This window comes from Lepeophtheirus salmonis, chromosome 8, assembly GCF_016086655.4.
Source record: "Lepeophtheirus salmonis chromosome 8, UVic_Lsal_1.4, whole genome shotgun sequence".
Taxonomy (NCBI): Eukaryota; Metazoa; Arthropoda; class Copepoda; order Siphonostomatoida; family Caligidae; genus Lepeophtheirus; species Lepeophtheirus salmonis.
In genome coordinates this window covers 25,255,382-25,399,560 of record NC_052138.2, presented here as the reverse complement: position 1 = coordinate 25,399,560, position 144,179 = coordinate 25,255,382, and the positions used below count along the sequence as shown (strand labels likewise).

Here is a 144,179-nt window from a genome sequence, read left to right as displayed (position 1 = left end):
TGAACAACATTAGTTTGGAGTATCAACAGGATATAATTTGTGTGTATTATTGATAAACAATTTCATTTTTGAAAAATTATATGAAATATAAATTACTTTCAATTAAATTATAGGTACGAAAGTTGTGCTCATTAGTTCTGTTGAGTATCAGTGTGAAAAATAACAGGTGATATTACATTAGTAACAAAATTCATATTTCACATTGAAACAATAAATAAATATATTAAAAGCAAAAAAAGACTTAAAAACAAACAAATCATCAAATTTTTATTAGAAATTACAAAATTACGAAAAAAAAAAAATAAAAAAATACCCTTTTACAATATCAAAAAGTTGCATTTATCCTTTTGAATATTTGAGGATCATACTAAAAAGTTCTGGCCATAAAATCTTTTTTAAATAGTTTTGAGGTGCAAAAAATCCCAGTTCACTAATGAAGGGGAAATATATATGAAAAAATTGAAAAATGAAATAATCTATTAATAATAATTTATTCTTAGATAAAAAAATTGGAACTCTCCACATAATTTAGTGCTTAAATTAGTAAAAATAAACAATTACATATCCATTGTAGTCATAAAGTAGCCGTTCTTTCTTAAATACATAATATTATTTGAATACAAATACATTTTCCCATACATAAAATAGTTTATTCTTTTCTTTTACAAAAGCTCATGACTAAAAAATAATAATTTAAATGCAATTGTCTATGAAAATACATTGATAGACTTGTTTTCATTGTCAATTAACTAGCAGAACTATCCACCATTGCTCCCCATGAAGCCCCATAAGTTATAATCTAATGGCAATATGTCTGGTGATGAGGGGGATCACTAGTTTCAAGGCCAGAAATCGCTGAAGGATTTCTTACAACAAGCTTGGGTTGGAGCTGAGTTCGGTTGCCAACAATAATCCCATATATAAACAAAAGGATTTGTGACGAGGGAGCTCCAAGAGAACTCCTCCGATTATTCTATTTCGACTTAATATGGAAAAATATACGATTATTTAATGATCTTCCTATAGTAAAAAAATAAATAATAATCCCTTTGAGATATTTGACATCCAACCTGAGCTTCACAACCTCTTCCATCACTTCCTCATACTTCTAGGCCCTCACACTGAGTCTCTTGAAGTCAATCAGTCTTTAGTGACAATCTTGTTGTGTTCTACACTTCCTGTCTTCCTGGAGATGCCTTCACCGTTTTTAATGAGCCTTCTGACCTTACGGAGAAGCTCGGAAGATCAATTCACAATGTCTACGACCTCCATTACAGAGTGATAGGCATGGAGAAGATTTGCAATCCGTTGTCTCAATTAGTGTCAATTTCTGACGTATTGCAACTAATAATCCAGCTGATATGTATCGAAACAATGGTGCTATTATGACCTAACATCGGTTAAAAATAATAATGGCTCTATGGAGCTCAAATTGACACGGTACGTCTTGGTTACGCACACTATAGTATACTATTGAGCAATTTACATTATATTATGCCATAGCCCTCTTCAAAAAGGGATATTTTCTTTTTTGAATGTTCCCTAACCAAACGAAAACTGTAGTTAAAAGGGGAAGGTGTGATTCAAGCTCCACCTATAATCCCCTAATCATTCCAGTCGGTCCACCAAACTTGTCAATAGAGCGGTTTGATTTTCAACTTTTTTCGACTTTCGATTACTACTAGTGCAGAAAAGTTGTAAAAAATTGCATCGTCCTACGTGGTTATCTTTAGGTTACACATCTCCATCAAATTATGAAAAAAGCCAAAAACTCTTTAGTCAATATACATACTAACAGGAAATTTTTAGTTAAGATAAATCAAAATTTTCTTATTTTACTCTTTCTTCTTGCTCCAAGGATAGCTCAAGAAAAAATATTGATAAATGTTTATTATAAATTAAAATATTGTTAATTATAGTTAATAAATATAAAATAATGACTAATGCTGGATTTTAATCCATATTATTGGATAATTTTTTTTGTCTCCTTTCAAATATTGAATCCTAAAGATGACATTGTAGAAAAATGAAATTTTGTATAAGTAACTTTCATACCCTACGACAACTTTTCCGCAGTACCCGTAATCGAAATTTGAAAAAAGTAGAAAATCAAATCGCTCTACTTGTCATATCTACTCTTCTTTTGCTTCAGATCTTGAAAATCATAACTTATAGATGAGCTGTACATTTTTTTCACTCCACTCAGTGGGTACTTAGATGGGAGAATTTTTGTAGTTTTTCATCGGGGGTTTTTTTTAGACAAAGGTGAAAGATTCCCATATTTCTTTCTCACTCTTTTTAGGTAGGGAAAAGTACCATGTTTGTTTAAAAGATAATCTCTTAAGAAAATAATGTGAGGGATTTGTTTTAAAAGTAATACATAAATATTAGTTTTCTTTTAAAAACATTTAAATCTTAAATAAGTAATTATACTTCTACAGTACGTATTACTTAATATGTTTTTCTTCAAAAATTTAAAAAAGTAATAATATGAATGTGTGATTCTCTTCTCATACATCAATGAGTTTTGTTTGAATAGTCTAAAGCGTCCCCCCTTTTTCCTCTAAAGAGATACCATGAGTGCTTTCTAATCCTTCCTCTTTTTTGTCTTCTTATGGATGTGCAAACCCTTCTTCCACCGTTACATAAGCAAAAGAAAAATAAACAAAGCTCAATATTCTTAGGGTGAAAAATTGTAATAGGAAATTGATATGAAGGATTTTTTGTTGTCTTTATATTTTCTTGTTGAAAGTGCCAAAATGAAGATAAATTATATTGACGTTTTCTGAAGAGGTTTTGAAAGGTAGCCGCTCAAGCGTATAAATTGGAGTAACAAGGAAATATTTAATCTATTCCTTTATTCATTCTCAAAGACAGGAGAAAGTCCAAAGGCTTTGTTATCAACTCTTGAGTCAAATCTCAAGTATTTGATCACAAGCCTTATGATCTAATATTACCCTACGGAATAGGCAAAATTGTTCTATCGGACAAGTTAATACAGGTCCCAACGGACAGGTGGTCCAAATTCATACAAACATCGTTCATTTTGACTATGACATCGTTGCATTTTCGTTTTATCATTGGATTATACTATATTTTAACAAATTTTTCATCGATAAACATTATTTCCTGCTGTTTATAACTCTCGGACATGCTTAACGCAAAACTTTTCAAACTGTTGAACAGTTTTAAAAAAAAATCTTAAATTGTCCTCTAGGACTGGGGAAAAAATAATATGAAGCCTTTCGAGTTCTTAAATTTATGTAGGGCTCATTTTAAAGCCGTAGTTGCTCTTTTTTTTTTTTTTTTTTGAATGATGTACAAATTAATGATATAACTAAAAAAATTAACTTAATTACTAACGCAATTTTATCATGTTTTGGGTAAAAAAACGAAACGACACTTGCATGTTTAATTATTATGAGGTCAACGACACTAGGAGAAAAAGAAGAAGAAAACCTTCAAATCCAGAAATCTCTTAAGTAAATCATATCCTGGAGAGAGGATTTTTAGCCATTTCTGCCATATTATCGTTGGTAAATATTCTATATTTTGTATTAGTATTTCTTCTATTCCTAGACCGCAAAGAATTAGTGAGCGGTGCTCTTTGAGCTCAGTTTTTTTGAATAACGAGCGAGAGCGGATAAGCGCTCACCATTTATGAAGAGCGAAAACATCGCTCAACTTTTTGCTCATTCATATAACTTTTTCAGTTTTCTGCATCTTATGAGATAACATCGAAAAATTTGAGAGTTCAAGAATAATTTTAAAGATTACAAGAAGAGACAACTAAAGTTATGTCTCAGAATATTTTTTCTATTCTGTATCTGTGCCTATCTGCTGTCTTTAGTTAAAGAGTTTGCCTCTCATGTAGCTGGTCACTCTATGAACCCTCAAAAGATGACCACAAAAAGTTTAGGAACCACTGTCTCAGGGTACATGAAAAATTATCTGATTTGCGTGTGGTAATGTTAATTCTATCAATTTAATAATTGTAATTTGAATATTTGGCAGAATTGCCGTTAGATCTAATCAAGCACGAATGTTCATTTCTGATTTATAAATACATTCGTCTGAATAATAGATAATAATTCAATTTATTTATTATCGTTTTAAGGTTAGAAAATATTTTACAAAATATCAGAATAAAATCTAAATCATATAAGTGTTTTTCCTTATGGATGTTAGACGTATTTTCCATGAAGATACTAAGATTCACTAAAAATAAGTCATCTCAAGATAGCTTTCAAAATCACAGATAGGATGTAATAGATAAAATAAAAATTATAATGGAATTCAAAACATTTATTTTTCTAGTATCATTTAATGTTTCCAAAAAATTCTGTATGCGATGTACATCAATTTCAATCCGATATTAGCACCCCTTCAATCGTTATAACTGCACAATATGAACGTACTTTGACCTAATTTTTAACCTCTTCTTTTTTTCCCAATAACTATCATTAATTGTCGGGAGAGCGTGTACTCGAATATACTCGAATGCCATATTATACAATTTAATTGCAAGTGTTTGAAAAGTGTCATCTTTTGCATTATACTACATTCTGTAATTCATGAAAATTTCATTCAATTTTCTTGAATTTTAAGAAAATTTTATTTAAATATCGTATTTTATTAGATAACATTTTTTGGTGTGAGTTATAATATTAACAGATTTAAGACTACGAAAAAAAGGCTTAACATTTCTAATGATAAATTGGGCATAACTTCCTTAATATTGAAACTACATACATTATTTTGGTATCAAAATCTCTTTTTCCCCATTATCTATTGGATAAAACAGATTTAAAAGGGAAAAAAAGGAATTTGATTTTTTTTAACATACCTACATAAAAAGTTGTCAAGTTCAAATACGAGCGAAAAAATGAGCACCGCTCATTTTTCAATGAGCTGGAAGGCGCTCACAAAATTAGTGACTGAGCGGGAGTGCACTCATAATTTCTTAAACAGACACAAGCTCTGCTTGAGAGACGTAATCATAGAGACACGAAGGGAGTTATTGGTGCTTGAACTTCACTGCATATATTATACATTGTAGATAAGCTACTCAATCTTCCACCTATCCTTATACCATGATGTAATATCATGGTTTTTATTATCGTCACCTTTATTTTATATTTCCTTATTATAAAGTTATACGACATAGGAGAAGATAGGTAAAAATGGACGCATTTTTAATCGTGTAAGGATATGGTTGTCAAATATATATATAATAACTTGTACAATTTCATCCTCGTCTGCATAAAAATGCCAGCATTTTCACTGATATACGTAGGACCTATGTCGTCTTCAGAAAAGGAAAAATGAGCACTTTCGGCGCCTAAAAATTAACTCCTTCTCTTAAATTCCACAATTAAATTCTACATTTATAAAGCAACTCGTCTCTCTTTCCGAGGAATCCTGGTAATAAACAACTTAAATCTTAACTGTATTCCAAAATTTGGATACTTACACAACCTCAAATTGGCCTCTCCTCTGTAAGACAACGTACTTTTAATTAGTACTTAATATACCATAATAAAATTGAAATGATTATGAAAAAAGTTGTTACAAAATTGCTTCAAGTTCATTCAAGTATCAAGTCTAGCTTTGGAGTTCAAATTAAGTCTTTTTTTTTAAAAGTTGACTTAATATTTCAATACATTAATACAAATTAAAAACTATACTATAAATACCTTGGTACATACACAATAGAATAGTTTGTAAATATGGCAATATTTTTTAAAGTTTGATGTAGTTGTACCTGCATAATTAAGACTCAAGGTACAGAATGTATTAATTATCCCTTTAAATACTTTCAATTTGATCAAATGAAAATATATCCCGTATGTTCTACAGTTGTACAATGTAAGAAATCCTGACCCTCCACAATATGCACATGATACTCGGAACATTCCTTCGATCTCAAAACCCCTTTAGTTATTCTTAGATTTTGAGGTAAATTAAGTGTCAATTCTTCAAAAAATATACTCAGGTCTCATTCGTGTCTCAAGTCCTCATGATACGGAGACAAACCCAAGTCCCAACCACTGTAAATGCCTAAGAAATTTAATATTTTTCAAAACAAAGTTATAAATACAAGTGAATTTAGATATCAACTGTTTTTGGACTTTCGTTATTTCGTTCCTGGGCCCCATTTTCTAAGTTATATTAGAGTAGGTAGTCTTTTTTTCGGAAAATTATGATGTAAAGTTCTGAAATGAGCCATAAATTGCTAAGTTTATTCATATATTAATATGTTAGTAAGTAAAAATATGCCCCTCAAAAAATGAAAGAATATTTTTCCATATATTACGACATAAATATTTTTCTATAATAAAAAAAGTATAACTGTTGCCAACTTTAGAATTTGATAGTAAAATAACGGGGGGGAGGGAGGGGATGTATGTAGTAGTCTATATATGTACAAAGAGAAACTCAATGTTGTGATGAACTTTTATCAGCGCATAATACAATTAATCATAAATTGCTCTAAGTTCCATAATGACAAAATGAGATAACAAGGAGTGATGGACATGTAACGGAGAATGTTTAATGTAAGAGAATGGGCACTAGGGTGTTCTCTACCCAATCAATTTGTAATTCTTCACAGGTTCTCAAATTGTTAAATATTTGTCGAAAAAAGATAATTAAGCCGAAGGAACAACGTAGCTTTATGGGACCATACACTGGGAAGAAATTATTCTCTTAAACTAGGTTCGATACTCCGTCGTTCCTAGAGAAGAGAATATACTAAATGTAGTTAGACTTCAAAGAATTATGCTCAAATCGAAGTTATAAGCCGTCTGGTGAAGAGAAACCCACGTGATCAATATGTGTACAAAGTGCTGTTTCAGTGGCACTTTTTTTTTATCTCCTAGTAGTGTTGAATGTTCTTGTATAACTAAATATGTAGCTTCTATGAATTCATTCTTTTAACAGAATAAATAAGGTAAATCATGCAAAAGAAAAAGAATTAGCATTTGACACAAGGGAAACTGATATAGTGAAGTCATCTTTGATATGATGAAAAGTGACATCTTTTGTAAGGAAAAAAGATTTCAGAAAAAAACCATGAATCTACTCAAAATAACAGACGTGACTTTCCACTTTTATTTTAAAAGCTTTAGTAAAGTTGTAAATTCTAACCATTTACTCACGTCTGAAATTTTTTGTGGTTGGTACAGGGTTATATTTCTATGAGAGTTGTCGTATTTTCCTTCCTCTTATAGATTCTTGTAGCTAATCTAATAAAAAATAATAAACCCTAATCTGCTTTCCTTTCCTTTTCACACCTTTACAGGTTTAATTATGTTAAATAATTGAATTCCACTTTAATCATTAGAGTGTTTTACTATTGAGATGCTTTTTTTTAGTGCATGAAGCATTTTCTCCTTAATGCCACAAAAAAAGTTATCTGTAAAATTTCAATTTTAATGCTATGGGGTGAAATATTGTGATTTTTGTGTTGAATATGTTGTAATTTAGCAAAAAAAACAACAACCCAAAAAAACAAACAATATTCTTGATTGAATTCAATAATTATCTTAGATGCCTGAGAAGCGTTCAAAAAATAAGTTAATTGATCTTGCTTCAAATGACATTCATTATTATCTCCCCCCCTTTTTTTTATATCTTTTTTAATTGTATCAAATTAGAAGTATATTTACTTGATCCAATTTAAGAGTTTAACTGTTTGCTTTAACCCCAGTGATGTAACCAGCCATAAAGATAAGTAAGAGCCCTTCAATTTTTATTCTCTGTTGGATTTTTTTCCCTTTACCTTTTGATTTTTAGGTTAGAGGAGAGGAGAACATGGGATGCTCCCACGTTTCCTACTGGATACGCTACTAATTGAACCCATCTCAGAGACCTTACAATTATGTAAACAATGCAGGCTATCGTTGGGTTACTTTGAATCGATTGCTTCACTAAAATCATAACATTTGGTTAGTAACAAGACGTTTAAAATAGGCTGAAGATACATGAAATGAATTAAATTTATAAATCTTTATTTGAACAAAGGTAAACCACACTAAAGTAATACTTCATAAAACTGAATACCCTTAACAAGTTTTACAATAGATGATATCTCTTTTTCAATTTCTACTTTTTTGCCGGCAGACAAAATATCTCATTTTAAGGCGAGTAACCACATCTATCGTACAGGTACACGTCTAAGTGCGTATATATATAAATGATATTTTTGTGAATCAACTTTTCTCCCACTATCATTTATGTATATGTATATAATTATACCATAAATTAAATAAATTGTCGCCAAAATATTTTTCTACAAAAAACAACACAAAATATACATTTTTTAACTTTTTTATTGAAAATCAAAACTATGACGATCATATAGGTATAGAGTAGCCATTCATTCGATATAATCACCGTTGGTATCAATAACGGCCTCAATACGGCCTCTGAACGGGCCGCAGGCTCTTCTGAACATCTCATTGTCCATGTTGCCGAATACCTCCTTGATGGAGTTCATCAGGCTAGCCTTGGTGCTATGGGGATGTCTGTTGGTATGTCTATCGACATAGCCCCAGACAAAATAGTCCAAAGGATTAAGGTTGGGAGAGTTAGGAGGCCACAAATCCTTGGTTACGACGTCATAACAGTTCTCGGTTAACCACTGCATGGAGATTTTGGACACATGGCAGGGTGCTGAGTCCTGTTGCCACACCCAGGGTTTGTCTCCGGCCAGCCCAGATCCCTCGCCATTGCCTTCATGGACCTAGTAGAGTCATCCTCAACCATCTTCTTCACCTTGTCGACAAAGTCGGTGTCCCTGACCTTCCTGTTGGTGCCCTCCTCCTTGGGTGCCCACTTTATGGTGGCATCAACATCCCAGGTGTCCTCTAGCTTCTTACAGATACGCTAAACAGTCCGTAAATTCACTCCTAAGGTTGAAGCAATCGTTGAATTGGAGATTTCACCTCCATTATTAACCAATGCCATGACTACGGCGGACCTCGAAAGCTCCTCGTTCCACTTATAGCTCTTTATCTCCTCATATAATGACGGCATGATGCTAACTGAACTACGTATAGTCAACTGACGAGAATGGCTTTCCTATTTAGTAACCGGTTTTTTATTTGATAATGTCGTCTTCAAGTTATCAAGGTTTAAAGTAGGCGAAAATTTGATCCCCGCTCCCTGTATATAAAACAAATATAAATTGTACACGCACGATAGATTTAGTTACCTGATTTGAGTGCTTTGAGAGATAACTAATTGTTATAGATTAGAGATGTAACCTTATTTACCATCTTTATGAACAATCCCAATTCTTTATGAATATCAAGTATAAAGGAATTTCATAAAAAAATAAACTTCTTCTTTTAATGTTAAACTATTTATTAAGTAGGGCTTGACAAGAAAATACATTAAAATATCAATCATAATTATAATTAGTTATATATAATTTGAACTAATTTTTTTTTCAGGATTATTCCTCTCCATAGTTATTAGTCAATTTATTCCTAGTTGCCTCATATATATTGCTCGTACTACTGAATAGGCTTTCATTTTCAATAGATGGGCCTCAATTTTGATATGCAATTCTATTATTATTTAACTTATTAAATATTAAAATAAAAATAATTTTATCCAGACCTCGTATAGGTAGGAGCACCTAGTCTTAAGCCTATAGTACGATCCTCAATTTCTTTTATTGGTTCAACATTTAAAATAATAAAATTAGGATTTTGTGTTTTACTTAATAATGTATATAAATAAGTTTGTGCATGTATAGGTGGAATTGGTTAAATTTAAGCCGATTCCAATAATCCAAAACAGACCGCTTATCGATTTCGATACATTATAGATTGAACTGTAAAAGTTTAGTCCTCAATATGTCACTTTGACAAATCAGATTTGGTCTAGACTACAAGCGGATGGAAGTTCATAAGCTTCAGCGATTCTTTGCTCAAAAAATGACTTCGACAGGCATGAACAAAAATGATTTATGGACTGTTCATCTAGATGTAGCCTTCCTAAAATATCAAACCATTCCCTAATTAAAGATCTATGGGTCTTTGAATACATCATGGCTCTTCTTTCGAGCTAGATTGATGACTCTTACATTCAAAATTGAAATATTGAGAGCAGATATGCTGTCTCCCAATAATCAGGCCTACAATATTTCTTTTATATTGTCTCAGGGTAGTTATTTTAGAAGAAATATACTTAATTTTTTAGATAAGTAGATCAACCCGTTAGGCAGTGATTCCCAATCTTTTCTAACTGCAGACCCGTCAATGCTTGACAATTTTTGTGCAAACGGGGGGGGGGTGAAAATGGGAGCCCTGAGCTTGTTTCTTTGCAACTAGATGGAACCATCTGGGGGCCTGTTTCTGTCTTATTTTGCTGGCTGGGCGAAATTTTCCCAAAATAAAAGACGTTTCAAAATAATAGCCCGCTTGACGGGGGCTATAATAGAGGGGGACCTACTACTCTATCTACAGTTGGTAGCAAAAGACGATAATATTAAGAAGTATGAATGCACATAAAAATGTTCTTCGTCTCTTACCAATAGTGGATGAAGTGGTAAGTCACTTTTTATTTTCATCCCAGACTTGGATAAAAAATAAAACAGATAAATGACTAACTAATTCTTGTGATTGATCCACGTACCAAGAACGGTCCATGGACTAGGAGCTGAGGAATACTGTGTTAAGGGGTTGAGGTAATTTTATAATTGTAAATTTAAATTAGATTTTAGTGAGAAGGAAATTCGAAAAAAAAGAAGAAGATCCTAATTTAAAATAACCAAATGAATCGTTAAATTATATAGAAAATCATGAATCATATTATGATTTGTAGTAGGTGGATTTAAAGAAGGATGACTCTAAATGAAAATAATGATAGATACCTTAAACAAATTGATCAAAGACACTTCTACACAATATGCCATTCAAATAATTTTGATATTTCATAAAATATAATTGATGTCCATACTTGGTTCTGTAGAAAATATGATCCGTCGGTATGATTAAAAAAAGTAACGAAAAATAGACTTTGCATCCTCTTACAATTCGAAGAATCTATTGAAAAAGAGTAGCGCAGCTGTCATGACAGCTTATGAGATTAGCTACAAACAGCTACAAAGAGGACAGATATACGCACAAATCCACAACTTATCTAACAAGGACTAACCGTTTTGTACCTTTAAGTCAAACAAAAACTTACACTCATGAATCTTTAAGAAATCCTCAGTGCTACCATTTTTTGTTCATAAACACACACAATCGTAGTTGTTACATATATACATAGAGGTTTTAATTATAATTAAATAATAATGCTAAAAGCTTTCGTAAAAAAAAAAACGTTCAGTGTCTTACGACAAAAAAATTCACACTTGTTTTAGATCATAATTTCTGCAACTCTATCCACACTCATTTCCTGTCTCATGTGGCTTTGAGTTTTTGTTAGAAATTGGTTATAAACTGTCGTTCATGAGAAAAAACTATTTTTTTACAGGAAAAAGCTATCAATTAATCAAGAATAAACAAACAAACAAGTCAAAAACCATTGTGCGTCTAATAATTAATTTGTCAAAGAACAATAGTAGACCCTGGATATTCTATTTTTACAAAGAAAATGTTATTGGAAAATCTAACAACTACTTACATGAGGGATTATATACATTTTTCAATAGTGATATTCATTTAAATAATTTATAAAAGATATACCTAGGCAAATAATGAATATAGTTATAATATCTAGAGATTTTTCTTATCAATTAACGATACTATTTTCCGTATAAAATACTTTTTAATTCCTTTGATCATTTCACTCAACTTTTATATTTTTCAACCCAAGTCCCTTATGACTCATAACAGTATTAAATCATTTTATATACGATGTAATGATATACAAAGTGGGATTTTAAATCTGGAAAATTTAACGAAAATGTATATACAATTTATTTTCCAAAATTAATTCATATAGTGAAGTCAATAACTTAAATCAACCACCTCCAGCTTCAACCACAGTCTTCAACCTGGTTACAAACCTGACACAGGCCTTAATGAAGAACTTTTTGTTCATTTTGGCCACTGCATCGAGAATGGAAGTCCACAAGGAGTGTGCCTTTTTGCTCTCAATACGATCATGGGCCTTCCTTGTAGGTGTTCCTGACCCATCGGACTTCTTGAAACCCTTGGCAAGATTATAAACAGTTGATTTGGCCAGCTTCGTAAACTCAATTAATCTCCGTGTGCATGTGCCTGGCACTGAGGCACACATCATGGCCACACGGGATTCGTATTCGGAGGACATAACAATGATTTTTTAATTTTTTATACAGTTTTGTCAGTTAAATCTGATGAACACACTTTCACAGACACGGATCTCATGTTTGCCATGATATTGAGGTCTAAATTTGTTCCAGATTTAAAATCCCCAACTTGATATATATATTATATATTAGTAAAGCAAGGTATGTTTGTATTTATATGACATCCATACTTACATTTTTGATCTAAGAAATTACAATTTAGTCAAGCATATGAGATCTCGCCGGCGTTTTGGATTTAGCATCGAACGTGCTGTCATATTTCTCTAAGAATAGGAGGTATATTTGAGTTATATAGAGCTGTAAAAAATATGATTTGACCTGCGATATTTCATTCATTTTTACATAGTAGGAGTTAATATTTTATTCAACTCTTAACATATACTCACTATATACAAATGTGCTCCCTGAGGTACATTTATCATATTCACATGAGTTTTATAATCTCCCTCTTTCTCTATATATTTTAGGGTTAGTGAAAACAAATCCGTTATTTTTCACATCAATGACTTAGATAATCTATAACTCACATTGTATAACTCCAATTTCTTTACGATGGATGGTGTTGGAAATATAAGTTTTCATAGGGGAAAAAAATTACTTGATTGATTCTTGTAATTGTTTGACTCGGTATTATTTGAGTGTGCGTAAAAATGATCATTCACAAAGAGAAAATAAGCCCTATTTGATAGTTTTTCTTCGAACAAGGTGAACACGCAAGCAAAGCGCTTAAAAATGTGAATAATATTCATGATCCTGATACTGCAACAGCCAATCATATAGTATTTTGTTTCGTCGATTCCACTCTGGTAATTTTGATGTCAAATATATATCATTCTCTGGGATTTTTTTTTTCAATTAATGTTTATCTCTTTGGCATTCAATATAATGCTTACAGGACGGGCGGACTCGACAATTTCCATTACTTTATCACGAATTCTATCTTTGAGGTCTTGCAATGACGCTGGGCTGTTGGAGTCCTTCACGTGGCCACACAAGCAACGAAACTAATGTTCTTTTATGGAAAAGTTTGTGGACCGTGTTATCTTTCGAAGAGGAGATTGCAGTTGGATACCGATATCTTCTGATTTAATACCTTGCGACTTCTCCTTTAGGGCCACGTGAAAGAGAAGGTCTACGCCAACAACCCAGCGTAGATTCAAGACATCAAAAATGGAATTCGTGAAGATATTGAGAGCATTCAACTACCATTTTGCAATTTGGTGATGGTATATTTCATAAAAAGAATACTGTCCTGCAACGTAGCTGTGGTGGCCATTTGGCTAATATTTTTTTCCATTATTAATGGCATAAATTTTACTTTACATTGAAATAATCATCCGATCATTTATCTCAAAAAATGTCATTTTCCTTTGAATATCAATATAACACCTCTTATTGGAAACCCCTATATTATGTGGCTACATATATAGATATAAGTATATATTATTGTGAGAATATAGAAAGTGTACTAATAAAATGTACAAATATACTAAACTTGGTTCTATTTTATTTAACATTAATGGGTCTAAATGAAATAATAAAGGTTCGAGTAAGAATCATACATTTATGTATATCTGTAAGAATGGAGTTGATTTAATGTAAAATATAAACGACTTTTATTACTTTAATTTTTTTACTGTTCTTTTTCTTTTTATATTTAAATGTTCGTTAATTAAACAGAGCAGGGGACTCAAGTCATATGAACATATCATTTAAAATGTCCGTATTATAAACTCAAATAAATGCACAAGATATTGACCTAAAATATGTATAATTGGTACACAAAAATCAAGTAGCATACAAATAATCATCTAAAGGTCATTTGATTTAAATGTGTTGGTGCACTAAGTGACCATTTTCATTTCTCACGTTGGAATTTCATAACATAAACTAGTATGGGCCTTCAGTCGAGTGCAAAACCTCCTCCTAAAATCAAATTGAGAAATTGATCTTAATATTTTCAAAGTTATGGTTGATTATACAAAAAAAAAAAAATTATCCAATTGCAATAAAAGTTAGGACTGATATTTATTTTATTCGATTTGGAGGTCAGTACAGTGGGTTTCATCGTTTGAGTATCCAAAGTAGTTAATTGAGCTACAATTTGTTCTTTCTCAAATGAAAAATACTGATTATATTCCTATGTATCACTTGAGGAAAGGAACTTTAATGAAACTTTTGAAATTCAGCAACATAACTTTAAAATTGAAACTTCTGAATCAAACTCTTATATAGAGGGGAAAAAATGCCATTTGAGGACTGAAACTCTGAGAACTTTACTTTTAATATGACCTTAAAACCCTACTTTATTAACTTATAATATAAGAACACTATTGCTTAAACTATAAAAGGCTTTAATTAATTTGAAAATAGATTTAAAAAAACATGCATTGATGGTTGAAAAAGTAATTTTCGGGATTAGGGGGTGTTGTCCGACTGTTTTTAATTTTTTTCATATTTTTAATATTGAATTTGCTCATTTTAATTAAATAACACGGGGGGGTATTTTTAGAAGGCCCGCTTTTTTCGAATTGGTTATCTGAAGAATGAATTTTCTTTCACACATCTGTTTTCAATATTATTTTACTCCTGAGTAGTAAACTAATTTATTTTCCTATTACATTCAATTAAATTCTAAATCTGATCGAACATTCTTGTGTGACCATAAAAAAAGGAGAGTGACCTTGAGGATTTGTTGCAGAGTTATAGTTTAAGCCCTTGTTAGACTCTGATAATAATAAAGGATCGAGATCGGAGTAGTTCCTGCCAATGTCTTTGTTTATTTTCTTTCCTCCTCTTCCCTTGTGACAGCTGATATTAGTTGATCTAATGAAACGTTATGACAGATAAACTGCCCTCCTTCAAAATATTTGTACATATTTTATTATGTTGATTTTGGGGTTTTTTAATATCCCCAAAATACACACGATTTTCATCAATATTTATGCAACACAGCTGTTGAGTACAAAACAAAGTACTTGATAAGTTAAAAAATGAAATATGTGTGCATTTGTATTAAAACTTGGTCCTGGGATTATTTCTGGAGCAATTTGAATCAATATTTCGGTCCAGACTGCAATTTCAGACAGTAGACCAAAATTCAATTGCCTTGTGTAAAAATGTAGTCTTAAATATCGTATCTAAGTCACGAGTTTTTGATTTTAAGATCAAATCAAGAGGCAAGTATCGAGTCGTTCTTTGATTTTGAGCTCCAATCAAGTATCAATTATTCCAAATATGGACTCAAGTCCAATTCTAGTCTCCAGTCCCCATTTCTGTATAATTCATCCAATGTTAACTCAGGATGAACCCCTCCCCATCCTTTCATTAAATATTAGCTAGGTGTTTTTCTCACAACACCTGTCTATTGATCTTTGTCCAAACGCGTATTTTTATCGTTTACATGTTGGCAAAGATTCATGTACGGATTATAAAGATATAGCTTCAAAAGGGAACTCTAGAGATGGAGACGAATATAAAAGAGTCAATGGAGAGAGGAGATGGGAAAAACAATATTATTCAAAATGAGCAGTAAGAATATAAATATATTGTATTCTATAGAATGTGGAACCAGAGGGATACTTTATTGGAAGACACGTTGCTGTCGACAAGTGGTAATCCATGGTATTAACCAAAAAAAAAAAAAAAAAAAAAAAAAAGGATGACTGTGAAACAACAACGACAGAGAGGGAAAATAAAAGATTTCGATACTTAACTATGCGTGTCTAGTCACAAAGGAACACAAATCTTATTGATATATATTATGTACATTAGAGTGGGTCGAAAATCCGAATTAAAAAAATACAATGTTGAAGAGTATTAGGAAATGTGTAATACTAGGCCTAATTTCATATCGATTAAACGTGTTTTGAAGGTTCCCTAATTCAGTTGAAACTTTAATTAAATAATTGTTTTTGTAAAAGTAAATCCATTTTCTTTTCAATATATAGCTTTAGTAATGTGTATCTCGTTTTGTATTACTGCAATTGGGTTATTAAATAGTATTAGATAGATAAAATTTCGTTCTAAAAAAAATTCATTTGTAGTTTATTGATTGTTTGACTCATTAGTCTTTGAATGCGCGTCAAAGATGGACGCCAACAGGATGAAAATACGCATATTTTAAATTTTTCTTTAATAATGGGGAAAATGTGAATAGTGTTTAATTTTGGTTTTGTCGATTCCGTTCCGATAATTTTGATGTCAAAGAAGGCCAATGGTCTAAAATAGGGATAAAATAATCAAAATCGTCGTGTGCAACCATCATGTAAATGTAAACAATGTTTTCATTACCAAGGAGTAATGGAAAATTAATTTTAATGGAACAAAAAAAGCCATTAAAAATTATATATATCTTTTTACTACACATTATATAATTGTACATTCTTTAACTTTTTTTCCATTATTCATCATTATGGTCAGAAAATTAATTTCCTAACAAACTCGGTTACATTTATAACCTATGTCTATCAAATGATTTAAATATAATTCTTATTAAAATCCAACAAACTAAATTTTTGTGTCTTCTGTTAATCCAAACTCCAATAAAATAATTTTATTTTTACAATCTATAATCCTTTTTCTATTTACTAAAAAACTGAAATTTTTTATGATAAAACACAATTTTTGTTCTTATTCTAGAAATAAATAATTTACGTACAATTTCCTAGACAGAGTAATACAAAAGTTATTCAAACTGAAAGAATCATGAAACAGGCAAAGTCTGGTATTTCTGATTCTGAAATACATTAGGTATTTATCCCTAAACACAACTATCAAGATAACTCTTGCATCCCATCCCTTTTTATATAATACATGGAGAGTATTTTCTGAAGTGTTGCTCCTGGCAACGTCACGAGATAAAAGGTTAAATACTGTTTTATTTTCATTTTTATGCATCAAAAGCGACACAATAATATTCCAATTTTTTTCTACCATAATGATTAATCATCATTAAAATTAATTTCATCGTAACTCTTCATAAAAATAAGTAGAGTAATTTTGTTTTTACAATACAATGAATTAGACTTTTTCGTCCTTCCAAAAGAAATCAATTAGATATATGAAAAATATACATTTTAAAGATCTAAATGTACTTGGAAATCTCTGAAACTTAATCCTTCCTTCGAGCTCATATTTTACGCATATTATTTTTTTATCAATACACAACTTTTTCCAATACTCTGATTTCCAGATTCAAAAGAATTGATCAAACTCCTTCAAAACGACCCACCCTAATGTATATTCACGTATAGAAAAAAATGGATATAGCGTTAAAAAGACGGTTAGTTTGTTAGATATATACATCAATAAATATGTATATATTTAAATGCATATTAAGTATGAAAAATAAATACATTTGGTTGGTTTGTATTTTTTGTACACGCCATGTCGTTATTTTTATTCTCTATTGCAATCTTTCCTTAAAAAAGAAACAGAGATAAAGGTCCAAAAATCTTTTATTTATTAGTCAAATAAGCCCAAGAACTAACTGTTCCATTTCTCTTAAGTCTTATAAAGGTTAGTTATTTTAAACGCTCGAATTTTTTTCTAGCCTCATCCCATGCCCCTATTAACCATTTTTAATTCCGACATACACCAATGGAGAGTAAGTCCGATACAAATGTAACTCTACTACGTCACCGCCGGTGTTGGCGGAGTTCGTAATTTAAATCTCTTTAATCGTTTCTTTGTATTTATTTACCTATAACAACTTTTTGTGATATTCTTCAATGAAAAGAAGGTGTCGACTACGTATTCCAAGGACAAAGTTCAAAGGATATTCAAACTCGAGAAGAGGATATATAAGTGTGTGTAATTTAAAACTAAGTATTATAGTCAAAATTCCTTCATATAAATATTGGATGTACAAATCAATATTCATATGATAATATAAATGACTAGAGATCGACATGAAAGGAATTCCTAGACTTTCATACAAACAAAAATGTTTAAATGCAGACATTTCACCTGATTCACATTAATAAAACGTCATTAACTTTATTGTTTCTTGCAACCTTTCTGCCAAAAAGAGACAACCCACATCCGATACTTGAAGAAACTACTAATAGCCCCCACCTATCCTCCAATTGTACCCCGAATGTTCGAGGTGTATTCTGGTACTACCGGGTCCCAAAACGGGATGCAACTTACCACCAAAACTTGAAAAAATAATTCATAGCCCCTCACAATTCCCCTAGTTGTACCCCGAATGTTTAGTGGTGTTTTTGGGTTCTTATTAGCTTAAAATTATAATCTATTATATGTTCCTCCTATTAATTCGGGGTACAATTGGGGGGTTGTGTAGGGTTCATACTAGTTTTTTCAAGTATCCGCAGTGGGTCGTATCCCATTTTGGGACCCAGGGGTACCTGAAAACACCCCAACATTCGAGATACAATTGGGGGAGGGGGTTGAAGGACTTTTAGAAGTTCCTTCAAGTGTCAGTGTTGGATTCCATCCCATTTTGGGACCTGGCGGTACCCAAAACACCCTAACATTCGGAGTACAGTTGGGGGATGGTGGGGGCTCTTAGTAGTTTCTTCAAGTAGTGACGTTGGGTTGCATCCCGTTTTGGGACCTAGTGGTACCCGAAAACACCCCTAACATTCGGGGTACAATTGGGGGGGGGGCTGTAAGGGGCTCTTAGTAGTTACTTAAGTATCGACGGTACCCGAAAACACCCCCAACATTTTTATTATAAAATGACAATAACAAAAGTCTATGTCCCGTTTCCTCATAAATTTATAGGAAATGATTTTATACAGAAATGTTTTAAACAAATTGTCCTCATAGGAATATATTTTATACGAAATTATCTATTACCGAATATCACAACTCATCACATATTTTTGTTTATTTTCTTGTTTAAAGTGAAGTTACATTGGGATCAACATTGATTAGGGGAAAGAAGAAGAAGATTCAATGGAATCGACGTAGCTCATGGACAGTAGTGCACTGAAAAGAAATTATTCTCTTGCACTCAATGTTCGTAGGATCGCACCCCAATCATTTATAGAGAAAGGAATATACTTTATATATATGGACTTCACACAAGATTCCTAGGTTAGATGGAGTAAATGTAATACTATCATGTTTACTTAATCAGTGCAACCCCATTTAACTAATTAAAGGAACATAAAAAATCACACAAAAAAAACCTGTTTCAGTGGTGTAGGTACATAACAGGAATGAACAAGTTCCAAAATTTTGACATCCCGTCAAGTTTTCAATCTTTAGGACGCTTTTCAAACAGGACATTCCATAGAAAAACTGTGCTAATGACGTCAACATTTGTAAATTTCCAGCCATTGTTATCATCCCTAATCACTGGTTTTACCAATATTTCTTAGAATAATAAATACATATTTAATTCGGCCTAAATTTAGAATAAGGACAAACTATTTCCGTGCCCAAATGATAATTATTAAATTTATTTATGTAAACTGAGGTACTTTTCTGTAATATTAAAGAAAATTGATGCCTTCCAGGGGGTGTTTCAAAATTTGGAGCATTTTTTAAGTTTATTTACCAACGCAGGAAGGGGCGGTTTTAACGTGAAGTGGGTCTCAGACAAAGATAAATGGGGTGGGCCTTTTTATTTATTTCCTCTTTGAAAATTAGATATTAATTACGAATTTAATTCTTTTTATAAACTAAAATACATAGTTCGTTGGCTATTTTTTATTCTAATAACTCTTTTTTTAAAAGATTTTATAACTTTTTTTTAAATGATCCTTTAACAAAAAATTTTAACTACTTTATCTAAAAAAATCATACATTTTTTAAAGCATTTAGACAACATATCTCAATTTAATAGTATTTGATCTCTTAATTCCAAATATGACCTTAATTTTTCTTTAATAGACTCGTGGCCTTCAAAAAAAGGCCATTCATTTTTTTCTATAATTTTTTTGGAAAATTGGGCTTTATAATATATGTATTTTTATCTTCAACACCCAGTGTTTACAAAAGCTTTAAACCTTAAAAATAGAAAAAATGAATGGCATTTTTTTAAAGGCCTCCAGCCTTGCGGAAAAAAGCCACATTTGGAATCAGCGCATCAAATTCTATTAATTAGAGCATATACAGTTTTTGTACCTTTTTTGCAGTTGGACAGTGATATCAGTTAAAATGATTATTAACTTATAGGAATTTACCCTCTACAAGACCCCCAATACCCCTAAAATCGGTACTAAATACAACCTTAATTCATCAACATATCTACGTTAATGTATACACAAGAAGATGGAGTCCTTTTTAAGACAAAGCAACTTAATATATGTCCAAAAAAATAAAAATATGAGCTTCATTATTTACTTTATTGATAGTTATCATAACTCATTACATACATATATATATATATATATGTAGAAAAACCAAGTAATATTACGTACACCCATCATTGATCCACAGATGTACCACTCCTACAACAGCTCACACGTGTTGTCCCGTCTGTCTATTTGAATATTACATAGTATATTTATATATTGAAAATCGAATATTATTTATCCCCACGTCCCCTCTAAATCCATCAAAAATATATGATTTAACAGTGAGAAGACTTGCAATCCTCATAATTTCATTTTTCTTTCCTTAACATTGTTCATTATAGGTCCTTAATTCAAATCAAAGGGTGAAAAATAACTCTTTATTGATTATTCAAATGCATATGAAACAGCAAAAAAATAGGCTAAGATACTTTTTTCAACTATAATAATTTATGTGACGAGGTAGTACAAAAATAATCTTAAACTAAGAGCATTCCATTAAGGAGAAAAAGAGTTGGTTAGAAAAGTTGCTTTATAAAACATGCATTTTAACATTAAAAAGAAGGAAGGAGCCACTTCGAAGTGGACTTGCTACAATTTCTACTAACTTGCCTAAAATTTACAAGAAGTTTTTTCTTAACCTAATTGTGAATTCCGATGTTGGTTAGAGCTCGTCTATTACTCGAGCGGGAATTTTTGAATGGATTTTGTTTGGAAATAAAATAAAATACCATTGGTTGATCCAATGGTATCCTGTGATTGGTGTAGCTCATATAATTCTATGGACAAACGTCGTGGTTAGGGACTCGAACTCGACAGTGAACATAATACATCAGAACTTGGGAAAGAGGTATTTCTTCAAAAGCCAGGAAAATCCGATACAGGTAGAGTGGGAAGCTATGTAGAGTGACATAATTTATGTTACATCCTTTGCAAAGAAAAGCAGCAAGACAATAAAAATGAATTTATTTAAAAATGTGTATTCTGAAGCAATTACTGTAAGTAGAAAAAAGTATCTGTATTTTAAATTTATCAAATGAATGATCAAGTCAAATAATGATTTCTACCAAAATGTTTATTCACTGCTCAATTTCAAGTGGCTACAGGCTGCATGATTATTTATTATTCATTGCGGTAAGATGTTTAATTTAGTTGTCCATGCTTTTGTTGAATGACCGTTATTGTATCTATTAAGGAAGTTTGTTTCTTGGAACTTGGAAGGGCACATGAACACCTCCATAATCACATATCGTATATAATTAATTTGGGATGCACAAAATTAAAAAAAAAATCTTGGGTGAAGGGGAAAAAAAAAAATACCTTAAATAAACTAATTAATACTATGATGTTAAGTGACATACTTATTCCAGCATGAAATATGTCATTTGATTTTAAAATTTCAAGAAAGATGGCGGTGGATATTATGATGTTTACCGGGCGTCTCTATAAAATGTATCAAAATAGTCTAATAATTAGATAACTGACTTTTTGTGTTTTTTATACTAAATGAATTTTATAGAGAAATATATTTTCAGAGCTTCGTTGTATTTTTAATTGATGTGCTTTCTTTTCAAGATTATGTATTCTATAGATTTGAAGATAATATTGTAATCTATAGGGGTCATTGTATTTAAGGACTAAAATGTCTATTGATATTATATATTAAAGATAATTTCCCAATGTCTGATGCCATCTTTTTTTAAATATATATAAAAGGGTAAAGACATAAAACAAGATATATAAGGTTGATATGATATAGCGGTACACTTAATTTAAATTTTAATAAATTGAAAATTTATTCGTCAATTGTCTTCAAACTCGGTGAAGTATAGGTTTTGTAACTCTAGAATTGTTATGTAAAATTTCGACAAAACAAAAAGAACTAGAACGAGTAAAATGGAGCAACAAAGGAGGGAAATTTTGAAGCTTCTCTCAAGCAGCATGTCCCCCATGGTCATATCCAAGAAGCTAGGGTGCAAACGTACCATTGCTTATCGTACCGGGGACTTATTCGCCGCAACATAGTTTTTGGTGTTGTGGCCTGCACAGGCGAAGTCATACTTCTCTTTTTGGTGGAGAGGAAGGAGCGGGTCAATACAGATGTCTACATTCAACTTCTGATTAAGAAAATGCTGCCTTGGCTACATAGAGAAAAGTTCGGGGACAACTTTGTTTTCACTCTAAGCGGAGATCCATGCTATTGATTCGCTAAAACCCAGGCCTTCCTGAGAGACAACTTTCTAGACTATTACAACATCAACATGCGGCTCTTCTCCTATTCAGACACTAAACTTTGGACTACTTTATCTAGGTGTGTATAGAGGAGAGGTTGTGCGCTATTCCTCACTGGAGTATCCAATATCTAATCTCTAGAGGCTTTCATCATGGAGGAGTGAAGCAATCTCTAGTTTGACTACATAGTCAAGGCCTGCAAGGGATTTAAGCCTCGTATTGAGACAATTATTAGAGCTGTGAGCTCAAAGATTGAATAAAAGTTGTGCCTATCCCTATTTTCAGATGATCTTGTTAAATAAGTGTCCTATCAAAACCTAACGTTTATATTTACTCTAAAAGTTGGAAATAATTAAATGTGTACCACTAAATTATTTCTAACTTGCACATCTTGAAATAAAAATCAATAAAATAATATGTCTTAAATATATATTGTAACCAACATTGACCGGAGCTATTAGTCGTCGACAAACAAATAAAATTTCATTTATTCCTATAGACTTGCTTTCCCAACAAAGTCTCAGTGTAACTTACTGTTATACATGAGCACACTCACTCGTAGTTACATTTTATATTTACATGTTAATTCATCAATAATAACAGAATAATGATAATAGTTTGAGAAAATAAATTAAGCTTGAACAGAAATATCAGGAAGCCAAAAATGCATAGGATTTACAGCCCTAAATTTATGTACACACTTTTTTTTTTTTTAATATTGCGTGTTGAACTTTAGCTACACACGCTTGTGGCTAAATTTACTATTTTATACATTATGTATTCCCTTTTTGTTATCGTTTTTATATGATGTGCTGAGAAATAGCTACACACGCTCGTTTTTTCTCTCGATATTTATCTCATACGTCAAGTAGTAACTTTTCTTGAATGAAGAATCGGCAAACATCCAGACAAACAAAATTTCCTTCATGATATATATGTTCGATCATACAAATGTAACTATAGCCTATTAGACTAATGATTGGCTTTATATTCCAATTTTGGTTATTAGTTTAGATATCAAATAACTTTAATTTTAGTATAAAACATTCATTAGATATATGATACTTGATTTGACCCCAATATATGTAGGCTTTTCTATAGAATCCATCATTTTCCAATTCTTCATTGGTGACTATAATTTTTTTAATTCTGTAAGTGTAATCATCTGCGTCTCCAAACGATTCAAAATTTGTGATAAAAATTGACCATAATTATTCTTCGAAAATACAAATATAATCCATACTCCATTTATATAAAAAATATTTTAATTTGCTTTTGTGTTGCTGGGCCACATATATTAATGAAAAAAGGAAAACAGAGTGAAGTTTGAATATACAAAACGACTATTTCAATTTTGAAACGAGCTTCAAAGAAAATAGCCTGTAACATGAGAAGTGGGTCGAAGAAACAAAGAAAATACAACCCAAAATAACATCCTTTGTAGTTTTCCTCCATTGTACAAACATATTTATATAACTTGACATCTTAATTAACTATGTTGTGTAGTGCTTGAGTTTAGACTCTTATGGTTTCGTACTCGGAATGATGTGGAACCAGAATTGGCTCTGAATGGAAACTATATGGACTCAGACTTACAGTCATTTGGACTCAAAATTTTCTTTGAATAGTTGTAGATGGGGCAAAACTATCAAACAAAGGTTAGACAACAAGAAAATCATAGAGCAAACACAGTAGATTAATTAAGAAACTCTCTGTCTCTTAATAGTGACGTCATTGATCGCTTAGTTTTTTAAAAATGTAATAGATAAATAGTAAAAAATGTAGTAATTTAATTTTTTTTTTTCATTGATTCCTTATCTATGAATGCATTACTGATGTTTTTCAATTATTCTCATTCGTTATTGTCCTATATTTGGGGTCCTAATAGTGTTATCTTGTATTCTTAAAAAAATCCAAGGAGAACTAAAAATTGTTGGTCACTAACCTTGTAATAATTACATTCCATTAGGGGTCATAATCGTGATATTTTTACCCTCTGTTACTTGCTTGGGGATTTTTATCCAACCCCGATACCGACCTATCTTTGTGATACCCACATAGTGTGTCTCAAATTTTTAAATTCTTAATTAATATTAAACTTCGTTTATCTAATTTTTGGGCGATGCTTCTTGTTCAGTTTTTGAGCTATTAATCAATAATTATTGAGGTTACATAGAACTTTTTTACGTGTTCTTTATTTACTCCAACGATGATGGATATGAAAAAAGAAAGATGGAAGGGGATGTTTTGTTCTATATAAAACATGTCTTGTTTAATAATGCTTTCTTATTTATGAAATGTACAATTTGAGGTCATCGCATAGAAAGATTAAAACCTGTATCTATATAATATTAGAATTTACCTTTGTATAAAATATATTTATATTTGTAACAATACAAATAATCGTTTATCAATAGAAACGTCATAATTTGGGAACTCAACGTGGCGCAGCGACCAATTAAAGTGCCTTGTCCATGAATTAAGGCGAATGTAACACGTCAAGTTACAACAGTTATAAACGTAAATGGAGGAGTGGATTCCTTAACATTGGAGGAAAGAACCGAGGATATGATGAAGAAAGTTCAATTCATAATTTCCAAAGACAAGGATGATTTACAAGAAATGGAGACGAGATTCATCTCTGAGTTGGAATGGGAAGAAGGGGAGGCTTAGACTGAGAAGATTATTTTTAATGAGGTCACTGAAGCAGTCTAGAAATTAATGCTATCGATCCTAAAACTCGTCCAAAAATTCCATAAACTAAAAAAAATTAACCCCCTTCCGTCCAAGAAGTCAAAACTGCAAAAATAAATAACGATTTGAAGACAAAGAGACTCAGAAAAACTCAACAGCACATGAGCTCAGATCATGGCAGACAAGGTACGAGATCTACTATTCCACAAATAAGATAGGACAAATGAGCAAAGTGGAGCAAAAGGCATATTTAAAAAGTTGTCTAGATTTAAAATTACAAAGTATTCACAAGAACTCCAGACACTCCAATAATTGGCATCGGAGGATATTTTGATGAAATACGCCAAAATTTTCTTCAGGCAATTCTCTTCCTAACACGACAGCATGGCTTCTTTCAATGTCATCAAAAGCAGGGAGAAAAGTTCCCTGACTGGCATCTCCGTCTTAGACTACAGGGACAAGAGGCAGAGCTCAGCACTATAGACGAAGACTATTTGTACACCCTAGGTTTTATGACGTGTACAAATAGTATACGTCTACGCGAAGAGTCTATCCGTCAAAGTAAGTCAAACATGAAAAACCTATAAAGATAACCATGGCTGGGAGTTGCATCATTTATGGTAAAATAATAAATGAGGAAAAACAAGCAGATGTTGCTGCTTTATCTACTTACAAAGATCGACAACGACAACAACAAAATCAGACTACGAACAAGAAGCTTCATCCCCACCGGAACTTAAACTGAAAAATTAAGATGTGAAACATTTTTGACATCAGTAACATTTTTGACAAAGGTGACAAGTTGACTTTCTCAGTGTAATTGGACCTTCTGAAGAATGTTGTGATGCCATGGCTGGAAGCCACATATCCTCTAGATAATAGGTTCATGTGATTTAAGACTCAACTCCTTGTCATATCCCTAAAAATGTCATGAATTATCTCAGCAGCCCTTCCACGTCGTAATTAAAGCTGAAGAGTGGCTTCCAAAAGCCCTGACCTTAACCTGTGTGATTTCTAGTTGAAGTGGAGCTGATAAGGAAACGAAAAGAAGAAAATCTTGATCTGTGAAGAAAGAAATGTCCCACTTTGCTTCAAGAAGAAAGGTCTATTAAAGGCCTTCTCAGTCTTTATGTCACGTTTACAGTTGGTGATCAATGCCGAGAGGGATCATATTGAATGATACAACAGCTAATTGTTTAATTTAAACTTCATTTGTAATAAATTTTGTCTTAAAATGCCATCTACTTTTATTTAAACTTAATTTAAACTATCGTCCCAATATTTCTACCCACCTCTGTTTTCTCTCTTTAATATTGTGTTATTTTCATGTGTAGGATTTGAAGTGCATAAATGATCCTAGTTTATGTAGATATTTTCAAAAAATGAACATTATTGAAGTGCCAAATTCTGTTTCAATTCAACATAAATATTAAATGCTTCTGTTCTTCTATTCAAATTGAAGATTAAGATTATTGACTATCTTTGCCAACTCTGGAATACTCTGAAGAAAAAAAGAATACAATAAGTATTGAGAAATTATTTATTTACGTACTATTTTGTGGCTGTAGTAATTGAGACCTTTTTTTGAAACGTATTTGGACTCGGATCAAATTCGTTTTTGATTAAATTGGATTATTTTTTTAATTATAACCACTGGGTTCTGAAGAATGTTCATATTTTTTATTTGTTATCAGTCGAGAGATACATATTCAATTTTTACAATTGACTTTGATGCAAAATAACTAAAATATGATAAAATACATCTGTATTTATTTAAAAAAGATCAAAAAATGGCTCGAACTGCTATTTGAACCGTTGTAACACAAATCATGACAACTCACAAATAAATAAAATTGGTTAAAAATGTTTAGTTATGATTAAACACTATTTTTTTATAAATTGGAGTAGCATAAATGGGAGTCATCATTACATAGTTTTGAAAATCAATTCTATATATTTATTTTCCCCATAGTGCCCATTCGGCAAAGGTTTCGTAATGAAGGAGGCCAAAGCTCCTTTGACTAAAATCCCCCTAAACAAAATTTTATTTTTAGTTAGGATTAAAAGGCCTTGGAGCACTATCTTGAGTTTCTGCCCAACTCTTAACGCCATACAAGCTGTTGACCACAGGGAAAACATTGTGGGCCAAAATATTTTTCTATTGGATGCGATACATTTTCCCTAGGTTTTTTACCATCAATTATTATTTCTCAAAACATCATCGCTGATGGAAAATACCTTGATCTTCTTTTATATCTAAAAAATGAGACCCACATCTTTTGCATACTTTGCGATGTACTGAGTGTTGCAGTTGCCGTTTGGCGTCTACAAGACCATCGTCTATACCGTCAGAAAGTCCAAACGTTGGAAAGGTAGAAGGGCTCTGAAAAAAAAGGCCAAAATGGACCCGGAGGAGTTAAAGAAAATAGCTTAGGCCAATCACCATAAGAGTATGATGGCCCATGCAAGATATATCAGGGTTTCACTCACAGAGGTTCAGAGGGCTATGAAAAAGTAAGTAGAAATATCTTTGTGAGAGTGGAAATACCATTTTTTACACCAGCAACGAAATTAACCCATCTCTTCTATTGCAAGACTCTTTTTAGGACCTTTTAGATATATGTTGATTGGAAGGCCTGCAGTGTCTGTCGTTCAAAAAACAATGACCTCAAACCTCTGTTACTTTACACTGTGACACCATCCATGACAGAGGACAACATCCACAACCAGTTTCAAGTCTTCCTCTACCTCCTGGAAGCCATCATTGTCGCTAAAGGTGGCTACATTAATGATTAAGAGAGCTCAGACACACATCTATTTATTGTATTAATGTAGTTGAATTTTTTTTTGTTAATTAATGAATTATATCTTGTTGAAGTTTAAAATTCAAAGTGTTCAGATTTTAGATAACAAGTACTGCAAATTATTTAAGCTCTTGAGTCAACAGAACCTCTTCAAATGTTTTATTGTGAATAAATCAATTAAAAAATAGTTATTATTGCTTCTAAAAGTGTCCTAGCAATATTGAGACATACTGTATATCTTATATGAAACGTCTGTTTTTTATGACTTTTCGTCGATTTTAAATATAAGATATTTAGCTTATCCCTTGCTACTCCTGTAGATACATAATTCAAAGATTATTTTCCCAATATGAATAGTTTTTTTCAAAAAATAACTCTTGCGTAAATTTCATATTATAATTAATTGAAATTTGACTCTCTTTGAGACATTAAGTTGCTTCTATTTAAACAAAAGTTTCTTTTCTTCCTTATTTAATCTAATCCATGGAAGCAGTGAAATAAATTTTATCGATTTTAGTCTTAAAATTTGATGGAATAAAGGATAATTAGTATCAATAAATTATAACCATGAATTTAACCTCCTCTGTACACCCCATTTTTGGAGTTCCATGTAAAATAATAAGAAAACTTTACTTTTAAGCAAGTTCAGAACTTTTAAATCCAACTCGACATATATAACTTTTGCAGAAAAAATACAGTTTGAGCTTCATTCATATGATTGTAGTTGTATATAATATGATCTTTAGGTATGGAAAAATAAAATAAACTGAAAAATGACGTGGTAGCCCTAATATTTTGAAGAATGTTTGGGAGAAGAACATCTAGGCTGTTCTGACGTTTCTTTGAGTTCAAGGAAATATACAGGGAAAATACTCAAAATTAGAATCCGCCTCAGTTTAAAAAGTCAAACAATGTTGTAGATGGCGTCATTCAAAAGAGCTAACAAAAAGGTCCAATTTGATGTTGTTGTTTTTTTTTGTGCGATCAAAAATGTTCAAGCAACACGTAAAATGGCAAAAGTTATGTCATCTCCTCCGCGCACAAGTCGATCCCTCAAAAGATCACGAGTATTGTCAACGTGTCCCTTGCCACTTTCTAAAACGACAGGAAGGTCATGAATAACTCCGACACGGTCTCCAGGAAGCCTGGAAGTTGAGGTCTTAATGTGAAGAGGAGTGCCGAGGTCGTGGCCACGGTCAAGGTGGAAATTAAGAAGGACCCAACAAAATCTTTGAGGAATATGAAAAGCGAGATAGAGATGGACCTCAAGACCATCAGATTATATATAGATTATTATTTCCTACTAAAACAATCATCCCATCCATTATATAAATTTTTTGTTTTATGAGTTTCAAATCACAATTGTTTAAGTTCGTCCTCATCCGATGTGAACCCCATGGGACTTTGCTGTTTGGAGCGTCTTGGAGGGCAAGACGAATAAGACTTATCACCCGAATGTCGATGCCCTGAAGGCCATGATCACTGAGGAGTGAAACAACTTATACTTCATCAAGGCCAGTTTTGCATCTATTTCTCCCCTCATGGAATCCATAATTCTGAATGGAGGGGGACATATACAATAAAAAGTATAGAAAAATGTTGAATTACCAACTTTTTTCTTCAAAAATTTGCCATAAAAATGTCACAAAATAAATATATGGAGAAGTGAAAACGGCTTTTAAAATTTTCTAATTTTTGAGTCCTCAAACTGTAAACAATTCTTACTTTGTATTTAGCTAAGACAAATACAGGAATTACTCTAATCTCGATCCTGAAACCTAGTTCAAGTCCAATAAAGACTTGCATTTTTAACATCCCAATCAATCATCATTCAATAATATACTGAAAACCTGATTGAACATTCCTGGGTACTCATAAAAGACGGAGAGTAACCTTGAGGATATGATGTGAATATAATATATTAAGTCCTTATTGAAATCAGAGTAGAATTGAGGATCGCCAGCCGAGTTATTCCTGCCAAAGTCCTTGTTTATTTCCTTCTTCCCCTCTTCCTTGTCACAGCTGATTTAGCTGTTCTCCTCCAAAGCAACTTTCAAATTATCAGGGTTACTATTTGGATTTTCGGTTTCTTTTTTTAAAATGCTTAAAATATATACAGTTTTCATCCCTAATTATTAATCTCCGTCTTTCATGAGCACACACACTAGTGATTGCTCTATACTTACATATATTCTCTTCAAGAACTAAAGAATACAAAACAGTTACAAAGGTACGAATTTTAGAATGATATCAGTAGCAATTCCTTTATTGTAGTAAGAATCATCTAAAAATGTTGAATTTCTCCTGTGTCCATATAAAAAAGATACAATCATATTCATTTTTTTTTATCTAATGTTAACATTACAAATAATTCATGTTCGATATGGAAAGTAAGAATGTTTTCATTTCTTTTATAGAAAAAATAAAATGTTTGATTAATTAATAATTTAATGTGTTGACTTATAACTTTTTGATTTTTGTCCTACAAATTAGATTGTGTAGAAATAAAAGGTACCAATGTCATTATTGGTTAACTTTAACTCATAAAAAACTACATTCCACATCAAATAATTAGTTAGTTTCTTCTTATCAAACCACACAAAATATTATATATTTTGATGTTACTAAATATGATTTATTCGGCAATAAAAAATCCACAAACACGTCAAATTGGAGAATATAAAAGTATTAGAAATGAGTTATAATGTGGTTTGATTAATAGAGTGTTTCTTTGTCAATCTACCTACTTATGTTACGCCATATTGTTTTTAGTGATTATAATATAATTTAACTTCAAACTGGATAATTGTTATTAGACAGAAAGTCTGAATCCGACAAGTATTTCTTCAACGAAGATGTCATTATGATTCAATTCTGAGTATATCCCATAGAAAAAGAAAGCATAAATGCAAAAAGATGCTCAAATGATTTAGTAAAGGTATCAACTGACAAAAAAGTTAATTATTTTCGTTTAATCTATAATGGTCCCCATCAAGAAATTATGTGTTTAACCATTATAAAAATGTGATTTAAATTTAGAAATACGGGGACTCCTTTACCAAGTGATATTTTAGATTTTGTAAATAAGATTTGTGGTATGTATTAAATGAACAATTACATAATTTTTTAAAATTAATAATTTATTGTAAGAATAATTTTTTTATTGTATAATTAAGAAGAGATGAAGATCAATAAAAAAGATCCGAATACTTTTTTACATTTTACCGACATACGAGTAATGTTTTTAATTACTCATAAGATTGTTGTTATTACAAGTAAATGAATGTATTTTTCAAATAGATATTCAGGGTACGAGTCTACCAAGTACGGATGTTCCCCCGACTCATACCCTTAGCTTAATGATATTACTATAATCAACAAAATTTCAACGCTTCCAAGGGATTCAAAATGCTTAAAACTTGGAACTAAGGGGTAGTTATATTTCTTTATATATGTATGGATTGAGTTGCTGTGTTCCGGATTGATTTTACAGCGAAAAACATGAAAATGATATTTATAAGACCAAATGTCTGCTTTTCTGACCTACAAAATGATTTTTAGAAAAATATTTCATTCAACCTCTAAATGATTTAATGTTATTTTTCGCTCTAAATAAAAAAAAAAGATTAGTAGTGTTAACTGGTATAATATGAAAGTTAAGGACTTGAAAGCCTCATGACAATATCAGAAACTTTCAGTAAGCCATTGTCATTCTTTCCCTAATAAGTGTCTCTCATGATACACCATAGACCATTTCATATACTTTATTATGTTATTCCCATCTTTTTATTTGGGAAACCAATGCTTAATACTACAAAATTCTCCACATTGTATTCTACAGAATGGGGACCCAAAACTTGCAATAAAGTTAAGCAACGAAACACATGATTTAAAACTTAATAACAGCCACAACACGCCGGGAAAGAGATGGCCACCTCTTTACGATTAAGGCAGTGCCCATGGTCTAACACGCTGTCATGTTGGTAGCTCAGAGCGAATCCAAAATTGGATGAGAGGCGCAGTAGAAATTCTTTGCCAAGACACCCAAAACTGCTGCAAAGTCCAGGAGTTTGATGACAAGTCTGGAGGAGAGGCACACTGAGTGAGCTCAGAAGTCAGCCATTTAGTTGTTGCAAATTTTTTGGTTCCTTCTCGGCTGTAATAGACTTCTTAATGTTGTAGGTAGTCTGGATGGATATGCCAAAGTTCTCTGTAGCCTTCTCGGCACTGTCACCTGTGCTTTTTTTTCAGCTGTCCTTTTGTTGCATAATGAAAGCATGTAATTAAAAATAGCGGGGATAAAATCGTAACTAAATGCTACTGCATGTTTTGGGAGCCCACTCTGTATGTTTGCTAGTGTATTTTTGTGCAAATTTAATCCATTAATAGAGTACAATTACAAAAAAAAAACAAGAATCTGTGAAAAAATTATAAATAAATATCTTCTTCAAATGGCTGACACAATTAGCTTGAATGTAATATGGATAAAAGATCATGCCATTTACTGTCACATGTCAAAACAAAGTAACTCTAAAATGAAAAGTCAAGTATTTAGAAAATATTTGACTATCCGTCCTTAATTAGGACCGAGGACTGGAGTCGTACTTGCCGGTCCTTCTTAAGGGTTAAGCCATTTAGGGATTTTATTATAATTCCATTATAATAAAATAAATTATAGAACTAAGCAAAATATAATATGTTCGTATTATATTGCATTATGATGAAGAAATAAACAGTTTTGTCGGGATATGTACAATGCTCTTAATACATATCTCATATTTTTATTTGGCTTAATATACCAGAAACTTTTTGTTAAGAAATTCCGAGGACCGATCTCAAGAACTGACAGGACCAATAGGACCGGTTTTAACACTAAATTGTACTGAATTAATAAAGGCCTACACAACAATAATACTAGGGTGCCCATATTATCCATTTACTCCTAACTAGTGTTGGGTCAGTCCTTATTTATTCGGTCCAGTCTGTTTATATCAGCCCTTGGGACGGTTCCATAAGACTATCGGTCCTTTGGATAGTCAGTACTAGAACTGATTTATAGAAAGAAGAAATAAAGTTGAGTGACGCCATCAAGAACCGAGGTGTATAATCCACGCAACATTACTCCAAATATATCATTTATAGGCATTCCAAATAGGCTTCACATTTATTGAATATTGTTTTTATCTTCTTATTCAAAATCATAAAGCCATTACTTTCTTCACAAAAAAAGAAACAAAAAAACAACTATTCAAAAGTACGACTACTTTTTCTCTGTTAAAACAGAATTGAATTAATTTTTAGTGTCTCTTCTGTATATTTGAGCTACACCCATATTTATATGAATATATACATAAAATTAATATGTACAATACAGTTTCATACATATATAATTTATGAAAAGATCCCATTGCTTATGACATCGGAAGGAAGTTAAGTAGAAAATCCCATTTAGAAAGAGAATTCTTATAGTATACTACATAGTAATGACATTATGGAATAACGTAAAGCGATTATCTTCATATATATATTTTATACATACATTTATGATAATGTTTCGTTATTATTATTGTTCAAAGATAAATATTTACTAATGAAAATTTGGCTACATTTTCATTTATAGAAAGTTGATTCCGCTTAAATAGGCATCTGGTTAATAATAGGGGGAAATGATTCATTCGGACAAATACTACTGAAAGAAAATCAATAAATCCTATCATTATGTGTTTATCCTCATACCAAACAAAGACATTCACATAATATGAAACCCAGGTATGTATAAAAAACTTAGAAACCGAAAATGATCTAAGCAGGTATTTGACTCCAATAGCCAACAAGGGCTGTAGCTCAGTAGTCATTGGAGTGACCAAAAAATAATTAATAAGTATTTACGATGCCTCGATCTTACAATGCTGATGAACGAAATGTTGATGCTTTTGAGTCCAGAATGGCATTTCATCTAACCTCTTTGACTTCCTTTGAGCAACCTTTGCCACCTTTGTGTTCGTATACCGGTTTAGAGACTTCCTTATTTTTTTTTTTTGCAAACTCGGTCATGACTTCAAAAGAGTGTATTTTAGCTTTGGAGATAAGTTTGACCACCCTATCGCTTTGATTACTATCTTTGAGGCCAAACCCATCTTCCAAACGCCTGAAACGCAGCAGATGATGTGGTGGTTGACCCGAAGCTGTTTGCCAATTTCAAAGTTGTAACCTCCAACCCTTTTGTCTTCTAAGATATATTTGTTTGCAATATCTCGCTTCAAGGATAACAACAGCAATTTTGTATTTAGGTACCCAATAATATTATTGAAACTCTCCACACCTATTAAAAATACAGTTAAAGACGTGATACAAGACTTATTCAGAAACTGCTATGCATTTTGAGAATATTTCCCTGTCTGAAGCAGTTTTAGGTCAGACAAGGGAAACTGACAAAAATTACCCCTAGTGGGGGTGACCACTTAAATCAGCTTAGGTATTTTGGAACAATTCAAGAGTTGAAAATAAAGGATGAAAGAGTACAACAGAGGATGAACCGCAATGAGATAACATTCATTCTCAGTTCCAGTGGGAGGGAACGACAGAAATGTGAGGGAAACATTCATGTTACATTTATTAACTCGTCAATGGAGGTTCTATGTGTTTATTGCCGGTCACTCTTTCATTGTTTTGTACTCAACAGTCTGTGCCTGACAAAAGTGACCTTTATAAACAGGTTCACAGTGTAACTTTATAGTAGATATGTAATATTATGTGTCTCCACTCGCAAATAACTGCTGGGACATGCTTAATTAGTCATGAAAATCCTTAGCATTTTGTGCATTAGATACCAAAATGAACATGGTAAGCCTGACAATTTAAACAAGATTTTAGAGGAGAGCAGATTAGTTGTCATGACGTTTCATTATATTCACTACAATCAGCTGCGAAGGGAAGGAAGAGGAGAATGAAATAAACAAATAAAGAGGTAAGAATAACTTAGAAGTCGATCTTCACTTATATTTTGAGTCAGCATGAACATACAATTATAACTCCACAACAAATCATCAGAGTAACTCTCCATCGTTTATGAGCAAACGTGAATGTTCAATTGGTTCTTGTATTAATCAATGATTGAGATGGTTTCGGTTGTATGTATCAAAAAAAGAAGTTTACTCCTCAGGAATTAAATCATAATGGTAATAGTTTAAGAAAAGATATTACTTAATACAGTTTCGTATGTCATAAAGCTTATGCGTGGGAACTGAATATGGCTACTTAGTGCAGTGGAACGTTTAAACGAGGTGACTGTTAGACCAAGTTTGACTGTATATGTAAAATATATTACCCCTATGAAACAATTTTCACTTGAAAACCCTTAATTTTATCAAGCCAAAAAAAAAAAAATACATAACATTTTGTTAATTTGTTTGAATTTTTTTTTATAAAATCTGAAATTTAATGGGAAAATCCCTGCTTTAATTTTTTAACTCTTGTGGTCGAAGCATTTGCATAAGTTATAATAAGCATATTGCACCAAGATTTATTTCTACCTTTTCTCCTAAATAAAATATTAATTTTATGTAAAAATTTGCACAATCATTGGCGTAGAAATTGAATATTACTCATATTTTAAGCATAGCATGTAAAATTTATTACTTGAACAGCAAGTGCATATTTAATTATATTATTTTTTTGTGAATTTAACTTTGATGTCCTTTGTGTCCCTTACAATCATTGAAAAGCATATTTTAATATGCATAATTAGATAAATTGAATAATTCATTCTTATATTTATAAGAGCTATATATAATTGGCATTGTTAATCTTTTTTAACAAAATATTCCAGAATAGTTCAATTATAAACCTTTTTTCAACGATTGCAAAGATTCGTGGGGGGAGTAGATATACAGACAAGTTGATACGATAGATGTGATTCGCCAATATAATAGGTAGCTAGAATGGTTTTTTCCTAAATTGAGTGTGAATTACATTAATATTCTTCGACGAAATATTCTCAATACCTATCAGCAACCGAGCGGTCCATTAAAATCTGAAGAATTTGCATTTGAAAATTCAACAAGATATAATATAGAATTTCAACAAAATTAGTACTATACATAAATGTGTGCCTGAGCTCTCTGAATCATTAATGTAGTCGCCCTTATCAGAAATGATGGCTTCCAGGCAACAGTGGAATGCATGGCACCCGCTACAGATGTAGTGCTCTGTCGCAGAGTACCAGTGCTGGCTGACAGTAACATTCAGGGCCTTGGTGTTTGGCTGAAGGACATTGCAGGGCTTTACCTCGATATGCATCCAAAATATACAGTAAAAGTGGTAGACATCAAGGCTGTAGGGAGTCCAGAAGTGTCAAAAATGAATTCAAAAGCACTCAAAGACTCACTCAAAAGAGTCTTGCAACGGAGGAGATGGGTTTGTTTCATTGCAGGTGTACAAAGTGGCCTCTCAACCCTCACAAGGATCTTTCAACCCACTTTTTGATAGCTCTCTGGACAGTATGGTGTGAAACTCCGATATCTTCTGCATGGATCATCATGGACTTGAAGAATAGGCCTGGACTGTTTTCTTTAGCTCCTAAGGGTACAGTTTGGTCTTTTTGAGAGAGTCCTTCTTCCTCTCCAGTGTTTTGGACCTTGCTGATGGCGTAGGCAGTTGGTTCTGGAGACGCCCAACTGCTTGGAGTGTAGGAATGGAAATTCGTCAATCACGTTCAAGTTTATTTTTCTCAACTTCTACGTAAGTTAGAGAGCGCAAGTTTGTTTTGTTTTGTAACTAATTGTATATGCTTTAATATATCGAAATATCAAATAATTTTAATGTCTCAACCTTCATTAATTATTGAATTAGTAAGTGTTCCATAGTAATCAAATTTGATCTTCACAATAAAAGAATGAGAATTTGATAAATAATATTCCAAAGGTCATATAAGGGACAATGCCATTCTTTTTCATCAAATAAAGGTTATACTTTTAGCTAAAATTAGTATTGGGTATTTAACATATTCCACAAATTTGTATACAAGGCATATAATTTACTCAAATATGTCTATGAAATATTTTGCTGTTTATATATTTGATATAAAAATCAGGATTTTCTCCATATTTTAAAATTTTTTTAATGTTGACGCAAAATTATTATTTATAAGTTTGTTTTTGATGTTATCACACATAGACTCGAAGAAATCAGTCTGAAATATCAGTAAATAGACGTATAAAATATTTTTTTGGGCCTTCGAGGTCATTAAAAGCCTGTTTTTGTGCGAAATAAAACTTCCTTTTCCTTCTCTCTTTCTCTTCTCCCTCTGTATCTTTTCTTCTGCCTTCATTTTTTGTTTCTATTCACCTCTGCAATTCGGGGACACCCTACTTTAATATGTATTTAAAATAAACCTATATATAAGCATTAATATATCGATGTTTATTATTTTTGGGGCTAAGCCTCCCCCCTGCACACACACACACAAATAAGTAAAGCTATCATCACCTCCGGGCAAGATAGAGACAATTTGCAAGTCCACCTTCAAGTTGCTCCTCACTTCATTTTAATGCAAGTATAAATTTTTATTAAAACCCTTTTTTCATCAAAAAGTAGAGGAAATTGTCGTCACAAGGGTATAATTAGAGATTGATGGATTAATATAAGTATCTTATACGAAAAAAAGCTTATAACTTATAGATAAAATACTCAGATATCTTAACTCATCCCTCTAATTGATCAAAATATAGAAAATTAAATAATGGGCCGTTATTATTTATGAAGTAAAACAATAAATACTAAATTTTCAATATTTTTTCCAAGCGTGATTTTGTGCTGACACACCATATTTTAAGATTTCCGCTGATATACTAGTTGCCTCTCTCTCGGTAGAGTTTCTTTATTTCAAACTAGCCCTTCGCTCCCCTACAAAAATTATAAAGAAATGTCTTATGGTAAATCGTTAACTAATCTTTTTATAAAATTGCTTTATTGAACAGAATAATATTATTAAAATATGGTTTTTTTTAAGTTAAAAAAAAGGATTCGCATTAAGAAATTCTTTCTTTGGCAAGTCAACATCATTATGAATGATATAATGTACATATATGTGGGATGAATTTTGTGTGTTTTAACTTTATACAAATGCTATTAATAGAATATTTTTAGGACTGAATGCTTTTTTAATGGATCCCTCCATGATGATTAATTATTAATTTCCATTATATGTATATGTTTACTAATCATAATACAAAACATCATTTGAGAACTCAAAGTCCTTCTTTTCCTTCTTTTTAATCATATTTCAAAAGTGACTCTCAAATGAAATAATAAAAAAATCTTTATGTATTCATGAACTGAATGTATTCAACCATTTTTTTTCTCTCTCTTTTTTTCTCCCTCTACAAACGTAGTTATATATTTCCTCTTTCTGTTCCCCCATACTTATTTATATGAATAGGGAAACCATAAAAACTTATTCATACCATCGTAATAATCATTGTGGCAATGTGATGATTCCATGAATGGTATTTAATATCTACGTCATAAATACTTTATGTACAAAGTTGTTTAATTTGATTTAAGAAGGAACATTACGATTTAGGAAAAGGAACTCCCATTAAATTATGAATATACAGGGTGACCGTGTATTTTTTCGTATCCAATTAACTTTAGCGTTACCGGGTGGAAACTTGAAATTTACACACTTTAAAAGAAAAAAAGAAAATAGCCAACCATTCTTTACTTATAGATTTAAACAAAATGAATCTTTTTCTTATACATAGCCGATGTCAAACCGATTTATTCTATTTGGCCACAATTGGCCTCACAGATGGTGACATGCAAAAATATTTGCAAGTATTGTAAATAAAGTTTGGTTCTATGGCACCCCACTGTGGACGCTAGAGGACCTGTGGGGCCCGAAAAATAGTCGAGAGGATTGGCATCCTGACTGGATGGGGACCACATTTTCTTGTCTCGGAAAGAAACATTGTTAGCTTATAAGGTTTGAGTAATTTTCGCAGTATGAACAGGTGCTGAAAGACGACACTCCCGAAAGAAAAATTTGCCTGGACTCATAGAAGCAGGTCGTCCTTGAAAACGTCGATTTATATTTCTGTCGTGTGTCTGGAACCATGCAGAAACCAGATCAGGAGTGTCTTTGAGGGCATCTACAATCCCCGTCAGCCTGCACAACTCTGTTAGAGTGTGATGTGCACGAAGAAGAGTTGATGCCCTAATTCTTGAATCTCACTCTGATGATGTTTCTTTTTCCGATTTAAAATATTTCAAAAGCAGTAGATGCTTCAGATACATCTATATAATTACAAACAGTTCTGATTTCCTGATACAGAACATCTCAAGTCAATAAGTGTAAGTTTTAATTTTCCACCCTGTATTTCAAAATTAGGAAGAGTATTATGTGGTATTATGTGTGTATATTCTTTGAGTCTAGAAAGTAATATTACGACACTTTTAAATAAATAAATAAATACTTTGAACAACATTACGAAAAAGAATACCGCCAAAATGAAGAACGAAAGTATATTTGCCGTTATCCGTTTTGTTGGACACGAGATGGGGTCAAAGTTAATAAGCATATTTCTTTACATTTCCTCAAGTATCGTTTGGTTCCTGAATCAAAGAGACGTTTCTTGAAAGATTGGGCCTTAGCAAGAGGCAGAGTTTGAAGGAGGGCCAGGCTACCTGATCCTTATGATTGATTATATTGATATATATAAAGCAAGCCTGGTCGTACATTTCAATTTTGGGAAAATCAAAAAACTGTAGTGCATTTTTTACTTTGTTTTTTCACGTAATTTTCAAAAAAGTAAATTTCAAAAAGATAGAGTAATCTTAAGCTACATCAATTTCATTTTAAAAATTAGAGAAAATACGTTATTTTCTATATTATCCAGTTTTGGTTTCTTGATGTAATTTATATATATTCATATTAAGGGAATGTATTTTTATTGTCCTAAATGTGAAAAGTTCAAATATGAAGAAGTTTTAATTATTAAATTATTCTCAGCTAGTTATTTGTGCACTTAAAAATAGATTATACATTATTTTGTTTTGTATGGAAAATACCTAGAAACATATACTTTCATTTATTAATCTTATATGTATGTATATCTGTTGATGGTATATTTTATCAGTTTGTTTATTTTGATTGTAAATATCTAATATGAGAAAATAAATTTCACAATCCAGAATAACTTATTGACAAAAGTTTTGTTTGATTGAAGTATTTAAATTCCATTTGAATCCATTACAGAGTTTCATCTTTTTCTTTCAGTATATCTTTCTTATAATTTTAGAAAGTTATAAAGGTCTTGTTTGGTGTCATTCTTTGACATTTGTCTCCTGCTGGCCTCCTGATTCTTAATTGGTCCATCTCTCTTTTCTAGTGAGAAATAAAGTGAAGAAGCTACTGTGTCCATTTTAACAACCCTCTCAAAACTTTGTATATGGTAGGAAGATTTCAAGACTTTCATGTGTGTTTGGATGAAGCTCTTCAACTCTGAAATCCTACATAGTATTCGATTATAATAATTTTTAGTAGTATTTTATTAAAAGTGTAGATATACTTTTGTATTTCTATACGATTGCAAAATTTATTCCTATAAATAATGAAACGTCCTCTCCTTCTCTCTCTCTCTATATATATAAGTACGACAAGGGATCAACTAGAAATTGTATTCCTGTCCTTTTGGAAACGGAGAATAACTTTATTTAAACTTATTTACTTCGAATATTGATCAAAGGGAATAAAATAGTCATGCTGTATCAAGTCAGAGAATGCAATCAACGGCTAACAACAAAACGCATAGCTTATTTTAATGTTTGCAATGTAACAACGTGCAAGAAGTTAAAATCATATATATAAAGATACAGACGAGAAGAAACGTCATAACTATGTAGCATAATATTTTTATTTATGACGTCATTTCCCTTCCTTTTTTTGCCATGCATATCGGCTGTGCATATTATTACCTACTCACAAGTATGCCAGCGACTATTTTTGAGCACTCGTAGCTATGTCTATAAAGTTATATGCGTATTCTGGTTGGTTATAAGCTGAGTATTAGTTATATATAGGGAACAGCGAATAAGAAAAAGTATATAATAAATCACATTTACAACAAGCAGGCTTCCAACTGATATTATAATAATACACGCACCGGGATATTGTTTTTATATATGTCTCTAGATAATAGTCAATTATAAGACAATAATGAACCATAATTATTATTGTATAATTTAAACTTTTCGATGGAAAAATAATTCTGGAGCACCCAGTATATATTTTATTTCTGTGAATACAATTTAAATCTCATATTCTTTTTATTTTTTTTGTGAGAACTCACATAAATTAAAGCTTTCCCTGGGTATATTTTTAGGTAAGCCTATGAAAAATATGTAGAAAATAATAGCAAATCCATAACCTGTTTAATCGATAATAATTGATGTTATAAATTTGTGTCTCTGGTTGCCAAAAAAGAACCACTCCCTAATTTTATTATATATATAGAAAAGCTTTTAAATAGAGGTTTACTATAGATGAAGAGTATGATGAAATTATTAAAGTGGAAATATTGAATGTACAATTTCAAAAAAATGGTTTTAAAAATAAAATAGAATCATCTACATTTTGTTTCTTGTTTATGCAATCAGCTTTCCTTTTTATTATTAACTTTTGTCCATAGAAAGTGGGAGATTTGTCTTTTTATTGAGTAAAAAGTAGGGTTTATCTCTCCAAATCTTATTTTCAACAAGATTTTTGGGGGTTTTACAAATATGAAATATCACGCATTTAATAATTTGAGAATGGAAGCCATCATTCATGTAGTTATTTTTATAAAAAGTTAAAAACATAATATTGAAGTTTCACTTGATATATGCTATAGTTTAAATAATGTTTACCAACCCAAAATGATGCGCAGCATCTATATCCAATAAAGTAAGGATTGAATATTCAGTTATAATAACTAATAAAAATGCTTTTTTAGCTTGCCTGATTTTTAAGGTTTTTTTTAGTTGGCTTTTTGAAGAGTGATTTTGTGTCCTAAGCTGTGATCATTATTATTTAATTTCTATTAGATACAAGTACAAGTTATCATTGATATATACGATCCAAATGAAACATTTGCGTGTCCTTTTAATAGATCGAGAGTAACCCCGAGTATTTCTTGCAGAGTTATTGTTGTCAGACCCTGTCTCTAATTGTCTCTAGAATTTAGAATCAACATTAGAGTAATTCTTGCCTATCTCCTTATTCATTTCCTTTCCACCTCACCATACCTGCCTGTAGATGATCTTCAGTTTGCGAGGTAAAATCATGGACAATTTGATAACGAGCAAATAGGGTAAACTTTTACAAGAATGAAAAGGATTGCAACGTTGAGACTTATACGCTAACTTTTTTTATTGCTATACTTTTATATTTTTCAAAATGATTTTATTTGGATGCTATCATGGCCTTCAACGTGGGCCTAAAGGCACTGCAGCTCTTCTGGATGAAAGGCTTGGACATCACTGTCCTTGGCTGTTCGACGGAGGGATTGATGTCATCCAAATTTCGGTGAGGGGTAGCACTTCTCAAATGACACAGTCAAGGGGGAGACCACTCTGGAGGGGAGGGTGCCCAAATTGATCTTTAAACTTTAAGGAAGTCAACAAATTCTGGCCTCTCTTGGCCAAGTTGACCTTGGTTGATGTTGAAATCAGTTGTTGATGTTATCGTACATAAGAGGCCTTCCTCAAATCCCTTACATACCACCTCGCAGTCCAATCACTGACATTGAGAGCCTTCGCATGATATCTCATCGACATGACCAGACTTTTGGCGATTGCAGTGTCCACGTCCTCCATGATCCCGATTTTCCGGTGTCTATCGCTACCAAGAGACCTCTCAAGGCTCTGACCTAAAACCACAATGACTTTAATCATGTAAACAAGACTCTAGAAGCACCCTATGACCTTCATGATCTTCTCAACACTCACTTAGGCAAGGAAATATCAGACACTCTTTGCCTTTTCGCATTCATGCACATAAATGTGGATTTTTGATGGTAGTTTGAGATACAATTAAATCATTCCCTCATCAATTTCCCTCACAATACAGATCTACCTAAGCAATAATCACATTCTTCGGGCTCCTCCCTGTACAACACTACACAAAAAAAGCTACAAACTAGTTTAGAATCATAAACTGTATGATGTTACAAATTACCTATTTTCAAAATAGGAATGAAATTACGATGAATGAAAATATAGAGAATGAACGTATTTACCTAGCACCTAAATTGAATTATAGATTACAGGATCTACAAAAGAGTAATTTTTTTCTTTCAAATTCTTGGAAACTTCGTTATTTCATATAATAATTTGTTTAAAAAGTTATATTAAACTTTTAAATGAGATTTATTTATTAATCAATCACTTTTCCTCATCAATACATCCAAAGGTATCATATGGTCTTTATTTAATTTTGATTCCATGAATGTATAGATAGATATAAGTATTAAAAGAATTTAAATTCAAAATTATATACATTACCTAAGTAGATTAAATCCTATTAAATACTTCTAAACAACGCTTCTTTGTTTCATGACCAAAATACAGCACAAACAGGAATATTTTATGTATGTATATTTTATACAGAACAGATTACGACATAATCTCCATTTGGGTGTATGTATTTATGTATGAGACCAATATTTTTATTCAGGATATTCAAATAGCTCTTTGTTATCGAGTTTATACTTTTATAAAATCCAGCATTTTTGACTAAAAATATATAATGATTCAATATTGTATATTTATCTATAGTTGTAGACTGTACAGAGTGGAGAACCAAAATATGCTGTAGCCCTTATTTATTATATTGTCCCCGTTATTTTCAATAAAGAGGTTTGATTACACAACCAAACGGTAGCTCAAATAAAAATGAACTAGCTTTGTTTCATTCAAAGTCTGTGGGTGTAAAAAAGTCGGAGCGACACTTGTGCCATATCCTCTGCCCTAGTGTCAGTGTATAAAAGGCTGCAGAGACCGTTGGCATCTCCACTAGGACTGTTTGAATAACAATAAGTCCATCAAAGCCACATACATCTAAGAAGAACCATAGCTTCTACTGGAACAATATAGAGGACTTCTTACCTTCCTCCATGTAGCCCTTCTCAAGCCCTGACTTGAACACCCAGTACTTTGTAGTTCAAAACGTATTTGAGAACAGCTTAACAGCTCTCATCTAAATTTGAATTCGATCTAAATCATGACAGATTTGTACGTCATGGACATGAATTCAATCTATTCGTCGGCGTGTCAAAGATGTTATTGTTTGTCCAGAAGGACCAATACAATTAAAAATTTAGTGTTTCAAAATAACTCTAAATTGTTGAATTTTCACGTGAATCAATGTTGAAGACATCAGTGATTGTCATAGAAGCGGAAGGGCTATCAAATTAAAGCCTGAAAATAGCTTTTTTTGAAAATCCGAAGATGACAATGGCGGACTTGGAGAAGAAACGGTCGGTGAGCCATTCCACGGTGTCCAATGCCGTAGAAAAATCTCGTGGCAAGTTTCTCGGACATATTGAACAACCCTTGCTCACTCAATAACAACAAAAAATATGATTTGATTCGTGCAAAAAGCTTTCAATGACCTGAGGTATCACGGAAACCAAATTTTGTTCTTCTCTCGTACGAGTAGACATTTACAGTGGATCCCGTTTAAAATAGTCAAAATGATCAGATTGTACGTTTTGGAGAAGGGAACCGCAACATCCGTGACGTGTCCACCACCGAACATCCGGCCTCAGTAATGATGCTCGGCATTGTTTCATCGGGAGGACACAAAATGAAGCCAATTTAGTTCCCCGTCGGGTACATATTTACTACGAGTGATTACTTGATGATTTTGCAAAAAAAAAAAAAAAAGTTTTTATCCAGTTTTGTAAAATCACAAAGCAATCAAAGAAAGCTTTTAACAGGATAAGGCAAATACGGCAAAAATCGTGCAGGATTGGATGGCCAAAAGGTGAAGTTCTGACGAAAGGAGTTCTGGCCACCTTGAATGAAGCAAATTGTGGATAATTAAAAGCAATGCCTGTACACAACGTCACAGCAGTATCAAGTCCTTAAAAACAATCGGTTGAGAAAGAGTGGTGATCGCTGTCGAGCATTACATTGTCAACGTGTGCAAAGCGTTCCGGGATCGCGTGGAGTGTGTGATTGAGGCTTAAGGGGCTCTAATTCATAAATTATGTTCTCTTATGAGTAATAAGCAAGTATTTCAAAAAAAAAATCTAGTATTTCATTTAAAACCGCAAGGTGTAATTAATTGTTCAATGTTCATTATGGCCGGTAAGACCAATCAGAATCAGTTACATGTTTTTTGCTTCATTTGCAAACACTAATGAATAACCCTGTTTCTCCATCTCCACAACGGAATAAAAAACAAAAATAATATTAGTCCCTTAATCTCTATCCCCGGGTATGAATCTACTCTACAAGCACCTCAATCATTGTCAAAAACAATGTTGATTAATTGTTATGGCCACGGGAATTATTTGTAAATTGAACTGATTTATTATTGTTACCTATAAAAAATTCATCAGTTCTCATAAATCTGACAAAAAGTTATATCAATGAATAATGTGAGTACAATAATACTATAAGTATGTCAATGTAAAATGAGGTCAATTAAGTAATTACATTCCTAATTATTCCGTCTAATTCATTAGTTAAATAAAAAAATATGTCTAGGCCTCTGTTATTTTCCTGGTTGCAAACCCAATGTATGTAATTGCATTATGACCATGAAATGATAAAAAAAAAAGGTATTAAAGTACAACTTTTTACCAACATAAAACTATATATGTTTTTGATGGATGTTACATATGATATTTTTAACTTAAATGAAATAGATTAAATACTTCCTTACTATTATATTTTATTCCTGTGAATTCATATGCTGGAATTATAATTGGCATATTAAACTTCGTAGTGTGTTGAGGATAAATCATTTCTTAGGTAATAAATGATTAACAAACAAGATATATTCTGTACAGAATAAGACATCTCCCACACCCCTTGCATTGACATTCTTCATGTTCATCGTTTGTCTAGATAAATACATCCATAATAAATCACAAGAAATTGTTCATAGTTCATGAACTATTGAAGTACCATCCCCCAAAAAATGGGAGATAGTAAGTGCATATATGGCCTGTCAATACATAAGCAAGCTGGAATAATTTATCAGAAAATTAATCGTACATTATTTTTGATTCCTCACACAAAATAGTATGATTAACTTTTAGAAAGCGTTGCAAATTACACTTACTTGGTAGTCCATTGAAATATGAGCACTTACTAATTCAATAGTTCAAGAAGGTTAAGTGATTTTAATTAATTCATATTTCGATAAAGGCCTGCAGTGTCCATCATACAAACAATGCTGCTCTCAAAGCCACTTTCAGCCAGCACCGGGATGCAATGACAGAGTACTACATCTAAAGCGGCTACCAGGCCTTCCAGTGCCGTCTGGAAGCCATCATTACAGCTGAGGGTGGCTACATTAATGATTAGCAGAGCTCAGGCACACATCTACGTTTATGTGTAGTATTGATTTTGTTGAAATGATATTGTTAATTAATAAATTATATCTTGTTTAAGTTTAAAATTCAAAGTGATCCAATTTTAATGGACCCCTTGGTAAAGTATCCTAAATTGATCATTAAAATAAAATAACAAAAATTGTTCCATTTTTTGAAAAAAGTGTCCTTATCACTATTTAATTTATATATTTCAACACAAATATAAGTATTTTAAATAAACCTATAATTTACAAACTACAGCTTGGACTCTTGTGTAGCTTAACTTATTCCATAAATTTGAATACAAGCTCTTATATCTTTACTCAAATATCTTGATGAAATATATTGGGATTTTTCTCGTATTCTTGATTTTTGTTCAAGGTTGCTTTAATGTTGACGTATCACATATATGGTGCGTCAACAAAAAAGTAATGAAGAATAATTTTTCTAAGAATTGAACTTGAAAAATCAGAGTCTTCTTCCAAGAACTATGATACAGTTATATCAATAAATTATTTTGATTAACCCCTTGGGTATAGTGCAAGTTGCATCTAAATTAGTAAAAATTGATTGTCACATTAAAAGGATGAGGCATTGACGGATTTTATTTTCAAAGGCTCATATGATGTCTGTTTCTCAAATCAAAAAATGGCTTTAAATATCTAGAAGGTTAATACGTCTGCCAAATGTAATGAGTAGTGATATGACGATTAATCGGGAATTGCAGAATAGGGTGTTTTTTTTTCATATCGGAATCGGCATTGGGGAAATAATGTTAAATCCCCGATTTCGATTCTTATTTACCAACGCTATTTAATAAAATATTACTTTTCGAAGAATGGAAAAAAGTAAAAAAATTACAAAAATTAAATATTTGACATTTTACATTTCTAATGTTTTATTTAATTTATTGTTTATTTTTCTATGAATAACTATGTATTTCTGATTTTTTTTTCAAAAATTTTAATTTGGAAAACAGGTGGAGATTTTTGAATTTTTTTTGTAAACAACTGTGGATTTTGATAATATTTTTTCAAAAATATTTATTTTTTGTAAACAACTGCGGATTTTTTAAAAAAAAAAAATATTTATGAGAAAAGCTTTGCATAAACGTTTTTGTAACAAAATTAATTTTTTGAAAATAGTTAGGCATTTTCGAGAAAATTTAAATTTTATATTTAAAAATTTATGTCCAAAAAGTAAAAAGTTTGAATTTTTTTGGCAAAAGAATTTAATTTTTACTTTTACTCCCTCCAATCCAATTATAAGCCCTGATAGCAAAATGGTATTTTTTAAAGAGTCGAAATCTGCATTGGGAATTTTTAACAAAATCGTATAGAATCGGAATCTGATTTTTTTTTTTGATTGGTCCCATCACCAGTAATGAGGGAGCAACATAAATTAATACAATAGTAAAGGTTTAAAATTTGACTGATAAACTTTTTTTTATTAAGTTATAATTTTTTAAATAATGATCCTACAAACTTTTTGACCAGTTGTATTATTGATTATTGTTTAATTATCCATCACATTATTGTTAAATGATTATCTAATGAGTACTACTTTTAATTTGTAACATAGATTTTCAGTTATTAAATTTAGGCTTAAATATTAATGTTTTTAAACTATGGCTAAAATTCTGAGACATCATACCTCATACCACAAAATTTGAATTCAATGCCCATAATTAATTCGAATATATCTAATCAATACTGAGTTGTATTGGTATAATAATTTTTTTCCTGTTTCTTAATTTTGATTGAAATTTTCTGGGGAAGATAAATACCCCAAGGAAGTAACGGAGTTTAAAAAGTTACAATCTTAACTTTTCCGTCTAATTCATTAGTTAATCTAAAAAGTTATGTTTTAAGAAATAATGGGGGAAAAGGTATTAAAAACACACTTGTAGCTCTTACATGTATTGTATATTACTTTTCATTGGTCGCAAAAAAATGGCGAAGTAGTTTATTTATTTTTATTGCTTTCTTCTTTTTCTCTTAATTTCTCTTGTATCTTTTTTTTTTAAAAAAAAAAGTAGGCCGCTATTAAAGTCAAATGTTTATTTTCTTCTTCCTTTTTTTAACATTGATAAATATGTCATTTCTCAAATAAAGTTATTTGAATTTGAAGGGTTTTTATATTGATAGCTAAGTTACTCATATAGAAGGCGCTTTAAAAATTATTTTTTTCTACTTAACTTCAAATGAATATATTTGGATTTTTTTTTTTTTTTTTTTCGAAAATAAATTTAAAAAGTTTATGATACTCTGTATTGTAACGATTTTGTAATTTATAAAGTTTTGAATTTAATTTGATTTAGACCGTCAATTTCACTATTGAAACTTATCAGGGTTAATGAATCACTCATCCATGCTGTTTTTTAATGATCTTTTAATTGGTCAGATAGAGTTGCAATGATTAAGTATAAGTAAGCATTATAGTATTACATTTACTCCATCTGACCTAGGAATCTTCTTTGAAGCCCATATGTGGTAGGAACAACGAGGGAGCGAACCTCGGTACACAGAGTCCAAGATAATAATTTATCTCGAATGCGTTGTTCATTGAGCTACATCGTTTTATGCTGTTTTAAGCAATTTAAACTACAGTCTATACATGTATCAATTAATTAAAATTATTCAAATCTCATATTATTTAAATTAATATAATTATTTTGAATGTTAACGGAATGGTATGATTACATAAATTTGACTATAAAAACCATCATTGATGAGTGAAGTAATATAATATTACATGTTTATTATATAGTTATTAATTCTTTGATATTAGGTAGAGTTATAAATAATTTCGATAAAAACTCAAAATTATATTAACAAGCTAAAATATATGTACAAACTTATTACATAGTCGCCCTGGGATGCTATTACGTCGTTGCAATTGTTTTATAATTTTTTAAGTGGTTTCAAGAGCTTCTCTTCTGTTACCTTCTTCATCGCCACTGTACTCCTTACAAAACCTCTTCAGGGTCGTCAAAATACTCCTCTCGTAGTAGATAATTCATGCTTAGGTTTATGTTGGGACGGAAGAGGAGTTTTTTATGTTCCAGACGCCTCTACTGGTCAGGAAATCACACTGTCTGTCATGTTCTTCTCTAACAATTTGTGCTGTATCCAGATTCTACAGAGCTGTTTGTACAATAGATCGTCTGTCAGGATCCAATGAACGGTTTCTGCATTTGACAAATTTTACAGTATGCTGCAACTTGTCAAGTGCTCGGCCTAGGATGAGGTTTCGAATGACGTTGTCGAAACTACGTGTCTCCTAGGGACGTCCTTGACGACCCTTCTTCTCAAGAGTTAAAGTACCTTCTTCTAAGGCTTCCTTCAAGCTTAGAACAGTCTGTCGAGTAGGGCAGTGTCCTCGCTCGGTGTTGAAGAGTTCGTCGTGGATTTTCGTGACAGATTTGTTAATCTTTGAGCAGAAGTAGACATAGCTGCGGAAGAAACATTATCCAACGGGCAGTGGTAAAATGGACTATCTAATACATATAATGCAAGTGTACTTTCTCACTTAGACTTAAAGAGAAAAAGGTTATAGCACTCCCAATAACTTATGATTAATTTAGTACAATTATTTTTCCATCAAATGAAAGCAAAGTTTATAGTATTTATTTACTAAAACTACAACTGTGCCACCTATATTATGTATTAATGGAGGGAAGAAAATATTCGAAAAATACTTTCTGTAAAGGGACAATTTCTCTGTTGGTACCATACAGATTTGTTTTTTTTTATAATGATATCATTTGAATATTGTAGTAATAGATAATAATATATTATGACTATAATTACAGACCTCAAGTTAAATACTTTTGATTCCAAGTAACATGCCTAAAAATAGCGTTTGACTTTTATTGATTTTTTTAACGAATAAAAAATGTTTGTCAATCAATTTTACTTAATTATATATATACTTAGTACAGCAAAGCTGTATATACACTAAGAGGAGAAATAGACCTCGTTATCTGTTTTAAAAAAATATATTAGTAGGTATTTCAACAGCAAAGAGGGCGATTAAAATATTTTTTTCTCTTGAAAGAGAATGATGTTTTTTCTATAAATTTCAAGATTAAAATGATATTAGGTATGAATTTATATCATTTTTTATGTTTTCTTACATACTTAAATATTTCAGTTATCATTTGACGAAATTTCATGAAGCTGACTTGAACCATTAATGTGATATTGCATCTAGGATAAAATCATACTATCGTTTAGTATACCGAAATATTAGTGTTTACATGGAATTTGAAATCTGATCAATACCTTTTATCGCTCTTTGAAAAAGGTCCCAAATGTTAAAGTGGCATTCATGTATATGACATCATTTTCACTAATATTATACTAAAGTACCTCAAGTAACCAATGGAGCATGAACAAACTAAAAAATATAAAGGTTTGATTTTATAATGTGGTACACATTTTAATATTTTCAATCCAGAATGACACTGTTGCAAAATCACGAACGAGGCAACAAAAAAAAATAGCATAAAAGATTCTAAATTTTCTTAGGTGCAACAAAGATTCGCCAAGGCTTCTGATGACCTTTTTTCACCGTTGTTGTCTCTGTGAATATGCAGAACAGCCACTACATCATACCCAAACATCCAGACTTCAGTGAGACATCTCTTCAGAATAATAAATCCAGCTGGAACCAGTCTAGGGCGTTGGGGGTCTGCCTTCCCATTTTTGTGGAGAGGAAGAAGCCGCTTAATGCCGATGCTTGCATCCAGCTTCTGTATAAAAAGTAGCATCGAATAAAAGCTGTGCCGAACACTATGTACATTCAGATTATTTTGTTAAATCAATGTCCTCATAAAATCTCTCGTTTATAATATACTATTTAAAAATTGAAAATTATAATAAAACGTATTCCATTAGATAATATTAAACCTATATCTAATATCCACAAGGCGGTGAACCAGTCTGTAGCTTGTTGTTTCAAATTAGTTGTTTAATAAAATTGTTCATACACCTTTTTTTGCATATTATTATCATTCAGGGAGTTGTATTATTTCGTCACAAGACGGTACCACACTCTGTCGCTTTGATTACAAAGTAATATAAGCAACTATCGCTCAAGCCCTATAGAATTAGTTATGAAAAACTTTAATTATATTTTATGCACAAGAATATTTTGGTATTATTCTTAATTTTGACCTAATTATAGCATTCTCTATTTTCTTTAAAAAAATTTGAAGATAGATTGATGACGACCTGTCTAGCGGATTGGTTTTATGACGTCTACATTTTGGAACCGTTGTATCCCTATCAAAAATAGTTGGCTACCATGACAACTTTTTTTACTAGAAGCGTTGATAGTACCACGCATTACATTATAAATATACTAAAAAATCTTATTGAATTGAATCTCTAAATTGAGATAATATAGTGCATACCACGAAATGGGTAAAAAGCATACGTCACCATGAAAAATATTGAATAAACTATCCTTCTGCAATAGAAAAAGTTCTTGGATTGTAAATAAAGGTCCCAGAATAAATACTCAATTACTATCATAGTACCGTCAACTAATAGATAATGCTTATAGAATGTTTTCCCATTCAGACTAAACAGATTTGTCGTTATAATAAAAGTCCCCATTATTACTAAAGACTCAAGTGTACCTCAATTTCATATTAGTTTAGTTTATCCATGCACATTATGCATCACCTTACCATAGAAAAAAAGTGACTTCGGATTTACCCTATGCATTTTCTTGTGAGCCGTTTTTGTTTTTTGACGGTTTCTGATTATAAATAGCTTCATCTACCTATTTTCGAATTCTACAGGAGGTTAACACATCTTAAAATCATAGGAAATATCTTAGCACATCAACGCTTATTTTTCAAATGCATCCTATCCTTTGCATTAAGAAGGGTTACAAGTGGTCAAAAAAGCTCGAAAACGCAAACTGACTTTTGTGTACAACACCCTTTAACCACAAAATAATAATCAAATATGTGACTAGACACAAAATATAGTAAAAAAATATAATTTCCCTATTTTCCAATGGATTTTTCTATTAATGCATCCATTATCAATTGCCTTATATTGTTTATATATAAAAAACTGTAACAAACAAACAAAGTTGTCTTTGTTTATGACTTTGCAAATCTATTGAAAAGTCTAGCAAAATCAAAACTCTATTCGAACATCAAATAACCCATAGATGAAAGCAGGGGGGGGGGGAAGAACGAACGTAATTTCCCCCCTTTTTTTATACCGCCATGTCTTTCGTTCCCCTCAACAAACGACACGCGTTTAAAAGAGTGCGCTTTTCCCCCTGTTGTTATTACATACAAAAATCTACGCTTTTACATATTATTTTTCCCCCTTCAGTCGATAAGAAGTTCTTCATAGATGAACACTCTGTGCTATATCAAAAGAGAAAGAGATTTTTACAAACTTTTTTACGTATCCTCTTAATAATATGCAATAGAATCTTTCAAGTCATTGAGATCTCATTAATTTATTATTAGAAAAAAAAAACATGTCTGGACAATGGATGCTTCTGTTTTTAATATATTTTGTTTTTGTGCAAGGTAGGTTATTTTTTCCATTGAATTAGTAATAAATTATTTAAATAAATAATGTTTTATTTTGGTTTATTATTTGAGGAACAAAACACAATAGAGTTTTATATATTATGATCTTGGTACATCATTTGATTTGTCGAATATTTATATACTTGGGCCTTGGTCTAATAATCTTAGACCGGTCTAAGACCATTATAATTTCGGACCTTTATAGAAGTTCGGTCTAGAACGGTCTCAAACAGAAAATCAGTCTGAATCTATAAATTAATTTTTCATGGCGTCATGTGTGTTTTAAAATGGTAAATATCCACGGAGAAGGACGTCATAAGTTGAGACCAAAACAGTGATTCCACTTTGAAAATGATTAAATTTTGGTCTACAGTCTAAGAAAGCGTTCTGGACTGCGAAATATTGGTCCAAATTGCTCTAGAAAAAACACCAAACCGAAAAAAAAACAAAGAACGGTTTGATCACTACGACCTACCTATTCATATTTCAATTATTTGCCTTAAACGCCCACTAATCTGTGGTCAGCATTTTCGGATTTTTTGAAATTGGAATTCTTGTACATTTTTAAGAACAAAAATTGTTATTTTTGAAAATATGTCAAAATTGAAGATTTTTGATTTAAAAAAAAAGGAAATATGCTTATGGTTAAAAATGGAGATTTAAAAAATATTTAAACTAACTGACTGATGCTTATAGTTGATTTTTATAATAAAAAATTGATTTGGACCTATAAATGCATTGTTGAAGATCTCAATATGTGTTTTAAAACTATTAACATCTACCTAAAAGAAAATCATATAAAGTTAAATGTCTTGTATAAATCATAATTGTAAATAGAAATAGGAAATAGTTTCTTTATATAATCATACCTAAATAATCGGCCTACGATTTGAAAATGATTAAATTTCGGTCTTCAGTCTGAGATTGCAGTTTGGACTCCAAAAAATTAGTCAAAATTGCTCTAGAAAAAAACATTTTGGACTAAAATAAAAAAATCTGGGGCTGAGTCATGAATATTTCAGAGCTCCCGAATAAAATGTGTTCAACGATTATTTTTGACAAACTTAAGCAAACTCATTAATTTCCGCGGAAATCGTTTAATACGTATATTTCTAAAGAATGACCAACGAAAAATGTATTTAAATACAAATTATGCACTAAGATTTTTAAATATATAAAGTATATTTAACACTCCTTTAGTGAAAGGTTTATAAAAATACTTCTTATTCCTTTGAATCTACTTTTTATGGCCAATACTTTTCAGTTTGCTCTTGAACCATTCACTATAGTTATATGCAATCCTTTATTTATCTTGATAATGGGTTTCTTTAGGATTTATTCGTAATTTTTAATTGAGGTTTAGTAATTTTAGTTTACAATTTCACTTAAAAGTCGTTTATTTTTTATTGGATTCTTCTTTTTTTCAATGCGATTACTAAAGCGTTTTATCATAACTAAAAAATTTAATGGTGTAGCTATTATTTTAAATATAAAACTCCCAACCTCTTCAAAACCGATGAATGCTCATTAGATTTCCAAAATTCGTCTAAAGTAATTTATATTTCATAGAAATTTTTCTCAGTACTATGTATTTTATGTTTTTACGATAAGAATAGCAAATGATATTTTGTTGAAAACCATAAATTATGTTCTTGATGTCTCATATTCTTACATATATTTTTCACATTTCAATTTATATTTAATTAGTATAACCTTTAACATTAAATGACGTAATTATGAAGGTCGTATTACTGTTTACAGTTCACCTACCTTGAAAAAAGGATGTTAAGCGTTAAAATGAAGGATTTCTCACTCAAATAGTAAAAAAAAAGTGACATTTATTGACTTCTATGTATTTCTTGACTGATTCTTCAACACTACATCTTAGCAATTAGTATCTCACTTTTCTAATAAAAAAGATTATTTTTTGAAGAAATGTCAAAAATTGTTGATTTTTTAAAATTATTTCCACAAATGAGATTTTAATGTTTTTGGTGATAAATCGAGTACTTTTTTTATTTAAATTAATTGTCTTAATGCTAGAAACTGATTTTTATTTCCAAAAATGATTTTTTTAATAAAATAACATCTCTGAAATTTGATTAATAACTTTCCAAACAACATGGGATTTTAGCACATCCTTTTTCTATGGGGGTATTACGTTGGCAACACTGGAAGGTCATAGACAAGAAAATTTGAAAAGTTTTTCTTTTTCATAATCCATATTTGTATTCATGAAGTTTTTGGAGCCAAAACATGATCAAATTACTCCAATCAAGGATTCCAAATATCACGTATCAAATATGACGTTATAAAGTTAATATATGATATTTTATCATGTCTTTGTTCATTTCAATTGTTTGCATGATTACACATTTAATTTCAAATATGTCAAAAGTTGTTCTTTAATCAAAATATCCTATTGATTAGATTCATTTTTTTTTTTGATTTGGTCATTTTTACTACGTTTTTTTTTTCATCTAGAACAAAATTAAATTTTTTTTAATAGTTTGAAATATCCATAAAAATAATGATTTTGATTACAATTATTATTGTCAATAATCAATAAGAGATTCATCAGCTTTTTTTTTTGATATGATCAATCATTGAGTTAGTTTCGAATATATCATATTTGTTAGTTTCACATATATGCTTATATATAAAATAAAACGTCCAGTTTCATATAGGTCATGACCGATTAACTTATATATTAGACATGTATTTGTGTTTTCCTAAAGTAGCAAATTGTAGTTTTTGATTTCGAGTAAAGGATGAATCCTCCTACTTCGTGTCCATAAGATAGAGCTGTAGTAATCAAATCTGGAATTTAACTTGATTCATCTTCTTAAGATCTCGGAATTAGGAATGATTCCACTCGGAATATGATGTTGGTTGCTTGTACAGTTGGAATCCATATGCTCTGAGTCTATACGATATAGTTTTTGTGATGTAGTACTCAAGTCCGATTACAGACTCCCATTATGTTTTTGTGATGCAAACTCGCACCACATTTGGACTCGAAATCAAATAGACTCGGACTTTAATCGAAGTTGTAAAATGTGAGCTTAAATATGTACAGCCACATGGTTCTTAGTGCGATTCAAATCTGAGTTTTTATGTTTCCAACTTTATAATAATCTGCTGCATTCATTAGATTCTTAATAAAGACTACTTTTTGAGTGTATCTAAAGAAAACATCTCCTTACAATAAAATAAAGTTTCATAGTATTTTTTTTTTAAATAATTATTTTCTATCCTTTTGAATGTCTTTTTGAAAAGGCATTGAAACTATCTACACGATAACTTTACTTACAATACTTTAAATATACATGAAATGTAAATTTTACATACAAAAAGGTTGTTTCGTTTCTAATTATTATTTATGGTATATATCTATCTATGAAAGTAAGTTGATAAATCCCGCAGGAATCTTGTTAATTTTTTAAGTAGCTACGAGTTACAAATATTCTTAATTTTCGTTTTTTTGCAGAAACATACAGTTTCATACTGATATGGCCTTCAAATACAATCTATTTACTACATATTATTTTATATTGATAATGAATTTTTGATACATTAAGCCTAACTTTCGCAGTCTCTAAAGTAATATTTTATAAACATAAGTTGAAAATAACTGTCTAAAAATGTAATCCAAACTCGGTCAATATTAGGGCTAGATCAGTATTTTAAGCTCAGAGTTCGATACGAACCACGCTACAGTCTTCACAGTACGCGGTCCGGTTCAGTATAATAGTAAAATGTTGTTTTTTTTAGTTGAAGGAATTTAGTTTTTCAAGTTTTTTCCATATTTGATTCTTTAATAATTTATTTTCTGTACAAATAAAGTATTGCTAAATATAAGTAACGTCTCTAGAAAAAACAAAGTTTGGTATAAAAGATACACATGTTATACATTACAATTATTCATGAATTTAGATTTTTTTTTACAAGAAAATAGCTTGTCTATTTCATATTGCGGAAATAAACGAGACTGATTAGCATTCACAGTATCGCCAGTTCTCGAAATAATTATTTTTCTTGATACAGATGTATCTGTAGTTACAAGGAAATTTATATAAATTATCCCTCCACTATACCACTGGTTTTTTGATTCACTGGGATACATTTTATCCATTTGTAAGTGATTATCTCTTTTTTGTATATACAAATAATTTCTTATATCAAAAGGTGCTTATGCATTAAAATCTTACCTCATTATTAAAATATATTAATTTAAAAAAAAATATTAATCAAAATTTTATAATGTCAAAATATTGAATATGTAGTAATTATATATACGTATCGCACCGAAGGTAAAACGTATGGAACCGAATTGCAGTACAACTCTGTGCCGTACCAACGCTAATGCATTATGTATAATATATGTGTCACGGGCAATATGCTAAATGCCCGGGCAATTTATAAAATTACCAATAGATTGTTACGTTGATTTATATTGTCAGGTAAAATGACTGTGGGTAATTTGATTGATAAACAATTTGGTCTTTGATACTCATGATAGAGGCACTTATAGGTTTGAATCCCCTTTAGAAATCAGCTATCCACCTGCAAAAAAAAAAAAATCGTGATAATTTTCAATAGTTTTCGTATACAATAAAAATTTCAATGAAAATTCACACTATTATCAAATTACCTGCAATGAAATCGTATCATCATCAAATCCTTAATTCAAAAAAATTTATATATATATAATGTGAACGCCCTCTCCCCCTCACAAATATCGATTTTTTAGACCTATCTAAACGGAATTCGTATTTAAGACCAACGTCGTACCAGTATTGGATTTTCAGCCGGAAACCCAGCACTCAGCGTTACTCGTGTACAAAACATGGAGAGTAACACGGCGAATTTGTTAAAGAGTTATAAATGAAAGTCCTTGTTGGTGCTCAAATAAGAACTGAGTAATCTATGTCCCTGCTAGATATAGAGTGGGACATTATGTGTATTTCTTTCACTTTTATACTTGCTTGTAGCTATCATAATAAAATGTATATCCAATTAAGCAGCTCTCCTCTCAAATACTATTTAAATTGTGAAGGTTACCGCCTTCCTTTTTAATTTTTTTTGTTTTTTTACAAGCAATAACTCATATTTTTTAGACCTCCAAGCACCTCCATAGTACAATAAATATACTCATTTTTGTACATTTATTGTTATCCATGTTTAACTTTTAATTTTTACTTACTCTCACTCTATCACCCATCCACAGTCCCCCCCCCCTTGAAGAAAACTTCAATATATCAAAGTAAATAAACCAAACAACTATATAGTAAAACTTTGTACAAATACATTTCTGATCTTAAATATATTTATGTACGATGTATATTTATTTGAAAAAGAAGACGGATAAAGGTGAACGAAATCATATATCAGTTATTGACAAACATAAAGTTTATTCCTTTATATTTAGTACCGGGTAGTCCATTGAAACTGAATACTTACTAATTCAATGATTAATGAAGTTAATGACGTCATGAAGGGAAAAATGATAAATTTACGTCATTTGAGATATCATAAAAAGCGACACCCTGTCTTTGAAAAAAGTTATCTTGCTCAACGTTTCTCAGGTTGACGGTTTGGAATTGTTTGATTAAAATCCAAAAAATTTAAAAATTTGCGTAAAAAATAAAATTTAAAATATAAATTTTTTTGGAAAGCATTTCAAAATATATACTTATTCTCAAAATATTCCAAATTCCACTATTGTTCACGAAATATTAATTTTTTTGAAAAATAATTACAAAAATTATGCTTAAAATATTAAATTCAAAAATTCATAGTTATTTTGAAAAAGTTAAATTTTCGGAAAAATAATTCAAAAATCTCCAGCTGTATAATTTAATTATACACATTTTTGGAGGAAAATTTGAAAAATCTATAGTCATTCACATAAATTAATTTTTTGGAATTTTTTTTTTTTCAAATATTAAATTTTTAGTAAAAAGCAAAAATTATTTAGTTTAGGGGTGGGGAGTTAAAGGTCTTCCAGTCCAACCCTTGCAGACACCCCTGATTTTCAAGCTAACAACTGAGTTGATCTAATTGGTTTTTAAGCTATAATTACAACATTCCCTTTTTTCTCGAACATTAAAAACCTTCGTCACGATATTCTAATAAGAAATTCTATAATATAATACAAATTACTGTAGCAAATAATATTAAATTTCCTGATTTTTAAGGGTTAAGGTGGTTTTAGTATTTTTGTAATAGCACAATGTAACAAAAATCCAGGGCTTGAAACACCCGCCGGCTAAAATCCATATTTATGCTTGTTATTTAAGCCATAGTATACGAAAACAGAAATCAAAATTTACAATCGCAGTATGTTTTGGTCTACAATGCCTTTCTTTAAATCACGTTTTTAGAGTATAATTTTGAAATCAAATAACTATATAGATTAAAATTAATAGTAGAAACATTTCATTATTCAAAAGTTCAAATATTTACATCATCATCTAATTAATTAGAATTTTTTTCAAAAGTTAAAACTGATGCAGGTATCCCCTAGCTATAAACAAAATGAATCCCTATGTAGTTTTTATAAGAAAATAATATCTAACAAAGAGGTAATATATATAAGTTATGTTGTACCTACCTCGCTGAGCTTTCTTGATATATGTCTTAATAAGTATACATACATTATGGTAATCATCATTGGTATGATTGCGGTTCCAATTATGGCTTACAGAAAGGTATAATATATTTGTAACCATAAACAGAAGTTTTGATTAAGGAGAAATTGATTTGTTTTTGAGATTTCCGTTACTTAATTTGGTGGTAAGAAAGAAACTTACTTTTATTATAAGGAAATATTTTTGTAACAAAAATATTATTTAACCACTCATCCTTTGAGTTGCACCACGATATACAGAGTTCTAAATTCCAAGCATTAAAAAAAGCACGAAAAATGACGTGATTACCCTTAACAAGGACATATACTTATAACAAGTGATGAAAATGGGGACTATTTTTAACCTCACCCTTTTTTTAGTTAGGTAACTGATGTTTGAGTTTTCTTTTCTTAGACTCTTGCACTTTTCTACTACATAAAAGATATCATTGATATATTCGAAGCCAGATTGAACATTAGTGTGTGCACCTAATTGATATCACAGCTGATTGTAGTTTATTTAATAAAAGACTATGACAGCTTAGCTGCTCTCCTTCCTCCAACGTATTCATCAAATCGTCCGGGTATAGTATCCCTACCTATGTTTCTAATACAAACCTTTACCTAGCTAGTTTTAGCTAGGAAAAACCTAACTGATATTTGGTCTCGAAAATTCGCTACTGAACTATGGGGTGTGGGGCGTCGTAGAGAACAAGGCCTCCAATGTCCAAACGTCATCAAGGTGTGTAAGGCCTTCAGCCCCTATTTACATAGGACATACCTAGTTTTCATAATTAGTTTGGCTTTTTGTAGTTCAAAAAATTTTACCGCCTAAATAGAGTTTCTGAAAGATTTCAACATTTTGTTTTGTTTTTGATTAGTGACTCAGCAAAATATATTGTCATATAATTATGACAATAACTTTTCTAAAGCCTCTGTCCACTGAACCTCGTCGCTCCATAATTTTTGATAAATTTTTCAAGGCGTGGTTTTTTGTGCTCACTGGTATTCCAGCATTTTTAAATCTCTAATCACATTCTAACGAGACACAAACGTATATTATATATGAAACTTTATGTTTTTTATATGTTCAAAAAACACTCAAGATAATTACTGGGGCTTAAAAAAATATAAATAACAAAAATAGAGAGAAATATACTCTATTAGACCTTATTTGGTTCATGTAAAACCATAAACCTCACTTTTGATAATCAAATTAGTGTGTGTGAGGGTGTAGGGGAAGGGGGGACATGCATCCACCTTCAAGATCAACTAACAGAATTCTTTTTTATAAATATACAAACCTACATAACAGGATTTTGATATAATACTTCCCCTATAAATGGTGTACATGATACCTATAACTAAAAATATAATTATAATTTGTAAAAAGAAATGAAAGGTTTGCTCTACTTTTTTAAATACATAAAAAATCAAATGGGATAAACGTCTATATTATTGGCTTTGTGAATGCATATAATATAAATGAATAAATCATGAGACATTCATGAAATTGAGTAAAAAAAATTAACAAACATAACTAGGTTGGTGCTTATTTTTAATGATACATTTTAATGCTTGACCTTTGGCGATCGTTATTTCTAATCAATCTTAAACAAGTGTCTCAGTCGAAAAATCTTAGAGTTACAACGAACTATTTCGATTATATAAAAAAGTTGTCAGCTGTGGATGTTTTTTTTTATCCTAATCAGTGTTATAAATGTTGAATGATTTTAATTCAAATTATCACCTATAAAGCTGTCAACAATTCCTAGCAATTATTGAATAATAATTCGATACAGCAAGTCCAGCAAATCATGAAGGAAACTTTGGAAGAGTTTTATTGACTTAAAAAATAATTAACTGACAATTTCTGGAAATATCAATTGAAAGAAAAATAACATAAACAATTTTTGTTAAATCGTTTTCTTCATCGGACCAAAGACAACTGAGATAAAAGCCAAAAGAAATCTTATGTCAGCTCTTCTTGACACAATAATGAGTTATTGACGATAATTGCCGCATCGTCCCCTGCTTCAAAGGTATCATAATCAAGATTTAAAAGCTGGAAGACAACAACCAGGACCTTGAGAGGAAGTTTGGAAGTGCTTGGGAAAATCGTAAAAGGACAGTGGACTTTCTGGACTTTTTATTTTTCCAAAAGGGGCTCAAGATCTACATAAGGTCTGATTTTAAAAATAATATGATTATGTATGATAAAAAAATTGGATACTTAAATTTATAGTAATTAATTACAATTATGATGATTATTGAAGTTTGAATTATGACAAATCGAACCGATTAAATAAAAATTGAGACGACTCTAGATTTTTCTGAATTTGAATAGTCACTCACATTGAAAGACCCAAATCGAGTGCAATCAAGTCAATAATTTCTTGGATCGATGCAACACTAGTCCGACTTTCTTTAGTTTCGAGTAGAAATGATTTTGTTTCGACTCCGAGTACACGCAACCTATAGCATTTATCCCTTTCTTAACTTTTAATCATGATTTACCTGAAGGTATTTACATAAGTATCTATTGTGTAAATATAATTTAATATACATTAAATTTCAATACACTATGTAGTTTAAATTGTACAGTGGTATTTTTCTGATCATACAGAAAACGTTTTATTCTCAGTCAAAATTCAATTCTTATTCGATTCTCAAATTAATTTATGTATATGTTGGAACACATGTCCACACCGTTTGTATTATTAATTTTTTATGAGATATAAAAAGGTTAGACATCTTTTTGTGTGCAACGCTATATTCTACTCTTCAAAAAATGAGAAGAAAAAATCAATACAGGGAAAATTATTTAAAATTATTTGAAAGATCATTTATTCTTCAATATATAGCTTTTTTGAATAAAATAAATGTTATAGAATAATAAAGAATCTTTCCAAAGTTTTTTCTAGAATTTTCCCTTAAATTGACTTTTTATTTCCAATTTTTTCAATTGTAGAAAATAGCAGAGCACATCAAAACACGACTTTTTATCTTTCAAAAACAAACCAACAAAGAAAAAGGGCTGATATTGTCAGTATACCCTGTGGAGTTTTTTAACAAGGTCATCAAATAATATATTTGAGAACCAAAAGATAATAATTAAATTAGGAATTCGAAAATAACGGTTTCTTTTTGATCAGTGTATATTATTGAAATTTTGAAATGAGAAGAAAAATCTTGATTAATATGTCAATAATATATTTGTTTTTTTGGGAGGGGGGTAGAATTTATGTTTTATATTAAGGAATTTAATAATATATATATGTAACGGCTGCTATTTCAGTTTACTTAAGGAGAATAAGAAGAAGGATGGGGCAACATCAAGTAAATTATTTCATTTTTTTATTGCCTTTCATATATGTATTTGTACTGCTTTTCATAATAACAATGTATATACTACATATATGTGCCTTAATGCTTCAAGACTTCATTCGTTATTCTACCTACGTTGACATTATAGAAAAAAAAATTTTTATCGATAAATATGATAGTATAAATATATTGATGGAGTAGGTTTGTTGAGATGAAGGTCAGAGGCATATAAATAAAAGGTCAAATGAATTTATTCTACACTTGTTTTAAGAGTTTATTGTATGTATAAGTACATAGTCATATAATGTTTCCTCTTGGATTAAGATGGTGTGCTTTTCATTGTTTTTTTGTTTTTTTTGAGCAATATGAAGATGACCTTTTATAACAAGCTTTTTTGCCCTACAGAGATAATCATTTCATAAAATAGGCTGGGGAAAAAGTTATTTCGTATTTTTGCTTTATTTCAAAGCAGAAGTTTTATAATCATCCAATTTAAGGCAAGTATACCTTCTCCTGTTCAATTTGTTGCCAACGAGAATCCAACTTCATAATGCCCTTCGTTCAGAAGGCCTTGTCCCTATATTAAAAAAATATGGCTAAGAATTTTTTATAGGCCTTTATTAAGGCCAAATTTGTACTCCCAAACGCATTGTCCATAGACAAGAACAGGTGATAGTTTGTTGGTGTCAGTTCCGGATTGTGTCATTTTCTCATTCGAGCTCCCGAGTTTCTGGTGTGTCATCAAAAAAGTATGCAGCCTGGTGTTGTCTTGAGGATGTTTCTTTATCTACTATTAACCAATGCTGGCTGTTTCTGTTTGTTCGCAGCTTCAAACGGCAGAATTGAGCAAAAAAATAATTACTGAAGCCACTGTTGTGGAGCACCAACTGTAAGAATATTGGCACCGTATACATTGCAAATTTTCTGGGTTGCTTTTGATACGTTTTTCTATTTCCTTTTTCTCTTAAACATTTTTTTGAATGTGTTCTTTTTTATAACTAAATATAAAGTTGTTCATCATTATTTTACAAAAAAACTAATTTTTTTTTTCATTGTGATTCAAAATTAACAGTTTATTATCTTTTCAATGAAAGGCTTCATTTTCACCACCTTTGTTTTATACTTACAACTAATTTGTTCCTATTAAGAAAAAGATACAGAAAATAAAAAAAATACTTTTACTTACAAAAAATTTATCTACAAATTAAATGTTTTTTCTTTCATTTAGATCTTTCAAAGTGTTAAATAAGACTAAATCAAGTAGAACTCATACAAAAAATTAACATGTACATAAAATATTATGTAGGCCTTAAAAGCAGACATTTCGACTCACAAAGCTCAATATTATGTTTCTGGAGATTACAAAAATGAGGAACACGTGCCATTTTTTTGTAAAAATTTGGTTGACTATTGTTATTTTACACGATCTGAAACTATACTTTTGTTGCTGTTTCAGTTATGGTAATTTCTGATAGAGGTATTTTCAGAGTACCCAAATAAGTCCAACGATCAAATCAACTTAATTGTCAATATTGATTAAGGAATCGGTAAATAGCTTAATTGGCAACTATTGCGATTAATAGGCAAATGCTCCGGTTTAATAGGAAATTGACAAATGCTGGTAATAAAGTTTTTTTGGGTTATGGATATTTTTTGGGTGAATAACCCCAAACCAAAATATTTTTTTTCTAAATAACTAACAAATATTTTCATAACAAAAGATGGTTGTTTCTCCCCTATAGTGACGATACTATTAGAAGGGAATGCCTGTTTTAGCTTTCGATAAAAAGAAGTTCATTATTTGATTGGATAGGAAAAAGGGTTTCTATTTTGACTATGGTCAATTGCTATAATTTATCGTATGATTATACCTCAAAATTTATATATCCGACAGCTAATGTTTCCACGGTATTAATCATTCAGTGCATACTATGCTCAGTCTACCTCCAACCTTCTCATTATGTTCTACAAATCGATCATCCCTAGTAACAACCATCATTACCTATAGTTAGATAAATGATTTAGTATTTAGAAGTACCTTTGTATTTTAGTCTGACATTTTTTATTTGTGTAGAAATTGGAAACGATAATCATTTTATAAGGACAAATTCAGCCATGGATGCCGTTATAAAATCCCCTCCTCCACCTCTGTCAGTTTAACTGCGCTTTTACCTTACTATGACTACTTTTTTCATGGCAATTTTCAGCACTAATTCATATCAATTAATATTTGAAGAACATAATTTAGTCGATTGTTGAGTTTGTATTTAAATCTCTGGTATGACCTAATATACTCCGGAATGTTAATTATAATTAAGAACCTTGATTTGATTTAGTAACTCTCCTATATGGCCATTCAAATATAATATTCTAAAAGAAATAATTATTGGATCCCTATTCGATTTTGTAAGTTTGACAACTGATAATGATTTTATATGGAATTGAGGTCCAAGGAGTAGATAAGTAACAACATGACCTTAACGGGTTTCTTCTTAAGCCACTCCTTTGTTGGTTTGTACGTATGTTTTGGATCTTTGTTATACTCAAAGAACACCTACACAATCCATTTTCACTGCCCCTGACTTGAGGAAAGAAGGTTCTCGTCCATGATTTCCAGTGTAAATGACACTGTTTATCTTTTTTTGTTGCAGTAAAGTTGTCCTTTCTAAAATATAATGTTTATATACCCATGATTGACAGTGAGCCTCGAAATCTTCGAGTTATACTCAAAAAAATTTTTTTGTTCAATTACATATATAAATTTCTTTTCCTTATCGGTGGTCAAACTTAAAAATCTGCAAGGGATCAAATACTTATTTTCTCCACTGTATATAAAATTCTGATTATATCATGTTTATTTTTTGGTGTAGTAATCTTTAAAGTAAATGTTTTTTGTTTTTTTTAGACATGATCAATAATAATTAGTTGAATAATACAAATGTCAATTCTACACAATTTAGAAAAAAAAATTCCTTTTTCGCTTTTATGTTAGGGACCACACATTTAAATGGAATATAAAACAAATTTTTTTTTTTTGGTATTTGCTGTATATTAAATTTTCTATAAAACCTGTAATAAAAGCAAAATGCATTTTCATAATACCATCCATGAAAAAATAACTTCTTTAATTTTTAATGACTATCTGTTTTTCAGTTAATGTTCATCACATAAAAATGAAAGACAATTTTGAAATTTGCACAAAATTTGCTTTAATAAATAGTGCATTGGAAACAGTATTTTTAAGTATGTATATATAAAAGAAAATTGCTTTAAACCACCAGAAATAATGTATAAATCAAGAATAAATTAAAACCCAAATAGCAAGAGATGTGAAATAATTTTTGTAAATAAAATCTCAATTTGATAGTGAATAAACAAAATTCAAGATTTACTTTTGTAAATCTTTGCTATGCATCACTATCATAAATATGTGGCTAGTCAACACAAAACAAAGCTAGATTAATTTTTTTTTATAAATTCAATGTGGATTGTATTTGTCTTCTTCAACAAACTATTGTCAATTTTTATCTACAAATTGTTCTTGTTAACCCTTTGGGGGCACCCCAATTACACTTATAGTAGAAAAAATTAAAAGACACATTAAAATAATTTAAATTGATAGTTTATATTTACAAGGATATATTGCAGCTAATCTTATCTTAAATAAAATAAAGGTTCAAAACTATAGAAAAAATTGTAATTCTTCTGTAAGAGATCATCTTTTTTAATAACGCAGTTAGTGAACTGGGGAAAAAAGAACTCCAAAAATAAAAAAATGCATTATTATATCATATTACAGGCCATTTTTTTATTTATTTATTTAAGATGAATTTTATGCTGACGCACGATAAGTTTGGTCCAGCAATACTAAAATACGACAGTACAGTTTTTTCTTAAAATAGAGTCCGGATTATATTTGTTGACATAATCTAGTTTTTCTACATTTCTATTAATAAATTATTTTGATCAATCATTCAACAGTACCGCAAATTGCACTAAATCACTCTGAACATTATCGATCAGTTTTGGAAAAAAAGAGTATAAATTCTATATAGTCCGTTTATGAAATAAAATCTCTAAACTATGGAATAAGCTTTAGTATAATAATTTAGTCTCACTCCATTAAAGAAATTAAAATATTAAGCCATTATTGAGATTAATGAATTAGTAAAATCAGTTATACCTATTTATAGAATACATAAATAAATTATAAATGATTGATTTTTGTTCCTGATTATTTCTATGTTGACACGCCACATATGTAGTTTGTAAGAAACTTCAAAGTATAGCAATTGGATTATCGTTAGCATAGGATTGAAAACTTTACAATAGCTGTCAAGGGAATTACGATAAATATTATATAATTAATTTATCATATTATTATAGAAAGTACAGATATTCCCTAAACAACAAATTACCTTGTTATTATCCTGTTTGTTTGTCGATACATATATTAATATAAATAATTTCCTTCCTTAATCATCCATTCCATGTTGAAAATCCTTTCATTAAAGAAAAAAAAGTGATCTACGTACACAGCAAGAGATTAGTTTAGAGCTTTTTACGTTTTAATCTATGTTGTGGATATTTTAATCCATGTATATTTGTATTTCTTCAAAGAAGGATCTAATTATAGTAAGGGACGACATAGATTAGTTCCTTTTTATTCGTTCTTGATTTGATTGAATAAAATATTAATTTACAAAACTATTAAAATGTAAAAGATTTTGACGAATGTTTATAATAAATAAGTTTTTTTTTCCTTTCATTCGTGCATTTTTTTAAACGAAAAAACGACAATTTGATTCATTTGTACTCAAATTTCGTCGACTACGAAAAAAAAAAAGGTTATGACGAGTTGTTAATTATAAGATACTATAGATGACGTTACTTATGAAGTGTAACATTTTTTTCTGACGGTGACCTTCTTTGCTTTGTCTCCTCACTTTTAGCAAAGCTCTGCCGTATTTGGCGATAAAATCTAAAAGAAAACCCTATCAAAGAAATTTTTTTTAATTACTTATCAAGTAAAGGCTAGAATAGTTATAAAATGAATTAAAGGAATTAAAATAACTTTTTTATTAATTAGTATTACTCCGAAGATATTAAAAAAATAAATCAAACAAAAAAAAATGCAATTTATTTAAACATTCCAAACAAAAAATATTCAAATCAACTCCCTCTTTTATTTAATAACAACTCTACCAATATTAAAAAATAGTAAATACTGATTTCAATAGAACTGTACACCCAGTAGAGGTTCTAAAGGAATCGGTCCCCCTCTGAATTATAACAAATATAGATCCAATTAGATTTTTCAATATTTTCTAATAAAAAGTCACCAAATTGCTCAAGATAACACCAGCTCTGGATGAAATTATTTAAAACAAGCAACGATTCATAAATAACCTAAAGGAAATTGGAAAAAATTAAAGGCAAGGGCTTCATTCATTTATATTTGCCAAAGGTTCGCTAACAGTAAGTCCGGCTTGCAATTGCAATTTTTTTCAAGTTCCAACTGGAATAAGGAAACTGTACATGTACAACCTAAAATTTAGACTGGGGCTCATTGTAAATTTCAATTACCCACAGTTATATTACTCATAAATTCATAATAACAATGTAATTTAAGTATGTCAAAATGAAATGACATTTGACCAAATGTTGCAATTAAATAAGACATTTTCAGAAATTGCAACTTGTGCAGACATTGCAACTTTTACACAACATATAAATATTTAACTACTCTTTACCTATATTAATAAAACAAAGTTTGTCTGGATTAATGTAAAGCCATTTTTTTTAAATATCAATCCAGCAATGAATATATGTGCCTAAGGCTGAGCGTGTCATTTAAAAAAATACATATTCCTATATATATTTTTTTATATATTAGAAAAAAAAAATAAGCGTGTCAAATTAAAAAGAACAGAAAATCCTTGGTGCTAATCCTCAATATTAAAAATATTTTTTATTATTTGATTTTTTTTCCTGCACTCACGAAATTTGAAAAAATTATTTTCAGAGAAAAGCTTTAAAAAGCATACTTTTTTTAAAACAATCTTTTTATTTCTTTTTATCCACTCTCCATGTTTCATGAGTACACTTATTAATAGTGCATATATAATTTTTTTTTCTTTTTTATTAAAGCAAATTAAATCGACGCCTAATATCTCCAAGCAATTCTGGTTACTCCCCTTACCTGTATATATTCCTAAATATCCACAATGTTATATTTAAGACAATGACAAAAAAAATATGGATCAAAATTCACTACTTGTAACTTTCTCTTGATAGATGAATAATTAATTCATTACAAGGATTCATCAACCAACTATGTACGAGTATTTTCTATTAATTTAGAATATATTATATACATTAACCGTCCATGTATATAACGTTAGAAATGAAGTAGGGGAGACTGTATGGTCATAAAACAACTTTTACATATGAATCAATATTTCATTAGGAGTCTCATAATCATTATGACAAATAAATATAGGGAACATAATGCATACGTGGATTCTCAATTAATCACGTCCTTACCTCTATCACATCTCCCAACCTTTCATCCACAAAATAAACAGAAAGAAAAAGGTCCAAAATCACTTCTTAGTAAGCTTCAAAACGCCCAAGAACAGATTGGCAGTTCTTTATGATGAAGGTTGTATACATGGCATGCCCCGTTGTCATCATAGCAGCTCAGAGGCAATACAAATTTAGGTGAGCAGACGCCTCAAACTGCAAAGTCCAGGGGGTTGATGTCAGGAGGGCTACATAGAGGCTTAACTCAACTATTGTTGCATAAGTTATGGTTCATCTTGACTGTATGGGAGAATATGCTCTTTTACAGATGTTGTAGGCAGTCTGGAATAAGATACCAACAGTATTTTGGTCTATAGCGTACCACGCTGTCATAATCGCAGCTCAGAGCGAATCCAAATTTGGATTAGAGTTGCAGTAGACGTTCTTCTTCCATCCAACCCAAATTTTAAAGTACTTATAGTTGAGGTCAGGGCTCGGGGAGGGTCACATGTAGTCTGGGTAAAAGTCATCCATAATCTTTCAGAATAAGTTTTGGTTCTTCTTGAATGTATGGGTATCATTAACTTATTGACATATTAGGGATTCCGAATGGAGATGTCAATGGTCTTTGAAAACTTCTCGGACCTGACATTAGCGCTGAGGAGATAGCACACCTGTTGTCTAATTACACCTAGAGACAAAAAAACATGTGTTTTTTTTTTTCAGCTGTCGTTCTATTGTGCATTGAAACCTCGTAATTAAAAATAATGGGGATAAAATTGTAATTTCATTCCCCTCAATGTTTTGGGTCCCGACTCCATATTAATTTTGCGACCTCAAATAGAAGATGGCAGCACTCATGAATCAAATCTAGTTACATCTATCCAACATCTCTTAACAGTTACTCACCAAAGCTTCAGTCATTTTGGACGTGCAGTTGTTATGCAATAGTCGTCTGAGTCAGTTGATGTGATTGTTTCTGTGAAAATTGACCAAATCATTTAATATTTGTTTTTTAAAGTGTAACCCTTATGTAGATTCAAATAACTGCAAGGATATATAAAGGCTTGTTTTGTTAAAATTTGAAGCGTCTAAGTCAATCCAACTTGGAGACATTTAGCCCAAAACAAAAAGTGTCTCGAGAACAATTATTTTGCACTGAAAAACATCTCAGTACTATTTGGACAAGTTAGGAAAATGGTGCATAGAGTTACATGCAGACTTTGTTGAGAAATAAAAATTCCGAAAAAATGCATGGTATCTTTGTTAGGTAGGAAACTATTCAGACCACCCTCGTATTAGTACTCCAAGATATACCTATAAATAAATTTGTGTAGTTTGAAGGATTTAGTATCATTCCCTTTCTCTTTTGGTATAACATAAATTCACTCTCCTTTAAATAGTGTGCATGTAAACCTACTATGAATTATGGCTGTTATGTCAACTATCAGTTAATTGATACTTTAATATATTATATATACAATTGTCCTTTGCTTTTCTTATTAGTCTTAGTTATATCCACTTAGGGAGTTATTACAATGACAATAAAAAAAAGATAGATAAGGTTTTTAAGAGCTGGAGAAGGGGACAGAGAATGGAACAAATAAAATACGTATTCACTCCTCCTCGAATATGAATGTATTTGTACTCAAGGACCTTATAACATAAACAGGTTGATTGTTAGAACATGTGTGTGTATGTAGATATTGTCAGTTGGTGAACAAGCGGAGAATGTAATGAATCCATTCGATTAACTTTGTTTTTATACACAGATGTCTCTACATCTTATTCTTATTGACGTGATCTAGAGATAAAGTAATATAAACAGGCTGGGAATTTTAAATCCAGAAAATTTATGGATAATTACAATTTTTTCCTCAAAAATAATTCAGTAATTCACATATTTTATACTCCTATACATATGTAAGGTTTAATTATAGCGAAATTAATGACTTAAACCAGAGTCTTTAACCTGGTTCTGATCCTGGAACAGGCCTTGATGAGGAACTTCTTGTCCATGATGGTCCATGCGATAATGGGAGGCTCCAAGGAGTAAACAGTGCAATGAGCACCTTTATTGAACTCTCTCTCTCTTATTTTCCAAGACTACCCAAAGATAACAGTCTAAGAATTTCAGATCTTCCTTCGCCAAAAACACATAAGTTTTAAAATGGTTAATACAATAAAGACAACAGCCTACCCAGAATATGGATATCTGTACTTTTACCCGTGAATAAGTTGGATAACAAAAACTTTTACTAAACAACAAGGCAATTATACTAATACTGTGGTGTATTCTAAATTACTTTGTTTGATGATCTTTTTTCTTTAATTAATATAATTAGTGCATGAGACAATGCAAATATATATTTAAATATCATCTAATAATTGTAATTTGTAAATTATAGAAGCTTTTGTTGCTTGGTGCCGAAAAGCGTTGATCATCCCTTTTTAATCTCATAAAGAGACCCATATCACTCGGCCACTTGATCCCTTGGAAAATCTTGGAATTCCTTCATGATCCAACTTGTAATTTTGTCTATGTTGTTGCGGTGGGTTCCGTTGGCCTGTCATTAGATGGAACCAAACACATAACAAAATCTATTAGAGTCAGGTCCACCAAGTTTGGAGACAAAAGTCCACCAAGATAAAGTCGTCAAAATTGAGACTTTCAGACATTTTTTTCGAGATGTGTCAGAGAACCAAATCCTGCTGCAACATGTAAGGCCTCCCATTGGCATTGGACAAACTTCTCAATTAGTCCAAGAGTTAAAGCAATTGTTATAATGTTGCTCCCTCCTAGGATTTCAAGGAGGGTTGTGTGCCGTTTCAAATATTTTGGACAAGGAATTAGTTAATTGATACCATTTTTTTACAAGTGCAAGATTAAACAAGCTATTTATTATTAAAAAAATCAGCTGCCTAAGTACCTGCATTGATATATATTTTGCATGGATAACTAGCGCACCCTGTATGTTAAAGAAGAAGATTTTTTTTTTATTTGTGAATAAAAAGTATCTTAGCTTCTTAGTCCCTATGTATGAAATAAAATATTATTAGCTATTATCCATCGATTACCATCCATATGGATGTATTCATTTACTTATTATGTAGCAGTAAGGAGCTCCTCAAGGGAAATTATCTTATTCTTGATGTTTTCATCAGGAGCTACGCGTATTTATCAATCCCTAATTCTGGATTCTCCCCTTCTCATTACAGAACCACAGCAGGGTAAGGGGTCGTATTTCCTTATTAGTATATATCTCTCTCTAGCACAGTAAGAACTGCATTCTAAAGAAAAAGATTAGGTAGACAACTCATTATTTTATAGTATGCCACACCTTTTTTGCTCTCATTTACAGAATAAAAAATTATATTACATGTTTGATATCTTATGATGAAAATCGCACGTATTTATAAGCCTCGTCTTTGTTTTTTTTGAGTTGATATTCTAAGGAATGAGTTTTCTTTTCCTCAACTATTCTATTTTTTAAATATATTTATCTCCTGAGTTGTAAACTTCATGTTCAACTACATATACTAATGTTCATAACCTTATTGAACATTCGTGTGTGCTCATAATATAATATGTAGGTACAATTCCTTATTGAATTGGAATTAGAATTGAAATCGACATCGAATTTGAGATTGTAATTGTGATATTTGATAATCTTGATCAAACTGAGCTCGGGAAAATTCGTTCACGAATTCCAGGGCAACACTATAAGATTAAACATGTAAATAATCTAATAAATGTATTTTTGTGAATGCAGTCCTTGAAAATTATAACTTTCACCCCTTACTATATTCCTAAATTGAATAACCCATTTGAAACTGTGTTGATTATGTGTCAGGCAATATAAATGCATTTTACATGCATTAATGCAAGTACATTTATTCTGTTTTAATGAATTTTAAGGCAGCTTGTCTTCATGTTAAGGAATTGATAAAAAACATGAAAATATGTCCCTAAAGACACTTTTTAAAAAATAAAAAGAAATGCATCCTTAATTATTCAAACAAATGCTGGGTTATGAGAAGATGGAAGGATCGTTAAAAATATCTATCATGTGTATTTCCCTCCTGGGATCTCAATATTCTGTTTTCAGGAGATTTCTCGATCTAAAATATTTCCTAGTATAAATATCCTCTATTTAATTCATTGTATTAAAAGTAGAAATGATATTGAAGATTCACTTGTATATAAGTATATACAAAATGGTTTTTATCAACAATGTTGACGTCATGTAAAAATGCTCGGCACATAATACATACTTCGTCAATCGTGAATCGAACCTACGTACATTAAGTTTATCAGAATAATTTCTCCCGAACGAGTTGTCCATTAAATTACACCGCTCTATTGGGCCATTCAAGAACAATTTTTTCTATTAAACAGCTGCATATCGAACTTTTTTCAAGGACCAAATTAATTTCCCATTTTAGAAATATTTTTATTATCATTCACAAATGTCAATCCTTAATATTCAGATCTACACATCCGGATTTTTAAATGTTCGATAGTACATCACTAATATATTTATATGATATGTGTACTTATACGTAAATCAATCGATGAATAAATAGACCTAATAACTGCAGAAAAAATGAGCCATGATTAAAAAAAGATTATCTGTTTGTTATTTCTTTATATGGAGATAAAAAAATAAAATAAAAACAGTGACACCACTAATCAAAAGGATACACTCCAACAGAATCCTTCTTTAATCATTATTAATATTCATAATTAATAAATACAATTGTAAATATGTAATATTTAATACCTAGTTAGATGTCAAATATTTAAAAAATAATTTTATGGCCATAGTGAGGGTTTGTGACAATTTTATGAGCAAGGGTTTTGGGGATTTAAAAATATGATAAATGTGTAAAAGTATAATTGTAAACATCACAGCAATCTCGATTAACATAAATAACCTTTATATACGAGTATAAACATAGAAATACTATATAACACAAAAATTTAATTACTTTTTGAAAGAGAACAGATTTTCACAGTTTATGGTTGAGAAAAAGTACAACGTAATATACAGGGTGAGGATTTTAAATCCAGATATTGTAAGGATAATTAAAATTTATTTCCCAGAAATCATTCAGGCATACACAAATCTTTTGCTCTTATATGTAGTAATGTCCATAGTGAAATCAATCACTCAAATCAAAGACCTCCATCTTCAACTACAACCTACCCCTGAATCTGGCTCAGGCCTTAATAAGGAACTCTTTGTCCGTCTTGGACACTGCCTCGAGAATGGAAGCTTCCAAGATGTCATCAGTGGTATGTGCACATTAATTGGAATCTCTCTTCAAGACAAACTAGTCCCACGGGTTCTAAAATTTGATGGATATTTTACAAAAGTGAAGAGATGGCTTTTATATTGTACCCATTAAAACTTTTCAACTTGCAACCAAAGACTCGAAAATTGTTAGTAGAACAAAGGCTATTAAATTTATTTTTAAGTTTTTTTTAATTATAAAAAAAAATTAAGTATAAATTGATATGATAATATGGTTAATAAAAAATATGTTTTATATAATTATATATATGTATATACATTAACGATCAATGATGCCATATGGAGTCATATTTAAAAATATAATTAAAAATATCAAAAAAAAACAATTTTCATTTAAAAACCCTTTAAGACTCAATCTTTAAAATTACGATCTCTTGAATCAGCATTTCAATAACTCGGCTAATAAAATTATAATTTTTGAAAGGTTGTATTCATAAATTAGTAAATGCTTTTCCAACAAAGAGAATACTTGCCATTTAGGTTGATTCAGACCCATAGTCTGCACGGCGTGACCTCACTGGCAAACACAAAACTACATACACTGTATTATTTATTCAGCTATGTATGTTCAAACTTTTCCATCATAATTAGTGTTCTAAACGTTGATTGGGTGAATTATAATTAGTTCTGGTTACGACTCTGTCAACAATTCCAACCAATTATGAACAATAACTCGATTATTGGGAAGAATTGGCTATCAACCAACTGATTTATGGCCGTTTTTCCTATTTATTTTTGGAGGAAAAATTGCAATATCTATATTAATAAAGCAAAATTTGTCTGAATGTATATATATTAAAAGGATTTAAAAAAGATTTTAAGACAATCTAAAATTTAAATTTGAGGCTGGTTTTAAGTATTTTCATTAATTATCTTTGCTTTATTCTGAATGCCGATTTTTTTAAATTTCCAATAGTTTGATTTGATCAGTTTTGCTAACGTATTTTTTGTAATTTTTTTTTTTTTTTTGTAACATTGCGATGTAATTTTACCCCAAAGCTTTTATTTTACATTAAAATGTTTATTTATGTATACATTATTACGTTAGTGAATCAGAAGGAACAAAATAAAAAAATAGCCTTTTGTTGCACATGAAACGGGAAGGGAAAATGGAGTGTAATTTCAATGTACAAACTACCAATATATTGTGAATACTTCGAACAATCTTTTCCTTTCCTTACTAATTATACCATATTGTATACTCATTTTAATGACGAAGAGAACAACAAGAAAGAGAGATTAGCATAAATTTTTGTTAGATTAAAAAATACAAGAAAAAGAATGATTATCAAATCATTTACGCATCTTCAGTCAGAGAGGAGATTCATTAATGAACTCATGGAGCTGTGTTTTTTTCTTATCGATCGCAAATGTTTTTTGGGACGTTATAGAATATTGTTCTTGTTTTCTTTCCACAAGGAGTAATATATTTTTTCAAAGGATATCAACGTACATATAAGTGTGACCCATCAACACAAAAGCATGTTATAATGATGTTTTTCAAAATAGAGTTTGGATCACATCTGTGTTCTTTGATGAATTATTGTCAATTTATAATTATGCCTTAAAAGGTACAGAAAATAGCATTTAAATATAAAGAAATCCTCATCAAATAATTAGAAACTGATATATTTTAAGTATTTCAAATGTGCCACATAGGGGTCAAATTAAATTTCATAACTTAAAGAAAACTTTATACCTGTAAGTAATGAAAAACCATTCCAAAAATTTGAATCCAAACCCTATAATAGATCAAAATATGGTAGGTAGGTATATATAATATAAAAAGATTTATTGGACATTTTTCCATTTCTTGATTTCTGTTCAAGATTGTTTTTATGTTTACTCAGCAAATAAACTATGTAACCTACTCATAGCCAAATTGATTTTTAAGATAATTTTTGTCAAGGGGCTCAATTTTTTTATTTCGTCGGTAATACATTGTAGTCTTTTTCATCTATCATAACAAGAATCAATCATATTCATAATTACATTTTCTTAGGTACACATCAATAATCCAATGTTTTATTCGACTTGTTATTTTTTATGTAGATAAATATTATTTCATATCAAAATATATATGTATGTATGTACGCATATAGCAGCAAAAATATTTGAAAAAAATACTCCTTCGACTTCGACTTAACAAGTAAAAGTGATTCAATTACACGTTCATTGAAAGATTTGAAGTTTTATAGTAACACATTCAACAATATGTAGAAAAACTCAGAATGTGAGTAATATACATGTGTGATAGACATCTTTTTCTTGATCAATAAGTTGAGTACAACTAAATTTTCATGACATTCGTTACTTCAAAAAGATCTACGAAGATTAACTTATATTACACTGGTATGGTTTACATTAAGCTTTGGACTGGAAGCGTTGATAATTGCCATGGAATAATTGTAAATAAATATGCCTTTTAGATGTGATCTTTTAGTCAGCTTTACTCCACGAAAGTCTTGAATAGGAAACACTTATTTAACACGAGTTTCAGAACAAATCGTCGAATTATAAAATGTAATAGGATGCTACGAAATCGCTAGATGGAACTTATATATATACGGGTTACAATGAATAAGGGGCAGGATTTGGAAATATTTAAGAAAGGGATTTGTATAAAGAAAAAATTAAGTCTAGGAATTAGAAAAAGAAAAATAGTTGTTGCTCCTTTCTTGTTCATTATTTAATAATCTCTATCTCTATCTAAAAGAAAAAAAAATTGCTTATGTTTTGTGAAGATTGATTTAAAAATGCATACTAAAATAAAACTAAATGAATTTAAATGCAATGATGGTATTTTCTCTGCACTACTAATATTTTTTTTAAATGAAGAAGGGTAGGGTCGTCTCTTTATGCCAGTAATTCATTTTCTCTCCTCAAAGTCATATGGCATGCAGCTGATATTAACAAGGGTCTTAATTCAGTAATACCATATATCCTACTACCATTTTCTCATCGTGTTCTTACAAAAATCCTGTCTTCCAGCATTACTAATCTTTAAATCATGGGTTATTAAATTTAAAAAGTTAAAGGACCCTTCATAAAACAAAAAAAGTGATTCTGTTCATAATTCCTAAAATGTTCCTAAAGACTCAAATATGTATATATATAGATTTTTGTATCTTAAGCTCTTCGTAGACTTCCAAGCATAGTTCCAAGTAACCCAATGTGAATGTCCTTGTTTTAAAGATACCTTCTAATATTGCAAAATGTAATCCAATCGAAAAAATTGAGAAGGCTTGTGGCGTAGGAAATGATAGTATTTACGGGGAATAACTTTTATTTTACTACGGAATAATAATAACTAATTCAAGACTCATTTTTTATTCATTTGTAGCATTTGATATTTTCTAAAAATTGCTAGAATAAAGCAAATTTATTCCCGAATTTTCCTGATTTAAAAGGGAAATTGCCCCTCCTCCTTTCCATCTCCTACGTTTAGACACAAGAGCCATCCATTCTTAAAAAAATAAAGAGACTCAAATACCGCCTAAAAATACAATCCTTAGATATTTTTGACTTTTTCATTTATTCATATCCTAACTTCCTTCCCCATTTGATAACTCGACGTTTTATTTCCCCACGTATAACACGAATTCTCTACTTAATCCGAATTATTATTACTATACTCTTTAACATACCTCTATTCCTCGAGCTCTAAGATTATCTTTTAAACAATATGTAATCTTTTTACAAGTGTAAAGAGAGTTTGTATCGGACTATAAATAGTAAATACATACACAGGAAATTGGATAAGGGGTGAGTGTCTGTTAGTCTCCCTGCCTTCATATTCCCAATGTCAGAATGATTTAAGTAAATTAGAAATCATAATGAAAACGTACTATTTGTCTGTTGTCTACAGCCTGCTATTGTTGATACAACTTCTTTCACCATAGAAATTATGTATTATCGTTATATACATGGTGCATACAAAAAAGTGAACCATGTGTTGAACCTTATTCTCATGGATAAGCATTACTTCTATCTATGAAATAACTTATTAAAAACAAGTCTTTGTTGACAAAAGTTGCATAAAAAAAATAATGATTCAAATCAATGAAGAATAAACTTTATTATGAATTATGGTAGGTTTAAAATTGTCTACATCCGCTATATTCATTTGTTGGCTCGCGTTATAATGATGAATGGGACTTTTGTAGAGAAAAATTACAGTTGTAAGTCTTCATACTCTACAAAAGTTATACCCTTATTCATTATGTGTATTGAGGGTTTGTGGATATGTTTACATATATTCATGCCTCAATTAAAACCATGATGACTTCGAGTATGACAAATGATCCCGGATTTGTGACTCCTAATTCACATTATTCCTTTTTTCATATACTCTCTATTTTCCTTTTTTCCTCTTCTTCTGATCTATAGCTGAGATATTAAAGACTAAAGATAGTAAATGCCTTAGTTCGACCCTCTAATATAAAAGCATAAAAACTTCACAATCACCAAGGGGTAAAATGACCGATCACGGTGTGGAACACTTGATTTCAAAATATAATAGGTGTGGTAAAAATAAATTAGTAGTTTTTCCTCTAGATAGTCCAGTAATGTGGACCTTGCGTTGTATAAGTGCGATCAGTTTACGCTGGATGATGATAGAAATCTTAGATTTCGTACTAAAAAGACATTTTAGACAGTTTTGTGATTGTGCATCAACCATAAAGACCAGAAAAGAGAATTTATGCCATATGTTACATTTTTTCTTTAATAAGGGTGAAAAGGTAAGCCAGGCGGTTAAAAATCTGAATAGTGTTAATGGACCTAACACTGTAACAGCTGATCACGCACCATTTTGGTTTTGTTGATTATGTTCCGGTAATTTTGATGTCAAAGATGCACCACGCTCTGGAAGACCAACAGTGGAAAATTTGGATAAAATAACGGTCATGTAACCACTGTTTTGATTGCCAAGGAGAGGAACATTTATAGAAACAAAATTCAAAAAAATCAATTAAAACTAATACATTTCTTTTTAATACACCTTGTATTTTATACATAATAATATTTTCACCTAATTCTAAAGTTTTCTTTCATAAAAATTATTCCCTTTTTTAAGCACCCTATACAGTTATTACCCATCCAAAAAACCAGAGCAGTTATTGGTTTCTTCACCCCTATTTCTCATCTGAACATAAGTATTATTTTTCAAAGGAAGAAAAAGAAAACAGGAGCTATCTTCTCCTCCCTACTCGACTATATACAGTAGTACATTGTAAACAGTGTACACATTTCTTTAAGATAACCATCTTCCTACTCAATAACGATCATATCCATCCATGTTTTGTTCTTGATGTATGTTTTTCTTTCTGAACATCTGTGCTTAAAAGAAAGATGAACTAAACTATCTTTACTTCTACTTATGCTCTTTATTATTCATAGCGGTTATTATATTATACAGCCTAAACGTTTATAATAGTAAGGACAGAAAACCTTTACAATGACAAAAAAAAGGACCCTTTGTACAATAAATGGATATTTAAAAAAAATTAATTTCTATATCAAATCAATTTACACGAAAAGAACTTACATATTTTATGCCTCAAACTATTCTTGCAGAAATTAATTCATATTAAAATGTTGAATTTATTTGTTTATTTGGAGTATCAGTTGCTATTTGGTACAAGTTGCAATTTGTACTAGATCTAAAAAATTGGAGCCAAAAAAATGAGATGAATAATTTTAAATGAAGAATTTAGAGTCCACAAACTTTTTTTTGATATTATGACGATTTGTTGTTTTTCGTAATGACTAATGTTGTAATTAAATAAGGCGTTATGAGACAAAGAAATTGTAGTTTGTAGAATTTTGCTTTTACAACATCTTGACAATAACTCCGTAACATTACTTCATGTTATATACATTAAACAGTGAAATTAGTTTAATTTAAATATTAGTTATTAGGTTATTTATAGGTGCTTAGTTGGACAACATTCTAATCCATACTCAACTTAGCACATTATTTGCAGTGTACCAAAAATTGTTTAAAACTTAGTTTAAAGTAAATTTTCAATAAATATTCAACTTGTCAGTGAATGAATTACGTATACAGTTAAATGTGTGATTTTTGTAATGATCTTTGGAAATACTTTTTCCTGCAAATTTTTTATCGTTTTATAAAACTGAAAACATGGGATCCTGAGATTCAGAGATAGAAATACTACAATATATAATAGGACAGACAAAAAACCTTTTAAACTAACTAAAACACAACACAGTTCTTCACAATCAATCTAAAATATCTAAGTCTTAACAAGTATAACTAAACAGGGTAGAATTAGTATCTAACTGCACTAAGACCTGATAAAACTGTAAAAAATATATCTGGAAAGTGGTAATATATATTTTTCACATCGCCTTCTATGTGAGTAACATACCTATATTTTATATTAAACAATTTTATTATTTTTTGAGTAATTTTATTTTGCTGAAAGATGACACCACTTTCTGCAATTTTGTTGACAAACTATTACAAGTAAACTACACTTATGCTTCATTGGATTGATTAAATAATATGTCAAATCTATTTTAAACAAACACCTATATTAATCATTATCAAACCATTTTTCGAGAAATTAACTAACTATTTGTTTATAATAGTTGTTAATTATAATAGTGAATGCTGTTCACAGTACGCAAAAACAATCTTTTAAATTGGTTTTCCTTTTATGTTGAGGCTTTGTACTGGAGTAAAATATTCAATCCAATAATGCCTATTATATTAATGCGCAGACATAATATTTTTTTTTTAAATTTAAATCCTTTTCCATTTGTAAGAGCCAAAATGTTTTATTTTATTTTAGCTATATCGAAATTTTTGAGTTTTTGGTTAGAAATCCAAACTTTTGTATAATTAAAAGTAACTGACAAATTGTTATTGCTGATGCTTATAAGCAAAAAAAAAAAAAAAAAAGAAGGACTTCTGCATTTATAACACCTCTGAAATTTGACATAGGTATAACTTTTCAAGATAAATGTGGTTTTAGAATTTTGTGGATAGGTCATATTTTGCAACACAAAAGTAGAAAATTTTGCATTTTTTTCGAACAAAGGATTTATCGATTATATATTTGAAATTGTATCCATGAAGTTTTAGAGCCACAAAATTGTCAATCTGCTTAAATTATAGAGTTTCAAAATTCATGTATCCAATATGACGTGAAAGGGTTAAATATATAAACACTATGTATTTTTTCCAAGTGTTGAATTTCTATGGAATTTTTTTTTCCAAAAATAAATAGTCGACAATGCCTTGACTAGACTTTAGTACCTGAGGGGGGAAAAGAAATACCCATAAATATCGGAACATCAAAACATGTAAAGATCGTGAGTGGTCCTGAAAAAGAATTCCACGTCTCATAAAATTTACTCAATCAACCATAGCGTGACAGCTGTAAGCAATTAAAAGTCACTTTCTGTGTACTTTTCACATAGAAAAAAAAGTAAATATAACACCCAAAGGAGCTGTTTAAGGAATGAAATATACATAAATCTATTATTGCCACTGGCCTAGTTAATGAACCTATTAGAAGGAATGTGTGATATATATATAAAGGAGAAAAAAAGCCGTTGAAAGACAAATCGAATATGTATAAGTTTGTTTTTTTATGTTCAACTTGTAAAACGATTAGGGAAAGTTTTTTTATAATGAGCTCTTAAAAAATACTATTTAAAAAAAATATTATTATTAAAAACGAGATTTACATAGATGCTAATTTAAATAATGATTGATTTTAGACACAAACTGCCGCCGCCTTGGCCCAAAGTCACCCACCTTCATTTCCAAATCCCAAAGGTTAGATGAAAAAATCCACGAAACGGTTTTGTTTGAATGCCATGTTGATAATCTGGGTAAAAAGATCATAACATGGTATAAGGTGATGGGTGGTAAGAAGAAGCTCATATATGCTGGAAACATCAACATATTCCAAGATCCTCGACTCTCTGCTGGAAACAATGGTCTTCATTTGGCCATAAGCAACTTGAAAGAAGGCGATGATGGAGAATACTTTTGTCAAGTCAACACCAATCGAGAGGATGAAATTAGATTACATCATTATCTTAAAGTTCGAGGTAAAAAAAAAATGGGCTAGAATTAAGAATCTATCTAATACAATCTATTTATTTTGGGGTATAGTTCCTCCAGTAATCAAACCCGACCCTGAGAATGGAAACATCAACATAGTCAAAGTTAATAAAACTGCAACGCTGAAGTGTATAGCGACTGGTTCTCCCAAGCCTTACATTACTTGGTCAAAATTGGTAAGTTTTTTTAAATTCATATTAATCATCATATACTGAGCCAAGTTGTCTCATTAAGGTTTACCCCTTCCTTATTTCCATCAAAATACTAATTGTAGTACTTTATTGGAATATTTAACCGCCCAGCATTAAATATATGCTTTAGAAATGTAAAACTTCATTTTCCTATAGTGTACTGATGCATTGCAATCAGAATCAGCAAGAGTCGGCCTTTTATGAAGTATCTCAATAGGCTTTATTAATTATTATGCATACTTATATATGTATACAGTATTAAGCATAAAAATATTATTATTTGAAATTTGTTCTAGACTGCATTGTATAGGGCTTTATAAAGTTATCAAGGTCATCAACAAATGTCTCTTCTAAAAAAGAACATTAAATTTTAAAAAAACCAACGAATATCAAGATAATGTTTTTAAAAAAAAGTCAACAAATTAGATGCTTCCTAAAAAAAATATTTATATGGGGTCTGAAGTAGTGTTATGTGAGTCCTTATTTATTTGATCATCTCTAGTCTTAGTACCGATCTTATCAGTGCTTGGGACCGTTCTTTATGACCGTCAGTCATTCGAACTATGGGTACAAGAAGTGATTAAAAAAAAGAAGAAATATAATTGAGTAACGTCATCAAAAACCGAAATTTATACGTTTTAGGACTAATATACTGGGCTGAACTGGACCAGACCGAGGTTGAACTGAATAGGACTAGAGTTCTCTGTCTTAAATAAAGCACAACACTAGTCTGAAGGGATGAAAAGACAGAAAAACTTTACTCCAGAGGACATAATATTCCTCAACTTATAAATTATTATCAAATTAGACATCTTGTATTTCCTGATTTTATATAAAATCGTTGAGATTGATAAATAATAAACTCGCATAAAAATTATTCTTTGAAACCTGGATCATTAATTCCGAAATTTCTTTATAACTCAAAAACTTATAACTAAAAACATCAAAAAAAAAAAAAAGAGTTCACATGGGAACTTGAGTAAAAATATGGTATAGATAAACCATTACAAGCATATTTTTGTCTCTGGGGTGGATAAACACCTCTAAGGAAGTAACTGTGGGTTCATATTACTTCCACATTTATAAGCATCAAACTCTTAGAAAATGAATATATATTTTTCTTATTCCTTAAAAGAAATCCCACATGATATAAGAAATTGCTCTTAATCGCTAGATATTGCTGCCTTGAGTGTGAATATGTAAATTGTTTATATTGATAGTCATTGTTTTTAAACCATTGTTTGGGCCGGATATTTGGTGTGATAAATCCCTTTGACCTCTTCTTTTGTTTCTGCAAGCCAGCGGTCGTTCCAGTAAATTGATAAACTGTGACAATCTTCTTGTCCGAGAAAATTTTCACAATTAAACCATTTGTTTTTATCCATATGAGGATTTTATTGCACCTCTCGATCCTCCTGGCTTTCATGCCCTCTATCAAAAGTTGGCATGGAATCCTTGAGAATGAAACAAATCCCAAGCTGTGCTTTATAGCCCTCCTAATATTCCTAGGAGCCACAGAGAAGTTGTTGGCGAGACGATTTAGCGGGATCCTCCTCTATATTCTTCTCATAACTTAACAAGAACTTCGTATTCCTCTTTAAATTATACCCTCCACTTTCTGACATCCTGGATAATTCTTCTCTATTTTTTTCGTATTGACCAACTTAAAAACAAGGGTCTTAGAACACTTTACAAAGTCCGTTATTTTCATCAAAACCACCTCAGCATCTTTGATATCTTAGATGCGCTGCCATTTTGCTTGTTGCTCGCTCATAATGATGAAATGACTAAATCATTAGTATAGTTTGTTTGTGTAAAAAGGACGGAAAACATAATATAAAAAATAGTCACTAAACCTTTTCATAGTATTGAGAAAATCAATATTATCTTTTATTCGACATTTTCCTGCCATTCTCTGTATATGATTTATTTTACCTTGAGAAACATAGAAATAACCTATAGAGCCCAAAAAATTTTGGGCTACATTGACTTTTATATACTATCAATAGGCCCTGATAGCTTTATAGATAAAAAGAAATATTTTTTTATAATAATAACATTATTTACTCATCCCTATTATACAAATGTTTTGAGCTAAGATTATTTTTTTTCCAATGTTCCGATGTACAATGTTGTAGAACATATGTCGATTGTTATGAAAAATATTGTCTAGTTGGCATCATAGGCACAAAGTTTAGATTGAGATCACAGCCCTCCTCGTTGCCGGATTATCCCAGAAGGCTATCTTGGAGCAGACTGGGACCTCGAGGAAGACGATTTACAATGTTTCTATGCGGCTGGAGGTCGGGGAGTACCTCAGACACTTTCCAGGAGCAGGCAGTAAAACCTCTGTGTCTGTCAACTGACTGAAGTCGGCCTTCAAGAAAAAGCCGAATTATTCAATTCCAGACATGGACAGAAAGATGAACAAGCCCGCATCAGCGGTGTCCGCGGCTCTAAAAAAAGGTAGGAGGAAATTCTCTGCGGCGTATTCTGCCATCTCTTTTGACAGAACACCAGAGAAAAGTCCGCGTGGTGCGTGCAAAAAAAACAAATAAAAAACATCATGAACCACCTCAAAAAACATGTGGACTCATTATGATCTTTTCTGATGAGGAGACCTTTACTGTTGACCATGTCTTCAACAATCAGAATGATCGAGCATTGATGTTTGGGTTTGTAACAGAGGAATCACCGATATGCCTCCACTACCAAACACCTTGCTTCAGTGATGAGGTTAGACCTAGTTGCATTCAACAGGAAGGCCATGAATCCTGTGTGGTTCCCTTTATGATACAGGTTTAAGGCTGATGAGTACGTCAAAATTTTAAATGCAAAAGTTTCGCCATGGATCAGATACATCGTTGGGAATTCTCCTTGGGTGTTTCAACAAGATGAAGCAACTGACCACACCGGAAAGAAACCCCAAGAGTGGTTCATGCACTTCTGGGCAAAGGACTTCTAGCCGCCGCAGAGCCAAGACATCAACTCCCAAGACTATTCCATCTAGATACGCGTGGAGTCCAAGGCCTGCAGGAGATGCCACAACAGCATCCAGGCCATGAAGACCTCCTCCAACCAGACCTGGGCCTCCATGAGCGCCAAGTACATCAAAAGGGTATGTTGTATCTTCCACCACCGCTTGGAGCTCACCATAATTTCTGAGGCTGGATACAATGACTATAACATGTTTTTTTGGGTTTCAATTAATAATTAATAGTTAATAAACTTATTTCCTAATTCACGAATGATCCTCCCATGAACTTCAATCCTTTGTGTGTTAAAATGGATAAATAATAATGGTTGGCCCTGTATATTATACAGTGGGTATATATATATAAAAGAACCAATATTTAAAATACACATTAGCCCAAAAATAGACAAATTTGAGGAAGTTTCATATTTCTTCTCTAAAAATATGTACCATCCATAATAACTAGACCCAACGGCAAATATTAATATATATATATATAACATACAAATATAAATGTATACCTTGAAATATAATAAAAATATGTACATTTAAAAAAAAAAAAAAAACTCATTTAGCAGTTTGCTTAAAGGCTTTTTTATAAAAAATTGCATAAAACCTATTCAAAAATAAATGGACAGATAAGAGACATTCGTTGAATAGCTTCTTATAAGTAGTAGTAAGTAAAAAAATATTTTGATGTCTATTTGTATATTGATAGATTAGTTAGTTATAGACAAAAAATAACTATGTTTATAAGTGGGAAATGATTCTTATTCTGAAACATTTAGTTCTAGTTAAATATTTGGGTTGTATAGATCCTTAATATGAGACTTGAAATTGGTCATTGAAAAAAGTCCTTTTTTTTAAACGCCCTCTACATGCCATGATTTACAAATATACTCCATTCAGCGTCAGTTATCCATGCAACATTAGCGTTGTTTACTTATCTTACCTTCTAAGCAAGAGACAAAGTCTTCCAGAAAAATAATACAACTCCTTGAATTCCTTGTGCTAAGTGTGACTCTAATTTAGTTATTTCGAAAACAATTTCGTATTTAAATTTTACTCTGCCTTTTGATTGCAGAAACTGCTGTTAAAGCTAAGCAATGGCTTGAAAATTGTTATGGGGACCTCCAATCCTTAAAACAAATAATAAATGTATATTAATAATTTTAAACGAAAAAAAACGTGGTTTTTTTGGGGGTTTTGCCTAGGACTTTTCAGACCATGTGCTAAGTGTATATTACTCAAACTCAAAATTCTTCTCTGCATGCCCCAGTTTTATTAAAGACCTACCTTAAACTACAAGGTACAGACTGTCACACCACATTACAGATAGTGTATATATTTTTTTATTTTGCTCATACCCTATTAAATTGGGTCAGGAAAAGCGCAGAGGGTAGACTGGAAGGGCTGTAGTCCCCCTAAATCAAAGATTGTTTGTCTTTATCACCCCATAATTATCAGTTAAGCACTTTTATTTAATTCTTCAAAAAAAAATTATATTTAAACTTATAAAGGAATTTCATAGGATAAAAATAAGAAAACTGGTAATCCAGTGAGGAAATATATTTTGAAAGGCATTTTTTCCATTTATTTATAAAAAGATTACAAAAAAGGAATAAACATTTGTTTATTTTCTCTAAGATTTCGCACCTCTTCCAAATCAAAAAAATGTTCTATTACTCCATAGTTTATAGTACTCTTAGAGAGATATTTCTAATTTTGAAGTATTTTTTTGTTGACAATCTAAATAAATTTTTCTCAAAGGCAGTCATCATTATTTATTCATTTGAGAGGAGTGAACATCAAAGTTTAACGTAATTACAAGTGCGTGTGCTTACGGTAGAAGGAGAGTAACATCAATGATTCTAAGGGCAGTTAAAATTGTAGGTCCTTGTTGAACTCAGTGTGGAATTGAGGATCCAAATCGTTATGCTTCCAATCTAATGTCCTTCCTATATACGGAGTGAAACATTTTTTAAATTGTTTGGGTTAACACGTCAATTCTAGGTTTTTTTATTTACATCCAGAAAATGGTCAGAATTTACAACTCTATCTATGAGGTCTCAGACAGCAGATATGTCGTCTCACAGAGTTATCATATTTTATTAATATTCTATCTGGTGTGGTTTTTATATTCAAAGGGATTCTTAGAATTTTTATATCTCTAGTTATAAGGAAATTTCTTGAATCATTGAATTCATTTTCTTTACTTTCTTTACGATCTTTGACCTTATGTTTTTGAGAATTTCACAGTAAATAGTAAAATGATTTTGAACCTATTCAGGAAACATAATCAACCTTTCCTCTTTTTTTTTTTTTTTTTTTTTTTTTTTTGGTACTAATAACACCCATGAGACTAGTTTCCTTTTCTTCACTTTCATTTGGTACATATACAAATTTATGTATCCGATGGTTGAATAACGTTTTCTATCTTCGAAGTCCTGTATATAATCAAGGACGCCCGCAGGGGGTGAGATGGAGGGGCTGTAGCTCCAACCAAATTAAGGAATTTTTGCTTTTTACTATAAATTTTAATTTTTGAAATTAAATTTTTTTCTAAAAAAATATAATTTTCTGTAAATTACTATGAATTTTTGAAATTATAAAAATAATAATAATTCTTTTGTGAACACCTTTGGATTTGTAAAATTTTTTTTGTTTCAAAAATTTAATTTTTCGAAATAATCTATTGTTTTTTGAAACTATTTTCCATAAAATTTAAATTTAAAAAAAATTAATATTTCAAATTTTTTTCCCAATAATTTAATTTTTTGGGAGTAACTGTAAATATTTGATATTTTTGTTAAAATAATTTAATATTTGAAATTTAATTTTGGAATTTTGTTGGGAAAAATTCCAAAAACCAAGCCTCCTCCAAAAACAATATAAAAATATATTCGAGCAGACGCTTCTGATCACTACGTATCACATTTGGAATACTAATTTCGAAATAGTTTGTTTAGGAGCAAAAATAATTATCAAAAAATTCTTCTATTTGACGTATTTGGAGTCAGATTTGGCCTATTTTTTTTAGATTTAAGACAAAACCGAATGGGACGATAAAAAGCTTGGGACTGCACATCCCTAATATATAAACATAATACCAACTTATTCGCCACTAATCGTATATTTGTTTGTGGCTATAGTTTAATTTCTTATAGTTGTATGTACGAGGATTGGCAACTAAATACGATTAAGAAAGCGTTTATTTATGTAGAACTGTATGGCAGTGTAATTTTAAACAGGAGTAATTAAACGCATGTCTTAATAAATAAGAATATGTACGTCTATAAAATAGTACCCCCATTTTTCTCCACATTAAAAAAAAAAAAAACTCCCATAAATGTCTGACTCACTAAATAATAGGTATGATTTATTTTAGTAATTAGGCAGGGTAGCCATTATCATTAGTCTTATTGACCCAACACGGCATAAAGTACAGTAATACATGTACTTTAGTACAGAGAAAATTACATATATAAAACTTAATTACTACATAGGGGTTGTCATTAATACTTAAATAAATAATATATTAAATTCATTTATCGAAATATGTTTGTTAACTCTTACTAAATCCTTACTCTATTATGGACCATCTTTGATATACTAAACTACAAGTGGAAGTACCCGACGAACAGACAATATTTCATTTGATAATATAGAAGATAATTCACCACGAAATCATCAGTGTTACTCTCCCCTTTTCTTGAGCACACTCACTCCATACTTAGAAGTTCTCTCCTCTAGAATAAAAAATTGGTAAATTAAAAATTTGGAGCGTTTTTTCACTTTATTTTGACAATAAAATTAAGAGAAACAGCACAATTTTTTTTGGCCACCTGCTCCGAATTTTCACCTTGGTCGTAGTAATACTGAAGAATGTATCGAATTTCCTCTTTTTTGACTTCCATTTTGGAAAGCTGTAATACACAACTGGCTTCAGCAAACACATAACTTTAGATAAACCTTTTTTTACGTATATGCTTCACCTTTTTGATGCAATATATTAATTGTGAGATATAGCTCACTATAGGCAACTAGCAAAAACGCTCAGAACTTTTTATATAATATGATATTAAAGCTTAAAAAAGGCTTATATGACGTGATAAGCCAGAAAGTACTTTAATCTCTAGAACGCTACATGGCTGAGCTTTAGCTACACACACTCCTTGTTAAATATGAGTAGACCTAAACGTCTGTGATATTTCATTCATTTTACATTCGTTAGTACACAACTCTTTACATAATAGTTTTATTTTCTATTTTAAAATGATACTCAAAAATTCATAACTATTCACAAAAAAAAATAGTTTTTACCTCTAATTTTGCGTAAAATTTTTTCATCAAGAATCCCTTAATGAATCTAGTAAAGAGCAAAAATTCCTTTGGCGGGGGACTATAGCCCTTGCAGCCCACGTACTGTGGATTCCCCTGTAGTGTCTTATTGTTTATTTGCTTATTTTATTTAACCCAAGGAATAAGAACTTCCATTGCTCCAAAAAAATTCTAAATCACCTAATTTAGTGTAATGTACCCCTGTTCCCACACCATTGTCTTAGATCATGTTTATATACAGTCCTAATATAAACTCAAAAAAACTGTATATGTACACACAGATAAACATTTTTTTAAATTATAGATTATCTAAGTTGTGTTCATGTTTGTAAGTACAAAATATGTACACGCTTAAAAACCTAGTGGTCCTAATGAATACCCTCTAAATGAATTTTCTCTACCCAATCATCCCCTTTGTGTACATATTTATTTATTCATTTGAATTTGTATGTTATTTTAAATATTATTCATAGCAATGAAGCTATTATGTCAGTTCAGTCAATTTTTCTTGTCATAACAATTGTACACGGTATATATACACCACGTAGTATAATAGTGTTTCATTAATGATAAATCGACTATTCCATTTATAAATGTACAACCTATATAACATATTAACAAAACTTGCTCATGTATTATTCACTCTTCTCTTTTAATGTCATCATATTGTAGGACAAACCTGAAGTAGTTATTTCCCGAGGTGAACAAATACTTATACAGGATGTAACACGATTGGATGCGGATATTTACGAGTGCAAGGCTTCAAATGGAGTTGGTGATGATGCCAAAGCTCAAATTCGTCTTGAAGTTCTATGTAAGTCAAAGAACATTTTGTATATCAACTTAATTTAATTTTCGTTAGGGTAAATCATGAAACTCTTGATATCTCCAAATAAGACGTCATTTTTCTTTTTCCCAATTGAGTCATTTTTCTTTTTCCCAATTGAGCCATTTTTCTTTTTCCCAATGGAGTCATTTTTCTTTTATGTGAACACTAGTAAAGTACAACTAGAATGGGCACTCGGTAGAGTCCAAACCACTGGTGCCTATAGTCATTTATTCTAAATTGTATTTATATATATATATATGAAGTATCTTTATTTAACTATGTACATCAGGACACCAATTTGAGCTCTGTAAATTAATTTGTTTTTCCAAAAAAAAAAAATATATATATACATATTTTATTTGTATTACTTTGAGTGCCATCAAAACTTAAGTTATGAGGAGCGTAAAAGTTTCTTATACATATCTTCTGGATCATTTAAAATGTATTTTCCAAAAGAGAGTGCTCCAAAAACACAAATCTGGATACGCTCCTTTTACTGACATATCTAATCATCAGTTGTCTCATATTGAAGATGCAGTTATCGAACTTATATATGATAAAAGATTTCGATTCAAAAACAAACTTGACAAATTCTCAATTTATGTCATGAATGAGTGCCCAGTGCTAGCTAAAGCAACTTTAGATTTACTTATACTATATGGCTCAACTTATTTATTTGAGAGGAACCTTCCTTATGAACTTATATATAAAAAAAAAAATACAGATTGTAGCTTACCGTAAAGAAATTTTAATAGCCTCTTTCTGTCACTATATATAATCTTCGTACTAAGTTTTATCGAAATATATCTGTAACTTTTGGGTTGATCCTGGTGACCAACAAACAACCAAAAAGATGCAAAAATATTACCTCTGTTCAACTTCCATGACGGAGGTAATAAGTTCTAAATGTAAGTATTGTCCTGTACACTTCTAGAACGCCAATAAATAAATTTCAGGCTAGATGCGTCTTCCTCACATTTTTTCCAAGAAATTTTATCGGAACAATTATTTTTGACAAAAATTATAACCTATCACTGATATCGTTGATTGGGTTGCTTCCAAAGAGTTACCCACGAATAATGTATTTAAATATGCAAAAAGCACTTTAAATGGCTTATAAAAGAAGAAAGATATATGACACAAGCGGGTGGGGAAAAGGACGTCCATGTAACTAGAACTTCATAGCTAAATCAAGAATATATGATATACTTTTAATTCCGAATAATAAGTAGTAAGTGAAAAAGAATAATGTCAAAAAATAATTTGATAAGTTTAATACTATGACTATAAAGTTATTTAAAAAAATGTAAATTCATGTTAATTTACATAAATATTCCCCATAAAAGGGGAAAAATATTTAATCAATTCTTTTCTTGAATATTTTTAAAAAATATACAAAACAAACGATAAAAAAATATCGATTATAATTTATAAAAGTTAGCCAATTACCAAATATTCTCATAGGACCTATTGCAATAGCCAAAAAAACAAAATTCTATTTAATAAAACCTTTGAATAGAGATGTTGTATTCCGGTTTGCTTTTATTTTCAGAAATATGGGAAGGACGTTCCAAGCCCGAAATTCCTGTTTTGCAGCCTTCAGAGTATTTTTTTGAAAAATAAAGTAGTTTATAATCTTTCGATGATTTAATGTTTTTTTTTCGTCTTAAAATATCTAAAAATTACAAACAAAACATTAAATATAGTTTGTAGGTACATGCTTTCAAATTCTGAAAATGTTTTAACTATTTATGTATCATATTTTGAATCGGGAAAAATGTTTTTGTAAATACAAAAATGACTCAAAATGGACACTTCTTAGAATTAAAACATGGCTTGAAAGTCTTGGACTTCACACATGGATGGTGTTTTTTTTAATTTACCTCATTTTCAGATAGTACCAGCCTTCTATATAGAGCTGTCAAAATTTCAAGACCCTTTGTTATTTAGTTTGTGAGTTATTGTTCAAAGTGTGACGCTACTTTTATTATTTCCAAAATAGTTGTTGTAATAATTATCCTCATTTTTGATCAGAATGATACAGATCATATTTGTTCGTAAAGTAAAAACATGTTATTTCATAATATAAAAAAGCACCTTAAAAAAATAATATTTTAACGGTTATTTAAGATTTATTTTATGAAAAAATATTTTTGTATATTTATTCAACTATCAAAGTTTATAAATATGAGGTATAGTAACAATAAATTCTTTTTTTGCATGAAATTGAAGGCTTTATTTAGCATTGTTAAAATGATCCGATATAAATCAAATATTTACTCTCTTGTTTGATAAATTATTACCATTTTGAAGGTAATTCCATTATACCCCTTTCATAGAAACCCTTGTCCCTATTGGCAAAGAGCATGTCAGTCAATTTTCACAAGCTTCCAATGAGGTATATTTTTCACCAGTAAAATCATTCGTCATAGACAAGAACAGGTAATAATCATTTTGTGTCAGGTCTGGACTATATTTTAGGCGGATATCTTGCCTCCAACTTAAATTCCTGAATCTTCTGGAGAGTCCAATCGATGTGTGTTGCCTAGTGCTCTCCTGATGGAGCACAATTCTTCTCCTCTTGGCCAAAGCTACCTGCTTCTGCCCAATTAATTCCTTCAGACGGTACAATTGTTGACAATTCACATCTGAATTAAGAGTTTGGTCATAGAAGAGCACCTCATAGTGGATGATACCCTTTTAATCCCACCAAACACACAGCAAGACTTCCTGGATGTCAATCCTGGATTGCTCACTGTTTGCACCTGATCTCATTTTTCTAAAGCCATCTAGCATAAAACGATTGCTCGTATACAACGCGAGGTACTCATTATTAAAGGCATATATTAGAAAAATACTGGATTTCTTAATATTAAATGAAATTTTTGGGTTATTAAGATCATTTTCATGGTTCTAGAGAAGGGTTTACCAAACTTTTTTTTACTGCGGGCTTGATAACTGAAAGAATGAAGGGGATGAGCTACATAAGCATTCTGTTCAAGACTCGCAAGCTCTGGGGAAGAAGAGGAAAAATTAATTTTAGCATTCCATGTTAATCGAGGGTAAGCCCTGTGCAATGAACAAAAAAATAACATGTTTATTAACTAAAAATTATCAGAAAAGTAATACTACCAAAACATATATACATCAGACATAGATCCAAATATTACAAACGAAGGACCGGAAAAAGGTTAGTGAGATTTGTGGAACTGAAAACTGGCTTTCAAGATATCATCAATCTTTGGTTTGGAATTGCAGCATTGAATCTAGATAATGGATTTCAAATGTTCATCAGTCAATCGTATTAGATGAGCTGAGGTCCCATAATTTATATTTTGAAAATGTTTGTTAATTTGAGAATGAGAGAAAGGAAAAGAAGTGTAATTGTGGGATACCCAAATGGAGATGGAGAAAATGCATATTGCTCCTGTGGGTGCTACTTATACACTGAATTATACACAAATTTAAGTAAAGTCAGCGGGCGGATAAACTGACGACGCTTGCCAGATCTGGCCCTCGGGACGCAGATTGGTGAACCCTGCTCTAGAGGTAAAAACAATGTGGAAAACATCGTTTTCAATCCAAGGACATACATAAGTTGATTAGTGCTGATAATCGGCGAATTGAATCGACTTACCAATATATTGGTCTAATCCAATATTAATATAAAATATAATTTGTAAGACACTTTACCCTTATTATATATAATGATATAATTGAGCGAAAGGAACGTTTAAACATTGGGGGTTTTCTGTATTGATAGATGCTCTATTCATTTTCATATTTCAGCCCTTTTTGTATAAGGAAAAAGAAAGATACATATGAAGGAATTTTGTGAAGGACATAATTTCTAAATAATTTTATCTTGATGATTGAATAGCCTATTAATTAATATCCTTAATTGACTGAACATATTATATGAGCCTATCTACGAAGCACATACTTATGATTCACGAGTACATGCATTTGTTAACAGATTTTCTTCAAAAATTAATTTGGGTTTACAGAATACATAGTGTATACTTGATATAATTCAATATAACTGAATAACTCTGTAGGAGATCGGGGAAAGTTGTAATACTTCTTTCTTTCTGGCTCAAATATCAGGAGCTTCTTATACTTAGACACTTCAAAATGTAAAGCAATATATCACTTATTGTTTGATTTATTTATAAATTATTCTAGGCCATAGTTTAGTGACAAATTGCAGTATCCTATTAACTTTTACAAATCATGGAATTGTAAATTTAATACATACCATAAATCTCATATATAAAATATGAAGTATCAATCTTCACTATTTTTATATTACTAAAATTAATAATTATGTGATGGTGACCAATATAAGTCAAACAAAAATTGAGTACCTTTAATGTGACTCTTTCTCTTCATGCAATATCTATGATACTCTACTCCTTATTCCGTCAGTACCCATACATTTCGAGAATAAATGTTCCGAGGTGTCCTTTTCATTTTTTCCCCATAAATATTTCCAAAAGGATAAGTATTTGTGATAGTTCTGTAGATGAACAGTTAACTGTTCGAGATAAATTAAGACTAGATTAATTAATGTTTTTTAAAGAATAAATAAATAAATATTTCCCATTATCGAATAATTAGCTGCCATATGAGATTAGAGAAAATTAAAAAAAATAACTAAATAAAGAATAAAAATCAAATTAAAAATAATAATAATTAAAAAAACAAAAACAACATTGAACGAAAAAAAAAAAAACGTGTTTTCTTTGTGAAGCCCAGGACTTTTCAGATCATGTTTTATGTTTATTATAAAGAAGAATAAACATTAGAAAGAAATTGCAACAAAGGGTAACAACTAAATCCTCTGTACTAAGTCTTACAATATATGTTTCAAATGGTCCCAGTTACCCCTAAATATTATATTTTATAAAATTATAGAGGGAATTGATTTTATGTCATTATTTTTTATCTCCTTGTTTGATTGATCAAAAATTTAATCATTCAAACTCTTAACTATGTATATTTAATAAGGTAAATAATTAATTATTAATCCATGAACATACATATAATCAATTTATGAGTTAGAATATGCAATTATAGTAATTACGGTCCTTCTTCCAATGAAAAAAAAAAATGAAAAAAACTTGGTCCTTTCAGCTGTAATAATTTTCTTTCCCTTTCCTTTGCTTTTCTTTGCATATATTATATATTATTTATGATTTTTATGTGGACACCACATAATGTTTGAAGAGACGGAGCAAGGAAAGATAGAAAAAAGTCGATAAGGATCTTTATATTACTATAAATTATAATCATAATTTGTGTAAAAAATATGACCTTTTTTTTTTAATACTTTTTAGTTCCACCTGAAGTCCATGTACCTGTTCACAAGATATATACAGGAACACCCTCATCATCCCTTGGTCATGGACATCATCGCCGTGATATCCTCACATGCATTATTTACGGAGAGCCGGAGCCAAGAGTATTTTGGATCGGACCCTCTAACAACGTCATCCCTTCTTCCAGTCGTAATTTTAACGCAACACGAAACACGGATCCACGAAAGAAGGAGCCACTCTACTATTTAAATGTGCTCTATGCTCGTGATCATAAGCACTTTGGGAAGTATAAATGTATTGGAGAGAACACACTTGGAACTGCGGAAGGGACGATTGAGTTGACTGGAGCTCCACAAAAGCCCATCATCATTAGTGACTCTATTGCGAATTCCAAAAATACTTATACTCTGCGATGGACGGTCAAGTCCCCTTTGAGGTTAAAGAATCAAAAGGTGAACTACTGGCTGGAAAAAACGAGTGGGGTAAGTAAATATTATACGCATGACTTTAAGTGCTTCAATTACAAAAACAAAATCTGTATTAGATATGCGTGTAGAGATATAGGAATTCAATTCAATGAATAATAGGAATAGTCATTGAAGTGATTCCTAATTCCTTTACATATACTGGGTTCAGTGGGGGAAAATTACACTTACTAAAACATGAATTTTGTAGATATAATATTTAGAAGATATCACATAATATTCCAACTAAAAAGGGAATAATCAAATTCAAAATTGAAATAGTCAAATTTAAAATAAACATAATCAAACTCAAAATGGGAATAGTCTCATTCAAAAGGAAAAAGATCAAATTGAAAAGGAGATCAGTCAAATTCAAAATAAAAACTTATAAATTTACAAAGATAAGAGAATTTGACCTGGTTGTACAAAATGCAATAGAAAAATTTAAGAGATAATTTTTGGCAAGATATATTGCTCGTAGGTATACAAAGTCAAATAAGTGTTGCTCTAAATCTTGAGAATATTCTTTAAAAGAATATACAAGTTGTTAATATGTATTTGATTACATTACATAGGTATTTATTCAACGATTTTCGCCCTGATTTAGGATTATTCAAAAATATGTAACTTAAAACATAGATAATTTCATTTTTTTTTTAAATAGTAAATATATAGCAAAACTTTCACCTAAGAAAAATCCGAGCGACAGTCCTGTATATATAAATATACCTATAATAATTAATATTATGTATTTAAAAATTGAATATATAACTTTCAAGCCATAAATATAGACTTTTACCCTTGATACCTTATTTATTTCAATTTTATTTATAAATGTCCTTTGACATTACTTAATAAGTGTAAATATTCTCATTTTGATTTAGACCTTTTGACATTTTAAATTGTACTGTTCCTATTTCGAATTTAACTATTCTCATTTTGTGGCATTTAAATCATCTTGCTTTTGAATGAAGACACCTAGACAGCAACATAGATCTTGCAATTACGCCTAAATCAATAAATGAATTTAGGTGAAATTTTTCATGTAGGTTTTTAAGGCTCAAGAGATGGTTCCGGTATTAAAAAAAATCGTTTTTCAAGGTCATAACAGCCTTAAAATAACATTTTTTGAAAAACAAATTTTTTGACAAACAAAGACTATTTTATATAGTAATAAAAAAAACCTTAAAATTTCATGAACATTTCTTCCTGCATGTTGGTTTGTATCTTCATTTGTTACAAAAAGATTATAAGGCTTAGAGAAGAAAAGTAGAAGAGAGAATAAGACAAAGGATTTTTGATCAAATAATATGAAAGATGAGTGAACAGTTCAACTTGAATATTTTTTCTTCTCTTAAGCTTATAATCTCCTTTTAAAAAAAGTGTGCAAGTAGGAATAAAAAATTGAAGCGAGAATAATTCTTCTTTTTTCTTTCAAATAAAGTAGAAAAGTTTGTAATTAAATTTTAATTTCTTAATGTCCGGGCAATGCCGGGTAAATCTACCGTAGTGTTTATGAAGTTTCAAGTGTCAAACGTAAAAAATATTTTATCCGCACCCTGTAATTAAATATAAAGTTAAGTATAATACCAGAACTTATGTATAAGTACATTATTGCCTTAATATATCGTCTATTAATGCTTTATTTTTATATGTAGTCCTATGAAGCCACATACTCCTCTCCCATCTACTACAACCAAGAAAACGGAAACTCAACCACACTTCACATCAATCATCAACAGCTCATTAAAGCCATGGATATCACAACAACCATCCCCAATCGGGATCCGGATCTTACCGCCTATGAAATGGCAATTGCTGAGCTCTTTCCAGATTCGAATTACGTTGTACAAATTGAGGCGGAGAATGCCTTTGGCAAGAGTGAATACTCAGATAAATTTCATTTCTACACAACGATACTCAATGGTAAGGAATAAAATATTCATGTCATGGTTGGTTGGTTCTTTGTATAGAAAGAGAAAAACATGGGGAAGTCAAAGGAAGTGTCATTGGTAGTTAGCGTAGTAAGGCACCAGTAAAATTTTTAGTCTGCATACATGAACGGCAGTCAGTTTTAGGAGGGGCGTGGGGGTTACACACATATTGTCAGTGCTATGATTTTTGTAGATTTGTTAATTAAAGATACCACCCTTGAAATTAAACTTTTCCTTAATTAAATGTGATTTCATCCCTTGAACATATACAATGCCACTTTTTGAAGGAGAATTGGAGTCCTTGTACATGCAAAGAAAACATTCAGGAAGAAATTTTTTTACAATTAAAATAAAAAATGTTTTTACTAAATAAACAACTTAATAAAGCACTGTGTTTTGGTTTAAAAAATCAAAATAAACATAAAAAACTAGTCACATCGACAAAACTAAGTTAAAGATGTACATTTTTTTCTATATAAGGGTTCAAACCCCTTTCGAAAGATTTAAAATTACATCTCTAAAAAACAAAATTCGAAATAAGTTCAAATTTAGAAAGTGCCTTGCATATTTATGGTAAAACCAGCCCTAAACATAACCCTTTTATTTGTTGTTGAAGTCTATGGCTAGGGATACAAATATTGGCTATATTCAGCTATTTATGTTTATTGCTTATGTTGGTAAGAGAAAAATAAGAATGTCCTTACTTATTATTTCTCAATCTACTGAAAATTATAACATATCAGCGAACAAAGAGGAAAATAGCTAATTGTTATTGCGAGCAAATATGTCGTCACTCAATGGTGCCATATTTCTATGGACTAGATTAGAGTAGTTTGTAATAAAAATTAGAGGGCAAGAGTCAGAAATATGGTACACCTAATTTAAGAACCTTTTTAATATCAGCTACCTGCTATATAATTTATGGGGGAATGAATTACTGCTATAAAGAGAAAAACCTTCTACATTTAGAATAGGTTTAGTGAGGAGAAAATATTATAATTGTATAAAAATTCATATATATTTATTTTTGGCAACAATATACACCAAAGATTAGCAGTAATGTATACTTCAGAGGGAGAAGTTAACATCATAAATATTGACCAAAAAAGAAGAAAGAGCACCTGCAACAACCGTTTTTCCTCCTTTAATCTTCAAATAACATTTTTTTAATTACAAACTTCTCAACTTTATCTTCGACAAACACTTTGGCGAGGTTTATACAGTCATTGCAATTGTGACAATATTCCCATCCAAATGGCTTAGTTCCCTGCACATCTTGCCACCTTTTAATTCGTTTTTTTCTTCAACTATAAAAGTAGATAACCTCATTCCTTTTTCCTTATGTAAATTATTAAAAGCACTGAGGGAATTATTATGATCAAATATTTCCATTTAAAACTCATACATAAAAATAAAACTAACGATGGAGACGGTTTAAACCCTAACACCCTTGAGACATTTTTATATAAATAAGTACATTCCTTGGGACTTGGAAAACAGTTTGTTTATTTTATGTTTATTCAAGAACTAAATGTTATTTGGTGGGAGGGTGGGGGAAGACCCTTCCCACCTCCATTTCAGATGAAAGATATCTCACATTTCGTAAAAATGACATTAAAGAAGATGTATCCTTATACAAGCAAACTTATCTTGTTTGATACATGAGCTTTCGAATCCTCTAAAATCTGAACACTTTGAATTATACGCTTATATAATATATTGTTTATTAATTAACAATAGAATTTCAACAAAATTAATACTATAAATATATGTGTGTATGTGCTCTCTTAATTCTTAATGTTGCCCACCCTAGCGACAATGATGGTTTCCAGGCGGTGGTGGAAGTTCTGGCATCCACTCTGAATGGAGTCTCAGTGGTATCTCACAGTGGCGTTGAGGGCCTCTTTTTTTATATGAAGGACACTGCAGGCCTTCACCTCGACATGCAGTCTGGTGTGAAACCAAGAGATCTCTTGCAAGGGCCCTCATGGACTTGAGGGGATTAGTCTTGATGTCTTCTTTAACTCCTCTGGGTCCAGTTTGGCCTTTTTGTCAGACCTTTTCTTTTTCTCCAACGTTTAAGACTTGCTGAAGTCGTAGACGGTGGTCCTGTTGACGCCCAGCTGCTTGGAGTGCGCTAATTGTAATTTGTCGGTCACGTTCAAGTGTCATTTTCTCGACTTTTATGTAAGCTAGAGGGCTCAGGTTATATTTTTGTAACTAATTGTTTATGCTTTAATGTATATGAATATGTTTTAATTTCAATCACTCAACCTTCATCAATTATTGAATTAGTAAGTGTTCAGATTTCAAAGAACCACCCAGTTATAAAGGTTGTTAGTTGTGAAAATGAGAAAATTAAATTTTATCACAAATATTCTAATGCCCTCATTTCTAAAGTGTATTTTGGTGAAGAGAAACAATTTAAATCGGCCACAATCAGCCACCCAGCTCCCCTGACACGAAAATTACTTTATCAACCCCTAAATACGGTGTTTCTTTCCCATTCTCATATTGATAAGGAAAAATTCACATATGTCATTTCAACTTTTATACTTAGAGCATTAGCTTTATCATAAGTTATGTTAGAAATAAAATATAGTTTTGAGGTAATATTAAAGGTCAAACCATTAACTCTATACGTATCATATTTGATTCCATGATTGTTAAAATCATCAATTTGATCAATTTGGCAGTTTTTTTACCACAAAAACTTCAGGATTGATATTGCAAATATATGGTCAATGGATTATTCAACAGAAAAAAATGCATAATTCCTACTTTCGACCTTTCAATGTTGCAAAAGATTTGCACCATTGAAAAGTGTAAAAGTTACATGTTTTTAAGAAAGTTACAAATCTATTTTTAGTATTATTGCATTGGAAAATCCTCCATTTTTTGTTATAATCATCAGCAATTACAATGAGTCACTAATTTTGATTTTTTTTTTTTTCAATTTTAATTTCTAACCAAAAACTCAAAAATCTTGATTGAACAAAAATAAAACATTTTGCTTTTTATAAATGAACAAGGATTATATATTTAATAAAAAAAATAATCTAAAAACGCAATAACCTAGAGGCCGTTTTAGGGGCATAAAATTTAATTTCTATATGAATAATGGAACGACTTAGCTTAGTGGACAAGACACACAGAAAAAATTATTCAATTGAAGTCTATGTGCGTAAGTTCGTGTCTCGATCTTCCCTATAGAAGTATGTAATTATAGTTAATGCATATAAATTTCAAATACAATTCCTAGATCAGTTGGAGATACTATAATGTTAACTTATATTCTTAATCAGTGCAATCCCATCTGACCAATTAAAAGAGCATTAATATAAATACCAAGTGCACCATTCAAATCTGAACACTTTGAATTTTAAACTCCAAAAATATATAACAGATGTAGTCCTCTATCATGTCATCCCAGTGCTAGCAGACAGTGGATTTGAGGGCCTCTGTATTTGGATGATAGACACTGCTGGCCTTTTTTTCTACATTGACTCCCCCTTTATGGGACCAAAAGATATAAAAAAAAGGATTCAACAGAACTCAAAAGACTCATTTAAAAGAGTCTTGCAACGGAGGCGATGAGTTTCTATAATTGGCGGTGTCAAAAGTAGCCTCTTCATCCTCACAAGGCTAGTTCCAACCCCTAATGTAAAACCTTGAGATCTCTTGCATGGGCTCACATATACTTGATGGGAATGTCCAGGACTTTTATATAAGCTTGAGAGCTTGAATTTGTTTTATTTTGTGACTAATTATTTATGGTTTAATATAGGTCAATGTAATGAGGCTTTCCAAAATCGAAAAATGAATTAATTTCAACCACTCAACCTTAATTCATTATTAGATTAATAAGGGTTCAGATTTCAATGCACCACCCGGTATACATAATTTCCAAATTCGGTTTTGTAAACACTTTGAACTTCATATGGCGTCATTATACCAATGTTCACAATTAAGAAATACATATGGTGTTATCAATAAATCATCACTACTATTATTGTTGACCGAATTTTATATGTGACCGATCGACTTCGCTTTTTCTATGCTATCTGTCAATACAAAATACCCTTAAAAGACCAAAATACATTGTTTGATATTATTAAATTACAACAGTATCAGACCAATTTAGAATTTGCAGATCGAAGGCTAACACTAGTAAATATGTATTTTCTAAAATAAGTTTGTGATATGTGGTTCTTTATCGCACTTTTTCGTTCTGTCTCTCTTTTAGGGAAATAATCCGATATAGACTATTAAATCTAATTAGAAAAGATTATTAATTTTTCTTTTTCTTAACTCCCCCCCCCCCATTTTGATGAGAAGTCTCTTACATATAATCATAAAGATAAAATACATGGTTGTATAATAAAAAAAAATAGTCCTAATGATTAGGATAAAAGAAACTGAAATAAAAGTTTTATTTCCGTTTAAACTTTTTGATTAATAAAACGTGTTTATATTTTGAAGGAATTTTCTGTAGCTCGAAGATTTTCTTTCCAAATATCAAAAATGACACTTTTAAAAATAAATAGCGTGCTCATATTTAAGTAAATGACGTACATTGCAATGGTATAAAATAAAAGAGCAAAACGCACATAGGCTACGTGAAAAAAAATTAGCGCAAGAGGTAATAATATGATTTTTTGATGACTTTTTTAATAATAATTACATTTGAAAGACTTATATTAAAATAGGACATTTTTGGATAACAACATTTTATATATTTGCACGAATATTGCACGGCTTGCATTAATCTCTTATGACTATAATTGAGACCATTTTATAACCAAAAAAAATAAAAATTGCAATAATTTTATTTTTCTTCCTTCAAATAAAGTACTCTTCAAACTAACACATAATTAGAGTATGAAAAAATTGCAAAATATTAACGTTATATTAAATAATAAGGAATTGGAGGTTGGCTGTGACCATTACTTTAGATTAAAAATGACTTCTTCATATTAAACCCAAGAACAGCAATAAGTCTCTAATCAACAAATAAATAATTATGGACTAGAAATGATCGTGCAAGAAATCTGAGCACTAAAGTGGGACTTAATAAAAACATTCAATAATTTTGCCATTAGTCCAAAGACTTTAAATTCTAATTGAGACTTGATACAAAAGACTTGGGACGAGGAGGATAAATATTCATCTTATACCTTGACCGGTTTGCTTTTTACATACTGCTCGAAGTTGTTTGGGACTTTTTTTATTCCTTCATGAAATGTCTGGTTATATTTAGGGATATTTATGGCGCATGATACCTTAAATGTGGGGTTTTTTTTCTTTTTTCTTGGGGCTAAAAAATAATTTTATCAAGTGAAAAACTTTGATAGAGATAATGCTAGGGGAAAAAATCAACGGGTTTACTAATGCAAAATCAGACAAATATTTACTCACACTTACCAACAAGGTTGATTCAGATGCAAAAAGTTAAAATATGATACATTTTTGCTGAATAAAATATAAAAAGGTGCTATTTTGCGTATGTCACACGAAAAAACATTAAGGGTTTAAATCGAATAAAGGATAAAACTTATTTTCAAGTAAAGAAAGATATTTTTTTGAAATCAATATTCAAAATATAATAATCAAATACGACGTGACCTCTACTTTACCAAGCAACCTATTTTCCAAACAGAGAAATAGAGAGAAAAATCAGTTATTAGATAATTAATTCTTTCCCAAAAAAAATCACAGCTTCTATAAGAGCTAATTCAAGTTCAGCCAATTAGCATTTAGAACGCTTATTGAGAGGGTGGGTAAGAAATAGAAAAACAACAACCAACAATAAGATACAATGTAAACCTTTTTGCACTCTATATATATATTACTATAGAAACATAAATAACAATAAATAAAATTTATCCGAAAGTTGATGCTTTCCAAAATATGAAAAACCCTTTCCACCTTAAGTCAAGTATTCTATATTTTGGAGTGTCAAAGTAAAGTCACTCTACTTTGGACTTGTATTATAGACAGTTTTTCTTATCAATTATGGACTCACTAAACTATTAAAAAAAATTCTCTTTAACCCCTCGCCCATTTCTTAGATATATAGATGTTAATTAAAATTATATTTTTAATGGGATTTTATGTAAATGAGAAGTAAGGAATGAAAAAATAGTTGAAAGAAGTTTTAGCAATTAGATAGAGGGTTCTGCGATATAAATACTTATATTTTTTAATTTAAATATATACATATACGAACCTTCTTTTGATTTAAATTCATTTTTTTTAATTATTTCGAAATCTCATGAGATATATGTAGTTTATTATAAGTACAACTACGAACCCACTGCTATTACATAGTATAACAAAATGCTGATTACGTATTCTAGTCTCTTTCTGTAAAAAAAAAAAAAAAATTAAAACATATTTAAAGTTGTCAGTATGAGTAGTTATTTAAAATTTATTACATAGTCAATTCTGACAGACAGAGAGTTGTTGAATGGCATGCATGCATTTAACTTTCAAAAAACATTGTACCTACTCTTCATTTCTAATAAATATGTGGGTAGAAAGTACTAATTACATAGGTAGGGGTGTAAATTATAAGCATATAAAAATCAACGGATACTCAACATAGTAACCCTGACAATTTGAAGAATGTTTGATAAAGGAGGAGGAGCTTAGATTTCGTAACTAGAGTTGGGTCTTTTGTACGAGCGCGAGAAGAAGGCGAGAGCTATCATATGGTACACCTGAAACCAGCTACCTGTTGTATGATTTTGGAGGGAGAAAATGCATTAAATGCATAACGTATCATTAAGTCAGTTGCGAGAAGCTGTAATATGGAGGAAATAAACACAAATCCCCTTCCGTATATAGCAAGGGCATAGGCAGGAATTTCTCTGTTGTCAATCATCAATTCTGCTCAAAGCACCACAAAAACTTACTTTTATAACTCCCTAACTCATTATTAGTGTTATTTTCCGTCATTCATGATTAAACACAATAGTTATTACTCTATACTTCGATACTCCATCTTCAAGAATAAATATATGTAAAAATAAAATGGTAACCAATACAATTTTTAGAATATTTTGAAGCAGAGTAGCTAAGCTACCATGAAGTTTTATTAGATCCGCTTCAAGCAGCTGTGGAAGAAAAGAAATAAACAAAACCCAACTCCGTATAATATAGGCAGGAATTAATTAATTCTACTCTGAGTCCAACAAGGACTTACAATTAATGTTACTGTAGTAAAAAAATATGACCTTAGACGAGAGGGAGACCTGAACAGGGTTTTTCGTTTTTCCAAAGATGTTATCATTATTTTTCAATTCTTGAGGAGAGTAGATCTAAGTATACCATGTGTAATCTGACGGAAAATGTAGAGTAACACGTAGGATTGGTTGGGGAGTTATCCAGTCCAAGTGTAACAAAGACTTAAACTCAAAGTTGCAATGCTGATCGACATCAGAGTAATCCCAGTTCATACATCAGTGCTATATAATGAATGAGATGTGTTTATTTAGTATGGCTGATATCAGCAAATTTAATAAAAAACTACGACAGCATTGCACCTCTTCTCCGAAATATGATTCAAATTGTCATGGTTATCATGTCAATTTTTGATTTCTTATATATTCATTCCTCGGGACAACTATATAAAAAAATGTCATTTTATGAATCAAATCATTTATCAAAAAGACTTTTTTGGTGGTGAAAAAAATTAAAAAGACCCAATCTTTTCATCAATGATGGCTGGCATTGAGAAGATGTTGTGCGAACTAACTGTAAGTTAGTGACAAGGGATCTCCGCTAAATTAGCTCACCGAGATATTAGTTAATTGTAGAACAATATTAAGCCTGTACAAAAGTATTAGTACTTTTCTATTAACAAAACCCTAGTGTGTCAGTAATTTAATATTTTTGATGGGATCACCCTGTATAACCTACAAAATCAGACATATAAAATTGGGTGGAGTCCGATTATAACTACTCCTAGAGTGCAAATACAAAGTATTTGACCATAATTCAATCCGTAAATAGCTATATTTCATTTATATAATGTAATAACAACAATACATGCTCCTTAATGAAATCCTACATGGATTTTTATTAAAGGAAAAGTTACTCAATATGCTTATGTAAGCCCTCAACACAGAAGTAATATATATTGTCCTCCAAATTGAGTATGGGCTACTCATATATTTTTCGACGAAGTTATAATCGTCAATTTCTATCAACAAATTATCCTGATTAATCCTTTGGAGGCACTGCAAATTGCTTTAAATTTAGCTCAAAAGTATCGTCACCATGGAAGAATTCAACTAATGAAAGAGTCATATTGGGGCTAAATTAGGTATCATAAATAAAATGAACGACCTAAATCAAGACCTCTCATCAGCTTTTGGATATTATCCAAAATAAGATGAAGAAATCATCTTTCAACCACAATAATGAAACATTAGCTGTAATTTTAATTCGACAGTAAATTATAAAAATAAGAAAAAAGTTATTGACGTTAGAATATAGTTATATTTACATATTATAACTCAAACAACTGTAATTTGCTCGCGTACTCTGGGCTATCCTTTGAATGTTTGCATACAGACTGGTTGTGGTAATCTTCATTATCAGATCTAAGTGCTCATGATTGAGTTTATTGCAATACTTATTTGTCAGCACATTCATCTTGAAGGTAACAGATTCGCATTCTTCACGTAAATAAATATAGAATCAAACCAGGATACACTGTAATAGGTCGTTGGATCAATTTTACTTGTGAATAATTTAGCGTGGAGTTCCTATTGGTTGATGTAAAGGGTTGTAATGAAAAAGAAAGATTTTTTATGTATTAACTCATCACATATAAAGGAAGTAAATTAAATTACGATTAAATTTATACTAGTGAAATATTTTTGAAAACATCTATTAAATATTTATTCGAAGATATTTTTATTGAGTATGAAGAAGCTTTTTTTATACCTTGATAGTGCACTTTCACCTGTAATGAAAAGACGAGCTCTTCAATTATTTGTTCCTTGAGAAACTATAATTTTGTATATGTTTAATACAGATTATGTCTTTAATAGGTGCCTACGTAATGTTGAAGTTAGGTGAGAATAGAGGCCAAAAGTGTTTTGGCTAATAAAGAGCATTTTGATCCAAAAAATTCTTGGTGAATTTTATTCTATATCACCCTTAAAGTTAAGGGGGGTTAATTTATGAAAATGAGCAGATTCAATTCCAGCCAACTTTTCCAGTAACTACATATCTTTGTAGTATTAGGCCCTAAAGCCATCTTCCCCCTTTAATTCGAAAATTTCATTTTTAACTATGATAACATGTTTTATTTAATCTATTTTCAAAAGTAATCATTTTATACTTAAAGCAATAGATATATAATATTTTAAGTTAATACGGTATAATTTAAAGGTTATATTCAATTTCAAAGGGCACATAAAATATCAACTTCTTTTAATTTTTATTTTAGCGTGTGTGTTAGGGTGACCTGTTAGTACAATTTTCAGTTATGTTTTGATGAAAAAAACTATGATTGTAAAGTTTCAGTCTTCAAAAGCCATATGAAAATTACATTTTTCAACGACATTCTTTATTTGTAAAGAGATTGCAGTTTTAAAGTTATGTTGCTGATTTTCAAAACTGTCATTAAAGTTCCTTTTCTCATGTGATACATAAGAATATATTTCCTATTTTTCATTGTGAAGAAAAACAACAAATTGTAGCTCCACGAACAACTTCGGATATTCAAATGATCGGAAACTCAGTTCTAATTTGCATTGAAAGTGGCTAAAGTAATAGAAATTAGATTAGAAATTAGAAATTTTGAGTTTCAGAATCAAATGTACACATAATTGGACAATGGATATTAAGGGAAACTGTTTATGAACGTAGTGAATAAATATAAATAAACTTCGTCGAATAATAACTCAATATTGCTGAAGGGTTTTTGGCAGAAAATTTAAAAACAATTTTTTTAGAGTGCTTAAAATATCCAAGGAATTTAGGGATAAAATTGAAATTGATTTTAACGCCCCTTAATTTAGCCCTCTCTTTCGATAAACCGTCGTTTTATTCCTAGTATAGTTTACCTGTATACGTTTAATTCCCAACAAATTTAGCTGTATGACTGACATCACATCTCGTAAATACATTGATATAATATTTAAAGACTTTTTTCCGGTAAATACAGAAAAAAAAGTAAAATAATTAATTATCATATATGTAATTTTGAGACTAAGATACATCATATCTGTTTTGGAAAAATCATTCAAAAAAGTCTTGTATAATTAAACTACCACTCCGTATTTTAATTACTTATATTAAGGATCTAACTATGTACAATATTAAAACACCCATAAAATTATGATAATTCCTACTCTTTTTGTGCATATATTAACTCAATGGATCTTCATATGAAATGTGTTTGTTTGTTTGATAAACACAGAACAATTGTTATAGGATATTATGTACATATTCAGATATCTCTCAATGGGATTCAAAATGTTTTTTTCTTTCTACCCTTCCTCACTCATAAATATATATATACCGACGATATAAAAACTTTATTGCATATGATAATAAACCTCTTATATCCTACATAAATACAAACGGAGGGTTGGTGAGGTGTAGCAAGAATGGGAGCAAAGAAGGAGTTCAATCAGGTGGTGTACTCTTTGGTATAAGATCAATAAAAAGTTTTTTTTGGGAAGAATAAAAGCATATATTTAATAAATATATGTATATATACATATATTAGTTGTGAGCCAAGAAAATTGTTTTTAATAGTTCCATTGAGTTTCACCCTGTGAAAACAGGGAAAGGGGCATTGGCCCCACGATTAAATATAATAAATAGGGGCCCATACAGGTTTTTGTAAATAAAAGAAACATTTCTAAAAAATTCCTTTTGAAAAATTAATAAACGTCATCAAAAGTGCCTCGTGTGGTCTGTACTTTTGATGCACGCCCGTCAAAATGACCGGTCAGACAATCTTTGTACTAAAACGATTTTTAGAAAAATTAAATGATACACTAGGATTTTTTTGGACCTTGCCTAATGTGGAGGTCTATTTAGAAAAATAAATTAATATCAAGTCTGAAAAATTTCAATATGAGGTATTGAAGTTGAAAACTGGTCAATTTGACATGTAAGACGACACAAAGATTAAACAAATAAAGATGTGATGGAACAACGTGGCTCAATGGACAACACACTCGGGATAAAACTCTTGAGTTCAATGTGTGTAGGTTCACGCCTTGGTCGTTCCTATAGAAGGAAATATATATTATGTAAATAGACTTCAAGAAAGATTCCTTGGTCAGATGCAGTAAATTTAATGCTATTAGGTTTATTAATACTTCATCACCACAACTCGACCATTTAAAGGAAGACAAAAATAGTTCTTTAAAAATATAAAAAGTGACTTTTAAGGCACATAATTCTGATAAAATTATCAAACAATTTCTTTTAAATAAACATAAATATTTCATTGACAGTCTAGAAACAGATCACTTTTTATTGAAAAAAAGGATTGGAGGTTTTTTTTCTAAAAAAAATGATTTGAAATTAAGTTCAACTTTAAAATATATATAAAAAAATACTGCATATTAATCCTTTTCCTTGGGCAAATTCACAGTAAAGCCGATTTCGGTTGAAAGACAGTTTAAGGATATTTATATATATTCTATTTAAGTAGAGGCAATGTATACATAGAAGAAATTTTCTCTTTCCTAAAAAAAATATTTTCTAAAAAGACAAAATTCAAACCCTAATTCAATTTTTAGTCCGCACATATATTTATTTTTTTAGGCCTACTCTCTGTAAAACTGCCACTGTTTGAAAGGCAGCCAATGGCTGCTAGCGTATTTTTTTCTTTTTTGTTCACCTCACTTTTTCTTTTTACCCATTCAATAAACAGCATTAAAATAATCAAATATATTTTTGTCAAAAGATTTTCATCAATGTTGAAAATACTTTAAAAAAAGCATGAATGTTTGTATTCTATCAATGCTATAATATAATATTATGTATTTAATATAATGGGTGTTTTAGCTCCATGACAAACTCCCCTCTATAAATATTCAATTGGAGCAAATAAAAATTCTCCTTTTTCAAAGGAGGTGAACGCTATCATTGACTCATAAAATGCTAAGAAGTTGATGATGTATTTTTATAAGACCTTAGGGAATATATTTTTAAAGCGAATGAATTCCTTATACATATATTTTTTCTTTCTTTTCAGAGAACACTCGACCCTCAGTACAGGCTCAATCTGTTTCGAAAGGCAATAGAGGAACGCCATGGGGAGAACTACACCTCATCCTACTTTTAGCAATCATAACAAGACTTTTCAGATAAACTTTGTTGACACAGTCTCCTAAATTTCACTCTCTAGTAGAAAAGGACATTGAAAAAAGGCATGTACTGTGATAAATGAAGCGTAATCCCTACGAAATCCCCTCCCCCAAAATACAGATCTCATTCAGTTATATAGTCATCTCACATGTCATCATCGACACAATCGGTTTGTTTCTTTATGGTTAATTCCATATGAAATTACCCCCCCCAAAAAAAAAAAAAAGAATTTTTTAAACTCAACACCTGAGAATTTGATTAAATTTAGTCCTAAATATTGTTTTTTACTTACAAACAACAAATCGTACACATTTTTTTTGATTACAGGATTTTTTCCCAATATATTATTTAACCCCAAATTTATGTAATTTAAGTAAAAACTATAGGTGTACAGCAAATTTCAAAGTGTCATATCAGTTTACTAAAAATTAATGTCACAATATAAGGTCTTGGCCCCAAAACGTGTCACTATAAAAAAAAGTTACGAAAAAAACTATTTTTGACATATTTTTACGATTCACAAATCTTTTTTTTTGTTTAAATTAAACCGTAGGTACAGAAGATATGACAATTTGAAATTCGCTATAAGGAAGAGTTTTTGATAAAATTGTTAAAATAAAGGACTTCATATCTCGTGAACCAATCATTTGATTGCAAAAACACAATTAATTAGAAATGGAGATGGAAGGGAAAAAATCTATAAATTATACACTAAATTTGGAGTCGTTGAGATGAAGACCTTTGAAAAATTTGATGTGGGATAATCCTTATAAATGTATATACTAGCGTTGTCACGATACAATGTTTTAACCCCGATTAGGGTTCCAAAATTAGTATCAGTATTTTGATATTTAATTTTAACATAAAAATAAATATAAATTGTCGTTTAAAGCAGTTCACATGTACTACTAAAGATGTTTGCAAGAAATATTTATGTTCCTCCTTTCGACTGGATCAGACATGTTTATAGTTACGTCATCGCTTGGGCATTTTTTAATGAGGCTGCAAAATTCGGTTCTATTACCAACATAGCACAGTACCATATGCATCGGTATCGTGGATGCCCCATCGTGCCAGTATATCGTGCACCACTAATATATACATAAATAAATTTATTTTCCTCTCCAATCCCTGTCAAAGAATAACCATTTGTAATCTCTCCTTAACTTATTGTATTATTCAGTGGTCTATATATTTGACTCCTTCATTTTTTTTCTCTTTGTCAAGGGGTAAAAGTCAGTAATTTATGACAAGGCGTTTCTTTTCCCCTACCTTATTTTTTGCAGTTAAAATGAATACAAAATTTTGATAACTTATTTTTTACATTAATTAATCAAGGAGTAAGATACAAGATATACACATATGCAAGTCATATATGTACACACAAAAAAAAAGTAAGCCCAAAATATTTTTTCCCCTTGTTAATTTTTTAATTACTCTGTTGCCCTTCTTTCTCAATAATAATATACTGAAATCTTTTTATATAATTATGAATAATTAATTAGTGTATGGCTTTAATCGTATGTATTCGATAACAAGGGCTTTAATTAATATTGTTATTCTCTCTATTATTGCACTGGAATACTTTTTAATGCGCACTTTTTTCCCCCTTTATTTTTTTTGACCAAATCAAGGATATTTTTTATTCATTGGTAGAATGGTTATGGTAAGGAAACTCTTATAAAATAATCGTGTAATGTATGATTTAGGTATTAAGATGTTATTCTAGCTTGATCTATTTAATTTAAATTCTCAGAGTAATAGTAAATAAATGTAGTTACTCTAAAATCATCTTCTAATATGAAAAGTATAATGGAGATTTTTCCAGCCTAGTAAGAAAATGTTCCCTTTTGATCAATTCAGATTAATTTTCAATGATCAATTAAAATTTAGAATACTTTATAATTCATCTAAAGTAGTTTATTTCAATCCAATTACATCTTTATTCAATCTGACATCAGTCATCTTTTATGGTTCCATTATCCTTTCCTAAAATTAACGTAGTTCGTAATACTGATAATCTAGAGACATCTAAATAACTGAACATAATTTTTTCCTTTCACAAAACCTAGAATAAAAATTGGAAAAAGGTTCTAAATAATCCAAATAATTGTTCTACCTGTCCAATAAGTTGACGAAAATGACAATTTTATGAATTTACATACAAAATTATACATGACAACAAACAAAAAAAAAATTATTTTGCTTTTGTAAAATTTGGTACACACAACACCCCAAAAGACTAACTAAGGATTAATTTTTACATCTGTTTTATTTAAATTCCTTCTTTTATTTCGTAAATATTCTATGAATAGAAAAGTAGACTTAAGTTGGTCGAAAAAGGAAGGAGAAAAAAGAGGGTGCCTCCATGTATATGTCATGTATTCATCACTGTATTCATTGATTTATTCCAGCCATAACCAATTTGGAAGGCAATCTATATATGTCTTAACGGCTGAATCATACATCATATTTAATGTCATCATTTTACAACTTTTAGTTCTTGTATAAAAAATACACGATTTTCCATATTTATTTTTTTTTGTCTCCTATAATAACTTATCTCATTTCTCTATGAAACAAATTTCTCATTTATGTTCTAGCTGTATCGTAATAACTAGTCATTTCATAATATTTCCATTTCTGTGACTCAAATATAAATACATACGAATGCTGTACAGATAAACAAAAGGCTCTAAATAATACGGACCTACAAAAAAAAACAGACTTGCTGAGTTTTATTTATTTATTAAAATTTATGTTCGGAGTTGAATGGTCTTCTTTTTTATATATAGAAGTAGGAACTTTCCTTTACAATACTAATATCAAGCTATACATCTATTCTATTTAGTAGTCTACCTTTAAATTAATGGCTTGACTATAATATGAATTATTGTATGAAGTAGAAGGACTGTACCTAATTGATGTGACAAAAAGGATACTAGGATAATTTCACGGCGGAAAGTTGTTTGGTATGATATGAAAAGTTGTAAATACAAAGTTTTTTCGATATGTCAAAAAAAAGAAATTGAAAATCAACTTGGTAACCCTGGCAATTTCAGTAATGCTTGGTAGGAGAGTGGCTTAGCTATCACGATGTTTCAATAGATTAGTCGTAGCTTACAAGCTACTGTCAGATAAATGAAATAAACACAAATACTACTCCATATATAACAAAAAATTAAATAAAATTTTTCACAAAATGACTTATAACTAGAGTATAAAAAAATATAGCCTGTCGCTATGCTAAAAACCAGAAACCAAATGTTAACATGGTAACTTTGACAAAAGAAAGAATGTTTTAAGAAGAGATGGCAGTTTATTAAATTAGCGGCAAGCAGCTTCGAGAGAAAGGAAATAATCAAAATCTCACTCCGTATCTAGCAAAGACATATTCAGAATTACAGAGATGTTACATATACTCAATTCTCGTCTGATTCCAAAAATGAATTTCATTTATAAGCAGAGTTGTAGAAAATATGGCCTCCCTGTATTTTAAAAAAAAGTAACTGAAAACTAAAGTAGCAACTCTGACAACGGGAAGAATGTGTGGGGTCAAGAGCAGCTTAGCTGTCATGACATTTTATGAGAATAACATCCAGAAAATTTGAGAAGAAGGAAATAAACATAAACATAGGTTCGACGTAGCTCATGGACAACACGCTCAGGAAGAACTATACTCTTGAACTCAATGTCCGTAGGTTTGCGCCCGGTCATCCCTAGACAAATAAATATACTTAATGTACATGGAATTCACACTAGATTCCTAGTTCAGATGGAGTAATTGTAATTTTATAAATGTTTACTTAACCTTAATCATTGCAACTACATCAAACCAATTAAAATAACATTAAAAAACCACACACACACACACACCCAAATTGTACTCCGTATCTAGCAAAGACAGATTCAGGAATTACTCCGATTTTGATCCTCAATTCGACTCTGAGCTGGTTTGATTTAAAGAGAGTCTAAGAGAAGTGGTGATAAACATACGAGTATTATTGAATACTGATAATACGGATATGAAAGTTGTCAAAATCCTCGTGAGGCAAATAATAGTAATAAAAAATAAGTATGCATTATTGGCAACTTTGAAAGATGACATTTTTGCTTATACAGATCATTCAAAAACTATAAAATCCCTGCTCGGAAATACATTTGATTTTTTTCAAAAAATACAACGAATGTTTGGCCTGTCGGTTTGTTAAAAATAGAAACAGAAAATTATCGTGGTAACTCAGACAAAAGAATGAATGTTTGAGAAAAGAGCAGTTTAGCTGTTATGACGGTTTATTAGATTAGTGGCAAACAGCTTTGAGAGAAAGGAAATAAACACAAATCCAACTCTGCATCTAGCAAGGACATATGTTATTGAGGACTTACTCCGATGTCGATCTACAATTCAACTCTGAGCTGGTTTGATTTAAAGAAAGTCTCAGGGAAGTGGCAATAAACATACGATTATCACTTTATACTGAAAATAGGGATGTGAAAGTTGTCGAAATCCTCGTGATGCAAATAAAAATAATAAAATAAAAGTATACATTATTTGCAACTTTGATAGATGACATTTTCGATTATAGAGATCATTATAAAACTATAAAAATCCCTGCTCGGTAATACGTTTTTTTTTTCAAATTTACATAAAATTTGGCCTGTCGGTTTGTTAAAAATAGAAACCGAAAATTATCGTGGTAATTCAGACAAAAGAATGAATGTTTGAGAAAAGAGCAGTTTAGCTGTTATGACGGTGTATTAGATTAGCTGGAAACAGCTTTGAGAGAAAGGAAATAAACACAAATCCAACTCGGCATCTAGCAAGGACATATGGTATTGATGTCGATCTATAATTCAACTCTGACCTGGTTTATTGAATGAGACTCGAAGGGAAGTGGCGAAAACATACGATTATCATTTAATACAGATATGTAGAAATGTGAAAATTTATTCAATTTTCATAAGTGTACACCAAAAAGAAAAGTATATATTAGCAACTTTGATAGACAACTGCAAACCCAAAAAAGTAATTAATGTGGAAAAAATGGTGGGAAAAAATGCAACATTTTTTTTTTTACACTCAATTACTTCCAGCTGGTTTGATTTAATGAGACTCAAAGGAAAGAAGCAGCAAACGTTCGAGTATGACAGGAAAGGATGTGAAAATTGGCTAAATTTTCGTTGGTGTACATCAAAAGAAAATTATGTATTGGCAATTTTGATTTGCTGACATATAACACTATAAAAACTATAGTGCTCCTGCCCACTAATGATTTTGAACTATCAAAAAGGGGGAAAATGCAGGTTACTGCCATATACTTTGATTAGATGTATGATCACAAGGATTTTTACAATTTTCACATTCTAATTGATAGGTGGTGATTTATAAAATCTGTCCCGCCACTATGTAAAATTTACTAGAAACCAAAAAAGCAGAGGAGCTTATTGGTCATGACGTTTTAAAAGATCAGAGGTTGTAAATAAACATAAATAATCCCACTCCCTTTATAGTAAAGAAACATGGACTAAAGTTACTTTAATTTCGATCGACAACTCTACTTTGAGATCAACAAACCATCATTGTTACTCTTCGACATTCATGTGCACATGCACTAGTGATTACTCGATGATTAAATATTATGTTTGAACAAGAATAAAATAACAAAACCCTAAGAATATAGATTGAAATAATATGACCTGCTGATATGTTAAAAAAAAAAAACCGAAAATGAATGTGATCATTCTACAATTAAAATAATGTTGGAGAGGAGAGTATCTGATCTATCATGACTAAAGGGTAAATAGGGAATGTGTTTAAAGAAAACCCCGTATAACGATAACAAAAGGAAAAACAGTAGATCTGAGTGCTCCTTCTTCTTTCTTTGCTCATTATTTAATAAGTCGTTGTGTGATAATATCTCCCTCTAAAAGAAGAATTATCGCCTATTTTTGGTGTGTTGGGTGTATGTTTGGTGTTTTATTCAAAATGCATAATATAATTTAAATATGATTATAATTGTTTCGCTGCACCAACGCTATTTTATATGTAGAAGGTTCTATTCTTTCTAGTAGTCATTCATTTTATCTCACCAAAATCATAAAGGAGGATATTGACAAGGGTCATAATTCATATGTCTCGCTCTTGCCTTCTCCTCGCGCTCTTAGATAACCCCCATCTCTAGTTATGACTTTTCATTATATTAGCTGCGGGCACCTCTGAGAAGAAGGTAAGAAATAAAATCTAGCAATGATAACAAAAATGTCCAACAAAGACTTACACAAATAACTATGCAACAAATTTTCAGTGTTGCTCAGTGTCATTCACGCATAAACTTTATATTTATACGTTCTCTCTTGAAGAATAAAAGATTACAAATAACAGCAATAGAAAGTGCAATAAATTCTATAAAACTAGTGCAATCTTTTTATGTCATTTTTTGAACCTATAACTATGGAAATTTTGGTACTCGGGTTATTTTTGGGGATGGGATTTTTGTAGATAAATATGACAGTTTTATCTTCCCGTATTCTACAAATATGTCCTATCCCCAGTCCTTTTTTGATCCAGGTTGCATCAGTGAGTGAACATATTTAAAGGGATTGTTGTCTATATATTTCGAGTTTCTTCAGTTTAACTTATACTCGTCAATTTTTAACATCCCCTCCCTATAGGTCTTCTATTATTTGAAATTTTTTGAAGAGTATAAAAATGAGTACATTTTATATATATTGCACTTTAACGTTACGCTTCAAACGTTGTACCTGTTTCCGTCGTCAGAGATGAGGCAACGGTTGAAAAATATCAAATTTCAGTTTCAAATTAAAAAAAATAAACTCAATGATATTTTTAAAGAATAAATAATTAGACATTTTATGATTTTGAATGATTATATTTCAATTGTAGATAAGGATATATTAACATTTATGTTATCTATTACTGACCAACATTATTGATTGAAGAAATTCCCTCCCAATTAATTCTGCTGTGCCTAAAAAAAATGCTCGATGTGTAATGTATAGTTCAAAACAATATGCAACTTTTAGCACCAATTTCATTAACTTATTATTCAGTGGTGGCTGTAATATCAATTTAAATATTGGAAATTTTTTTTAGTTATCGTACTTTATTGATGAGGCAAATTGGTGCCGCAGCGATTATTGAAAAATAATAATATATATCGGTATAATTGAAACAAAATTTAATTTAACCATAAATATATAGGTTTTTCGAAAAATCTAATAAACATGGCAAATAAATATTAGACTGTTTCAGAATTGCAGTCACTGTTGAATTTTAAATGAAGGACCCTATTTTACTATTAATTTGGAGTCAATTTAAAACAATTTAACCGAAATATATATTTTTAGATGTTGATACATCTATAGGACATTGGGGTTAAATATTTTAAGATATCAAAACGATATTATCATTCATATTTTTAAAATTTTCATACCAGTTATTTAAATAGTTGTTTTTCAATACAAAAATATTAATAAAACAGCTAATTGTATACCAAACCAACCCATAAAATTTAACGGGGGTTTCATGGAAATTAGGAAATGTTTCAGTTATATTTTCATTAACATAATAGGTGTTGTAAAAAAATCATTATTTTTCCAATATAGTAATTTGTATCTCGTATTATATTAGGGTGTTCAGTTAACGCTAGAGTTTGTTTGAAAGATAAGATTTATTCTAAAAAAACTACTTTAGACAGTTTCGTGATTTTTTTACTCATTACTGTTTCAGCGCCCGTCAAAAGTGGACACTAGTAAATAGAAAAGATGCTGTATTTTACAGTTTTTCTTCAATAATGAGGGAAACACAAGACAGGCGACTGAAAATGTGAATGGATTTATGATCAGCAAATCACGTATAATTTTGGTTTCGTCGATTTTGATCTGGTAATTTTAATGTCAAAGATGCACCACGCTCTGGAAGTTAATTTTCGAAAATGTGGATAAAATAATGTAAATGTTCTAGTGGAACTGTCATGTAAGCACTGTTTCAATTGTTAATTTTCTTCACACACTCCTTGAGAACAATTACTTCTCAATGCATTTGCCGTTGGCGGCGATGATCTACTTCAAATATTTATCTAAAGGATGCATACCCTTTAAAGATAGTATCTACGCTCATGTAGTTTTAGTACTCATTGACAGAGGCTTTCAGGGCGGTGATAGTTGGGTTGCAGATGGTACAGGTCCTTGATTCCAGGTACAGCCAAGCTGGTTCAAATCGGGGCTGTGGGAGAGCCACATCAATTTGCACGAGAAATATTATATCTTGCTGCTTTCACAGAGGATCCCCTATGTGACGTTTGCCATATGAGTAGAAGCCCCATTCAGCTGGATGTTACTGTTTCATAAGATAGCCTTTTTCTTGGATACCTTGTGCAAGTCAGAAATCTCTGTGGGAGTTATTCCCACTTGATCCGAATGTCTCTTTCTGATCTCATTTTTACCGTGATCCAGGATAAGAAACATAAGCTATATAGTTACGGATGTAATTTCAAGCTTTGAAATGGGTTCCCACAACCTCCAGTTGTAAGAGTTAACATAAGTGTCCTAGTTTACATACAACACCCGGTAGTTGTCAGTATACACTCTACGTTATGACGATGGTTGTTCAGTGCAAATGCAAATGCATTTATATTTCATTCATTCATCGACGAATTGGTTAAACTCAAAGTCAAGTCAAAACTTTAATTCTAAATGAACAATAGGTTTTTTTTTTTGAAAAACTTAATGAAAGACTTACTTACTTGAAGTACATTTTATGGATTTTAAATTTTAATGATAGATTTACTAATAAAATTACTATGAATAAGCATTGGAGTACATCTTTTAAGAGCTTCCTATTAATTGAAGAATGGCAATACTCCGTGCACCAATTAACTTTACTTTCATTATATGAAATATAAGCTGGAACTTTGAATATGAATGCATGTATAGATTAATAGTTAAATATCTTGTCCATCAGTTTATTAATCCAAGGGGTCTAAACCTTTTGCACCTGAATGTACACTTGTGATTCTCAAAACAATTCTGAGGTCCGCTTTCCAAAATAAGTGATTAAAAAACCTAACATATTTATACAACAAATATCAAACTGGGCTATTGATATGTGTAGTATCACTGTCAAGTTTAATGACCAAAAATAAATATTCAGATTAAACTCAGTGAGACACTTTGGCTTTCTTCTAGGAAATAATTAGATCAATTCGTTGTGAGATGGCTAAGAGGCTGTCACGAAGAGTAGTATTCAAAGTTATTTTAACTTTTATCCTACCCTTTGATTTTGTGACAGTAACGATGGAAAACCTTTATTCACAATTATAGGTGATGATGAAGGGAAATATAAATTTGATTGCCCGTTTTTGACTGAGATGAATATTGACTAGCAGCCAGTCCTCCTATTTTATATATATTTTTTTTTCTATTTTATAAAAAATATATAGTTTAAAAATACTAGCTTTTAGAACATCGACGTGGATCATTGATTCATATAGAAGATATTTCATAGTCCATTTATTGAATTTTTATCCATCTAGCAGAGACATGGGTTAGGTTTTGTTAGGAAGTCTTAGATAGATCCTAGAACGTTATAGTTTAATTAATTCGATCTGGCACGGTCTCCTCGTAAAATTCTTATGTCTGTAGATGGTACATAACAGCTGGAGCTTATGCAATAAAAAAACAAACCATTTTCTGACCTCCAAACGTGTTGCCCCCTCATCAAAATAACCACTGGACTATGGAATTAGAGGATATCAATGTTGATTCTTTACGGCGTCTGTTAAGAAGTTGATTTAAATGTTACTATCAAACAAGCGTATATTCTCATTTTTCATCAATAATTTCAGTACATTAAATAGTTGGATTAGTGCATTATTCTGTAATTCTAAAGGGTTCTCGTAATTCAGGCTATATTGCTATAAATTAAAATACTTGTCTCTAACGGAGAACAAATTTTGAATAATGATTGTCCAATTAAACACTAAACAAAGAGAAGGTAAGATGGTTTAAATAATAATGAAACAAAAAATATGTATCTAAGTTATGTTCAGTCATTCACACACTGTCGGTGAAAAAATGACTAGGGAAGGGGCTTTTCCTCGAGCGTGAGGAGAATTAAAAAGTTTTTTTTTTTCACAAATCCCATGTCTAACAATAACGCAGTTCAAAATATGTTCATAACGAAAGGAGACCATTTTATACCTATCAGTATTAAGGTGATAATTTTTTCCCCTCTTGTTATAACTCTCACCTCATTTCTTAGAGTGTCTACTCAGTACGAAAAAAAGTACCCGAAGCACATCTCTAAACCCTTTATAAACACCTCAATATTTAATTTTTGAACAAAAAATATTCATTAGTGTAATAGTTCATTATGATCCTAAGACTGCAGTTCATGATTCATAAATCCCTGCAAGGGTTTGTAGAAAAGAATGTCATTTGTCATCAGATTAAGCCTGAAACATAATAACTAACATTATTGCAAAAATGTATGTATGTTAGAGATACCATCGTTTTCTCTTTAACTCACAAGAACAAATGAAACATAAGGTATTTACAACATTTTTCTTGAAAATGTATCATATTTATTAATTAAAAATCCTGCATAAAACTAAATAATAAAAATATTTATGAAAAGAAGCAAACAGAACAAGGAATCGAATGTTTTTTTATTCAATACACATAAAACATTGGAATAACATATGGTGTAAATAATATAGAAATGATATGAGTCATGTTCTATTACTTGTTAGTCAAATAGAGAAGAGACATTTGATCCCTATCATGAAAATATTAATGTTATACTGTACATATATATAATATTTGATGTAGAAGAATAGTCACTAGGCCATCCAGTATCCAGTCACAACCTGGAAGGATCTCAAATTTTAAACACTAAGAGGAAATTTAATTTTTTTGTTGAAATATTCCAATTACATCTATTTCGTCATTTTTTTCTGATATAGAATTTCCTATGAGCTTGGATTTTTTTACATATCATAATGTTTTCCGTCATAATTATTAGTGAGAGGATGATTAATCGGAATCGGAGAATGGTGTGTTTTGTTCTGGATTCGGAATCGGTTGTGGGAAAATAATGGTTAAAATTATAAAAATTTTGCATTTTACTAGAAAGATAATATCTAAAAAAAAATTTCCGAAAATGTAATTTTTATAATTTTTTTCCCCCCATAACGTTTAATTTTTCAAATTTGTATCCAAAAAATTAATTTTCGGAGAATAACTATCTATATCTAAATATTTCCTATTTGAATTTGTTTTCCAATTTTTTTTTTTTTTGTGAGAATATTTATATATTTTTGAAATTTTTTTGTCAATAGATGTGAATTTATGAAAAGTTCAAATATTATTTTTTATTTTGTTGAAATGTCTGGGTTGCCAGGTCAAAATCCGTTCCTATTATTTGCAAAATACAATCGGTAAAGCTTTAGCACAATTGAAAAATACTTAGAGGTAGATCAACGGCCCCAAAGTCTTCTAAAAATTGACATTTTTTTCAGAAAAAATGAATTATTCTTCAACTATCATGAAAACAGTTTAAGATACAGCTTTTTATATTCTTTAATTTTTTAAATATGAATAAATTTAATATAAGATATTTTAATGGTTTATATGGTTAAAAACATATATATGTATTTTTAATATGAGTTATATCGAAAAATAGTAAAAGAGTAAAATGATACATATAAAACGTATTGCGCGCCATGTTTTTATATTTTTTCTACAAAACATCCAAATTTTATGACATATTTTCATTTGGTTGAATAGTTGGAAATTTACAGTGATAATTAAAAAGAATACAATTGGTAAAGTGTGTGTTTAGTTTGGTTTTTTATATTGATAATTTTATAAAAATGACACTCAATTGAAGCTGAGATTCATCAGATGTTAACGAGCCACTGTATTCGTTAATAAGTGACACTCCTTGCTTTGCTTGGTCATTGACAACTTGAAGAGCATGAATTATTTCAAAGGATTTCATATAATCATCATTAGTCACCATTTTTGATCATTTTTTTAAAACATTTCTGCGAGTTTCTGCATCACAATGAATTTTCTTGTATCTTCGTAACAAAGTCTTCTAAATTTTTATGGATAATTTTTTTCGTTGAATCTTCCTTTTTTTTTCTATATTTTTAATTCCAAATAATATTTCTTTTTCGTCGATAAACTAATTCGACGATAAAATAGAGCCAAAACAAAAACGCTTCAGATAAATACCATAAATAGTTTTAAAATTTAAAATTAAAATATTGATTCCGGAATAATTATTTAGTGATTACCTCAAATTCAAATCATTAAATGGAGCATTTGAGGCTGTAGGGAGCAGAGATCCATTCTTTCAAATATATTCCTACAATAAAGATACGAATATCCCACAGTTATTGTTCCTCTTTAGAAGTTATTTTAAATTGGGACTTATATAACCAAATTTTGAAACAATACAATACTTCAGACACCCAACGACTGTGGTGTATTCAACCTGGAGACCTTTTTTTTTTTAAGTACTACTAAGAAATATAGTATTTATAGTTCCAAAAATTATTTATAATCATCTCTTGGAAGACCCTGTTGAAGATGATGGTTGGCAAAATTGATAATTCCTTGTCGTATATCTTCGCTGTGGCATGCTATTTCACTCATTCCAATCTAGCAGTTAGTTTTGTATATCATTTGCCACATTTTTGGAATCTTTTGAGGAGTAAAACCTGGGTAGAAGTGGTATCTCCTATGAATGCATTAAAAACTAAGCTAATTATTAATTCTATAATGGGATGTCTACATGGAAACAGGAATAACTTTATATCAAGCTGTATCATTTTTACTTATCATCTTTACTCTAATATAAAAAAAAAGTTCCAGCTTTTCTACCTGCGTTTGAGCTGGTTGTATCAAAACACATAACTTTAATATGTTCTACCACTCCCCAATTTTGAATTGCTTCACAAATTGCATTAGTTTGTACTTAACCTGTAGCAGATGGAAACGTGGGAACAAAAAGTATATTTATATTCAATTCTCATACTACGAATAGTACTTTGGTTAGAGAAAACTCATTAATGTCTTCGCCCATACTCTTGACTGATTCTACTAATATAAAAACAGCTCTTCGATTCAACACTTTTGTACGATCAAGAGTTGATGCAACTTCTGGAGTAATTAAATGTTTTCGTTGTATAAATATAATACGAGTAGCCAATACATGACAAATGGATTTAAATTGTAAAGAAATTATGCTACATAGAGGCTGCTGTGATATTTTGGACAACTTTGCAGGAACGATAAATGGGACAAATTTAACGTCCCAAATTAAGAACCAATACAAAAATAAAAACAAAGTTTAATGTTTTGCAGAAGGAAAATAGTAAAATTTCAAAACATTGCACGCAACAAGTTATGGATATATTAATTATCTCTTCAAATATTTTGCATTGTAATTCATATAATAAATACTTTTTCTCAAAAAGGCAATAACATATCTTAGAGTACATTAAGTCATCTTTAAAAAATTATAAAACCTAAAAAGCTAAATCATTTGCCACATTTTCGTAATCTTTTGAAGAGTAAAACTGTTTTTACGATAATCCAGGAAGAAGTAATTTTTTTTTGAAAAAATTGGCAATTTTAAAAAAGCGGTTGAACTACTTCTAAATATTTCTAAATTTCCCTTAAACTTTACCAAGTGTATTAAGCTATCAATAGGAACGGATTTTGATCCGGCAATCTGGAAATTTCAACAAAATGAAAAAAAAAGAAACACACTAATATATATATAATCATGTGGGCGCCCCAGGTAGTAAAATTGTATTTTTTAAATATTAATTAAATTAATCGAAATTGGCATTGGGAATTTCCATTAGAATCGTATCGGCATTGGGATTTTTTTTATCGTCCCATCACTATTAATTATGGTTTAAAATCCTTTTGAGTTTTGCCGATATACTAGCGCTGTGCATATACCAAAAAGTATATAAAACTTAATTCTAATTGGTTCCCTCGAAGCCTCCCTAAATTTGTGTGTGTGGTCTTGCCAAGAGATGTTGCCCCTGGTAGTAGATGTGGCAACTTTGAAGGGGTCCCCGTCTTTGTTCCTTTTTGGATTGTATGAGTATTACGGGAGTCGATTCTTCAGTATCATCAATAAAAGATGAACCCTTCTTGCATTTAACACATCTCCCACTTTGCCCCAAATTATTTTTCACTTTTTCAGGTAGATATGTAGTAATCAGCTCATTTCCTTCGATTGGATCCCCTATGCCTACACATAGCGAGCCTGTATGCTCTTTTAGCGATTTAATCAAAATTATAACCATTGCTCTCATCGGCGATCGATAAACGATCAGGATACTTTTTATCTTCAGCTTCTAGTATTGCCTTCTTCCACGGGAACCCTAAATGTGGGGCCCTCCTCCTTCAAGATAATAAAAGGAGATGCCACTGTAATTTCAAGTCAAGCAATCCTAAGCCTCCACGGATCTTGGGAGTGAATAAACGGCTCGGAAGCCGAACAAAATCAATTCCATTCTACCTCCAAGTCTGACACAATGTCTCATCATATGGTCTACATCTCAGGATGCAGGTTACTTATGGACAAGGGTGATTCTATGTTTTAAAATTTCATCAATGGATTTTCCAATAATGATATCTATCTTCTTAGGATTTTGACATTATCCTTTTTGATGGAGATGGTAAGTCCTACGATTGTTGCTCCTTCCTCTAAACTGAAGGAACATAGATTTTGTGGAATAGTTGTCATATTCATTAGGATTGGAAATTTAGATACGTTCACCCTTAAACCAGATATTTCTCCTAATATTTCCAAAACTTCTCCCAGCCTAGATGCTTCGGAGTTAATGTCCCAACCAATAAGAATGACAGCTCCATCATTTGCAAAAAATAGGTTTGTCACTTTTTCCCCTCTAATCTCGGCATCTAACATTTTTTGTAGGCGAGAGACGGGCAGAAGAAAAGCATTGGACTCACAGGATCCCATTGTCTCATACCTGCTGTAGCCTTAGCCGACTCTTTTTAACATCAATGATCTATTCTGACTTGAGGGACATTCATCCTCGTTAATTCATTAATAATGAAGGAATACTCAACTGTATCGAACGCTTTTTTTTTTTTTTTTTTCAAATCCAAAGGAATCAAGGCAACATCTTTTCCTTTTGCCTTGGAATCACTGACAATTTTTTTTTAATGATATCGTCACATCTTCCATTTGATTACCAGGACAGAAACCGAATTGCTAATAAAATTCAACTGGAATCTGGTTATACATCGGGATTTTTTTACCTTAAGTTTTTTAGATATTTCAGATCTCCGATGGAGTAAATCTCTTTGCCAAATCTTTCTGCTCTTTTTCAGACACTTCATTATTGATTTTTCTCTCAGTCCCAGTCTCATTCTTGCCTCGTTGATTTTTCAGTCTCAATGATACTGAGTATATCAACATGATTAGTTTTTTCTATGTTTCTAATCGATTTAAATTTTTTGAATTTATATTTTCATTTAAAGTACAGGTTCTAATACGTTCCCCTTCCATTTTATAATTGATAAACGTTTCTAATTCTTCAAACAATATACCTTCTTCTTTTTTTTTTTTTTTAATAATTTTCTTACAATTTTTGTCGTTCTCTTCCCTTCTTCGCCTCAGTCTTACCAGGATAAATTAATTTTTTTAGCAGTTTTTTAAATAAGACTTAATGATGTAGTTTGCAGTTACACCATTTCTGACCAATATTATTACAAACCTTAAGGGGCGCTTTGAATCTTTTAAAATCACCTTTGATGAGAAAAGTTTATAATTTGAATTTATATAATGCCATGCGTCAGTTTTTCGTAATCTTGTGTCCAAAAGACAGACAATCTCAGGTAAATATAATGAGTTCAAAAATTTCAACAAAGAAATCCTCTTTTGATTGGAACACAATCCATTTATATTCACTCTTAATACTCTGAATTTTTCCTTTTTTTTTTTTTGAGCTACATCTCAGATACTTTGACTCCTCACTTTCTGAGTTAGTCTTTCATCTTCTTTTTTTTTACATTCGGCCATCTCATTTAATTTTTGTGGTTTCTCTTTCTCTACTTCTCCTACCTTCTGATCCTTGAAATAACCTATTTTTGATTTTTCTATCATCTGCTGACTGTTCATTCCCTTATTTTCTTCATTCAATTCCCCTTCATTTGAGAACACCGGATCTTCTTCATACACTGTTCCTTTAGGATTTGTCATCACTTCCAGTAATTTTGGTTTCTCAATGATTTTAGGGGTTTATCGGTTGATAGTAATAATTACATTCTTCATGCAGGATCTTCTGTGTATAGACGGTGCCTTGGCTAGATTCTCATATTCTTTCATATGGTGTCCAAAATTGTAGCATTTTGCACATTGTTGTTTCCATCCATCGAAGGAAAAAACCCTTATCTGTAGATCGATGGGTAGATACAAAGATATATTTTCTATTTTGCCAAAAACTCCTACTGAAGTGTGTGGGGTGGAGATGCTCACTATAATTCGAATTTTCTTTGACCAGTCTTTAACAATTTTGGCATTACATGCTTCAAGTATTTCATCTGCTCTTTTTTTCACTCTTCCAATTGACTCAACTTTAGCAAAAAGGCCAACACAATGTTGAATTACATTTGTTGCAAGTGTACCTCTAACTTTGAGGACTCTTATTTCGAATGAGATAGGCGCATTCATATCTTTCAAGAGAGCTCTTGATTCTATTTTGGCAATAAAAGTTTCTCCCTCTCGATCTATAAGCTCAATATTGCAAGGCATGGGTGTTTTGGAGAATATTTCTACTTTCATGATCCTCCGTTTAGAAATGAATATAGATCTATGTGGAAGACGTAAGCTTATTGAGTCCATATCTATTGGCTTTAGTCCTAAAACCTTCGCCCAGTGAATGACTCCATTGTTGAAAGTCATCTCATTTGGTGCTACTTTCTTAATCTCACCTAATTTTGAAATAAATAAAGATAATACGAACCAGCCTTTTTCATTGTTAACTTTATTAGTTTATGATGGTTTTAGATTCTTTATTGAAAAGGGATTCCATTCCAGAATTCCTGATGGAGCTACTTTGTTGTAAGATCTCTTGTTTTCTATTACGTTGTGGTTTTCTTTACACGAAACCTCCATGGTTGTCTGGGTATCCATATCCAGATGGAGATCTTCCATTATTTCAGCAAAGTTTGAGTTGGGGATTTTGTGATAGAAAATTTTGGATGTTGGTTTGTCGGACGATGTGAGTTACATTATTCAAAGCTTTTCCCCAGTAAATGACGTTACCCTTATGGGGAAAAGACTTTGGATACTTTCGACTCCAAGTATAAAGGTTTTTAAAATTTTTTATGTTTTTGTGATACAATACTTTTATTTAAAAGGACTGAGCCCTACCAAAATAAAAGTTAAACAAGATTTTATTCTGTATAAGTCCATTTACAAAAGTAAATTTTTGGCTAGTGTATTGTCAGCTAGGCCGTACGAGCTATCAAGACAGGCATGGCAGTGATCGACCAAATGAGATGACGACTCCATAATTTGTGAAGAAAATTCACAAATGGCACTGGTAGATAACCGACTGAAAGTGTGCGAGATGGCAAAAATTGTAGGCATTTTAAAAAAGTACAGTACATTGCAAATTATCTGAAAATTTGGACATGAATAAACAGTATTCAATATGGGTGCTACACTTGTACAAAACACTGTTGTCAAGCTCTAATTATGTTTTTAGTGAAGTTTTACAGAAAAAAAAACCCAGAATTTTTGAAGAAAAAACTCAAAAATTCCATAGTTTGTTTATTTTGAAATAGTAGATACTTTCTTTGATCTGTCGGATACTCCTGGAATCGCACTTGTATTTAAGCATCTTTGGATGAACAACAACACTTTGGATGGTTTCATGACAAAATTTAGCGAGTATGTAAATCTACAGAGTAAAAAATTAATGACATGACTACTCCTTCTTCTAATTTTTTTGTATCATCTTAATGAGCAAACTCTCTAGTTGTTGTTTGTTCACCATACATGCTACAAATTCTCTGGGATAAGGAAGATAAACAAGATTGCATGCCAGACGGGGGGAAAATATACATGGTTTGAGAAAAACAAAGGGTTAATTCAATGAAAAAATAAGCTATTTAACATGTACATTGTATATATACGAATGAATAGATTAATATTTTTGATGGATTTTCTTCCTTTTGGAAAAACAATGTTTTGAGGGACATAGAAAGAGAGTTCTATATTGTATTCCTACATAAGTGTTATTTTCGTAATGTTTTCTATGTAATAAATTTATAATTGGAATAACTGAAACCTTTAACTTGAAAAGAAAAATTCAATTTGTCAGTCCTTCTGTATTCAGTTCCGTCGAGTCTTGGATCGGTCTTGGAGACAACTTATAAAAAAAAATAATTATCGAAAATTCATAACTATTGACAAAATATTGAATTTTTTCTTTAAAACCCACAGCTGCTCACAAAAAGTTTGCAAAATTATATTTTTAACAAAAATTTCAAATATAAAATATTTTAGATAAAATTTGAAAAGTCAACAGCTATTCAATTTAAATAATTTTGATTGTAAAAAATTTTGAAGAATTAATTTTTTTGGAAATATTGGATATCTGGGGGGCTACAGCCCTCCAACATACCCCCGGTGACGCCCCTGAGACCTGTTATTATTGCTAATAGGTAAATACGTGATCAGAACTTTCTGCTTATCTGAAATTAAGATCCTTATATATTTCTAAAAGCAAAGAGTTTTGACAGATTTTGTTTGGAAGTTGAGGATTTTTTTTCAATTCAAATTAACTCCCTGAATTTTTTGCCATTGCTTATATACAAAAATGAATATCCATTAAACATATCCAAAATTATATTTGTAATTTTTGGAAAAATACGGAAAAATACATTATTTTAGAACTTTTTCGATTAGGCTTTGTTTGCAATACTTGAAAATCATAAGTCAAAAAATTCACAAACATAAATAAACATTGCATTTTAAAATTAAACCCCCTAATTAAGAATTAACAAATATCAATAATAATTAACTAATTAAAACACAACTGGATAAAATAAAGTAACGCTAGAGTAGAAATTCTTCAATTTACATCGTTAATCTCTCTTTAAAATTTATATTGTACATATACACTTGTATTCTAAAAATTTTAACTTAAAAAATTGTCAAACCGCTCAAATCGACTATTCCAAAACTCATGGAATAAAGTGATACGTTAGACTGTATTGCAGTGGTTCCCAACCTTTCAAATATAGCGACCCATTTTAATTTTAGAACAAACAATCAGGAAGCGATCCCAACCCTTAAAATATCTTATACACATTTATTTTTCTATAAAAAACTGTCATTCAGTGCGATTTATTCGTGAAGTAATTGTACATTCTGTAAATATATGATTAATTTAAAATTTATTCATAAAAAAATTCAAAGCTCCTAGAAAACATTAATTAATTGCAAATCAATTCCAAATTATTCAAACAAACAAATTTAACACCGTTATGTAAAATAGGTTTATGAACTAACCTTAATGAGACGGCTGGTAATGTAGTTTTTTAGCTACCTCAAGTCGTCTTCCAAATCTAATTTATTTCGGTTTCGGAAACTTTTTGCCCAAAATTGTTGTAATTGCAGTTCACCAAACCATGATTTAGCTTCAAAGTTGTTTTTTAAGTCGATGAACTCTTCTTCTCCTGCTTCAGGGACATCAGATACACTGGCATTAAAAGGTTTGATAGCAAGGGGGAAAGATTTGGAACATTCATCAAGAAAATATTTTTTTATTTGAACAGTAAGATTTTTCAAATGTTCTTGTATCAAGCCATACAAGTCTTAAATGTCAATTTCATTTGCCGCTTCTTCAACAAGTTGTGCAAATGTTGGGAACAGGTATAATTTCTTTTGGTTAATTTTTTGATCCAGAGTGCCGATTTAATTTTGAAAGACGATCTATTTTCAGAGAAAAATATTATCGTATTATCTTTACCCTGTAATCCTGTATTAATACTATTAAATATCGCAAAAATGTGTACCATGTATGCCAATTGACACAATGTAAATTCATCCGTAAACAATAATATATTCGCTTGCATTTTGAGAATCAAGAAATATTTGCAGCTCTCCTCTCAATTTAAAAAATATCTTCAAAGCCTTTCCTTTCGAGAGCCACCTTACCTCTGTGTGAAACAAATGTGCGTCATGGGTTGAATCCAAATCTTCACATAAAACTCTGAAGAGCCGTGTTGCAAGTGGCCTTGATTTAGCGATATTTACGGCTATAATCAATCGGTTATGCACTTCTTTGAATGGTTCAGGCAACGTCTTCCTAGCTAAAACTTGTCGATGAATCATGCAGTGAGTCTCAATTACTTCTGGACTCGTCTTTTTAACTAACGATTGGAAGCAAGACTTACAGCCGAGCATTACAGGTTCCCAGTCAGTACAAACTCCACACAATTTCACCTATTCGATTGAATGTTCTTTGAAGAAATCATCAATTAAATCAAAAATATCAGTGGCAGTAGTTGACGTTTGCAGAGGCTTACAAAACAAGAAATCTTCCTTTATTTTCTTATTTTTACAATAACGAACATACAACACAAGAAGTTGTGCAAAGTTTGTCACATCAGTAGTTTCATCAAGCTGTATGCTGAACAGCCCAGTCAGAGTTTCTTTTAATTCTTGAATAATTTGGCATTAAATGTCCTCGGACATATCAGTTATCCTTCGTTTTACCGTATTGTTTGACACGGATTGAGGCGATAATTTATTTACTGCTTCAGGACCGATCATGAGACGCACTATATCTGTGGTGCATGGAAAAATAAGATTCTCAGCTATTGTGTGTGGTTTTTAAGCTTGTGCTATTCTTAATGCAAACGTGTATGAAGCTTCAATGGCGGCTAAAATTTTGTATTGAAAAATCTAGTGCTATCAAGGTGGCGACTTTTGACGCCATCAACTTTTGGTTTAAAAAAATCAATACTTTTATATTTCAAAGCAGGTTTCTTAGTTTCGAGATGTCTTTGAAGTTTAGCTGGTTTAACAGACTCATTGGCAAGCACTTCCAAACATACTACACACTGTAGTCTTTCCACTCCTGCATTAACTATGTCAGTGAATCCCAACTTCTAGAAATCATCGCTGTATATTCTCTTTCTTACACTCATTTTTAAAGGGGTAAGAATCACTCGAATAAAGCTAACAACGTGTCACTGCAAGTGCAACAACAACAGGTTGAAACCACTGCTTTATAGGATTAATGTGTTAATATACAAATGTATCCATTCCGTAATTTCCAATCATTTAATACGATACCAAATATTAATAGCAAGGGATATATTTTTTTTTTGCACAAAAAAAAGTTTCCCAGTAGATTAATTTATGAAAGACTGCTCCAAATGTGGTGACTCAACTTTTTTCGAATTTCGATTACGGCTAGTTTGGAAAAATTGGCATTTGTAAAAAGAAATTAAGGTATACCAAATTGCATTCCTCTACGATGTAATCTTTACCTTAAGAGAAAAAAGGAAAAATAGCGTAAGAATATTTTGATGATTGGTGTAAAGTACGTATCTTTGTTACCCATTTTTAAATTTCAATAATCCATACTCAAGAAAGCCATATCCAGAGTAGATTATTTTAATCATATTTTTTTTAATATATGCAATTTGAAGGTCAAACTAACATATATATGCTGTTAAGATCAAATCGGTGCTTGCGTGCGTCGGCGATTTTGTTATGATACAGCTTTCTGACAGTGTCTTTTTCTTTTTTTTCAGGCAGAAACATTGTTGTATCAACAAAATTTAATTAAGTTTTGGGCATCATTGCAACAGCTGGTCCAGATATAAATGAGATTTAATTTACAGAAGAGGACGTTCTTACAGCGTAACCATGATTTTTCTCCGCAATAACGTGGAGTTTTCAAATCGGGACGTCTAAAATGTGACTTGAGTCCCAATTTGGGCCGTGCTAAAGATTCTTATGACTTAGCACCTCTCAGACAGGTCTGAGGGAGCACTACTATGACTTCATTGGGAAAGAAATATAGCCCCCAGCAGTCTCGGCCTTAATCCAATATTCAATCTAAAGTAAATTGAACATATCATGTCCTGAAGGACTCTCTGCATTGCATCTAACAACAGAGTGAAAATGACCAACTTACCAAGGAACTTCCTCATCTACGCTTGCTCCTCCTTCCAGTCCCATATCCAGGCTGTGTTTGATGCTGGAGGCAGATACATTGAATAACCTCTTTTTCAATATTGATATGTACAATTAAAGCCAATTTTCAAGTAATTCCTCCGAAAAATGTGGCCTCAGTGACAATATAAAGATTTTTTGTAAGAATGCGTCGATTTGATATTAACACCCTGTATAGTATAATTATTCTAAATGGAGAAGGTAAAAAGATGCATTTTTTGGATATCGATTCGACATTGAATTAATAACTTCTAATAATTCACATGTATGAACTTTTAATCAATTTTATAGTTTGCTTTGATATTAGAGGTATGTAATTATTTATTTAAATCCAATTACTTGATTTACTAATAATTATTAGTTTTTGAGTACATACTTGAATTAATTATTTATCACTAAATCAGGAATTGTTCTATCAATTTGTTGTTTTATTCATTCTTGTTTTTATTGTAGGTATGAAAACTATATAATTGGGAGCTTGAGACATGTTGAGCAGGAAATACCCCATGCGTCATATTTAATTTTACACTCAAGAGATTATTTTTCAAACTTTATTACAAAACTAGTTTGTGAAGACAATGAGAATAAAATTAAGTTTATTTCCAATGAATTATAACTGAAATCCTCATTTTTTACGCAATATGGTCTCACTCAGTATCAATGATGCCTTCCATTCTTTTATGAATACCACAAAAAACCCTTACCGATGTAGTGGGGCGACAAGGATCGTCTGAGGCAGTCTAGTTGGTGTTAGCTGACGTAGTGACGTCACTGTTGCGACAGCTCAGTTATTTAATTGAAGTGAAGTAATTTGGATCTGTTTAGCAATAGTCTGACAGTTCAGCCATGCAGCATTGATGGAGTACTCCAGAGATGGCACAGCTCCCTCAACCTTTGGCTGAATGGAATATCCATAGTATTCAAATTGGGGGATCTGGTAGGCCACATTTTCTTGGACACATTAAAAAGAAGCTTGGCTTTAGACAACTGTCTCAACTTTTTGCCCAACGTAGTGAAATTTCTCTTGATTTTGCTCCAAATTCATCTTTAAAGATACCTCGAATTGTGTTTACTGGATTTCTAGCTGGATGGTTTTTGACAAGCATAATGATTACCTTTCTTCTTTCTGTTTGTGTTAGACATAGTAATATTCAGAGAAGGGCATGACACTAATCACTAATGCTGCAATTAGTGGACTAAGAAAAATGAGTAGATTAGCAAAATGATAAATTAGTGGAATACCAAAATTGTAAGAACGCTAATCACTAACTCTCATTTTTTCAGGTCATTTCAATTGATTCTTCCTAATCTTAAATGAAAAATATTGCCATAGTAGTGGTTATCCTTACTTTATTATATTTAAATACAACAGCTATGTCCAATTTCATCTTATGCGGTGGACTGGAGGGGACGTAGTCCTTAAATTAAAAAAAAAAAATTATCATCACTATTGAATACCTATAAAAAATTTAAATGTCAAAATTTTCCAAAAATTTACCTTTTTCGAAACAAGCTTATTTAACTCTAAAAATTTGATAAAAAAAGTGAATAAAATCTTGCGGACCCCGTCCATACCTATTCAAAAATAAATAAAGGAATATGACAAAACTTTTCTTTAAATAAACATTCCAACATTTGAGTAACCTTTCATGATAATAATATAATTAACGCTAAAATAAATTCTACAAAAGGAAACATCATTAAAAAAATTTACACATTAAACTATTTAAAAAAAGGTTAAGGGGGCTGTTCCAGACTGACTTGCGTTAGTATATAGGTATAATTATAATACAAGTTACAAAAGAATTCCAATCAATCGATGGAAATTTTTTGCATTTAAAACAAGGTTGCACTTAGTAGGGTAGACCAGGGACGATTGGCCCTTTTTCTCGAACATCATAAAAGCTATAACAAGAAATTATTTGCATTTATCATAAAGTTGTCATATACATTTTTTTGGCCGATATTATTAACCAAAATGCTCCCAACAGCAAATTCCAGAGTTTTAAGGTAATGGCTGGAAGAGGGCCACACGGAGTCAGGCCGGAAGTCAACCATATTGTTGCTGCAGAAGTAATGGTTCCTCTTGGTTTTATGAGAGGGGCTACTCCTTCATGAACTTCTTGATGTTGTAGACAGTCTGGATGGAGATGCCCACAGTCTTCGTGTGGAGGAAATCGTACATACGTTGGTTTTTGGTTGTTTTTCCAACATTTTTATTCATAAAAACATGGTATACAAACCAAACTTGTCCTTTTTTGTTTTAACTGTCATATGTTTGCGTACTAAAGCCTTGTAATTAAAGATAAAGGAGAGTAAATTGTAATTATATGCTACTCCAAGTTTTGAGTCTTCCCTCTGTATTATCGCTTAACAGCATGCATCGTTGTTGGTAAGGGCAAAGGCTTGAAGAGACTTAGGAGTGAGAGCCATTGTATTCAAATGTAACTTACCGGGGAAATTATACATGGAAAATTAATCATTTCGCACCTCAAAGGGAAAATATTTGTCGTTAAAAAAATATTTATTTTTGTAAATACATTTTACAAAATTGATTTTTAAAATGTTTTAACTGTGTTTTTACATCATTTGACGATTCGTGTTCAAATGCAATATTTGGAAAAACTACTGATTAATATAATTAATTAAAACAATACCATGCATATTAGAGTGTTTTTAATTTTTAAAGTTGACCAAATTCAAAATTATCATGGATCATGAGATGTGTTTAGCTAATGACCTCCTACCTTTTTTTTCTGTGCCATCAAAAAAAGTTACCCTCCATCAGGTCAAAGTTTCAGCATTCCGGAAGTACTTCAAAATGAGATCAAATTAAAAAAAGAAAAAAATATTATTATAATTAAATCATAAAAAAAGAAAACATATTTTTTTGAAATTGTTTGTAATTTTTTTTTGACTTTATTATTTAGTCAGTTTTGTAAGTAAAAAGTCATGAACTATTGACGGCATACAAATATAAATAAATAATTATGGATTTTTTATTTATTCAGTTATTTATATAATAAAATTTTTTCATGAAGACGATACAAATGTTCATAAACATATGTAGTTTTAAATCTTTGAATAATCAATAAATTAATTAATGAAATCAGACTTTTGAAAGTTTTTACTCAATTTTGATCTTGAATGATTTGTAACAATATTTTTTTTTTGTCTTTTCTCTTGATCATATGTACGCGAGTGATTGAGTAAATATATCTGCTGACAAAAAAGTATAATATGACGTCATATTTATTTGTTTTTCTTACTTAAATAATCGGCAATTCCAAATAAAGAAAATGATATTCAACTTTAATTTACCCTGATGTTATAATAAAAAGTTTACCAAACAACTTCTTTTCTTAAGCTGCCATTGAATTATAGCACTCCAGACAGTAAATTATTACGGGTAGTACCTTGGCATACGTGCTGAAATGTTTTTTTATAACAAAACTTTGTAATTCCTTCATGGCGTGGAGTTTTAAGGTAAAGCAATTCACCGTAAAAGAAAAAAAAGAAAAAAAAAATAAACTTAATGTGGCTCTTGCCAACTCTTTACCAACACGTGTGACTTGTGAAACTCGAAACTCAATGATTTTCTGTATCTTTGTTTCTATCCATTACCATAGCTGATGTTTATTGCTGCAGAATGAATATTTTAACCTATTACAATCTTACTATGCCGAACGGTCGTCTTTATGTACATATTTATCTATGGTTCTAAACAGGGGCGTTGCTAGCTTTCATCATTTGGAAGGGACTTATCCCAAAAAAGGATGAATGCTATTATATAATTTCTTATTTAAATAGTTTTATAGCAGAGGGTGCCGGTACTGCAGGGCTGTAAAGAGGGAATAGAAACAAGGAATGAAGGTAGAAGAAAAGGGATAAAGAGAGGGCTGTAGAAAGAAACAGATGGAGAAGAGGGGAAAGACAGAGAGATAGATAGATAGAAAAAAGAGAAATAATTTTTATTTGGCAAAAAAATACCTCTGAAAAATACTTTCTTATGTTAGAGTGATGCCGATGGATGTAAATCACCTCTTTTGCCGCCAGGATCCAGGACGTATAATGAGCATTGGGGATTTTCAAGGAAAGGCTATTATATCTAGTAGCGGATGTCATAAAAATTGCTCTAATTTCGTTAGGGTATATAAGCTCATAGGATGTAAGATTTCCAGCAATTAATGCCTAATAGTTTAATAAAGGAAAGTCAATGGCTTTAGACTTCTGTGGAGACTAATTATTCCTTTGAGATAATCTGAAGAGTATAGAAGCTTTGATTAAATTCAAAGGCTCATTTTCCAGATTCTTGATACTGATGGCTACGAATTTTTGTGGAATTTTGAATGCCCTGCAATCCACAAAGGCCGGCCAATTACCATTACCATTGTCAAATTGAAATTGAAATTGGAATATGGTTAATTCCATCATCAATTATTAAAATGCTATTTTATTTATATCCATTGGAATTGATACAGGATTTGGCAACATAACTTTTTAAAACAAGTTTTGTAAAATAGAAAAGTTATATTTTTGTTTCATTATGATAGTGCACATTAAAAGTTAAAGCCTTGAAAATAATAGGTGACGTCCCCCATTGTCTAGAGACTGAATACACCAAACTAAGGTATTATAATACCCTGTGATTTTTCTTCTTTTTTATGTATATTCTGCAAATATCAAAAAGGTTTTGAACCACCGAAAATAAAAATGAAGGAATATCCTTCGTAGCCACGGGTTCTCCTACAATCTTTGCTAGGTAACTCTTACCATTTAATAAAGCATTCTCTATCGATCAACATTTTTAAGAGTGAAAATAAGGAAAGGATCGATTATAAGCTCCTTATTGAGGATTGATACAACCCTAATAAGTATGAACCATAATTTCCTTTCATAAACGGTCAAGGAAATTCCATAAATGTTTTGACTAATTGCTATATTTATTAACATAATCACATTGTTTTGTAACAATCAACCAGCTTGATAATAATAGTAAGTATTATACATAATTTTTTTTTTTTTCTTACATTTTAGATGGCTTACCTCAGATTTGACATAAATAAATAAGGAATAATGTTTTTAATATTAAATAGTTTTTATATATAGTAATGTTGTTATGTATAAATATTCAAATTTATGCCATGTTTATACGAACAAAGAGACAAACAAAGGATATAGATGTTCAAATGAAACCCTTGAAAATTTGACATAACCTGTCACTCTTCATTTTTAACAACATCAGTTTAAGGAACACCATGTATGTATTTAAATAAAAACAAGATAACGGCTTCTATTTCTTAACTCTGAAGACAACCATAAATCTTTGTGTTGTATCAATCCCAGGCTTGAACCATGGACGTATACAGTCAAAAAACTATGAAAGGACGACAGTCAATCTGAGATATAACAGGTTGTACGAAATGGATGTACTACTAATCAACGTAAGCAAACTTTTGCTCCTCCTGAGTCTCAATTAAGTCAGACGTAATAGATAACATAAAGACATTTATTAAGCACACAATGACAGATATTATTTATAAATTTGACCTCTGAGGCCAGATATTTTGTCTTGGATACGTGGCAGGAGGTACATTCAGAAGTGTCTTCAAAGCAAACAACCCGATAGTTCTGCTTGTTGAAGACAGGGTCGACAGTGAATGTTTTTTCATACGAGAAGAAGATCTCACGGTTGCCATGATGCTTCAGGTCGTTTGGTCCGCTCCACACGGACATTTTGTTACAGTCGAGCCATTAATGGTCTTTCCACATACCTTTAGTACTTGCCCCGGAAGCCTTGATTGCCCTGAGTATGTGGAGGGAGGCAATGACTTCTTTTTGGCAAATTTGGCCATGGACATATTGGACTTGGGCTCAAACGCCCTGTGGGCCACTTTTGGGATAAGTTTATCTGACCTTCCACTACTGGGTTGGATTTTAAGGGTTTTCCCCTCTTTCATGAGCTTTCTGACCCTGTAGACGGTGTGCATCTCGGTCCCAAAAATCTTGACAATTTCAAAGGTGCTGTGGCCTATGCAAATCAAAGTAGCATGGAATTTATTTTTGCTTTCATTTTGGTTTAAATAAATGATAGAAGCGATTGCATAAACTCATTCTAAAGCTTTAAAAGTCAGCTATTGCGTAAAATATCGAAATTTACGCATTACAATCACTATACCTCGAAAAATTAATATATAGTAGTGTTACATCCATTTTGCATGAACCGGTAGAGTTACTAACTGTAGTACTCGGCATTGCCTGAAGTAATTAGGCATTGACTAAAAGACAAATTTTGCTTTAATAATATAGAAGATAACTCCCCAAGAAATCATCAGAGTGACTTTCTACTTTTCATAAGCACACTCACACGTAACTACTCAATATTTATATTAATTCATATTCGTCTTCTCTCCTCAAGAATGAAAGAATATCAATACAAGGTTGATCCTTTTTTTTAATGATGGAATGACTGATGATTACGTTATCCACTAGAGCGCTCACTAGAAACAAACAAACCAACACTGGGGCACTAAATATAAAACGCCTGCGTGAATTAATTCATTTTGACCGTGAGCACACTATTGGCTGAAAACATTTTTGCCAAAGAACAATCACCCGAACAGACATTCCGCAGAAGGACAATTCGCTGAAGAACAGTTTGGGATATATGAGTGAAAAACTATATTTAATATATGCGATGGAACATTGAAAATTCAATTTAAATATATTTATTTTTTTCAACTCCAAATTATACTTATAAGTGTCGGTCCTTTTCTAGGAATGAGGACTGTAGCCAAATCTTACTTGTTGGTCCTTAAACAATAAAATAGATCCCTTGTGACATCATTGATATTATTTTTACATTCTTTAATAATTAAATTATATAATATAATAATTGTTTAATTAATTAGAATTTAAGTTATTAAATTAAATTAAGTTATCGATGTGAATCCAGTTACAGGATTTTCATGTAATAAGTATTTAAGATAAAACCTTTATTTTACAAAAATATTTAAGATAAAACCTTTATTTTACAAAAATATTTTAACAATACTTCTCTAACTTGCCTCATGATATGAGCATTTGAGTTTCAAACATGTTGCCAATAAATAAATATTATGTTTCTGTACCGTGTATTACGTGCATGTATTTTAAAGTTTTTCTTCATTTTTATTACTCAAATCTTATTTTTTGATACAAAATTATTATCAAACATACTTTTGTTGTTCATTTATGCCAAATAAGACAAACTATTTAACCAATTTATAACTTTGGACTTCAAAAACTGTCAATAGTACTCTTTAAAATTCCATAATTTCTAAGAATGATTTGTTTTAATTCCAGCATATTTATATTTTCATGTTCTATAAGTATGATATTTTTCATTCATTATGATTTTTTTTTTTTTTTGATAAATCTAATCATTTGACTTTGAGGAATGACTACTGTCATAAAAGGCTCAGTAGCATTGTTCAAATCTTTTATATTAATAATTGAATTATCATCCCGATTGAGATTAGGTGAATAGTATGGCAGTACACTGATATCTCAAAAACCACTTCCATCTCTCTTGTCTCTTATTTTTTATAATTGTCTATCTTCTTGCTTAGTAAATATAGTAGAACATGCTCAGAGTGCATAAAATAAAGAAATTTTTGTTCCATAGACTTTTTGGGATAGTGTGTGAACTTCCTACCAATAAATTATCACTGAGCACAATGGTCCCCAAAATTGAGCTTACTCGTTTTCAGGTATCCTAGATTATATGAATAATATATATCAACTTTATTATGTGTTTATTTATTATAAATAGGGAAACTTGGGAAAATTATTTGTAGTAACGTTCACGACTTCGAATTTAATTATAAATTCAGAAAAATATGAACAAGTTTCCCCCTGCGTGAAATGTCTGAAAGTGTTGTTGATGATTTGTCTAATGATCAATTTTATGCTTATCGTGATACAAAAATGATTATCTTAGGAATTGCATATGAATAACTTCTTCAAATGAAAATCATCATTGTTTCTGATTCAATATGGCTCATATTGGCAAGTCGTTATGTGCGACTCTTTTTACAAAGTATTGGCTGATTGAAGATTAAACAAAAACAGTTACGCCTTATAGTCGAGTTCATTGTGATTTTTTTACTTCCATATATGGTTCAATATTAAAGTAGATTTAAATATTTTAATATGTCCATCACATACGTTACATCAAATATAATTAATTTATAATATGAAAAAAAATACACTTTCAAAAAAATAAAAATTATCGCCGTGATATTTGAGGAGAAAGGTGTGTGGCATTCTCACTCTGAGCATGTTCTACTATCTTAACTATCAAGTTCTAAGTCCTTATTCATCATCCCCTACTGATGGTTAACAGAGGTCTTTAGGGCATCAATATTCGGGTGGTGGACATTGCAGGCCTTCTTGTCGATTTGCCACGAAATGGAGTAATCCAGTTGATTCAGATCTAGGCTCTGAGGGGGGCAAAGGTTCTTGGACCAGAACTTCATGCTTCTATTGGTGATCAATTGGGGCCACAATTTCCTTTAGCACCATCAAGTAGTCGGTCGTAGGTAACCGGTATCCAACAGGAAAACAAATTGGAGGAACAACGCCAACATTATTACAGAGGCCGGATGTTTGGTCTTGGTGACTGTCCTGATGCTGTTGTCAGCGTTGCCAAAGCATACCACCCCATCATTTTGCTTGTTGTAGACAGGGTCAACACTAAAAGTATTTTCATCAGAGAAAAAAATTATCTGGTTGCTCTTGTGCTTCAGATCATTCAAGGGCTATTGAGATCGCTGTAGACGGAGTTCTTTTTAACGTTGAGACGGAGTGGTCTCTCAATTCTGCTAAGCGACCTTTCCCCAGCTTTTCAGATAATATTGCCACAGTAGACCGATACACCTTCTTCTTCTTGGCGTACTCTGACATATTCATCATTGGGTTGATCTTTAAGTCCTCCATGATATTTTCATGCTTCATTTTGGTGTGTCTTCCACTCTTGGGGTTCTCCTCAAGGTTGTCCCCATCAGCCAAAGGATTTCTGACCCAACAGACTGTGGCTTGACTGACGTTTAAGACATTCATGATGTCCGTGGTGGTCCTCCCGGCGAGAATTAAATTGCCTATTATGGCTCTTCTTACCTCCATCGCTACATATATGTACATAATTTTTTTTAACAACATGTAAAATACATTAATCAAAGGCTTAGAATCTAAGCTATTCAAAAATAATCGGAACTTTACGATTTCCTCAATAACATCTATTCAAAACTGTATTTTAAGAAGGTCTCATTATTTTTTCTACATCCGGTACTTTCAGAAGAATCTCACATCAATTCACTCAAACTACTGTTACGTAACATCTGTTTGTCTAAAATGGCTGAAACTTTGATGAGTAACTGTCCACAGATACTAAATGGATATGATTAGTTTTTATTTAGAAGTGCCGCCATCTTCAGGTTGGGGTCGGAAACTTTTCAGACACCCCACGTATATTTGTATAAAATATTAAATAAGTTCCTTAAAAAAGCAATGTTCTTGTATTTTATATCCATTCAATCATGGACATATATGTAATGAATGCTGATCCATCTCTTAAAGGGCCCATGATGTAAGGTTTTTTTGAAAGAAGGTAAAAAGCTAACACATGTAATGTGTATTTAAATATAAATAATTTGTAACAATTAGTACAGTAGTTTCTGACATATGCCCAGTTTAATTTGACAAATTATTTTTTAGAATGTTTTAATGACAAGTTATGTTTTTGTTATCATAAAAAAAAAGTACTAGGAGTTCCATCAGGCTTAAAGTGATGAATGATGTAACTTTTTCAAAAAAAAAAAATCATCATCTTTGTATATGTAACACAATGTATGTTTGTAAATAAATACAATAAACATATATGATGTATCAAAGTAATAGCAAGCATTTGTTCATGATTGAAAAATGCATTAAATAATTAATACTTTGCATAAAAAGTTTACAGAGAGAAATTATATTACAATCCACGTATGTCATTAAATATGGATTTTTATTCCTTCATATTTATTATGTTGGGCCTACTTGAATATATTTATTTATTGACAATAGCAAAGTACCTTTGTACTGTAC

General features: G+C 30.8%; 1 protein-coding gene across 1 annotated transcript; it reads left to right on the top strand.

The window, feature by feature from the left end:
• Positions 1 to 53,257: 53,257 nt before the first annotated feature.
• LOC121123292 (lachesin) lies at positions 53,258 to 111,887 on the top strand. Its single transcript, XM_040718418.2, has 7 exons — positions 53,258 to 53,462; positions 83,022 to 83,357; positions 83,422 to 83,546; positions 91,549 to 91,690; positions 97,045 to 97,508; positions 99,149 to 99,416; positions 111,660 to 111,887. The coding sequence occupies exons 1-7, from the start codon at positions 53,411 to 53,413 to the stop codon at positions 111,773 to 111,775; spliced, it is 1,503 nt and encodes a 500-aa protein (XP_040574352.2). The 5' UTR covers positions 53,258 to 53,410; the 3' UTR covers positions 111,776 to 111,887.
• The last annotated feature ends 32,292 nt before the right edge of the window (positions 111,888 to 144,179 follow it).

What these genes read in the sequence shown, in the direction of transcription:
- LOC121123292 (XM_040718418.2), top strand. Translation starts at nt 53,411, where the DNA reads ATGTCTGGACAATGGATGCTTCTGTTTTTAATATATTTTGTTTTTGTG. An exon ending in AATTCGTCTTGAAGTTCTAT is followed by an intron (nt 91,691 to 97,044) that starts GTAAGTCAAAGA and finishes AATACTTTTTAG; the next exon opens with TTCCACCTGAAGTCCATGTA. An exon ending in GGCTGGAAAAAACGAGTGGG is followed by an intron (nt 97,509 to 99,148) that starts GTAAGTAAATAT and finishes TTTTATATGTAG; the next exon opens with TCCTATGAAGCCACATACTC.